Below are 121,896 nucleotides of genomic sequence, written 5' to 3'. Positions count from 1 at the left end.
TCTGTCCTTGTCTATGATTGGCTGTCGTGTTGTGTGTGCTGATTTGTCTGTTGGTCTGTCTATCATGATATGTGTGTTTGAATATCATGACACAGAGCAAGGCTTGTTTCGACAAGACAGTGCATGCGACTGAGTACAGTATCGGACAGCAAGTGATGCTCTCTGTATATAACCCCAGCACATTCCTGTCACCAAAATACTTGGGTCCTTATTCCATTGCGGACAAAGTAAGCCCTTCCGTTTATAAAATAAAGTATCCCAATGGTAAGACTACGTGGTTTCATATAAACCAGCTGAAGGCATATGGAACACAGTCGAACCACGCACACCACGTCATGCTCGACGCAGCACACCACACCCCGCCCACAGCCAACGTAACCCTACCAACCCCCACCACGCCCAGCCCAGTCATGGACTCGACCTCGACTCCACCCCCGAAATATACACTCCGCCCCGGGACGCCCACAAACTGCTGCAGCAGAGACAGCGACTGTGACTCGGACGATAGCCACAGCACGCCTCCCTACTATCCCCATGCAACTGGACCCACACCCAGCGATTCCGACTACGATCCGAGTGATCCCTTCATGATCACTTTCCTAAATAAACCCCACCACCGACCACCGAACCACACTGACGACCCCGATTTTGTCCCCACACAGCTAGACACCAATTATTGGCACCGAGATAACTCGTTCCGACTCGTCCGCAACGACGAGAGAAACCCCACCTCACACCATGCAGCCCTTTCAGCCGTGATACACTTCCAAGATGGCGCCGGAGCGGGTCGACTCTCTGCGAGCTCTCCCAAACAGATCCTATACTCGTTCTAATCTTTTAAAAATTAACTCTAAAATTAAAATTATTACTAACCTCTCTCTCTTATCTTCTCTTGCAGGCTTGAACATCCTCCGAGGCCCGTGGAGACTTTTTGACCCGACCCGACCTGACCTCTGCGACCTGGAAGAAGATTGGGCCCAAGCCGGAAGTGAAGCCCCGACCTCGATTTGGAGCCGACCCAGACCTCGGAGCTCCCAACCCGGCCTAACTACCGACGCCAGCCCCCGGATCGCCTTGCCCAGTCCCCGGAGCTCCCGACCCCCGACGGCAAGACCCGGCCCAACGCGACCCCCAGAGACCCGCCCAGCGACCCGACCCAGAGAGGCCCGCCCAACAACCCATCCTACCTGGTGATGGAAGAAAGAAAAATCCACGTGGAGGCTCGACCGGGCCTACTTCAAGATCCAACCCCAGGAGCGCCCAGGGAAGGAACAGACCACGGGACCCAGCCCAACCTGCCTCAGGAAGCCCCTGCCCATGACCCAGGATCCCCGAAATGGCAGAGACCGCGCACGAGGACCTAAACACGCTGCAAGGTAATCCCGCGCCCGCAGAACGACGGGACCCATCCGGACTGCAAACATGCACCCTAGCAATCCCTCTACCTCAACCAATGCCCAGGACCCTGCCAGACGCGACCCCAGAAACGTAAACAGCGCCCTGTTCCCCACCAGCGCCCTGGACCCTGACCTGACGCGACCACCTACCTTCCACAAGAGCTGACATCTGCCATTGGATCCCAGGATCATCCAGCAGCAGCCGCCGACCGAGGAAGCGAGGGAAACGCGGTGGTCTGCAGGTTAGACTGAAGCAACGCGGTTTCAAGACTCCTCTCCCCAGCATTCTCCTGACAAACGTCCAAGCGATCGAAAACAAGCTGGGTGAACTTAACGCCAGACTTACCTCTCAGAGGGAAGTAAGAGACTGCTGTGTGCTCTGTTTCACAGAGACATGGCTCACCCCTGCCTCACCGGACTGTGCCATACAACCTGAAGGCTTCTCAATTCACCGGGCGGACCGCACGGCATCATCAGGCAAAGTGAAGGGTGGAGGGGTTTGCCTCCTCATCAACTCCTCCTGGTGCTTGGATGTGGCGACTCTGGCGACCTACTGCTCCCAGACCTGGAATACCTGACCATGAAGTGCCGCCCATATTATCTTCCACGTGAGTTCACTTCAGCCATTATCACAGCGGTCTACATCCCACCCCAGGCAGTAGTGAGGAAGGCGCTGGACGAACTATACACAGTAATAAACAACTAGGAAACAGAACACCCAGAGGCCTTGTTCATCGTGGCCGGAGACTTCAACAAGGCCAACCTCAAGAGTGTACTGCCAAAATTCCACCAGCACATCTCCTGTCCCACCAGAGGCGACAACACTCTTGACCACTGCTACTCAAAAATCAAGGGCGCCTACCGTTCCATCCCCCGACCGCACTTTGGCAAATCAGACCATAAGACGGTGCTCCTTCTGAAATGAAAATGAAAACCGCTTATTGTCACAAGTATGCTTCAAATGAAGTTACTGTGAAAAGCCCCTCGTCGCCACATTCCGGCGCCTGTTCGGGGAGGCTGGTACGGGAATTGAACCGTACTGTTGGCCTGCCTTGGTCTGCTTTCAAAGCCAGCGATTTAGCCCAGTGTGCTAAACCAGCCCCGGCATACCAGCAGAAGCTCAAGCGGGAGAATCCAGCTGAGAATGTTGTGCAGTGCTGGTCCGAGGAGACAGAAGAGCTCTTACGTGACTGCTTAGAGACAGTGGACTGGTCCATATTTAAGAACTCAGCGACCAACTTAAATGAGTATGCCACCACCATCACAGACTTCATCAGCAAATGTGTGGACGACTGCGTGCCAAAGAAAGCAGTACGTGCGTTCCCCAACCGGAAACCATGGCTCAATCGCGAGATTGACTCCCTACTGAAGGACAGATCTGAAGGCAGACGACCTTGACCTATACAAGAAATCCAGGTACGACCTCCGCAAAGCCATCCGGAATGCCAAGAGAGAATATCAAACCAAGCTAGAGTCACAGACAGACTCTCGGCGGTTGTGGCAAGGACTAAACAACATAACGGGCTACAAAGCGAAGCCGAACAGTATCTCTAGCAGCAGCGCACCCCTCCCCGATGAACTCAATGCATTCTATGCTCGGTTCGAGCAGGTAACCAACAATCCGCTGGCGAGTGCCCCAGCAGCCCATAATTCACCCATACCCACCATCACAGCTTCCAAAGTCAGATTGGCCTTCCTGAAAGTGAACCCTCGGAAGGCGACGGGCCCAGACGGGATCCCTGGTCGTGCACTCAGAGCCTGCGTGGACCAGCTGGCAGAGGTATTCACGGACATCTTTAACCTGTCCCTACTCCACTCCGAGGTCCCCACCTGCTTCAAGAAGACCACCATCATACCGGTACCAAAGAAGAACCAGGCAACGTGCCTCAATGACTACCGACCAGTGGCCCTGACTTCAGTCGTAATGAAGTGCTTCGAGAGGTTGATCATGAAGCGCATCACCTCCATACTCCCAGAACGCCTTGATCCACTGCAATTCGCAGACCGCTGCAACCGGTCCACATCAGACACCATTTCCCTGGCCCTACACTCATCCCTAGAGCATCTCGAAAACAAGGACTCCTACATTAGACTCCTATTTATTGACTACAGCTCCGCCTTCAACACCATAATCCCATCCAAGCTCATATCAAACTCCAAAACCTAGGACTTGGCTCCCCACTCTGCAACTGGATCCTCGATTTTCTGACCAACAGACCACAATCAGTAAGAATGAACAACACCTCCTCCACAATCGTCCTCAACACTGGCGCCCCGCAAGGCTGCGTACTTAGCCCCCTACTCTACTCCCTGTACACACATGACTGCGTGGCAAAATTTGGTTCCAACTCCATCTACAAGTTTGCTGACGATACAACCATAGTGGGCCGGATCTCGAATAACGATGAGTCCGAATACAGGAGGGAGATAGAGAACCTAGTGGAGTGGTGTAGCGACAACAATCTCTCCCTCAATGCCAGCAAAACTAAAGAGCTGGTAATTGACTTCAGGAAGCAAAGTACTGTACACACCCCTGTCAGCATCAACGGGGCCGAGGTGGAGATGGTTAGCAGTTTCAAATTCCTAGGGGTGCACATCTCCAAAAATCTGTCCTGGTCCACCCACATTGATGCTACCACCAAGAAAGCACAACAACACCTATACTTCCTCAGGAAACTAAGGAAATTCGGCATGTCCACATTGACTCTTACCAACTTTTACAGATGCACCATAGAAAGCATCCTATCGGGCTGTATCACAGCCTGGTATGGCAACTGCTCGGCCCAGGACCGCAAGAAACTTCAGAGAGTCGTGAACACCGCCCAGTCCATCACACAACCCTGCCTTCCATCCATTGACTCCATCTACACCTCCCGCTGCCTGGGGAAAGCGGGTAGTATAATCAAAGATCCCTCCCACCCGGCTTACTCACTCTTCCAACTTCTTCCATCGGGCAGGAGATACAGAAGTCTGAGAACATGCACGAACAGACTCAAAAACAGCTTCTTCCCCACTGTCACCAGACTCCTAAATGACCCTCTTATGGACTGACTTCATTAACACTACACCCTGTATGCTTCATCCGATGCCAGTGCTATTGTAGTTACATTGTATATGTTGTGTTGTCCTATTATGTATTTTCTTTTATTCCCTTTTCTTCTCATGTACTTAATGATCTGTTGAGCTGCTCGCAGAAAAATACTTTTCACTGTACCTCGGTACACGTGACAATAAACAAATCCAATCCAAAGAGTGTGGCACCCGGGAGAAAAGGACGCCCTTGGGTCTGACTCCCAAACCGCGAACCCCTTTGCGACCCTGTTCGCAACCGAGAACTGAGGTGTCCAGATGATGTTTTGAAAGGAACCGCTTGGGAGAAGTGTTGTCCTTTCTGATGGAACCTGCAGAATGTTTTATGTTGTTTGTACGTTTGTTAAATGTTGTATGTCCGACAGGAGAATTTTTCTCACTGTCCCACGCCTATTCGGCCGAAACCTCTGAGGACTTGCCTACAGAGACTCACCATTGCCAGACACGAGTTCAGCAGAAACCTCTGAGGACTTTTCTGCAGAGACTGGTGAAGGAACCAGACGCCCGTTCGTAACTGCCCTTCTGGTTCGTAGGTAGAAACACTACGGCAGCCCCGCCACGATGACTACATTCTTTGCCCGTTCTTGTCGGTTGCTCAGGCAGTGGAGAAACGGCTTGGGACCCGCCCTGCCTGGGAATCCCCCTCTGGTCAACTACGCTCGGGTTGGAGAGACACGGCATTGGTAGCCGTCCTACCCGGGGACTCCATCCAACTCTTACCCGTCGCGACCCATACGCACCTCATTTTGGCACTTTCAGTTCAAAAAGTTTTATTTTGTTTAGGTAACCTTTAGGTTGCCAACCACATGCTATTTACATCCTGAGACATTTTGGATGGTAAATTGCACAGTCTGCGAGACGGCTCGCACTGGTTCATTATTGGGAAGTGTGTCTTGTCCTAAAATTCGATTTTTGAAAACAAAATGAGGGAGTCACACATAGTGACCAATTATAAAGGGAGTAATTGGCACTACAGGACAGACACAATATCGTGCGAGATATTAAACAAAGATAGTTACAGACTCTATGCTTGTTTCCACAGAACTCCAGAAGCTCCAGGACCGGAGAAGAGAAGAAAGAAAAGGAAAGAGAAGAGCCATGAGGACTTCCTTCATATGGATCACCCTCATGATTATGGACATATGGTTGTGCGTGAACGCGAACCCCATGACTTCAAGCCCCCCAGCCGTTAATGTTTCACTTCCCCGCAGTACCCAGAGCCCAGTCACCAGCGACACCACATCATCTTGGTGTGCCAGGTTTATAACCTGGTACTCCCTGTCCTATGTAATAGAAACATTACTGGTATTAGCGATCCTCTGCTGCATCGTGCAGACTATGCGTCTAAGGAAATGGAGAAGGAGAGCCTACCGCGCTCGAACCCCGGTATATAGGATCAGATCCCCTATTATCGGATACGACCAGACCCCCGACCCCCGTGATCTATAATAAAGTGCATTCCTTGCGTTTATTGTAAATAAAGAAATGTAAAGAACTGTTCATGAGTAAATTGTACGATCCTGAGCTTGACTGCCAAGCCAGGAAGACTGATGTATAAAATGCTATGATTTTGTTTGCATGGTTGAGGAAGTTAGGATAATGAAATGTTTAAGTGAGTGTAGTGTATTAAGAATAGTTAGAGGTTCCCAGTTTATTGTTTTGTAATGCATGTCCCTGTTTGACATAGCGCCCTTAGAATTGTTAGTTAAAATTTTTTTGCATAGCTATGGTCAGTGCAGAGGCCATGAAGGAAGTGACCCCCCAGGTCAGGGAATGGAAAGCAACATAGTTATGTGATCCTTCACGCTTTGCGTTAGGATCACAAGGAGGGAATGAAGCCAGTTAAAATGGCTAACTCCCGATTTAGAATGGCTAACTCTCGATTTAAAAATGGCGAACGGCAAAGGCTGATGGGAAAGTCAGCCAACAGGACACAAACGATCAGCTGCAGGTTGAGTGTGTATTTATCTCTGGAAAGGCCAGACAAGATCGATACCGGCAACCATCAGCATAACAAAACACCAGCCATCTGCATATTAATGAGCAATCCCCGGGAACAATGAGCAACATTTAGACACATAAAGCCAAACCAGACTCCGTGGCGCCAGCAGAAGCCTACACAATGGGAGGTGAACGGCCACCTCAAGACCGCCCATCGATCAGGGAACCGCTCCAGCATTGGAGAAAATCGAACCAAGTGATTGGGACAAAGTCCAATCCTTGACAATGATCAGTCCAGCCACCGCTGATATCCAGTAAGTCTTACTTCAACGCTCGCTATGAGATAGGCGCTCCTAGCTACCAATCTGTACCAACTTTGAATCCCGCAGGCTCAGAACCCGAACGAAAGGCCATTCATTTCCCTGACCTGGTGGGCCTGTTCCAAGTTAAGTATAGGCCTGTTAGTCTTAGAAGTAGCTTAGACGTAGAATTTATGTATGAGTAGTGATTACTGTGTATAATAAATGTGCTTTGATTTAAATCTTACTAAGCGGTGTATTGGATTATTGATCATTACTCGGACTTGAACCACGTGGCGGTATCAGAAAGATACCTGGCGACTCAAGAGCAAAGATGATAAAACAGAGCAATTAAACTAAGGCAAAAGTTAGCAACACTAGTGCCTTGTTGGTGGGCAGGCTTGATTGGAGATATTGATGCAGAACAGCATCAAATGAAATGAAAATGGCTTATTATCACAAGTAGGCATCAATGAAGTTACTGCGAAAAGCACCTAGTCGCCACGTTCCGGCACCTGTTCGGGGAGGCTGTTACGGGAATTGAACCGTGCTGCTGGCCTGCCTTGGTCTGCTTCCAAAGCCAGCGATTTAGCCCTGTGCTAAACAGCCCCTGTAAAAAAGTAATTTATGAAAAGGGAGCAGTCTGTTTCAAACTAGAGTCAAGACTTATTAGGCAAGCTCTTTTTTTCCCCTGAGCAGTTCCCTGAGCTGTCCCATAACTGCCCAGCTCCAGTGTAACATAGATTGACCAACATACATTAAAAAAAGGACCCAAGGGATCTAAAGGTGAAGGGGTTAAATGAAGTTCACTCACATATAAATGAGAAAAGCTATGTTGGAATCGGATCAGACACTATTTAACTTTCAACAAGTGCACTTGTAATTATATAATAAAACAGCTCAAAATTTACAGTTCTAAGTAGTATAATATCTCAGTGAATTCCACCATATATTGAAACCAGCTGCAGTTGGCACATTTTGAATAATAGATAATGGAGAGTCCTTGATTTTTGTGTATGTTCCAAGAGTTAAGTATGCAGGAAATATGGCATTACTTTGAGCAGTCAGTCATCAATTAACTGACACGAACAGTAATTGATTGCCAGTTGCAATTTTTATAATTTACTGGAGCAGTTTACATTGCAAATAAAAAGTGATGGAATATGTCAACAACAACTTGTGCATATGAAGTACATCTTCAGGGCAAGAATACCTGAGGGTGCTTCCTGGAGGGTGAGGACAGGGCAACCAATCAGAAGGAAAATAACTGGCATGGGTATGGGGGGAGATAATGGTTGGCAGGAGGTAAGAATAAAGTGTCAACTATGAGGTAGTGTCAAGCAAATGTGGGTGTAAAGGACAGAGGCATAAAGCTTACAGACTGAACGCCACGGTGGAGCAGAGGAGCTGACAGACACACGGCGGTCTGGATTCAGAGTAAATGGGGGCCTTTAGATTAAATGTGTCAGTGGAGCTGGCATGATGGATCCCATGGATGAGAATGACTTCCTTCAGGATGAAACCCAAGCTGTCCAGTTCCAACTTTGTGAGAGATGGAGGTGGGATGCAGGAGAAGAACCGATACCAAATGAACGATTTGGCAATGAAAGAGCTGAAGTTGGGGTCTAAAAATGCTCTGTAATTTTGCAACAGTTGTTGGCTTTCTTCATGTTCCGGGCATAATAGACTGCACACATGCAGCAATCGAGGCAGCGGCAGATGAGGTAGGAGCTTTGAAAACACGATAGCGTTTCCACACTATCAATGTACAATTACAGGAGGATAATGCCATAGTGTGACAGCTTCGTTGGCAGTCACCGCAATGTCTTCTTCCATCATCCAACATTTCACTTTTCGACCCATCCAGAAACATCAGAGGATGTCTGCTGATGGTCAAGAGATGGCCCATCTCCCTCCACACACATGAGCACTGATAGCCCTCCTCACCCTCCAGTAAACATCATTGAAGCTTGCTGCATTCTGCACAACCTGACAACGAGGGTCGAAGGAGAAAGAGCAAGATAAAGAGACAGCACCTGATGGGAAAGGATTAGATGTAGATGAGGGAGGGCCAGAAGAATGAAGGCGAGCATATCTCATTGCAACCCGAGAGACCAGGGGCATGATTGAGTGGACTCAGGTTGGCTGCAGCGCCTAGAAACATCCCACTATCCAAGGGCACGTTTCCAATTTTCTTTTGGCCACAGGAGTTCCTCCCTCCAAAGCTGCACTTAGAGGGATTTCCTGCTGGTGAGCTGATGTTCTTCAGCAGGAAAGGCTCCTCCAGATCAGGGTGCAATTTTGGGTGGTTGTCCCGATCTTCTCTCCACTCTTTTAGGCCCCTCTGCCCTTTTTTCTTTTTTTAATATAATTTTAGAGTACCCAATTCATTTTTTCCAATTAAGCGGCAATTTAGCATGGCCAATCCACTACCCTGCACATCTTTGGGTTGTGGGGCCGAAACCCAAGCAAACACGGGGAGAATGTGTAAACTCCACACGGACAGTGACCCAGAGCCGGGATCGAACCTGGGACCTCGGCGCCATCAGGCAGCAGCACTAACCAATGCACCACCGTGCTGCCCCTGTTATTTTTCCCCCCCACACACCCAAACTTGGGGGGGCCCGGGGAACCCCCTCTCTACCTGGCAAGGCCCCCATCCCTGGGCCCTACCCCAACAGTGCCAATCTGGAACCTTAGCACTGCCAGCCTGACACCTTGGCAATGCCCTTAGCACTCTGGCAGTGAGAACTGGCAGCCTGGCACTGCCAGGGTACCATGAAGGTAGTGTCAAGGTGCGCAGGTGCCAGTGAGAATGCCAGGGTGCCATCCTGCCCTGACCTAACCACATGAAACTTGTACATCTGATATGCTAAGTGTAATTTTCCCAAGATATCTCCAATAAACTGGGAGACCCCCTAAGGTGCCATTAAGCCTGTTTCACGCTTGTGTGGAACAGTACGAAACAGTGCCCTGGCGAGGTCTCCCAGGCACGGCTGGTGATTCCCAGGCACTGGATGAATCTGGTATTTAAACGAGTAATTTTGCGCATTTAAATTTTCTCGTGTGAATCTCGCACAGTGAGGGCAGGATCCCGATCTCGGTGGGACGAGCAAGTCGGGTGATTCACGTAATCTTTCACGTCTGGCACAGAGGCTGATTTGGGGCTCGCACGCAATTCACCTGCAGCGCCCGAATCTACACCGGGTGCAATGGGTCGCTGAATCACGCACCAGGATTTAATTATTGGTGCAGTGCTTCCACATTTCCCTCCCTGAAAATGTGACAGAAATTGATAGTTTTTAGTGGGTTTAATTTAATGTTCCAGTTCCTGGAAGGGTAAAAGCGATAGTTAGATTCAGGCTAGAGAAAGGCGTTTGTATGTGTGGGGGTTGGTTCAGTTCCAACTGTGCCTCTAGTGTGCTTAGAGAGGGCCTGATGATTAAATGGTGATTAAATAGACCACCAGTTGTTGCTCCGCAATTTGGCTTGCACTGAAGTACTTTTCCGTTGATTTGAAAGTTTTCATAACATTTTTCTTGGGTGTGGATGTCACTGGCAAAGCAATTGTTGGCCATCCCAAATAGCACAGTGCTGCGAGAGAGGGAGTTCTTGATTTTTATCCAGCAACAGTGCAGAAATGACAATTCAGTTGAAAATCAGGATGGTTGCTTGGAGGTGATCTACCAGATGGTGGTGTATGCATCTGCTGCACTAGGTAGTAGAGGTCACAGCTGTGGAAGATGCTATCGAAGGAGACTAGGTGAGTTGCTGTAATGCGTCTTAATTATAGTGTATCATGCTGTCACTGTGTACTGGTGATGGAGGGAGTGAATGTTTAAGCTGATGCCAATCGAGCAGGCTGCTTTGTCCTGGGTAGTGGTGGGATTCTTGAGTGCTGTTGGAGCTGCACTCATCCACGCAAGTGGAGAGTATTCCATCACACTCCTAACTTTTGCCAATAGATAGTAGACAGACTTTGGATAGTCTGGAGGTGAGTTAATGGCTGCAAAAAACCCAACCTCTGACCTGGTCCTGTGGACAGCACAGTAGCATAGTGGTTAGCACAGTTGCTTCACAGCTCCAGGGTCTCAGGTTCGATTCCCGGCTTGGTTCACTATCTGAGTGGAGTCTGCACATCCTCGCCGTGTCTGTGTGGGTTTCCTCCGGGTGCTCCGTTTTCCTCCCACAGTCCAAAGATGTGCGGGTTAGGTGGATTGGCCATGCCAAATTGCCCTTAGTCTCCAAAAAGAAAGGTTAATTGGGGTTACTGGGTTAAGGGGATGGGGTCGAGGAGGTGTGTGCTTTCCAAGGGCCGGTGCAGACTCAATGAGCCGAATGGCCTTCTTCAGCACTGTAAATTCTATGATTCTATGATTCTATGAACCATATACCCATTAAAGCCTGGTCAATAATTACCCTTAGGATAGTGGGGGATCTTTATATTATTATAATTGAACGTCAAATGGAGATGGTGCTACGACACCCTAGGCAAGTGCACGCTCAATTCTAGCCTCACTTGTCCCAGAGTCACAAGGCTACCCAATAATTACAGTCACCAGGTTTGTAAGTTTAAACGCAATTACTGATTATATATAGAACATAGAACATCGAACATTAAAGTGCAGTACAGGCCATTCGGCCCGCGATGTTGCGCCGACCTGTGAAACCACTCTGAAGCCCATCTACACTATTCCCTTATCGTCCATATGTCTATCCAGTGATCATTTGAATGCCCTTAGTGTTGGCAAGTCCACTACTGTTGCAGGCAGGGCATTTCACGCCCCTACTACTCTCAGAGTAAAGAATCTACCTCTGACATCTGTCCTATATCTATCTCCCCTCAATTTAAAGCTATGTCCCCTCGTGCTAGACATCACCATCCGAGGAAAAAGACTCTCACTGTCCACCCTAACTAATCCTCTGATCATCATGTATGCCTCAATTAAGTCACCTCTTAACCTTCTTCTCTCTAACGAAAACAGCCTCAAGTCGCTCAGCCTTTCCTCATAAGAACTTCCCTCCATACCAGGCAACATTCTGGTAAATCTCCTCTGCACCCTTTCCAATGCTTCCACATCCTTCCTATAATGCAGCGACCAGAATTGCACGCAATACTCCAAATGCGGCCGCACCTGAGTTTTGTACAGCTGCAACATGACCTCATGGCTCCGAAACTCAATCCCTCTACCAATACAAGTACTTCAGTGCAAGCCAGCCAACTCCCTGTTGGCTAGTCAAACTAGTCAAGTATGGGAAAGTTTCAAAAACATGTACAATTGGACCAGTGGCCAGAAAAAATAAACCAGTAACTAAACTGCAATTAATTAATAATCCCTTTAAACAGCATTGGTGGAGGATCTTTTATTCCATCAGCTGTGTGAGGTTAAGGCAAGGTGTTAGTTGGAATGTGCAATTGGAAAATGGTAGAACTGGCATTGTATCAGGATTAAATATTGAATTGCATCTTAATCTGTCTGCTCAATCTGTTGTCAGTGATTAATAGATGCACATTACTGCTTTACCGAAATTGCATTCTGTGCATTTTCTATCAGAAATGTCTCTGACAACATTTTAAGTTGGCAGTGTAGCACCTAAGAAGCAGGCTACACACAACACTTTCCAGCCCCCATTGTTATTTGATGTGGTTATAAATAGCAAATATGTTCAGTATAGTGAAGCGCTCTTTTCACTCTCTTTTGCCTGAATTGGTAAGGCCATTACATTTCTTCACTATGTTGCAATATGCGTGGGATCATCAAGATAAATAGTCACTCATTTTCACTGTGTGCTTCCTTAGGGGTGTATTTCTTGTCTCCGACCCAGAAGAGGCCCCTTGTCTCAGCATTATTACCTTAGAATTTTCACTGAAGCCTTTGGAAGGGCAACATCTGAATAATGTGTTTATTTGGAGCAGTGGGCAGGATAAATGTCTTTGCACAGAAATGTAAGTCTCGAATTCCCTTTCAGGGTTAATGATTAAGGTAGAAATGTCAATTTTCAAGATTCAATTGGATAAGTGCATGAAGGAAAAGTGGATAAATGGATCCGGGAGCAGAGTGGGTAAATGGGATTTGAAGTATGAATGGCTTAGTTCTGATTTGTGACTTCTATGTATTTTCCATTGTCATCGATTTGCCTAGTAACATCAGTAACATGAATTTAACAAGGAATAATAGGATGCAATCTGCCTGGTAACAGACAGACATCTGCCTAGCAACAACAGTGGCCAGTATTCAAAAGGCCGGAAGAGATGTGTCTTTCCCAGTAACAAGATTAGCAGGCATCCAGATAGTGTCAGGTGCAAACCAACTATTAGTCGGAACTACATTCCGAGATGATTGGGAGTTCAGTGATATATAAACATATAAGGCGGGATTCTCCGACCCCCCGCCGGGTCAGAGAATCGCCGGGGGGCGGCGTGAATCCTGCCCCGCCGCTCCGACGCCGGCTGCCGAATTCTCCGATGCCGGTTTTTTGGTGGGCTCGGGGATCACGTTGCGCCGGACGGGGGCTGTAGGCAGTGGCCCCCCCCCGGTGACTCTCCGTTCACCGACGGGCTGAGCGGCCGCCCATTTTCGGCTGGTCCCACCGGCGTAGATAGACAAGGTCCATACCGCCGGGACCTGGCTTGAGGGCGGCTTGCAAATTCCTCAGGTGGGCGCGGGGGGAACCGGCCCCCGGGGGACCCCAATGGTGGCCTGGCCCACGATCATGGGGCTAACGATCTGTGGGAGGGCCTGTGCTGCGGGGGCACTCTTTCCCTCCGCGCCGGACTCTGTAAAGCTCTGCCATGGCCGGCGTGGTGAAGAAATCCCCAGCGCATGTGCAGCGATCACGCTAGCGGTCCAGCGCTTGCGCCAGAGCATGTTGGCGCTCCCGCACATGCGCCAACTCGCGCCGGCCGGAGGAGGTCCTTCGGCGCCATTTGGCATGGTGCCAACCACTCCAGCGCCGGCCCAGCCCACGGAAGTGTGGAGGATTCCGCAACTTCCGGTCGGCCCGACTCCGGAGTGGTTCATGCCACTCATTGGTGCCCGTACGGCCCGCCCGCCGGTTGGGGGAGAATCCCGGCCATAATCTCTATTGTCAAGGAAAGTGAGTGGGGAAGATAGCCAAATACACAGAATGCAGAATTGAAGGGGAACAATGCTATAATTGCCAGCATCCTCAGAAGTAGGGGGGCTGCTTGCATCTAGCAACCTGGAGGCCGTTTCCATCTAGAACCTACAGGCCAATTTTACATGTAACAGTCATTAAGTCTTTGAGCCATGGCAGTTCAGAAAACTTTATAAAAGGAGTTTAAATATTTTCGCTGGACCAGGAAAAGATGTTTCCCAGACTTGATCATCAACTCTCTATTGTGTGATAATTATAAGCTGGACTTGACTTATAGATTTATTTACTTTTGATGTTGTTTGGGGAGAGGGGAAATCTCAAGGAGTTCAGGGATCATAGGAATGGTTTGGAACAAAGGTATCCTCTACAAAAGCTGTGTGTATGTGTTTCATAATTTATATACTTAATTGCCTTAGCATAGTATAGTCCTGTTCCTATGTATTTGGCTTTTAGTTAATTTAATACAAAGCCTTTAATAATTGTTACATGATACCTGGGCTGCTTATTCTCACTGGGGTCTTATTTGACTCCTCACAACATTCCAAAAACAAAACGAAATACCCCCGCGAACCTGCGTCATAACATGGGATACCCTGGCATGGCTTATTGATCTCCCATCAATAAGCTATTCCTTCCCTTGGCCCCCAATGCAAACTCACATCCAGAGGCAATAAAACTATCAGGAGCCTCTGGAAAATGAACAAATTAAGTTAACTCTAGAACTTTTGGTGGTCTCGGCACCAGGTTATGCAGGTTTATGAAAATCTACCCACATGTACTTCTTGCTGGAGACTAACATCCAGGCGGACGAGTGTCATTTTTCAGATAACAAATTCACTGAGGCATTTTGTATTCATCCCATCCAATTATTATGGTTGCTTAGGACCTTAATGGATTGAATCCTATTTCATCACTGCTGGCTGCCAAGTGCTTTGTTGGTGGGCAGGCTTGATTGGAGACATTGATGCAAAACAGCCCCTGTAAAAAAGTAATTTATGAAAAGGGAGCAGTCTGTTTCAAACTAGAGTCAAGACTTATTAGGCAATCTCTTTTTTCCCCTGAGCAGTTTCCTGAGCTGCCCATAACTGCCCAGCTCCAGTGTAACATAGATTGACCAACATACATTAAAAAAAGGACCCAAGGGATCTAAAGATGAAGGGGTTAAATGAGGTTCACTCACATATAAATGGGAAAAGCTATGTTCGAATCGGATCAGACACTACTTAACTTTCAACACTTGCACTTGTAATTATATAATAAAACAGCTCAAAATTTACAGTTCTAAGTAGTATAATATCTCAGTGAATTCCACCATATATTGAAACCAGCTGCAGTTGGCACATTTGAATTATCGATAATGGAGAGTCCTTGATTTTTGTGTATGTTCCAAGAGTTAAGTATGCAGGAAATATGGCATTACTTTGAGCAGTCAGTCATCAATTAACTGACACGAACAGTAATTGATTGCCAGTTGCAATTTTTATAATTTACTGGAGCAGTTTACATTGCAAATAAAAAGTGATGGAATATGTCAACAACAACTTGTGCATATGAAGTACATCATCAGGGCAAGAATACCTGAGGGTGCTTCCTGGAGGGTGAGGACAGGGCAACCAATCAGAAGGAAAATAACTGGCATGGGTATGGGGGGAGATAATGGTTGGCAGGAGGTAAGAATAAAGTGTCAACTATGAGGTAGTGTCAAGCAAATGTGGGTGTAAAGGACAGAGGCATAAAGCTTACAGACTGAACGCCACGGTGGAGCAGAGGAGCTGACAGACACACGGCGGTCTGGATTCAGAGTAAATGGGGGCCTTTAGATTAAATGTGTCAGTGGAGCTGGCATGATGGATCCCATGGATGAGAATGACTTCCTTCAGGATGAAACCCAAGCTGTCCAGTTCCAACTTTGTGAGAGATGGAGGTGGGATGCAGGAGAAGAACCGATACCAAATGAAAGATTTGGCAATGAAAGAGCTGAAGTTGGGGGTCTAAAAATGCTCTGTAATTTTGCAACAGTTGTTGGCTTTCTTCATGTTCGGGGCATAATAGGCTGCACACATGCAGCAATCGAGGCAGCGGCAGATGAGGTAGGAGCTTTGAAAACACGATAGCGTTTCCACACTATCAATGTACAATTACAGAAGGATAATGCCATAGTGTGACAGCTTGGTTGGCAGTCACCGCAATGTCTTCTTCCATCATCCAACATTTCACTTTTCGACCCATCCAGAAACATCAGAGGATGTCTGCTGATGGTCAAGAGATGGCCCATCTCCCTCCACACACATGAGCACTGATAGCCCTCCTCACCCTCCAGTAAACATCATTGAAGCTTGCTGCATTCTGCACAACCTGACAACGAGGGTCGAAGGAGAAAGAGCAAGATAAAGAGACAGCACCTGATGGGAAAGGATTAGATGTAGATGAGGGAGGGCCAGAAGAATGAAGGCGAGCATATCTCATTGCAACCCGAGAGACCAGGGGCACGGTTGAGTGGACTCAGCTTGCCTGCAGCGCCTAGAAACATCCCACTATCCAAGGGCACGTTTCCAATTTTCTTTTGGCCACAGGAGTTCCTCCCTCCAAAGCTGCACTTAGAGGGATTTCCTGCTGGTGAGCTGATGTTCTTCAGCAGGAAAGGCTCCTCCAGATCAGGGTGCAATTTTGGACTGTTGTCCCGATCTTCTCTCCACTCTTTTAGCCTCCCCTGCCCTTTTTTCTTTTTTCAATATAATTTTAGAGTACCCAATTCATTTTTTTCCAATTAAGCGGCAATTTAGCATGGCCAATCCACTACACTGCACATCTTTGGGTTGTGGGGCCGAAACCCACGCAAACACGGGGAGAATGTGCTAACTCCACACAGACAGTGACCCAGAGCCGGGATCGAACCTGGGACCTCGACGTCGTGAGGCAGCAGCAATAACCACTGCACCACCGTGCTGCCCCTGTTATCTTTTCCCCCCACACTGCCAAACTTGGGGTGGCCCCGGGGGACCCCCTCTATGCCTGGCAAAGCCGCCCCCCACCCCTGGGCCCTACTTCAACAGTGCCAATCTGGAACCTTTGCACTGCCAGCCTGACACCCTGGTAATGCCCTTAGCACCCTGGCAGTGAGAACTGGCACCCACCCTGGCACTGCCAGGGTGCCATGATGGTAGTGTCAAGGTGCACAGGTGCCAGGGAGAATGCCAGGGTGCCACCCTGCCCTGACCCAACCACATGAAACTTGTACATTTGATGTGCGAAGTGTAATTTTCCCAAGATATCTCCAATGACCTGGGAGACCCCCTAAGGTGCCATTAAGCCTGTTTCACGCTTGTGTGGAACAGTACTAAACAGTGCCCTGGCGAGGTCTCCCAGGCACGGCTGGTGATTCCCAGGCACTGGATGAATCTGGTATTTAAACGAGCAATTTTGCGCATTTAAATTTTCTCGTGTGGATCTCGCACAGTGAGGGCAGGATCCAGATCTCGATGGGACGAGCAAGTCGGGTGATTCACGTAATCTTTCACGTCTGGCACAGAGACTGATTTGGGGCTCGCACGCAATTCACCTGCAGCGCCCGAATGTACACCGGGTGCAATGGGTCGCTGAATCACGCACCAGCATTCAATTATTGGTGCAGTGCTTACACATTTCCCTCCCTGAAAATGTGACAGAAATTGATTAAATGAGTTTAATTTAATGTTCCTGTTCCTGGAAGGGTAAACCTTATAGTTAGATTCAGGCTAGATAAAGGTGTTTGTATGTGTGGGGGTTGGTTCAGTTCCAACTGTGCCTCTAGTGTGCTTAGAGAGTGCCTGATGATTAAATGGTGATTAAATAGACCACCAGTGGTTGCTTCACAATTTGTGCCTTGTATTGTGGAGAAACGTTTAAGTTTTAGTTGAGCAAATTTGATTGCAGTTGGAGATAGCTAGTGAGAGACAAGGCAGCTGTCACAGCTCTGCTAGAAATAATTTGTTTTGGAAGGCTAAAGAGGGAATATCGCTCTCAGCCTTGCTCTAAGAAAAGCCATATTATGGAGTAATGGTTCAGAAAACATTGCCGAAAATCTGAAGCCCAGCTAGCTCAGGAAACTAGAGAAATGAAGAGAAGTTTCCAAGAAGTCTGGAGTTAGCGACTGTTGAGGGGTTAGCACTGGCGCCATGGGGAACACAATCGTTTACAATGAAATACGATGTGGGATTTGCCAAGTCCGTGATTGACACTCAGGAGGCTGACAAGTTGCAACCGCATATACACACTTCACTCCCCACACACTCATCCCCGTGCCCATCCAAGTTGTGCTTGGAGTCCGAGGAGATAAGAGAGGTGCTAAATGAATATTTTTTGTCAGAATTTACACAGGAAAAAGACAATGTTGTCACGGAGAATACTGAGATTCAGGCTACTAGACTGGAAGGGCTTGAGGTTCGTAAGGAGGAGGTGTTAACAATTCTGGAAAGTGTGAAAATAGATAAGTCCCCTGGGCCGGATAGGATTTATCCTAGGATTCTCTGGGAAGCTAGGGAGGAGATTGCAGAGCCTTTGGCTTTGATCTTTAAGTCATCTTTGGCTACAGGAATAGTGCCAGAAGACTGGAGGGTAGCAAATGTTGTCCCCTTGTTCAAGAAGGGGAGTAGAGACAACCCAGGTAACGAGAGACCAGTGAGCCTTACTTCTGTTGTGGGCAAAATCTTGGAAAGGTTTATAAGAGATAGGATGTATAATCATCTGGAAAGGAATAATTTGATTAGTGATAGTCAACACGGTTTTATGAAGGGTAGGTCGTGCCTCACAAACCTTATTGAGTTCTTTGAGAAGGTGACCAAACAGGTGGATGAGGGTAAAGCAGTTGATGTGGTGTATATGGATTTCAGTAAAGCGTTTGATAAGGTTCCCCACGGTAGGCGACTGCAGAAAATACGGAGGCATGGGATTCAGGGTGATTTAGCAGTTTGGATCAGAAATTGGCTAGCTGGAAGAAGACAAAGAGTGGTGGTTGATAGGAAATGTTAAGACTGGAGTCCAGTTACTAGTGGTGTACCACAAGGATCTGTTTTGGGGCCACTGCTGTTGGTCATTTTTATAAATGACCTGGAGGAGGGCGTAGAAGGATGGGTGAGTAAATTTGCAGATGACACGAAAGTCGGTGGAGTTGTGGACAGTGCGGAAGGATGTTACAAGTTACAGAGGGACATAGATAAGCTGCAGTGCTGTGCTGAGAGGTGGCAAATGGAGTTTAATGCAGAAAAGTGTGAGATGATTCATTTTGGAAGGAATAACAGGAAAACAGAGTACTGGGCTAATGGTAAGATTCTTGGCAGTGTGGATGAGCAGAGAGATCTCGGTGTCCATGTACATAGATCCCTGAAATTTGCCACCCAGATTGAGAGGGTTGTTAAGAAGGTGTACAGTGTGTTAGCTTTTATTGGTAGAGGGATTGAGTTTCGGAGCCATGAGGTGATGTTGCAGCTGTGCACAACTCTGGTGCGGCCGCATTTGGAGTATTGCGTGCAATTCTGGTCGCCGCATTATCGGAAGGATGTGGAAGCATTGGAAAGGGTGCAGAGAAGATTTACCAGAATGTTGCCTGGTATGGAGGGAAGATCTTATGAGGAAAGGCTGAGGGACTTGCGGCTGTGTTCGTTAGAGAGAAGAAGGTTAAGAGGTGACTTAATTGAGGCATACAAGATGATCAGAGGATTGGATAGGGTGGACAGTGAGAGCCTTATTCCTCGGATCGTGATGTCTAGCACGAGGGGACATAGCTTTAAATTGAGGGAAGATAGATATAAGACAGATGTCAGAGGTAGGTCCTTTACTCAGAGAGTAGCAAGGGCGTGGAATGCCCTGCCTGCAACAGTAGTGGACTCGCCAACACTAAGGGCATTCAAATGGTCATTGGATAGACATATGGACGATAAGGGAATAGTGTAGATGGGCTTTAGAGTGGTTTCACAGATTAGCGCAACATCGAGGGCCGAAGGGCTTGTACTGCGCTGTAATGTTCTATGTTCTATGTTCTTTGACAAGTTCCCTCATGGCAGACTGGTACAAAAGGTGAAGTCACACGGGATCAGAGGTGAGCTGGCAAGATGGATACAGAACTGGCTAGGTCATAGAAGGCAGAGAGTAGCAATGGAAGGGTGCTTTTCTGATTGGAGGGCTGTGACTAGTGGTGTTCGCAGGGATCAGTGCTGGGACCTCCGCTGTTCGTAGTATAAATAAATGTTTGGAGGAAAATGTAACTGGTCTGATGAGTAAATTTGCAGCCAACACAAAGGTTGGTGGAATTGCAGATAGCGTTGAGACTGTCAGAGGATACAGCAGGATTTGGATCATTTTGAGACTTGGGCGTAGAGATGGCAGATGGGGTTTAATCCGCATAAGTGTGAGGTAATGCATTTTGGAAGGTCTAATGCAGGTAGGGAATATACTGTGAATGGTAGAACCCTCAAGAGTATTGAAAGTCAGAGAGATCTAGGTGTACAGGTCCACAGGTCACTGAAAGGGGCAACACAGGTGGAGAAGGTAGTCAAGAAGGCATATGGCATGCTTGCCTTCATTGGCCGGGGCATTGAGTATAAAAATTGGCTAGTCATGTTGTAGCTGTATAGAACCTTAGTTAGGCCACACTTGGAGTATAGTGTTCAATTCTGGTCACTGCACTACCAGAAGGATGTGGAGGCTTTAGAGAGGGTGCAGAATAGATTTACCAGGATGTTGCCAGGTATGGAGGGCATTAGCTATGAGAAGAGGTTGAATAAACTCGGTTTGTTCTCACTGTAACGATGGAGGTTGAGGGGCGACCTGATAGAGGTCTACAAAATTATGAAGGGCATAGACAGGATGGGTAGTCAGAGACCTTTTCCCTGGTTAGAGGGGTCAATTACTAGGGGGCATAGGTTTAAGGTGCGAGGGGCAAGGGTTAGAGATATGTACGAGGCAAGTTTTTTACGCAGAAGGTAGTGGGTGCCTGGAACCCGCTGCCGGAGGAGATGGTGGAAGCAGGGACGATTGTGACGTTTAAGGGGCATCTTGACAAATACATGAATAGGATGGGCATACTGGGATACGGACCCCGGAAGTGTAGAGGATTTTAGTTTAGCTGGGCAGCATGGTCGGCACAGGCTTGGAGGGCCAAAGGGCCTGTTCCTGTGCTGTACTTTTCTTTGTTCTTTGTTCATTGTTCTAATCACTTCTACCAATCCATGGGAGAGCTTACTGCAGATGAGGAGTGAATCCTTGGTAGTTTCTATCCATGTGATACTATTGTCAACAAGCTAGATATCTGCTTCTCTAAACTGTAACCCTGAGCCTGCAGGGCAATCATTTTAGCTTCTGGTAAATCTGCAAAGGGTATGGTCATTAACTCCTGCAGGGTGGGCCTGGCTGCATCAATACTCTCCAAGATAGAGTACAGGCTCTGATTACCTACAAGATGAAACAAGTTTGATGCAGACTGCTCCATATTCAGCTTTGATGCTTAAACTCTTGGGCAATAAACAAACTATTGGTGTGAAATCATTTTTTCAAAAGATATGTCGGAAATCCTCATCCCTATCCTCCTCAGCAGAATCCGATCTGTTTTCCGAAATGACCTTGACACCACAACCTGTTCCTGCTCTCTGGTGCTAGGTACATCACCATGTGCATACGCTCTTTGAACTCACTCTCCAGCCCATCCATGCTGCAGATGTTTGGGAAGACTAGAGCATTCTATTCCAAGTTTCTTCTTTGGAGTTGAGGGTGTTCAGGAGGACCTAGAGGAAAGAGAAAATGGGCAACAGCTAAGTTAGTTTTGAGATGCTGGGCAATTGCAGAAAACATGTAATCGTCATCAAATTGGCTGAATGCCTGCTTTACTGGACAAGTTCTAATGATGTGGGGATGCCGGCGTTGGACTGGGGTGAGCACAGTAAGAATTCTTACAACACCAGGTTAAAGTCCAACAGGTTTGTTTCGATGTCACTAGCTTTCGGAGCGCTGCTCCTTCCTCAGGTGAATGAAGAGGTATGTTCCAGAAACATATATACAGACAGATTCAAAGATGCCAGACAATGCTTGGAATGCGACCATTAGCAGGTGATTAAATCTTTACAGGTCCAGAGATGGGGTAACCCCAGGTTAAAGAGATGTGAATTGTGTCAAGCCAGGACAGTAGGTAGGATTTTGCAGGCCAGATGGTGGGGGATGAATGTAATGCGACATGAATCCCAGGTCCCGGTTGAGGCCGCACTCATGTGTGCGGTACTTGGTGTTGTAAAACATCTTACTGGACAAGTTCTAGTCAGAGACACTTCGAATATGCTCCCAGTTTCAATATCTGAAAGTGCTCAGCCCTTGAAGGGTCAGATGTGACCTAAAGATCATCTGGTCCCCTCCCATTCTTTTCCTTTATGTTTTATGCTGTTGATTCCTGTAGAGAGAAAGAACAGAGAGGGCAGCACGGTAGCATTGTGGATAGCACAATTGCTTCACAGCTCCAGGGTCCCAGGTTCGATTCCGGAGGAAACCCACGAGGACACGGGAAGAACGAGCAAAATCCACACAGACAGTGACCCAAGACCGGAATCGATCCCGGGTCCCTGACGCTGTGAGGCAGCAGTGTTAACCACTGTGCCACCGTGTCCCTTATGGAAAAGAGTAGGCATTGTACTTGCAAGCAGAATGAGACAGTGTTGAGTTGAGGAAACAAAATGAAGGGAAAAATTGGTGCGTTCTTTGACTGCTGTGTGATCTTTCCCTAACAGCTTTTCTTTTCGGCGTTCCACCCAGGCAATGGTCAACCCACAGATGGCAAAATCAAAAATCTACTCCCAGGTATTTAGGAAACTTTCTCTCTAAACAAAGGTTACTTACTTGCCACCAGAACTTTAAGCTCTGTTAATAGTGTGGTAATTGGTCATTTCTTTTTCGATGTTTGAAAAAGTTTAAAAAACCTTTGGGCACCGGCTTAACCAAACGTTTTCTCTCTGTGATCAGATTGGTCTGTATGCTACTTTCCTGAATTTGAGACAAACCCAGTGGTAAGGTTCCATATCAAATAACAACAGGCGGTGCTCAATCTGTTGAACAATATCTCGCAAATTAAAAGGAAAATGAAACAGATTCGCTGTTTTTCATCTGAGTACAGAATTTCAGTTTCTGGTCTGCCTGTATTTAGTCAGTATTTGAAATGCTTTGACGTCCCATTTCATCATCCATCATAAGTGAGGCCATTTCAATCTTTTGTTTATCTACATCAGCCTTCTCCGCATGTGGCAGCTACTTTTTTGTGGACTTTTTGGACTTGGTGTTTTGATTTCTCCTGCTGGTTCAGACCCAATTTTCTCATATTTTCCATAAAGCTATAAGTACAATCCATATCTGATTGCAGTTACTCAGTGTCCGTGTCTCTCCCTCTATTTTTGCTTTTAAGTATTGCATTCTTCTTTTCCCTTCTCCGAATACTATGTCCACAGTCCTCACAATTCCATTTTTCTTCATTTCCTTTTCTCCATTACTTCTGTTATTTCTTTTAGATCTGACACCCATCGAGCTTTCATTTCCTTTACGTTGTTTCTTTGGCTCATGGAGTCTGGGTATCTCAAGTTCTCTCATGTTTAAATTCCTTCATGGACTCATTCTTCCCCAACTCTGCAACCTCTTCCAGTGCTGTAAATGCATCCCACCAACTCTCCTTTGCTCTGATATCGGGCTCTTGTGCATCCCCCGGCCTTCTTTCTGTCTCAATACCGGTTGCTGTGCCTTTGAACACACTCTTCCAATTACCCCTCCTGCTTCAAGGTTTTTCTTGAAGCCCACTTTTGGTCAACCACCCCAAAATCTCTTCACGTGAAGTGATTTTAATATTTTTCTACATTAAAAGCTTTAGATTAGTGGAATTGTTGATGTACTCATATTTTACCTTTTTATTTTCCAATGCTCATGCTTGTTCCAAGCATTTGCGGTCTTTCTTATTAAAAAGTAACTTGAAAGTTTATTGGGTGAGGGGCTGGTTTAGCACACTGGGCTAAATTGCTGGCTTTTAAAGCAGACCAAGGCAGGCCAACAGCACGGTTCAATTCCCGTACCAGCCTCCCTGAACAGGCGTTGGAATGTGGAGACTAGGGGTTTTTCACAGTAACTTCATTTGAAGCCTACTTGTGAAAATACGCAATTTTCATTTCATCTTTTTCAGATTGGACTAACTAGCATTCATTATCTGAGTGCTATGAGTGCACTCGGTGCTCTGAAATGGCTTATTTGCAAATCTCCCAGTTTTCTGTCCACTGTTGCACAAGGAGGTCACCATGAGGTTCTCTATTGAAAGAGAGCTGAATTTAATTCATAGAATCAAATAATCCCTACAGTTCAGAATGAGGCCATTCACCCACCCTCTGAAAGAGTATTCCACCCTGCCCTATCCCAATAACCCCTTAATCTAACCTACACATCTTTTTTGAGCACTAAGGGGCAATTTAGCATGGCCAATCCCTCCAACCTGCACATCTTTGGACTGTGAGAGGAAACCGAGGCACCCGGAGGAAACCCATGCAGACACAGGGAGAACGTGCAAACTCCAAACGGACAGTGACCAAGGCCAGCGTTGAACCTGGGTCCCTGGCACTGTGAGGTAGCAATGCTTTTTAAAAACTTTTTTCCATTTAAGGGGCAATTTAGCGTGGCCAATCCACCTACCCTGCACATCTTTGGGTTGTGGGGTGAGATCCACGCAGACACGGGGAGAATGTGCTAACTCCATATGGACTGTGACCCAGGGCCGAGATTCGAACCCGGGTCCTCGGTGCTAGCCGCACCCCAACTGTGCTGCCCCCGTGAGGCAGCAGTGCTAACTACCATTTCATTCTCTCCTGCCAGATGGAAGATGGAAGGAGAACATGGTTTCACCAGGAGTTTTGCCTGGTGCAGAGAACCATTGACTGTGCACTTTGTGGGCATCACCTGTAAATTCTGCTCTGTACAGAAACCAAAATGGATTCCACTCCCTCAATGCCCAGCTGGTGTGTGACCATATAGTCACAGAATCATGCAGATCAATGCCTGGTATCCTGGCAACAGCCATGATGCCTCCACTTTGCAGCATCAGCTGTATTTGAGCCATCATGGCAAACCAAAGGATGGCTACTGGCAATGCATACAAAAGTCAACTAACCACATGTTAGAGTCCCTGCAGTGCAGAAGGAGGCCATTCGGCCGATTGAGTCGGCACTGACCCTCTGAAAGAGCACCCCACCCAGGCCCACTCCCCCGCCCCATCCCCACTCCCCCACCTAGCCTGCATAGGACACTAAGGGGCAATTTATCATGGCCAATTCACCTAACCTGCACATCTTTGGACAATGGAAGGGAAACCCACGCAGGCTCAGGGGGAAATCGCAAACTCCTAAAACTCCTGTTATAACCTGCCCGAATCCTATTGGCTGGGGACAATCCTTGGGAACTTTGGGCTCCCCAAATGAGGGGGGTGGGAGGGGGCAATCATTCGCTTTGCAGCTGTATAAATAGACCTGGCCAGTGTGGTACCGGCTAGTGAAGCAACCAGTAGTGAACTACTGGTGTTGCACACATATTGTTGTCAATAAAGTTATTTTCTGTTTGACTCAACATGGCCCTCACAAAATTACCTTTGGGCATTCCCTTATGACTGTCTTTACTTGGTCTCTTTTCTGGGACGTTTGCAGACAGGGGTCTCTTTTTTGGGGGGGCTACCTGAGAGTGGTCTCTTTTCTGGGGTGGGGTCTGTTTATTTAGGGGGTCTCTGGAGAGTCTCCTTAGGGGTCTCTCTGCGATTGGGGTGGCCAGCCGATGGATCACGCTGTCGGACCACCCGCTCAAAATGGGTCAGCCGAAAACTGAGGTCGGCACTGGACACCCAACGGAAGGCCATGCTCCGGTGCCTTGATAGCGGTACCAGTGAATTATGTTTGAGTTTGACGGACCTACCTTGAGATAGTCTGCCTTTGACCAGCGATCAGCCATCCGGGAACATGGACAGCGTCCGCCCTCCCTTGCCGCTCCGCATTGCCGGCAACCTCGGTGCGAACTGGAAGATTTGTAAGCAGAAGTTTCAGCTGTAACTTGAAGCCATCAACCTCGAAACCGTATCGGATGCCAGGAAGATCGCTCTCTTCCTCTCTACAACCGGGGACCACGCCATCCACATCTTCAACTCCCTCACCTTTGCTGAAGGTGAGGACAAGACAAAGTTCAAAACAGTCCTGCTGAAGTTCGACAGCCACTGTCACCTCCAAGTCAACGAGAGCTTTGAACGCTATGTGTTCCAGCAAAGGCTTCAGGGCAAGGATGAACCTTTCCAGTCTTTCTTAACCCATCTCAGTATCCTCGCGCAGTCCTGCAACTGCGGCTCCACTTCCGACTCCATGATCCGCGACCAGATCATTATCGGTGTCCATTCCGATCCCCTTCGCCAGCAACTCCTCAAAGTTAAGTAGCTCACCCTCACCATCGCCATCGAAACCTGCATCCTACATGAGCACACTAATGACCAGTACTCCCATATCAAGGCGGCAGAGGCGGTGCGGCAAGGCCCCCACGATGCGGAGCGGGTGCAGGCCATAAAACAGCTCCAGGGCCTGAGTCTGGATGAGGGCAGCCATTTTGCGCACTTTTCCCGGGCTCCTGCCCATGCGCGCAACGACCGAGGGGACGGCGAGGCCGAGGATCGAACTGCGCATGTGCGCACATCTTTTGACCGTACCGCGCATGCGCGGTGGCGCACGGAACGTCCTGATGTCGGCGTCATGACTGCAACAACTGTGGCTCCGCTCACTTAAAGCAGCAGGTCCCGCGCAATCTCAACGCTGTCTCCAGTGTGGCAAGTTTGGCCACTACGCAGCCCTGTGCAAATCTGCTCAACTGCCCACCACACAGCGATCCCAGCCACAGCGCAGGAATGTCCGGTCAGTGCAGCAACCCGTTGCAGACTCCGACTCCGACATGGTTCCAGATTCCGACACCGAGGGCCTCACATCCCCATTCCGGGTGGGCATCATCACCAAGCATACGATGCTTTCCAAAGAAAAGGCTAATCCACTCCCAATGCTGAGCATTGATCCGGACGACGAGTGGTGTGCCACCCTTATGGTCAACGAATCTCGCATACGCTTCAGGCTGGACACCGGCGCTTCAGCGAACCCCATTTCGAAGTCTGACCTGGATACCATCCACGTCAAGCCGAGCATTCTTCCATCGGTCTGCCAGCTCATCAACTACAATGGCAATTCCATTGCTGCCAGTGGCTCATGCCAGCTTGTGGTTTCTCATCGTTACTCAAGAGCCACCCTGTGTTTCGAAATAGTAGCGTCCAACAAAGCTTCCTTGCTCGGTGCTCAGGCCTGCAAAATCTCGAATCTTGTGCAGTGGGTTCACTCCATGTCGCCCGCTGAGGCATCAGCCGCGCCAGGTGCCAACTTTCAAACCCAATTAGATGACATCACAGCACGATACCACAGCGTCTTCGAGGGTATGGACACACTCCCCTACACATGCAAAATACTTCTGAAACCGAATGCCACACCCGTGGTTCATGCACCACATCGGGTGCCAGCACCCCTTAAGGACCGCCTCAAGCAGCAGCTGCAAGACCTCCAGGACCAGGGCGTCATTTCTAAGGTCACGGAACCCACGGACTGGGTTGGCTCTATGGTTTGTGTCAAAAAACCATCAGGGGAACTTCGCATTTGTATCAACCCCAAAGATTTGAACTGTAACATCATGAGGGAACACTACCCCATCCCTAAGCGAGAAGAGCTCACTAGCGAAATGGCTCACGCCAAGTTATTTACGAAGCTGGATGCCTCCAAGGGGTTTTGGCAGATACAGCTAGACGCATCCAGTCGAAAGCTCTGCACTTTTAACACCCCATTTGGTCATTACTGTTACAACCAGATGCCCTTTGGCATCATCTCCGCCTCGGAGATGTTCCACCGAATAATGGAGTAAATGATGGAGGGCATCGAGGGGGTGCGAGTGTACGTCGATGACATCACTGTCTGGTCCTCAACTCCTCAGGAACACATCGATCGCCTCAAGCGAGTGTTCCATAGGATCCACGAGCATGGCCTCCGAATCAACAGAGCCAAGTGCTCGTTCGGTCAACCAGAATTCATTGCCCGCCACAGAGACTGAACTTATAGACTGAATGTTGCATTGCCTTGTGCTTTGTTTACACATCTGTACATATTGTTTCTTCCTAATTTGTTGTATGCACTCTATCTGCACTAGACACCTTCCCATGTAAATACATTCAAGTATTTTGTATATAGTTCAGCTCCTACTCATGTAAATACTCTCACATACTTTGTACATAGTCAGACTCATACACACACCCACTATTTATTGACACATACACACATTTTTTGAAAGGGGGGAGATGTCATAATATACACACAGGTATATGATGGTGCACAGACAGTGAGTGACACAAAGGATGACCAATGAACATACAGAACACAGCAGCCAATCACAAGACAGGACACGACCACTATAAAACCAGAGGGCACTAGTTTTCCCGCCCTCTTGGGATTCAGCCTCTAGGACAGTCAGAGCCTGTGAGCAACAACTAGAACATCCACCATGTGGCAGTAAGATAGTCTGGTCAGGTAAGCCTCAGGTCTCCAGTCAACTCAGCATAGTGTCAACCCACAGTTCAAGCATGTTTAATAGTTAAACGTTTAATAAAATAGAGTTGCATTTCTTCAAGTTTTGGAAGCCTGTCTCTCTCTGCTACAGTAAACACAATCCTCGCAGACTCAGCTTACCCAACACATCACCGACCAGGTCCTACACTCTGCTCTGTGACGGGTAGGGGCTGTTGGTCCTGTGGGCTCCCTCCGGTCTTTTCCCACTCCCTGCGGTTGTGGGCCGCTTTCTCTTCATGTGCACAGTGTGAGACACTCGGACACTGGCAATGCAGGAGGTCCGCAGCTGGTGGCCTGTATGTGCAGGGCAGCCGGCAATGGCGGGAGGTAAGGGTGTAGCTATGCGGTGCAGAATGGAGTGCAAGGGGGCTACCGGTGGGTGGGGTGCGGTCGCCCTCTGGGGGGCGCGGTGGGTCTGAAGGGTGTGTGGTGGGGGTGCGTGGGACGGAGGTGGTGCCAGGGGCACAGAGCTGGTGACTGACCCAGCTGCCCCGAGGAGATTGCGCAGCTTCTTTCTGCGCTGCTGCCAGTCCTTGCGGTGGGGTCCAAAGCGCTCACGGCCTCTGCCCCCGCGTCAAGCCTGGTTGACATCGATGGGTGGCAGCTGCCTTCCCGCCAAGGGGAACAGCGTGTCTGCCTCTCTTCCATGCATCCAGGCATCCAGCAATATCTCAAGCTCTGCATCTGCAAATCTCAGGGCTGCTCTCCGGGGTGGCATCTTCTTGGCTGGAATGAGAGTATATGGGGGGTGGAGTGCTTATATGTAGCTTGTTTATCAGGCTCTCCACTGCCAATCCCGACTGCAGCGAATCCGTCGCTGGCGTGAGTTGGATTTGCCCTAGTTCCACGTGGTGTGAGTGCTGGCCCAAGTGGATTGCACTGTGGCTTCACAGCACCAGGTTCCCAGGTTCGATTCCCGGCTGGGTCACTGTGCGGAGTCTGCACGTTCTCCCCGTGTCTGTATGGGTTTCCTCCGGGTGCTCCGGTTTCCTCCCACAGTCCAAAGACGTGCAGGTTAGGTGGATTGACCATGATAAATTGCCCTTAGTGACCAAAAAGGTTAGGAGGGTTTATTGGATTACGGGGATAGGGTGGAAATGAGGGCTTAAGCGGGTCGGTGCAGACGCGATGGCGCTGTGAAGCCACAGTGCTATCCACTTGGGCTACCGTGCTGCTCTGTAGCAAGGTCCCATGGCCAGCCAACTCCCCTCCTCTGCAGCGCATATCGGCCCTGACCCCTCAACACTGTAAATTGGCCCTGACCCTCCCTTCCCTCACTGCACTGCGGCCTCCCACCCCTCGGATTGCAAGGGTGCCCCCCTACTCCAAATATGGGGGTGACCTGACCCGCCCTGACCTGCCCAGGGACTGCTGTCATCGGGGGACCTGCTACAGAGACCCCTGTTATGGGGGACCCCCTCACCCTCACCCAGACCCCTGTAATAGGGGGTCTCCCCACAGGGATCTCCTGCCTAAAGGAACTCCATCCACAGACTCCCCTTCCACACACAGGCCCAGTACCAACCTTGACCACGCCCCAGAACTCCAAACGATTTCCCGCTGTCTCGGAATTTGACAAAAATCCATCCATACCAAAACGTTAGCTCTGTCCTCTATCCACAGATGCTTTCAGACCTGCTGAGATTGTCCAGCATTTTCTGCTTTTTATATTTGCTTTTATTTTAAAATAGCATGCTGCCCGCATTATATTGAACAGGCGCGACTTACTTGCACATCGTGACCCATTCTTTGGGCCACTTTATCCCCTGAAGACCTTTGTAAGATTGTCCGTACCAATGCGCTCACATGATTACAACTCTGAGAACCATCCTTGTTTTCATTTCAATGTTTAATAATCTTCCTTAATTTTTCATCTGAAGATGCACAGGGGTCAAAACTGGAGGTTCAGGCTGACAAATGGAATTATTCTCCAGAATTATACAAATCATAATTGAAGGGACTACAGAGAACGGATTAACATGTGGAATGCAGCCGTTGACATTAATATGCCAAAATCCCAGTCGTCACCTCCAGTATTGCATTCCTTCTTACATGAAGCACAGTGCTTTCTGCAGCATTGGCAGAATTGATAGTCACGCCCTGAAGCTTCGAAAGAGTGCTCACTTGATCCAAGGAAATGAATATTAACCAGTGCATGTAAGAATTCAATTTCCTTAGTTATTTGATTTGAATTTGGTTTCAAGAAATGAAATGTGCAGCTATTCTTAATCCAAATCAGATCTCGAATCATAGAATTTACAGTGCAGTGACCCAAGCCGGGAATCGAACCTGGGATCCTGGAGCTGTGAAGCAACTGTGCTAACCACTGTGCTACCATGCTGTCCCTCAATCTCAATCATTAATTTTCGCAGATAGGGGTAGCACAGTGATTAGCACTGTTGCTTCACTGTGCTCACTGTCTGTGTGGAGTCTGCACCTTCTGCCCGTGTCTGCGTGGGCTTCCTCCGGGTGCTCCAGTTTCCTCCCACAAGTCCCGAAAGATGTTCTATTAGGTAATTTGGACATTCTGAATTCTCCCTCTGTGTACCCGAACTGTAGGCGGAATGTGGCGACTAGGGGATTTTCACAGTAACTTCATTGCAGTGTTAATGTAAGCCTACTTGTGGCAATAAAGATTATTATTATATAGGGATTTTAAATGGACATTGTCAGACAATAACAATGTATTCTCATTGCTGCCAAGGATTTAATATAAATACTTACTTTCCTATATTCACTAGCCCAGAAATGATGCCACAGAAAAACTGAGCATCCCAAGATCCACACTAAAACGAGTTGATGTTCATTTTCTTCCTCTTCAAATCAAATAGGAGCATCGCAACAGGAGTAGGCCATTCATCCCACCTCGGCTGTTAGATTACTGCTGTTGGACACGTCAATTCTACTTATATGTCACTGCTCCTTACCCCTGATATCTTTACCTAACAAAAATCAATCTCAGTCTTGAAAATGTCAATTGATTCAGCCAATAGCCTTAAAGGTTCTCAATTCCCACTGCCCTTTGTGTGAAAAGAATGCTTAAAATTTTCACTTGTAAATATTGTAGCTCTAATGATCTTATCTGCCCTTGTTCTGTAATTCCTTCAACACAGGAAATATAGATATTCTGTATCTGTACTACTCAATTGCTACCATTTTAAACAATACCACTCACATAACTGGTTGGCAGTTAAGTGTCAGTCACATAAATTTCCCTTGATCTAAAAGCAGGAGGGGGAGGGGAGTCAATTCAGGACAGTTTAACAAGAGCAACTTGTAAACTCACTCCCAGTGAGTTCTCCCAGGGAGCCAGAGAGAAGACAGCCAGAGAGAAGACAGCCAGAGTGAGACAGCAAAGAGTGAGTTTGGGAATTTGAATCTAGGTGGGAATTCGAAGCTGGGTGGGGAGGAAATGCTTTTTATCCCTGGTAAGTGACTGGTAAGTAGTGTTTCTGTTTTTCTGTTTCTTTTCTTTGGTATATTTATTTATTTTTTCTTTGTTTTCTTTTTGTTGTTGTTGAAATTGTAGTTGTTGAAGTTAACCGAAGGTTTAAGACATGGCAGGAGATCTCAGACCCGTGTCATGCTCCTCGTGTGCGATGTGGGAGCTCAGGGACACGTCCACTGACCCTGGCTCCTTCACGTGCAAGAGGTGTGTCCAGTTGCAGCTCCTGTTAGACCGCTTGACGGCTCTGGAGCTGCGGATGGACTCACTTTGGAGCATCCGCGATGCTGAGGACGTCGTGGATAGCACGTTCAGTGAGTTGGTCACACCGCAGGTGAAAGGTACTGAGGGAGATAGAAAATGGGTGACCAAAAGACAGAGCAAGAGTAGGAAGGCAGTGCAGGTGTCCTCTGCGGTCATCTCCCTGCAAAACAGATGTACCGCTTTGGATACTGTTGAGGGAGATGGCTCACCAGGGGAAGGCAGCAGCAGCCAGGTTCATGGCACTGTGGCTGGCTCTGTTGCACAGGAAGGAGAATGGCAGGGATATAGTGATAGGAGACTCAATTGTAAGGGGAATAGACAGGCGGTTCTGCGGACGCAATCGAGACTCCAGGATGGTATGTTGCCTCCCTGGTGCAAGGGTCAAGGATGTCTCGGAGCGGCTGCAGGGCATTCTGGGGGGGGGGGGGGAGGGTGAACAGCCAGCTGTCGTGGTGCACATAGGCACCAACGATATAGGTAAAAAATGGGACGAGGTCCTACAAGCTGAATTTAGGGAGCTAGGAGTTAAACTAAAAAGTAGGACCTCAAAGGTAGTAATCTCAGGATTGCTACCAGTGCCACGAGCTAGTCAGACTAGGAATGTCAGGATAGAGAGGATGAATACGTGGCTCGAGAGATGGTGCAAGAGGGAGGGATTCAAATTCCTGGGACATTGGAACCGGTTCTGGGGGAGGTGGGACCAGTACAAACCGGACGGTCTGCACCTGGGCAGGACTGGAACCAATGTCCTAGGGGGGGGGGGGGGTGTTTGCTAGAGCTGTTGGGGAGAGTTTAAACTAATGTGGCAGGGGGATGGGAACCGATGCAGGAAGTTGGAAGGTAGTAAAACAGGGACAGAAATAAAAGGCAGTAAGGGGGAAAGTGTAAGGCAGAGAAGCCATACTCAAAAATCAAAAAGGGCGACAGTACAAGGTACAGTGACTGAGGGGAGCTCAGTGAATAGGACCAGGAATACTAAAAGAAATAAAACGGGAAGTGAAAACATTAATGGTAAGCGACGCGGCAGGTTGTTACATGAAGATATGGGTTCGACGACAAGGAAAATTAGGAGAAAGGTTAAGAGGAAATATAACTTAGGAGAGGTTACTGATCGAGGTGTTAAGATTCAGAACAGAGGTAAAAAAGCCAACATAAGGGTACTTTACCTCAATGCTCGTAGTATTCGGAATAAGGTAAATGAGTTGATGGCGCAAATCATCGTGAATGACTATGATTTAGTGGCCATTACTGAAACATAGTTAAAGGATGGTCACGACTGGGAGTTAAATATCCGAGGGTATCAAACTTTTCGGAAGGACAGAGTGGATGGTAAGGGAGGTGGTGTAGCTCTGTTATTTAAGGATGACATCCGGGCAACAGTAAGGGATGACATCGGTGCTATGGAGGATAAGGTTGAATCCATTTGGGTGGAAATCAGGAATAGTAAGGCAAAATAGTCACTGATAGGAGTAATCTATAGGCCACCAAATAGTAACATTATGGTGGGGCAGGCAATAAACAAAGAAATAACAGATGCATGTAGAAATGGTACAGCAGTTATCATGGGGGATTTTAATCTACATGTTGATTGGTTTAACCAGGTCGGTCAAGGCAGCCTTGAGGAGGAGTTTATAGAATGTATCCGCGATAGTTTCCTAGAACAGTATGTAATGGAACCTACGAGGGAACAAGCGGTCCTAGATCTGGTCCTGTGTAATGAGACAGGGTTGATTCAGGATCTCATAGTTAGGGATCCTCTCGGAAGGAGCGATCGCAATGTGGTGGAATTGAAAATACAGGTGGAGGGTGAGAAGGTAAAATCAAGCACTAGTGTTTTGTGCTTAAACAAAGGAGATTACAATGGGATGAGAGAAGAACTAGCTAAGGTAGACTGGGAACAAAGACTTTATAGTGAAACAGTTGAGGAACAGTGGATAACCTTCCAAGTGCTTTTTCACAGTGCTCAGCAAAGGTTTATACCAACAAAAAGGAAGGACGGTAAAAAGAGGGAAAATCGACCATGGATATCTAAGGAAATAAGGGAGAGTATCAAATTGAAGGAAAAAACATACAAAGTAGTAAAGATCAGTGGGAGACTAGAGGACTGGGAAATCTTTAGGGGGGCAACAGAAAGCTACTAAAAAAGCTATAAAGAGAGATTATGAGAGTAAACTTGCTCAGAATATAAAAACAGATAGTAAAAGTTTCTACAAATACATAAAACCAAAAAGAGTGGCTAAGGTAAATATTGGTCCTTTAGAGGATGAGAAGGGAGATTTAATAATGGGAGATGAGGAAATGGCTGAGGAACTGAACAGGTTTTTTGGGTCGGTCTTCACAGTGGAAGACACAAATAACATGCCAGTGACTGATGGAAATGAGGCTATGACAGGTGAGGACCTTGAGAGGATTGTTATCACCAAGGAGGTAGTGATGGGCAAACTAATGGGGCTGAAGGTAGACAAGTCTCCTGGACCTGATGGAATGCATCCCAGGGTGCTAAAAGAGATGGCTAGGGAAATTGCAAATGCACTAGTGATAATTTACCAAAATTCACTAGACTCTGGGGTGGTCCCGGCGGATTGGAAATTAGCAAACGTGACACCACTGTTTAAAAAAGGAGGTAGGCAGAAAACGGGTAATTATAGGCCAGTGAGCTTAACTTCGGTAGTAGGGAAGATGCTGGAATCTATCATCAAGGAAGAAATAGCGAGGCATCTGGATGGAAATTGTCCCATTGGGCAGACGCAGCATGGGTTCATAAAGGGCAGGTCGTGCCTAACTAATTTAGTGGAATTCTTTGAGGACATTACCAGTGCGGTAGATAACGGGGAGCCAATGGATGTGGTATATCTGGATTTCCAGAAAGCCTTTGACAAGGTGCCACACAAAAGGTTGTTGCATAAGATAAAGATGCATGGCATTAAGGGTAAAGTAGTAGCATGGATAGAGGATTGGTTAATTAATAGAAAGCAAAGAGTGGGGATTAATGGGTGTTTCTCTGGTTGGCAATCAGTAGCCAGTGGTATCCCTCAGGGATCAGTGTTGGGCCCACAACTGTTCACAATTTACATAGATGATTTGGAGTTGGGGACCAAGGGCAATGTGTCCAAGTTTGCAGACGACACTAAGATAAGTGGTAAAGCAAAAAGTGCAGAGGATACTGGAAGTCTGCAGAGGGATTTGGATAGGCTAAGTGAATGGGCTAGGGTCTGGCAGATGGAATACAATGTTGACAAATGTGAGGTTATCCATTTTGGTAGGAATAACAGCAAAAGGGATTATTATTTAAATGATAAAATATTAAAACATGCTGCTGTGCAGTGAGACCTGGGTGTGCTAGTGCATGAGTCGCAAAAAGTTGGTTTTCAGGTGCAACAGGTGATTAAGAAGGCAAATGGAATTTTGTCCTTCATTGCTAGAGGGATGGAGTTTAAGAGTAGGGTGGTTCTGCTGCAATTGTATAAGGTATAAGGGATACATTCAACCAAGTGTGACATCAAGGTGCCTGAGCAAAACTGGAGTCAATGGGAATCAGGAGGAAAACCCTGCATTGGATAGTCATATCTGGAACAAAGGAAGATGGTTATGATTATTGGAGTCCAATCGCTTCAGCCCCAGGGCATTGCTTTAGTAGCACCTCGGGGTAGTGTCCTAGGCCCAGTCATCTTCAGCTGCTTCATCAATGACCCTCCGCCCCTCCCCCAGCCCCCCAATCATAAAGTCAGAAGTGAGGATATTTCCAAACAGCTCACTGTAAACCCAAATATTAACTTTACCAAACGACCAAAAAATGATGAAGTTACCAACAAGATTACACTTTTTGTTACTTTTACTTTAGTACAAATTAGAATTAACTTAAATTAAACCCGACTTAAGAGGGAAATTATAGTCAGTACAAACTATAAATTATTCACAGAATAATAGCTATATGAGATCACAAATATCCACATCACCCCATGTACAAATGTGGCACCCTGTGCAATTTCACAGGGCGGGATTCTCCGTTTGCTGACGGCGAAATCGCAAAATGCTTTTGGGCGGAGAATAGCTTCCTATGCCAAAATCGCTGTAGGAAGCGGATTGATGCCAAATCGGGATGCTCCGATGTCACTCTGTAGAACCACGGGCCAAGGCGATTAGTCAGTGGGGTGCGCATCAAGATGGCTGCCCTGCAGGTTGCGGCCAAGGCAGTTGGCAGTTTGTGCCTGGACACTGCTGCAATTCTGTGTGTGGGGGGGTGGGGGGGGGGTCACTCCGGTCACATGGCCCATTCCCCCGTCATCCCTCTGCGAATGATATGCAAATGATATTTACAGCTCGTGTGGAGTGGAACGTATGGACGCAGATGTCGAGGTGCTGGAGAATTGCAATTTGGCGTGAAATCGGCACCTGCCACGATTTTGGTGTCGGAACCGATTCTCCGCCGAATCGCGTTTCCCAATTTCGCCGATGGAGAAGCCTGTCCCAGATCTTCCTGAATAGTCCCAACGCAGCTCAATTTGGCTTGAGGATTTCATTCACATCTCGTAACCTTCTGTGTTGATTTAACTGCCTCGAGAAAGCTTGATGTTTATATGTTGTACTGCTGCCTTCTTTTCTGTTCCATCAACCAGATTTCCCAGCTGGATGCCATTTCACAAATAAGGAACGGCAATACCAGCGTTCAATAAGTATCATTGTAAATATTCTGCAAATAATAAATAGCTGGAAAAAGTCAGCAATGTCCTGCAAGCCTTCCAGCACATAACCTGCTTTGAAAGGATTAAAAAAAAGGTGTATAGTGCACTGTTACTGAACGTGGCAGTTCAATCATTTTGATATAGGACCAGATTTTGATAAATATAAGTAACATTCCAATATTGATTGACTTATTCACTGCACACAATTATTCAATTATTTACTCGGCCTCACCGTACTTAAATGTACTCTAACTTCAAGTGTGTTTAGAAATTACGTCTGATGTGTGTGCAGGTTAGGTGGATTGCCCGCACCCCACTGTGGCCATCTAAAATGGCCATTAGTGTCCAAAGATGTGCAGGTTAGGTGGGATTACGGGAATAGGGCAGGGAGTGTGCCTAGGCAGGGTGCTTTTTCAGAGGGTCAGCACAGATTTGATGGGCCGAATTGTAGGGATTCTATGGGCGGGATTCTCCTACCTCCCGCTGGGTCGGAGAATCCCCGGGGGGGGCGGCACAAATCCTGCCCAGCCGCCGTATTCTCTGCCGCCGTTTTTCGCGCAGAGGCGGGATTCACGCCACGCCGGTCGGGGGCCGTTGACAGTGGCTCCCCGGCGATTCTCTGGGCCCCGATGGGCCGAGCGGCCATCCATTTTTGGCTAGTCCCGCCGGCGTGGGTTACATATGGTCCCACACGGCGGGACCTGGCAGGTAAGTCGGCGGGGGCGGTCCTCGGGGGGGGGGGGGGGGGGGGCGCGGGGGGATCCGACCCCGGGGGGGCCCCCACGGTGGCCTGGCCCGCGATCGGGGCCCACCGATCTGCAGGTGGGCCTGTCCGTGGGGGCACTTCTTCCTTCTGCGGCGGCCCCTGTAGGGCTCCACCATGGCCGGCACGGAGAAGAGAATCGCGGTAGGAAGCGGTTTGATGCCAAATCGGGATGCTCCGATTTCACTCTGCAGAACCTGTGGCTTGCGCCAAAGCACGCCGGCCGGTCTGCGCATGCGCAGAATCACGGCGACGGTTCCGCGCATGCACGAGATCAGGATAGCCATTCCCGCGCATGCTAGAACTCGCGCAATCCCTTCGGCGCCGGCTGGAGCGACGCCAACCCCTCCGAAATCCACCTAGCCAGGTGAGAATTCCTCACCTTGGGAGCTCGTTGACGCCGGAGTCGTTGGCTCCAGTTTTCCGCCGGCATGGGGACTTAGTCCCCGGAAGCTCTATGGTCTCTGTCAAAGAAATGCAATACATTCTAATCATAATGTCTCTCTAATTATAGAGATGCTGTATTGTAACAGCTGGGTGATGAGCATATGAGCATATGAACAAGGAACAATTCAGCTCCATCATTTAATAATATAATGGCTGATCTGATAGTCAGCTCAAATCTGCATCCTGACTACCCCCGATAACATATCACTTGCTTACCAAGAATCTATCTACCACTGCCTTAAAAATATTCAAAGACTCTGCTTCCTCCAGGAAGAGAGTTCCAAAGATTCACGACCCTCTGAGAGAAAGAAATTCACTTTATCTCCATTTTAATGACTGATCCTTTATTTTACACAGTGACCTCTCACTCTAGATTCTCCAACAAGAGGAAACATTCTCTCCATATCCACCATGTTGAGACACCACAAGGTCTTCTTTGTTTTAATCAAGTCACCTCCTAGTCTTCTAAACTCCAGCAGATACGAGTCAAGCTGGTCTAATCTTTCCTTCAATGACAACCCACCCATTCCCAGGTATTAATCTGGTGAACTGCTTCCAATGCATCTACATCCTTCCTTAAATATGGGGATCAATACTGTACACAGTATTCCAGATGTAGTCTCACCAATGCCCTGTATAGCTGAAGCATAACTTCCCTACTTTGTAATCAACTCCCTTGCAATAAATGATAACGTTCAATTAGCTTTCCTAATTACTTGCTGTACCGTATACTACCTTTTGCAATTCTTGCACTTCATACACAAGGGCACCCAGATCCCTCTATCCCTCTTCACCTCAGATCTCTGCAATCTCTAACTCTCTCTATAGCACTTTACCTTCCTCAACATTGCATGATTTTTGTAAAGTATGGGTAAGGAATTGGTTAAGAGGTTGAAGTAAGATGAATGCATATGTACTCCAATTGAATGAAATGAAATTTGCTTATTGTCACAAGTAGGCTTCAAATGAAGTTACTGTGAAAAACCCCTCGTCGCCACATTCCAGCGCTTGTTCAGGGAGGCTGGTACGGGAATTGAACCGTGCTGCTGGCCTGCCTTGGTTTGCTTTAAAAGCCAGCGATTTAACCCAGTGTGCTAAACCAGCCCCAATTGGCAGGCTGTGACTAGCAGTGTCCCCTATCGATTTGTGCTGGAGCTTCAACATTTCACTATATCACTGATATAAATGAAGGAACAGAGAGCATTGTATCTGAGTTTCCTGACAACACCAAGTAAGGTGGCACTGTAATGTAGATGGAAGGGCAGCACGGTAGCATTGTGGATAGCACAATTGCTTTACAGCTCCAAGGTCCCAGGTTCGATTCTGGCTTGGGTCACTGTCTGTGCGGAGTCTGCTCATCCTCCCTGTGTGTGCGTGGGTTTCCTCCGGGTGCTCCGGTTTCCTCCCACAGTCCAAAGATGTGCAGGTTAGGTGGATTGGCCATGATAAATTGTCCTTAGTGTCCAAAATTGCCCTTAGTGTTGGGTGGGGTTACTGGGTTATGGGGATAGGGTGGAGGTGTTGACCTAGGGTGGGGTGCTCTTTCCAGGAGCCGGTGCAGACTCGATGGGCTGAATGGCCTCCTTCTGCATTGTAAATTCTGTGAAGCAGAAAAGTGCTAGTGAACATTGATCGACTAAGTGAATGCACAAAGCTGTGGCAAAAGTAGTTTAACATGGGGAAGTGTGAGGCCGTCCACTTTGAACTTAAGGAAGACAGAGCACTGCGTTATCTAAATAGTAAAACAATAGAAGTTTTGGAAGAGCAGAGAGACTTTGGTGTACATTTACAGAAACCATTTACAAAAAATGGTTGATGGAATATGAGTCTTCCTCCAAAGAGGCTTGGAATACAAGGGGTGAATCCTATGGAAATATGGAACGAGCTGCCTGGGAGGGTGGTGGAGGCAGGTACTCTCGCAACATTTAAGAATCATCTAGATGAGCACTTAAACCACCAAGGCACAGTAGGCTGTGGACCAAGTGCTGATAAATGGGGTTAAAATAGATTGATATTTGATGGTGGACTGAGGGGCCTGTTTCTGTGCTGTATGACTCTATGATACCAGGGATATTTAAGGGATTAAATTATGAGAGCAGGTTGCAGAGAGGAGATATTTCTTCACCTTTTTGTACCCTAGATGATTGTGGATGCTACATCAACAAATATATTTAAGGCCGAAATAGACAGGGAATCAAAGGATATGGGGAGCGATGGAAAAGTGAAGTTGACTCAGAGGATCAGCCATGATTGTACTGTTGGCAGAGCCAGTTTGAAGGGCTGAATGTTTAATTTCTGCTCCTATTTCATGCGTTTTTGTGTTCTGAGTTTGCATCTCAAATATAGAGGATTAAATGGAAATCTAATTGAAACGTTCATAATGATTAAAGGATTTGATAGAACAGATAGAGAAGAAAACTATTGTGCGGGATTCTCTCAGCCCAGTGTCATGTGAGAGTACCTTTAAGAAATGGGTGTTTTTATAGAATAACTGTAGTGGGTGTGCCTTTAAGAAATGGCTGTTTATTACTGCAGTGATGTCAGAGAGTGGGTGGAGCTGGGCTGTCTGTCTACTTTACTTTCATTTTTGAGCAGGATGCTATAGAGTGAGGTTTTAGTTTTGTTTTCAGAGAGAAGAGCTGCAGTGAAAGCCAGCAGATGTGCATGGATCTCTCTGCAAACCAAGGACTGTCTCCAAATCAATTGGGTGATTTCAAAGGGATGACTGCTCTCAATAGTGAATTTCAACCTGATCTTTGTGGTAAAAAGGATCTTTTGTCTTCCGGATGTTGTTTGGGAATTTATTAAGGGTTATTTGTCGAATACTGTATTCTTTGGGGATGTATTGGTGTTGATAGTTGTTAAGATGTTGACTGTGGGTTTATAAAGTGTTAACTAGTTTCATAAATAAACATTGTTTTAATTTCAAAGTACTGTAAAGCTCTGTTTGCATCAGGGCCGTGTGCTCCCCATAGCACAATCTATTAAAAGTTGTGGGTCAGGTGAACTCCATGATACACTTTGGGGTTCTCTAAACCCTGGCCCATAACAAATTGGGGGCTCGAGGGGGATAAAAGTCTATCTATTGGATTGGCTTAGTGAACTTAAAGACAGTGAGGGGTGAGCATATTGTGGTTGCTTTTCAGGTGTGGTATTCCAGTTAAAGTGGGGAGTGTGTTGTGGACAACGCCTCTTTCAGAGGCTCTAAAGTTTTTGGGGGTGAAGACGATCACACGCAGTACCTTACAGACAGAGACTAAAAGCAGACTGTTCGATTTGGCAAAAACATTGCAGTTAACATTACCTGACAAAATGCGAAAAGATGAGGTAATTATGGCAGTGGCTAAGCATTTAAAGTTGCCTGAGATACAGTTTGACTCATTGGAAATGGCAAAAATTCAGTTACAAATTAAACAAATGGAACATGAGAAAGAATTAAAGCAGCTTGAATACGAAAGAAAGAGAGAGGAAAAAGAAAGAGAGAGAGAGGAAGAAGAGAGAGAGAGAGATAGAGAGGACAAAGCAAAGGAGAGAGAATAAAGGAGAAAAGAAGGAATAGCCCTAGCAGAACAAAACGAAAGAGAAAGGGAGATACAGATCAGGGAAAAAGATAAAGAGAGGGAGTTTGAACTTCAGAAAATGGCCATGAAACATGACAGTCAGTTAAAATTGGCAGACGTAAAGGGAAACGTACAGTTGGATGATAGTGATGAGGATAGTGAGAAAGAGCGTCAAAGTTGGAGGCTTGGAGGGAATCTATTTAAATATGTCCAAGCATTGCCAAGATTTGACAAGAAGGCGGTAGAAGTCTTTTTCATTTCATTTGAGAAAGTAGCTAAACAAATGAAATGGCCACAGGACATGTGGGTGTTACTGATTCAAACAAAGCTGGTAGGTAGGGCTAGTGAAGTGTTTGCATCACTACCGGAGGAGGTATCTGGGACGTATGAGGAGGTGAAAAAATCCATCTCAGGTGCATATGAACTAGTGCCTGAAGCCTACAGATAAAGATTTAGACATTTAAGGAAAGAATTTGGTCAAACATACATGGAGTTTGAAAGGCTCAAACAGAGTAATTTTGATAGGTGGATAAGAGCTTTGAAAATAGACCAAACGTATGAAGCTCTCAGAGAAATTATGCTTTTGGAGGAGTTTAAAAATTCAATTCCTGATGTAGTGAGAACTCATGTGGAAGAGCAGAGGGTTAAAACTGTGAGATTAGCAGCAGAAATGGCAGATGATTATGAATTAGTTCATAAATCAAAGCTTGGTTTCCGACATCAGCTTCAGCCTCTGAAGGATAGAAACTGGGGACATGAGAAATAGTCAAGTGGTAGAGGCAAAGGTGATCTGATGGGAGATAATAAGGGGAATGTACCTCAAACTAAAAAAGAAATCCAGGAGGATGAAGAGACATGAAAAGTTTCAAATGTTTTCACTGTAATAAACTAGGCCATGTAAAGTTACAGTGTTGGTGGTTGAAGAGAAGCACTGGGAACGCTGATGTGGTAAAACAGGATAAGACAATGGGGTTTGTTAAAGTGGTGAAGGAAAGCCCAAGTGAAGCGAAGGAAGTGCAAAAGATTGTACAGCCTGATCAAGAGTTGATTGATAAGAAGGCGCCAGATCTCTTTAAAGAATTTACTTGTGTGGGTAAAGTTTACTCATGTGTATCAGGAGGAGCAGATGAAGAAGTCACAATTTTAAGAGATACGGGAGCTCGTCAATCTTTAATGGTAAGAGATGAGGAGTCATGTAGTTTGGGAAGAGTATTGCCAGAAAAGGTGGTAATATGTGGAATTCAGGGTGAGAGGAGTAGTGTCCATTATATAAGGTAAGGTTGGAAAGTCCAGTGAAGAGTGGTGAAGTGGTAGTAGGCGTAATAGAGAAACTATCTTGTCCAGGAATATAGTTTATCTTGGGTAATGATATAGCTGGATCGCAAGTGAGAGTGATGCCTACTGTGGTTGCTAAGCCAGTGGAAAATTAGTCAACTGAAGTGTTGAAGGACGAGTATACTGGGATTACTCCGAATTGTGTAGTAACAAGGTCGCAAAGTCACAGGTTAAGACAAGAGGCAAAATCAAAGAGTGAAGATGAAGTTGAGGGGCAATTATCAGAAACAATTTTTGATCAGATGGTTGAAAAAGAAGAAGAACAGGTGGAGGATGAGGCAGATATTTTTAGTTCAGGAAAATTGGCAGAGTTACAACAGAAAGATACAGAAATACAATGGATGTATCAGAAAGCGTATACGGAAGAGGAATCTGAGTGTGTACCAGAGTGTTATTACCATAAAAGTGATGTCTTGAGAAAATGGAAACCTTTACATATGCAGGCGGATGAAAAGTGGGCAGAAGTTCATCAAGTAGTATTGCCGGTAGGGTGTAGAAAGGAGGTGTTGCGAGTTACACATGAGGTACCAGTGGGAGGACATTTGGGAAGAAGGAAAACTCAAGCTAAAATACAAAAACATTTTTATTGGCCTGGACTACATAAAGATGCAGTACAATTTTGTCAATCACGTCACACATGTCAAGTGATAGGGAAACCTCAAGCAGTGATAAAACCAGCGCCCTTAATACACATTCCAGCATTTGAGGAATCTTTTACAAGGTTCCTAATTGATTGCATAGGACCGCTTCCTAAAACGAAAAGTGGGAATCAATATCTTTTGACGATAATGGATGTGTCTACTCGGTTTCCAGAGGCCATTCCAGTACCTAATATTATAGCTAAAAAGATTGTGGAGGAGTTACTTAAATTCTTTACGAGATATGGACTACCCACAGAAATACAATCGGATCAAGGATCAATTTTTTTATGGATAGCTTAGGAATAAAACAATTTAAATCAACTGTGTACCATCCAGAATCACAGGGAGCGTTAGAAAGGTGGCATCAGACATTAAAGACAATGTTGAGGGCTTATTGGCACGATTATCCAGAGGATTGGGATAAAGGAATTCCATTCGTGCTGTTTGCAATTAGGAATGCGCCTAATGAGTCAACCAAATTCACTCCTTTTGAACTAATTTTTGGTCATGAGGTAAGAGGACCATTTAAGTTGATAAAGGAAAAATTGGTGACTGAGAAATCGGAAATTACATTATTGGATTACGTGTCAAATTTTAGGGAACGATTAAATAGAGCAGGTGAATTGGCTGGACAACATTTAAAAGTTGTACAAAATGTGATGAAACGGGTAGCGGACAAGAAATCCAAAGTTTGTAGTTTTGCCAGTGGAGATAAATTTAGTATTGTTTCCAGTGGTAGGGGAGCCTTTAAAAGCAAGGTCTTGTGGACCTTATAAGATTGAAAGAAAATTATGTGGTAAAAACACCGCAAAGAAGGAAGACCCACCGAGTGTGTCATGTGAATATGCTTAAAAAGTACTTTGAAAGGGAAGGAGAGAAAAAGGAGGAGGTTTTAATGATTCAAAGTGACGAACCAAATCCAGATGACTGTGAAATTCACATACCTCAAATTAAATTGGAAAATGAGGAGGTTCTTAAAAATTGGGATAAATTGTTGAGTTACCTTCCAGAGGATATCACGTGGGCTCGTTTGTAGAGATAAATTGGGAAGCACTAAAATGGCTATACATGATGTAGATGTGAGAAATGCTGTTCCAATCAAACAACATCCATACAGACTTAACCTTTTAAAATTGGCACAGGTTAACAAAGAGATTGAGAGTATGCTTAAAAATGGCATAATTGAAGTGGGTTGCAGTCAATGGAGCTCACCCATAGTGATAGTACCTAAACCAGACGGTACCCAACGGTTGTGTGTGGACTATGGAAAGGTGGATGCAGTTACAAGAATGGACTCTTATCCTATCCCACGTTTTGTTGTTGAAAACTCATCACTATTCTTAGAAGTCCCCCATACCAAAAAGGGCCGACATTCCAAATGGTGAACAGGGATTCTCACTCCCCGACTCCTATGCAGGCTTCGGTGGGTGCTATTCAGGTCAAACTATATTTTCAAGTTATCCCCTGGTATAACCCATACCTTCACAGAAGATTTCACCTACTTACCACTTAGTAGCATCGATCCTGGATCCCGTATTGCTAAGTAAGTAAAGTAGACTTAGGAATAACCACTGTTTCAGGTTAAACTTTTAAGTTATTTTATTATTATATTTTTTATTTTAAAAGCTCCAATCACTGTCTTTACAGAAAAGTAAAAAGATCTTGCTTCTGGATCCTTCACATTGGTTGAAGGTACCTTTAGGCCCAACTTGACAATCAATCATTTTTTAAAAATCTGGTCTTCTTTAGATGTATTCGCTGGTCAGGTCGGTTGCTATGTCCTATCTTTCCCATGACCGAGCTGACTGGAAGCTGACTCTGCTTGTTTCTCTTGTTCCTTCTCTGCTTCTCTCTGAGTTCTGGTAGTTCCTACTCTGGCCTCTGGGTTTATATATTTTTCTAACAGTTATTAAGTTTTTATGACTTTATTGTAAAGTACCTTTTATTTCACTTGGATTGTAAAAGGTACCTTTCATCTAAATTTTTCTAACATGACAAAGTATTCATTTTGACATGACCTCATCTCTCAGGTCTCTGATTACATTGTTTCTTTGTGATGTTCAAAGTTCCTTTGTGATATTCAAAAATACTTTGGTTTCAAGAGGGCTGTGAATCTTGGTTCCTGTCATTTCTATTGTTTTATTTTCCAATTGTGTCCCCAGCTCATAATTCTGACTTTGATTTTGGCTCTAAATTATGTTTCTCGTAGACTGATAGTCTCCAGTTTTCTTTAATTTACCTGGTGTTAGCAGAATTTCACACCTATATATTTGACCCCCCAGTCATTCTTTTCTATCTGCTGATTTTACTTCAATGAAGGTGTGAATCATTGCTTTTAGCGTAATGCTAAAAATCCACTTGGTTATAACTTGAAAGGTTTACATTTATCATCTAGCTCAACTGAAACCCTCATCCATGCTTTTCCAGATGCTTACGAAGATGGTTAATTTCAATGAAGGTGTGAGCCATTGTTTTTAGCTTCATACAAAAATCCTGTGTGTTTGCTAAGCCTGCTTGACTAAGGCTATCTGCATTTTACAATCCTGCTCTTTTCAGCTGCTGTTAACCCTTCATGGGACCTTTCCTTGTATCCTCTCATGTTTCTCTCAGACTAGATATTCCCAGACTTCCATGTTTCAAATGACACATCTTTCTATATTATCAATTACAGTTTGAAGGATTGCATTGAGAAAGTGGGACAATCAGCTTTTATTTCCAAATTGGATTTACTTAAAGGTTACTGGCAGGTACCTTTATCTGAAAGGGCGAAGGAGATTTCAGCTTTTGTGACTCCAGATGGTATATACCAATTCAAAGTTATCCATTTGGTATGAAAAACGCCACAGTCACATTTCAATAATTAACTAACAAAGTTGTTTCAGGATTACCCAATTGTGCGCTATACATCGACGAACAGGTAATTTTCAGCCAGATATGGAAAGAACATTTAAAACATCTGATGGAGTTATTCGATCAACTTCAGGAAGCGGATTTGGTGATAAACCTAGCCAAAAGTGAATTTGGAAAAGCCCAAGTCACTTTCCTTGGCTATACAATTAGACAGGGTCGAATGGTCCCATGGGATGTGAAGACAACAGTTATTGAGGAGTTTCCAATACTCTCAAGACAAAGGGAAATAATGTGATTTCTTGGCATGAGTGGATTTGATCGAACATTTGTGAAAAATGTTTGTAGCGTGATTGCTCCACTGATGGACTTGCTGAAGAAGCGTCAAAAATTCCAGTGAAATGAAATGAAAATGAAAATCGCTTATTGTCACAAGTAAGCTTCAATGAAGTTAATGTGAAAAACCCCTAGTCGCCATATTCCGGCGCCTGTTCGGGGAGGCTGGTACGGGAGTGGACAGCAGAGTTTCAACAGGCATTTGACTGCCTAAAAGCTGTGATAACCAATGCTCCTGTGTTGGAAAATTACAAGGGATTCTATGATCAGATTGAACTAAAGTATCTGACTTTATAGAGAAATGCCGAGGAGTAGAGAAATGGATGGATCTTGGATTGTTCAAAGAGACTGTCAATCGAGAAGGATTCCAGTTGGAGGAAGAAGAAAAAAAAAGAAATGGACTATATTATTATACCTGTTTGCGTGCGTTGTTTTTTGAAACAAAAATGTATATTTACTGTGTGCATTTCTTAAAGGATAGTGAAAAGGTGAAAAATGAAACCACCTTGAAGTTGATGGTTTCTTTTCTTTTCTTGGGGGGACGTGTCATGTGAGAGTACCTTTAAGAAATGAGTGTTTTTTTACAGAATAACTGTAGTGGGTGTACCTTTAAGAAATGGGTGTTTATTACTGCAGTGATGTCAGAGAGTGGGTGGAGCTGGGCTGTCTGTCTGCTTTACTTTCGTTTTTGACAGTCTGCTATAGAGTGAGGAATTGGTTTCATTTTCAGAGAGAAGAGCTGCAGTGAAAGCCAGCAGATGTGCATCGATCTCTCTGCAAACTAAGGACTGTCTCCAAATCAGTTGGGTGATTTCAAAGGGATGACTGCTCTCAATCGTGAATTTAAACCTGATCTTTGTGTTAACAAGGGTCTTTTGTCTCCTGGATGTTGTTTGGGAATTTATTAAAGGTTATCTGTCGAATACTGTATTCTTTGGGGATTTATTGATGTTGATAGTTGTTAAGATGTTGACTGTGGGTTTATAAAGTGTTAACTAGTTTCATAAATAAACAGTGTTTTAATTTCAAAGTACTGTAAACCTGCATCACACCTGTAAAGTGGGCCGTGTGCTCCCCATACCTCAATCTATTAAAAGCTGTGGGTCAGGTGAGCTCCATGATACACTTTGGGGTTCTCTAAACCCTGGGCCATAACACCAGGCCGGGCCGGAGAATCGCCGGGACGGGCGCGAATCACGCCATACTGTCCCGACTCCGGTCCGCCAATTCTCCAGAGAGCGGAGAATCGGCGCCATTGGCACCGGCATGATGGGCGCGACACCGGTCGGTGGCGACTCTACGCGGCCTCCCCCGGCGATTTTCTGCCCGGGAGGGGCCGAGCAGCCACGCAAAAAATGCTGAGTCCCACAGGCGCCATTCACACCTGCTCTTACGTGGCGGGACCTCGGCCTGCATGCATCCAGAGGCAGGCTGGTTGGGTTGGGGGGGTCTGACCTCAGGGGGGGGCCTCCGCTGTGGCCTGGTCCGCGATCGTGGCCCACCGATCGGCGGGCCAGCCTCTCGGGCTGAGGGCCTCTTTTGTTCCGTGCCGGCCCCTGTAGCCCTACGCCATGTCGCGTCGGGGCGGGCGCGGAGAAGGGAGCCACTGCGCATGCGCACATTGGCGCCGTCCCACTGCGCGTGGATCGCTCCAGTGCTGTGCTGGCCCCCTGTAGGGGCCAGAATCGCTGCTCCTGAGGCCATGTTGACACCGTCGAGAAACGCGACGGCGTTTACGACGGCGTCAACACTTAGCCTCAGGATCAGAGAATCCCGCCCTATTATTTCTGGGGAAGAGTCCAGAACCAGGAGATACAGGGTACGATTTAATGGCCTCATTGCAACTGACTTGATGAAGCAACGAGGCCATTGAATCTCACGAGAGGCCTCTCAGGACATTCGCGATTCTCAAAACGAGATTCAATGGAGGATCATGAGATGTTGCAATCTGGATCTCACCCTTACTGGGCAATTTCCAGATTATCATATTTAAATGAGTCTGTGCTGGATTTCCCAGGGCCTAATTGCCTTGCCTGGGAGACCTCGCCAAAGGGGCTGGTTTAGCACAGGGCTAAAGAGCTGGCTTTTAAAGCAGACCCAGGCAGGCTAGCAGCACGGTACAATTCCCGTACCAGCCTCCCCGAACAGGCGCTGGAATGTGGCGACTGGAGGCTTTTCACAGTAACTTCATTTGAAGCCTACTTGTGACAATAAGCGATTTTCATTTCATTTCATTTCAAAGCGCCGCCAGCACTGCTTTCCACAAAGACAGAAAATATGTAGGTGGATTGGCCATGATAAATTGCCCTTAGTGTCCAAAATTGCCCTTAGTGTTGGGTGGGGTTACTGGGTTACTGGGGATAGGGTGGAGCTGTTGACCTTGGGTGGGATGCTCTTTCCAAGAGCTGGTGCAGACTCGATGGGCCGAATGGCCTCCTTCTGCACTGTAAATTCTATGTAAATCTATGTAAATTTGAGAGATGGTGCAATTTCATGGTCCGAGAAATGCTCACTTGTATAGTGTGCCAGCCAGCATAATTATAATGGAGGTGGTGAATCAGCAGGCTGCCTCTGCATTTGCTGTCCCATTAGGGATGCTGGGTGCATGCCAGAGGCAGGAGCAGGAGATGACACAGGTCACTACAGTGGAGGCCAGCACCCCTCACTGTGCGACCAGTCAGAGGGCTGCTGAGCAAAAGCGAAATGAAGCCGTCATTCATTAGGGAACTGGATGATCAGAAGCACTTATCTCCAGGAATTCTAAACTCGATGACAAGGCTGAGATATGGGAAGACAGCAGCCTTGCCAGTAACTTTTAAAATGACCTCAGCTACAGTACAGCTGTTCAGCTGTGCAGCCACCTCTTATTCTCTGGGGTATGGGCACAGCGGTGGGGGTCTGCGGAATATTGTTTTGATGTGGTAAATGTAAACATAATTGCCTTTTAAACTATCATAATTGCCTTTATGCCACTGCTGGGTGGGTTGCCACCAACTCTGGACATCCCCTCGGAAAAGCGCTCCGCGGAAAAGCGCACAGCCGGTTTAACGCTTCTCTTTCTAATTTTCCACCCTTCCCCACCCCACCCCCAACCCCGACTCCAAGAGGCTAGGACAATTCTAGAAGTCTATTCTTATAACCCAGAATCTAAGGCGTGGGACGGCACGGTTGCACAGTGGTTAGCACTGCTGCTTCACAGTCCCAGGGACCCAGGTTTGATTTCCAGCTTGGGTGACTGTCTGTGCGGTGTCTGCAAGTTCTCCGTGTGTCTCGGTGGGTTTTCTCGGGGAACTCCCGTTTCTTCCAACAAGTCCCGAATGACGTGCTGTTAGGTGAATTGGACATTCTGAATTCTCCCTCCATGTACCTGAACAGGTGCCGGAGTGTCGTGACTTGAGGATTTTCACAGTAACTTCATTGCGGTGTTCATGTAAGCCTACTTGTGACACAAATAAAGATTATTATTGTTAAGGCTAAGTTTTTAAAAAGTCTTTCATGGGATGTAAATGTTGTTGGCTAGACCAGCGTTTATTACTCAACATTAATTGCCCTTGAAAAGATGGTGGTGAACCACTTCCCTGATCCACTGCAGTCAACGTGGTGTTGGTACACCCACAGTGCTGTTAGGGAGTGAGTTCCACGATTTTGATCCAGTGACAGTGAAGGAACGGAGATATATTTCCAAGTCTTGGAAGGAAACTTCCAGATGGTGATGTTCCCATGCAACTGCAGCCCTTGTCATTTTAGGTGGTAGCTGTGGTGGGTTTGGAAGGTGCTGTTAAAGGAGCCATGCTGAATTCCAGGGGTTAATCTTGTCAATGGTGCACACAGCTCCCACAGTGTGTTGGTGATGGAGGAATTAAATATTTGTGGAAGGAGTACCAATCAAGTGGGCTGCTTTTTCCTGGATGCTGTAAAGCTTCTTTAGTGTTGTTTGAGCTGCACTCATCCAGGCAAGTGGAGAGTATTCTATGACACTCTTAGCATGTGCGTCATAGGCAATGGTCAGGCTTTGGGGAATTAGGAGATAGGTTACTAACTGCATAAATCCCAGCCATTGAACTGTTTTTGCAGCCAGAGTATTTATATGGCTAGTCCAGTTCAATTTCTGGTCAATCATGGGGGATTCAGCGATGGTAATGCCATTTAATATCAAGGGAAGATGGTTTGATTCTCTCTTTTTGGGGATGGATAGTGCCTGGCACTTGTGTGGCATAAATGTTACTTGCTTCTTGTCAGCCCAAGTCTGAACATTGCCCAGTTCTTGCTGCATATGGGCATATGCTTCAGTATTTTTAGGAGTCACAAATGGTGCTGAATATTGTGCAATCATCAGCAAACATTCCCATTCCTGATCTGGGGCGGGATTCTCCGACCCCCCGCCGGGTCGGAGAATCGGCGGGGGCTGGCGTGAATCCCGCCACCGCCGGTTGCCGGATTCTCCGGCACCGGATATTCGGTGGGGGCGGGAATCGCGCCACGCTGGTTGGTGGGCCCCCCCCCGCGATTCTCCAGCCCGCGATGGGCCGAAGTCCCGCCGCTGTCAACCCACCCCAGCCGGCGTGGATTGAACCACCTTTGGGACGGCGGGACACGGCGGCGCGGGCGGTCTCCGGGGTCCTGGGGGGGGCGCGGGGCGATCTGGCCCCAGGGGGTGCCCCCACAGTGGCCTGGCACGTGATCGGGGCCCACCGATCCGCGGGTGGTCCTGTGCCGTGGGGGCACTCTTTTCATTCCGCCTTCACCATGGTCTCCACTATGGCGGAGGCGGAAGAGACCCCCTCCACTGCGCATGCGCGGGGATGCCGTGAGCGGCCGCTGATGCTCCCGCACATGCACCGCCCGGCAAAGTCAGTTTTGCGCCAACTGGCGGGGCACCAAAGGCCTTTCCCGCCAGCTGGCGGGGCGGAAATCAGTCCGGCGCGGACCTAGCCCCTCAAGGTGAGGGCTCGGCCAATCAAGATGCGGAGACTTCCGCACCTTTGGGGCGGCGCGATGCCGGACTGATTCGCGCTGTTTTTGGCACCGGTCGGAGGACATCGCGCCGATATCGGAGAATCCCGCCCCTTATAATGGAAGGAAGGTCATTGATGAAGCAGTTGAAGGTTGTTGGGCCTAGGACACTACTTTGATGTCCTAAGACTGAGATGATTGACCTCCCACAACCACAAACTTTTTTTCTGCTATGTATGTCTCCAAATAATTGAGAGTCTTCCCCCTCGGGATGGTGTTGAAGCAGTTTTCTGAATATGGGGTCCGCCTGCACCGCGTGAAATGCGTACTTTACGTGAAGGAAGTGGTATGTTTGTGATATCAGGTGGACTGAGATGGCCAGCACACAGTCGCAGAGACGGAATGGACAATCAAAATGGCCCCTGCTCCGTGAGATGCCATAGAACTTCACTCTTTTCTTGGATTAGTGGTTATTCTGGTTGCTTTATTCCGAATTTGACTACCATCCTCGGCCTCCTCCACTTGCTTTCAAAACAACACCAGCCTTGGGCTTGGGGCAAGGCCCAGGACACAGCGTATAACAAGACGAAGCGGCGATTGTCTTATTCAGGGGTGCTGACACATTTTGGCTCCTTAAAATCGTTGTACATCACGTGCGATGCTTCACCTTATGGCATTTCCAGCTTGGGTTGGGTCCCATTAAAGGGGCCACGGCTAAAATCCAGTTCTGTCCCATTGGATCGTCTGATCACGCTTGCTGGCTGCGGCTGAAAGAAAATATGCCCAGATTGATAATGAAGGTCTGGCAGTCGTATTCAGTGGAAAGCAATTTCACCAATGTGTTTATGGCTGCCATTTTGTTATCCACACTGATCACAAGCCATTGCTAGGCCTCTTCTGTGAAGACAAGGCATTCCTGCCAATAGTGTCTGCAAGGATTCAGCTGTTATTGGCTGCTTATGAATACTCGTTCGAGCACTGCCCAGGGACATTGAGACGGTGGCCCAGCAGTGCTCCACCTGTCAAGAGCACCAGAAGCTCCCCACGCCGGCACCCCTACATCCTTGGAAGTGGCTCGGGCACCCTTGGACCCGTATGCACGCTGCTTTTGCTAGTCCCTTCTTGGGTCCTATGTTTCTCATCCTGGTGGACATCTACTCAAAGTGGCTGGAGGTCCGCAAGATGGCGTTGGCCACCTCCTGGGCGGCCACCGAGCGATTGCGCATCTCTTTTTCCAATGGATCAGCCATTGTTCATCCAATCCAATTTTGGAGGTGGTGTGGGGGTGAGAGTTGTGTGGGGGTGGTGTTGAGCATTTCAGGGAGGAGAGGAAACGCTCCATAAGTGTCAATGCATCCCCAGACTGCACAGAAACCTTGAAATGCCTGAGTAATGTCCTCATTTTAATCATTCTATTGCCCTTGGAGTCTAGCACAGAAGGAATAGCCTGAGAGTCAGCCGTCTTCCTTGTAAGAAAAGATAGGTATCCATCCCGTTTGTTTCCAAACTCACATAACTATTGTTTTGAAAACTTTAAACTCCTCTCTGCACATTAACTCAACAAGGAGCCAGAGCCATTTGAGTTGCATTAATTTCTTTAAGCAGGGAATGGCTATGATGCTGATTGGGGGTGTCTGTTCCAGAAGGTTCTGCACAGGCAGGCAGACCTCATTCTAAGGGAAGTTTCATTTTGAACACAGGGCTGAAGGAAGCTCTTTTGGAATCTCTCTCGACCACTCCAGTTGGAGGTTCTGTTTTCTTCACAGCTAAGCTGGTGGACATTCTGTGGAAATTGGACACCAAGTAAGATTAAAATCCAAGCTCTGAGTGGAGACCAGTAACCGTAACGATCCAATCCAGCCACTAGCTGAGCATGGTCAGTGGTTTAAAAAAATCCTTCTTGCAACCTCGTGTGGAGAACTCTAGTCTCATCTCAGTGAGACTGATAGTTAATTTTGTGGGGGAAAGTCAGAATTTAACAGACCTGGGGAGGGATACTCCCTTACCCGATGGGGCGGGGGATCCCAGCAGGATAGAGTGACGGGAACCACTCCGGCATCGGGCCGCCCCAAAGGTGCAAATTTCTCCGCACCTTTAGGGGCCAAGCCCTCACCTTTAGGGGCTAGGCCCGCGCCGGAGTGGTTGCCGTCCCGCCGGCTGGCGTGGCCGGTCGGCGGAAGTCCGCGCATGCGAGGGAGCGTCAGCGGCTGCGGCTGGTGACGTCATCCCCGCGAATGCACAGGGGGGTCACCTACGTGTTGGCCATCGCGGAGGCGTAGTAAAAGAGTGTCCCCATGGCATAGGCCCACTCACGGATCGGTGGGCCCCGATCGTGGGCCAGGCCACCGTGGGGGCACCCCCCTCCCCCCCCCCCCCAGGGCCCCGGAGCCCACCTGCACTGCCAGTCCCGCCGGTAAGAGGGGTGGTTTAATTCCCGCCGACGGAACTGGCATGACAGCAGCGGGACTTCGGCCCATCGCGGGCCGGAGAATTACCGGGGGGGGGACGGCCGACTGGCGCGGTGCGATTCCCGCCCCAGACGAATCTCTGGCGCCGGGGAATTCAGCGGCTGGCGGGGCCGGGATTCACGCCGCCCCCCGGCGATTCTCCGACCCAGCAGGGGGTCGGAGAATCCCGCCCCTGATGTGGACCTTCTGTGTGACAGACTAGGTGAATAAAAGTTAAGGGGACTCCCCAGAGGTGTTTACACCCCAAGAGTTCTGCCTGAATGTTCCAGCCAGAACATTGTTAATAATCCAACTGGTAGTTTCAACACTCCGCATCCTGGAAAGATAGCCAGCTGCAATTTCAGTGAATTTAGCCAGTGAGTGGGCTGTGTCCCTCAGGGTGTGGGCCCCAACAGCCAGTGAGTGGGCCACATCCCTCTGGGACTGGGACACGTCCCTCTGGGACTGGGTTAGGGTTAGGGTTAGGGTCTGTGTCGGCGCCATGCCAGCCTGCAGCTGGGCATTGCCGCCAACGCTCTCAGCAATGGCCTGCTGTGACTGGGCCATGCTGAGGAGCGCCACTACAATCTCCAGGTGGCTCTGGCACATGGTTTCCTGTGGGAGGGTAGCCCTGTCCTGTGCCTTGGCTCCCACCTGCACAGAATTCCCCAGGCCTTGTACATGCTGACCCATATCCGACACCATCGCCTCCATTGCCTCCACCGCGGACGCCACCTGTGCGGTTTCGGCCTGGGTGGCACGCATTACAGGCACCGCCCCCTGCTCCTGAACGCGGATAGACTCCTCCACCTGCCCCTGCAGGTTCTGGAAGCTGTCCGTCATCCTCTCCTGTAGTCCCTGGGTCCCTGCCTGCACCTGCACTGTGGCTGGGACTGGATGTTCCCGGGGCCCGGGACCCATCTGGGCGGCGGCTGGTTCCTGGGGCCGGACTGCCCTCCGACCGTCCAACCCCTCGGCTGCTCCTCCCTCCACCTGCTGTACCGGACCGACTGTGTGGTGCACACCAGATATTGTCCCAGGAGCCTCTTCACTAGTTTGCCCAACCGAGGTGATAGTCTCTGAGATCATCGAATTTATAGTCCAGAAGGAAGCCATTTGTACCATCGTGACTTACCGGCCCTTGGAAAGTTCACACTACCTAAGCCCACACATCCACCTCATCCGTGTAACCCAGTAATCCCACATAACTTTTTTTGGATTCTAAGGGCAATTTAACTTGGCCAATCCATCTAACCTGCACATCTTTGGACTGTGGGAGGAAACCGGAGCACCCGGAGGTAGCCCACGGAGACAGGTGGAGAACGTGAAGACTCCACACAGACAGTGGCCTGGGAATCTAACCTGGGACCCTGGAGCTGTGAAGCGACAGTGCTAACCAATGTGCTACCGTGCCGGCAGTGACGGAAAGTCTGTGTCCTTCTCTGACCCGAACTCTGGGGTCTCCTGAGTCTCGGGCAAAGCGCTAGTGTTCTGGCTGCTCTCCCCATCAGTGCTCTGCCATCCGGGGGGCACCGGTTCTGGCACTGGCTGGGGGCGGGAGGCCCCGGATGAGCCACCCCATCTCCGGCAGGTCCTGTAAGGCATAACAACCCATGTATGGATACACTGCCAGACGGTGGTGAGGCAAGAGGTGGTGAGGACTGAGTTGAGGGGGTGAGGAGTGTGGTGAGAGGGCTTGGGGGGGGCACATGTGTGTCATGAGGATCCATAACTATGCAGGGGGTCTCACTTTGTCGCGCGCCGCCAATCTCCATCTCGGCGACCTCCCTCTCCTCCGGCCCATCATGTCCAGTGCCCTCTGCTCAGGCACGGTGTGGGGACGCTGGTCTGATGGTCCTCCTGCAGTCTTCTCCCGCTCCCGGCGGTTGTGCGCGGCCTTGTCCTGGGGGGCCAGTCACAAACAACGACACTGTTAGACAGTCCGGCACATGCAGCCCAGGGGTTGGGTAGCTGATGGCATCAGTGGTTAGGGCACCAGCCATTGTGGCTGGCATGGGGTTGGCATGTGGGGCAGGTTGGGGGTCTGGCCATCACCCGGTGTAAGAATCTCGGGCAACCCCTGGGCCCCTTGAACTGCGAAACCGGACTTTAACTGTAAAATGGACACCTTTCTTGGCCAAATATTTCCCAGCGAGCTTGGCTTGCAGGACTGTCTGTGAGTGTGAAAGGAATGTTTGCAGCAACCCCCCCTGGACTTACAACTCATCAGTAGACAGACAGCACTAATTGGATCAGCAAAGGACACAATGGAAATACTAATAGCCCTGAAACTCCCCCAGCCAAGAAACAATGTGTTGGTAAGAACTCCTTACATATGATAATGACCTTGTCTCCATCGGAGCTGAAAAACCCATCAGCATAATCAGGTCATAATGGCAGCAATCTCGAGCGAATGGCAGACTCGAAAATCCCATCTTCTTAACGAGGTGTGGAAGACTGCGATCTCCCAGTACAATGGAGCGGGCAGGATGCCGTTTACCCTGGAGGGAAACTGCCCGGAGACTGGAGCTGGCTACCTGGACCTATCAGGAGAAGGGGACCTGCGGGAACTTTGAAATGCTAACTGACGTGGCAGCTCAGCGTCACGGAAGCGCGGTGCTGCTCGCTTCCCAGACATGTTAGCTGTGACGGTGTGTCATGGTGGATCGAATCTCTCAAGTGTGGCTGCAATTGTGCGGCAATTACGGAACCGGCGAATCCGCCGCCGTTCCGCGTGCAAAGTGTGGCATTTCCCTTGACGCCCGTGCTAGCTCCTTTGAAGTGGCTGAACACACCGTTTTTGCCATCGTGAAACTCCAGTTTTCACGATGGTGTCACCACTTAGTCTCAAAAACGGAGAATCCAGCCCATGATTTTTAGATCTCGTATTGCACAATCTGACAGCAGAAATTAATAACCTTCGAGTAAAGGCGTCTGTGGGGATAAGTGATCATAATTTAATAGAACATTATCTTGAGTTTGAGAGTGATTTAGTCAAGTCAGAATCAATGTTTTCTAAACATGAATAAAGCAAACTATGTAGATATGAAGGGTGAGTTGGCTCAGGTAGATGCGGAACTAGATTATAAATTATAATAGTAGATAAGCAATGGGTAGTATTGAAATAATTAATTCAAAATTCACTGCATTTCCTCAAGAAATAACTATATCCTCAACCCCTTGGAAAAATGAGCTAACCATGCTGAGCAAGAGGATTTAAAGACACTTTTAGATTAAAGGATAAAGCTTTGAACAAAAGCACACTGCTGGAAATGCCTCCTCGGTCTCCTCCAGAGGTCCCCAGCACCACTGATGCCTGCCTACAGCTGATTCAATTCACTCCCCCTGATATCAAGAAACAGTTGAATATGCTGGATGCTGCAAAAGCTCTGGGCCCTTGACAGCATTCCAGCAGTAGTATGGAAAATTCTGCTCCAGAACTGGCCGTAGCCCTAGCCAATCTGTTCCAATACAACTGTAACTCTCACTGCTATCCAGCAATGTGGAAAATTGCACAAGTATATCCTGCACACAAAAAGCAGACAAATACATACCACTTCATCAGTCTACTTTCAATCATCTCCGTCTACTCTCCATCAAAGAGATGGGTGGTGTAGTCGAAAGTGTTATCAAGTGGTACTTCTACAACAATAACCCGCATACTGATGCTCTGTTTTGATCTGCAAGGACCACTAATTCCTGATCTCAATGTTCCAAACATGGAAAAGGTGAGAGTGAGTCTTGTCATCGAGGCAGCATTTGACTAAGTGTGGCATCAAGGAGCCTGAGTCACCAGGAATTGAGGAAAAATCTCCACTGGTTGGTCTTATGGGCCAGGGTTTAGAGAACCCCAAAGTGTATCATGGAGTTCACCTGACCCATGGCTTTTAATAGATTGTGGTATGGGGAGTACACGGCCCACTCTACAGGTGTGGTACAGCAGAAATTTAAAAGTTATTTTTAAAGCAAAACAATGTTTATTCTATGAACTCAGTTAACCTTTTTAAAACATACAGTGGACATCTTAGCAACCATCAATTCAAATACACCCCCCAAAGAATATAACACTTTAAATAATCCTTAAACTTTCCTTTTAACATCCATCAGCCAACAATCTTTTTTACAGAAGCACATCAGGTTTAAATTCTCTACTGAAAGCAGTTATCACTCTGAATTGACCAAATGATCTAGAGATAGTCTTTAGATGGCAGAGAGATCAAAATTACATGTTCTTTGGCTGGCTTCATCTCCAACACTAACATGAAACCAAAAGACACAGACACACCCAAGCTTCTCCTCAAAGCAAAACTAAAAAGCAGAGCCAGAGCTCAGCTCCACCCACACTCTGACATCACTGCAGCCACTTGAGCAGACAAACATTTCTTAAAGTGACATTCCCATGACATTGGAGACATAAATGGCAGAAAGGAAGATGTTTATGGTTGTTGGAGGTCACTCATCTCAATCATCGGACTTTGTTGCAGGAGTTCCTGAGGGTAGTGTCCTAGGCCCAACCATTTTCATCTGCTTCATCAATACCTTCCTTCTATCATAAGGTCAGACGTGGGGATGGTCGCTGATGACTGCACAATGTTCAGTATCATTTGCGACAGATACTTAAGCAGTCTGTGCACATATGCAGCATGAGCTCGATAACATTAAGGTTTGAACCGTTAAGCTGCAAATTAATTTGTGCCAGGAGGGCAGTAGACTGGCACAGTGGTTAGCACTGTTGCCTCACAGTGCCAGGGACCCAGGTCCAATTCCAACCTTGGGTGGCTGTCTGTGTGGAGATTGCACGTTCTCCCTGTGTTTGTGTGGGTTTCCTCCGGATGCTCCGGTTTCCTCCCACAGTCCATAGATGTGCAGGTTGAGTGGATTGACCATGCTAAAATTGCCCCTCAGTGTCCAAGAGTGTGCAGGTTAGGTGGGATTATCAGGTTACAGGGATAGGGAAGGGGAGTGGGCCTAGGTGGGGTGCTCTTCCAGAGAGCTGGTGTCGACTCAGTGGGCCAATGACCTCCTTCTGTACTGCAGGGATTCTATGAAGAAATGACCACCTCCAGCAAGAGGGAATTGAACCATCTCCCTTTGATATTCAAAGGAATTACCATTACTGAAACCTCCACAATCAATATCCAGGGTGTTACCACTGATCAAAAAACTGAACTGGGTCAAAATCCTCCTTCATAGCACTTTGGATATACCTTGATCATATGGGCTGCCAGCAGTTCAAGAAGGCACCTCACCTTCTTCGGGCAATTGGGGCAGTAGAGTCCATTATTAAAGATGAAATCGCAGAGTACTCGGAAGTGCATGGTAAAATAGGACTGAGGCAGCACGGCTTCGTCAAGGGGAGGTCATGTCTGACAAATCTGTTAGAGTTCTTTGAGGAAATAACAAGGAATTTAGGCAAAGGAGAACCAGTGGACGGGATTTATTTAGATTTCCAGAGGGCCTTTGACAAGGTGCCGCATAGGAGACTGTGAAATAAGTTAAGAGTCCATGGTGTTAAGGGTAAGATCCTGGCATGGATAGAGGAATGGCTGACTGGCAGAAGGCAGAGAGTGGGGATAAAGGGGTCTTTTTCAGGATGGCAGCTGGTGACTAGTGGGGTGCCTCAGGGGTCTGTGCTGGGACCAGAACATTTTACAATATACATTAATGATCTGGAAGAAGGTACTGAAGGCACTGTTGCCAAGTTTGCAGATGATACAAAGACCTGTAGAGGGGCAGGTAGTATTGAGGAAGCAAGGGGGCTGCAGAAGGACTTGGACAGGCTAGTAGAGTGGGCAAAGAAGTGGCAGATGGAATACAATGTAGAAAGGTGTGAGGTTATGCACTTCGGAAGGAGAAATGGAGGCATGGACTATTTTCTAAATGGAGAAATGCTTGGGAAATCAGAAGCACAAAGGGACTTGGGAGTTCGTGTTCACGATTCTCTTAAGGTTAACGTGCAGGTTCAGACGGCAGTTAGGAAGGCAAGTGCAATGTTAGCATTAATGTCGAGAGGGCTAGACTACAAGACCAGGGATGTACTTCTGAGGCTGCATAAGGCTCTGGTCAGACCCCATTTGGAGTATTCTGAGCAGTTTTGGTCCCCGTTTCTAAGGATGGATGTGCTGGCCTTGGAAAGGGTCCAGAGGAGATTCACAAGAATAATCCCTGGAATGAAGAGTTTGTCGTGTGAGGAATGGTTGAGGACTCTGGGTCTGTACTTGTTAGAGTTTAGAAGGATGAGAGGGGATTTGATTGAAAGTTACAGGATACTGACTTCCGGCGGCGGCCATGACCTGCTAGGTCGCGCGTTCACGGCAGCTCCCACCGAGGTCGGTATTTCGGGCCACTGAACAGGACGGCGGCGGCATTTGGAGGCTGAGACCGGTGTGGGAACAGACACTGGAGAGGTTTCCCCGCCGGGGCTGCATGGAGAGAACGAGGAGTGAGACCGGCAGACATGCAAACGCAGGGAAGACGGTGTGGTGTTGGGCGTTCTGACACACAGATGAGCCAACACAGTTGTATTTGGTACAACGCTGTTTTATTAAAACTTACTATCTACAGTTTTGTCTTGATACTCTGCACGTGGGGACTCCCTGTCTGTGATGTTAAAACAGGTCTTGTCCTTGTCCCCAGATCTACTACCACCAGGTGTCGTGTTTGACCTTTTATACTGTCCCTGTCCTTGTTTGTGATTGGTTGTGGTGTTGTGTGTTCTGATTTGTCTGTTGGTGTGTCTATCATGATGTGTGTGTTTGAATATCATGACAGACGGTACAGAAGGTCCAGGAAAACAAAATGGCGGCCGGAGAAGATCGGGCCCAGTGGGCCAAAGAACAACAAGAATTCTTAAAAAGTTGCTTTGTGGATCTTAAAACGGAGATGTTGGCCTCCATGGAGAAGATTGTGGTGGCCCAGAAGGCGCAGAAGAAGGAGATCAAAGAGGTGAGGAGGAAGGTAGCGGAGAATGAGGACGAGATCCTGGGCCTGGCGGTGAAGGTGGAGGCGCACAAGGCGCTACATAAGAGATGGCAAGAGAGGCTAGATGACCTTGAGTACAGGTCTCGGAGCCATAATCTGCGGATCCTGGACCTTCCCGAAGGAGCGGAAAGGGCGGATGCGAACACGTACGTGACCACGATGTTGGGGACGCTGATGATGGCGGGGGCCTTCCCGCGGCCCTTGGAGCTGGATGGGGCGCACAGGGTTCTCGCCAGAAAGCCGAGGGTGAACGAGCCACCAAGGGCGACGGTGATACGGTTTCATCGTTTGACAGACCGGGAGCGAGTCCTGCGGTGGGCGAAGAAAGAGCGGAGCAGTAAGTGGGAGAACGGCGAGATCCACATCTACCAAGACTTGGGAGCTGAATTGGCGAGGAGGCGTGCGGGGTTCAACCGGGCCAAGGCGGTCCTCCACAGCAAAGGGGTGAAGTTTGGGCTCCTTCATCCGGCGAGACTCTGGGTAACATACCAGGACAGGCACCATTACTTTGATACGCCGGATGAGACGTGGTCGTTCATCAGACACGAGAAGCTGGACCTGAACTAAGGGACAGTTGTATGGGGGTGAAATGTGCGGGTGGGGGTGGACCGGGGGTAAGATGGCGGGTAAAGCATAAGATTATTTGTCGGTGGTTTTGTTGATGTTTTGTTTTTCAGGGGTTTGGTTTTAAGGGGCGGGAAACGCCCGGGACGGGTTGTCCGGCGCACGCGAAGGTCCCGGTTGGCGCTTGCCCCTCTACCCTGTGGGGGAGGGGGGGTTGGGTGGCCCGAAGGAGGCAACATGTTTAGGGTCGGCATATACGGGCGGGAGCGGCCAGGGTCAGCATGGGTGAGCTGGCTCACGGAAGTATAGTGGGGGGGAAAATCAGAGCTAAGCGGATGCTTGGCAGAGGGGGTGGGGTTGGGGGTGGGGTAAGGGGTGCTGCTGTGCTGACTGAAGGGGAGCCGGGTGAGGGGAATGGATGGAGAGTCAGGCTGGGAGGCCGCCGAGGGGAGGGTTGGAACCGGGAGGCGGGGGCACGTGGCTGGTCGAAAAAGGGAGATGGTTAGTCGGCAGGATGGGGGGGTGGCCAACCCCCCGACCAGGCTGATCACGTGGAACGTGAGGGGCCTGAATGGGCCGGTCAAGTGGCCCCGCGTGTTCTCGCATTTAAAGGGGTTGAAGGCGGACGTGGCCATGTTGCAAGAGACGCACTTAAAGCTCGCAGACCAGACGAGGCTAAGGAAAGGATGGGTGGGACAGGTGTTTCACTCAGGATTGGACTCAAAGACCCGAGGGGTGGCAATTTTGGTTAGTAAACGAGTGGCATTTGAGGCGGGGAGTATCGTGGTAGACAAGGGGTGCAGGTACATAATGGTGAGTGGCAACGATGTCGCAGGCATTGATTTTGTTTATCCTGAAGAAGGAGAAGGACCCGCTTCAGTGTGGGTCCTACAGGCTGATATCGCTCCTGAATGTAGACGCCAAGCTGTTGGCAAAAATTCTGGCCACCAGAACAGAGGACTGTGTCCCGGGAGTGATTGGGGAGGACCAGACGGGTTTTGTTAAGGGCAGGCAGCTGAACACGAATGTGAGGAGGCTCCTGAATATTATCATGATGCCCTCGGAGGGGGGGGGGGAGGTGGAGGTGGTGGCTGCAATGGATGCGGAGAAGGCCTTTGACAGGGTCGAGTGGGAGTATTTGTGGGAGGCGTTAGGCAGGTTTGGATTCGGGGAGGGATTCATAGGGTGGGTCAAGCCCCTGTAGCGAGTGTGTCCACGAACCGGCTAAGGTCGGAGTATTTCAGGCTGCACCAGGGGACGAGGCAGGGGTGTCCCCTGTCCCCGTTGCTGTTTGCTCTGGCAATTGAAATGAAATGAAATAAAATGAAAATCGCTTATTGTCACAAGTAGGCTCCAATGAAGTTACTGTGAAAAGCCCCTAGTCGCCACATTCCGGCGCCTGTTACGGGAATTGAACCGTGCTGCTGGCCTGCCTTGGTCTGCTTTCAAAGCCAGCGATTTAGCCCTGTGCTAAACTTGCGCTCAGGACTTCAAGGGATTGGAGGGGGCTGGTGCACGGGGGGGGGGGGGGGGGGGGGGGGGGGGGAGGAACACCGGGTCTCCCTCTACGCGGATGACCTGTTGTTGCACATTTCGGACCCGCTAGAGGGGATGGGGATGTCATGCGGATCCTGAGGGACTTTGGGAGCTTCTCGGGGTATAAATTGAAAGTGGGGAGAATTGAGCTGTTCGTGGTCCACGCTAGGGGCCCGGAGGAGAGACTGAGGGAGTTCCCGCTCAAGATAGTGGAGAGGAGCTTTCGGTACTTGGGGATACAAATGGCCAGGAACTGGGATGCCCTGCACAGGCTCAACTTAACCCAGCTCATGGAGCAGATGGAGGGAGAGTTTAAAAGGTGGGATATGCTCCCACTTTCCCTGGCGGGCAGTGCAGACTTGAAGATGACGGTTCTCCCCAGGTTCCTCTTCGCCTTTCAGTGCCTCCCCATTTTCACCCCAAGTCCTTTTTTAAGCGGGTGAATAGGATTGTTACGGCGTTTGTGTGGGCGAATAAAACCCTGCGAGTTAAAAGGGCATTCTTGGAGCGTAGCCGGGGGCGGCATGGGGGCAGCTGGAGGCGGCGTCATACAAAGGCACCAGCCTAGGGGCACTAGTCACGGCTCCGCTGCCGTTCTCACCGGCGCGATACACCTCAAGTCCGGTGGTGGCGGCGACACTGAGGATTTGGGGTAGTGGAGGAGACCCAGGCAGGAGGAGGGGGCCTCTGTGTGGACCCCGATATGGAATAACCATAGATTTGCTCCAGGTAGGATGGATGAGGGGCTTCCAAGGCTGGTATTAGGAGGATAGGGGACGTGTTTATAGACGGGACTTTCCCTAGCATGCAGGCGCTGGAGGAGAAGTTCGGCCTACCCCTGGGAAATGCGTTCAGGTACCTCCAGGTTCGGGACTTTCTTAGAAAACAGGTGGGGACATTTCCGCTGCTGCCCCCCACGTAGGATCCAGGACAGGGTGGTGTCTGGCATCTGGGTAGGGGAGGGAAGGTGTCAGACATATATCAGGAGCTGCAAGAGGTGGAGGAAGCCTCAGTGGAGGAGTTGAAGGGCAAGTGGGAGGAGGAGCTGGGCAGGGTGGACGCCCTGGGCAGGGTGAACTCCTCCTCATTGTGTGCCAGGTTCAGCTTAATTCAGTTTAAGGTGGTGCATCGGACACATATAACGGCGGCAAGCATGAGTACGTTTTTTGGGGTGGAGGACAGGTGCCCGAGATGTGCAGGGAGTCCGGCGAACAATGCCCATATGTTTTTTCATAGAATTTACAGTGCAGAAGGAGGCCATTTGGCCCGTCGAGTCTGCACCGGCTCTTGGAAAGAGCACCCTACCGAGGCCCACACCACCCTTTCCCCATAACCCAGTAACCCCACTCAACCAACCCTAAGGCCAATTTTGGACACTAAGGGCAATTTAGCATGGCCAATCCACCTAACCTGCACGTCTTTGGACTGTGGGAGGAAACCGGAGCACCCGGAGGAAACCCACGCACACACGGGGAGAACGTGCAGACTCCGCACAGACAGTGACCCAAGCCAGGAATCAAACCTGGGACCCTGGAGCTGTGAAGCAATTATGCTAACCACTGTGCTACCGTGCTGCCCGTTTTGGGCTTGCCCGGTGCTTAAAGAATTCTGGCAGGGGTTTGCAAAGGTGGTGTCTAGGATTTTGGACACTTGGGTGAAGGCGAGTCCAACGGTAGCAATATTTGGGGTGTCGGAGGATCCGGGAGTGCAGGAAGCGAAAGAGGCCAGGGTACTGGCCTTTGCCTCCCTGGTAGCTCGGAGACGGATCTTGTTAATACGGAGGGACTCGAAACCCCTGTGCGGGGTTCCTCAGCCTGGAGCGAATAAAGTTCGCCTTGAGAGGGTTCTTGATGGGGTTCTCCCGGCGGTGGCAACCTTTCCTTGACTTTCTAGGGGAGCAGTAAGTGTCAGCAGCAGCGGCATCCTATGTGGGGCGGGAGGGGGGGGGGGGGGGGGGGTGGAACTGTTGATATAATGTAGGTTTTATAGGAAGACAACATCCACCTTGTTTTGTTTAATAATTCTTGTTTATTTTTATTATTATTTGTACTTCTATTTTTGCTATGTAAAAACGTTGGTTGGAAAAGCTTTAATAAAACATTTATTATAAAACAAAGAAAGATACAGAATACGGCGAGGACAGGGAGAGGATGTTTCCACTTGTATGGAAAAACTAGAATCAGAGGACACAATCTCAGACTAATGGGCCGATCCTTTAAAACAGAGATGAGGAGGAATTTCTTCAGCCAGAGGGTGGTGAATGTATGGAACACTTTGCTGCAGAAGGCTGTGGAGGCCAAATCACTGAGTGTCTTTAAGACAGAGATAGATTGGTTCTTGATTAATAAGGGGATCAGGGGTTATGTGAAGGCAGGCAAATGGGGATGAGAAACATATCAGCCATGATTGAATGGCAGAGCAGACTCAATGGTCCGAGTGGCCTAATTCTGCTCCTATGTCTTATGGTCATATGATAGATTCTGGCCTAGCCAGTGACTCCCACATCCCGTGAAAGAATATAAAACATACTGGAAATCTGAAATAAGTGCAAAAAATCCTGCAAATACTCAATCAGTCAAGGAGCAGAGGTGGTGGCACAGTGGTATTGTCACTGGACAAGTAATCCAGAAACCCAGACTGTTCTGGAGACAGAGTTCAAATCCCACTATGGCACATGGTGAAATTTGAATTCAATTAAAATCTGAAACTAAAATTCTAATGACGAGCATGAAATGATTGTTGTAAAAACCCATCTGGTTCACTAATATGTCCTGTAGGGAAGGAAATCTGCCATCCTTACCTGGTCTGGCCTCCATGTCATTCCAGATCTGCAGCAGTATGTTTGACTCTTAACTGCTCTCTGAAATGGCTGATCAAGCCACTCAGTTCAAGGGCAATTAGGGATGGGCCACACTTGATGGCCCAACCGTGACATCCACATCCCATGTAAGAATAAAAAAAATCTTTGACACTGTCCTCAAAGCCTTTGACATGTATTTTAATCTAATGATAGTGCCGCTTCTTCACAGGTCCCCAAAACAGGGGGATCAGTCGACATATTTCTTACTGACCTATGCCATCTAGCTAGCTCATGCAGGTACAGGAAGTTGAAGGATGAACGTATTTGCGACTGCATTGTTGCCGGAGCCCATGATGCAAAGCTCTCCATCGATGAGCTCACGTTAGATCAAGCGATTCAATACATTAGGCAGGCTGACTTCAGAGAGATCAATCAGGCTATAATCTATCACGACACTAAGGTTCTAGATTCTCTGTTACCTGGGTAGGCACAAGGGCAATGATCCCACCCACTCAAAAGCCCACCAAAACTCCATTCTGAGATGCTTATGTTGTCGTGCAAAGAAACAACACGGGGGGGGGGGGGGGGGCATGAGGGCCCAACAGAGGGTAAAGATTGTTCCCAGTGCTGGAAGACTGGGCATTTAAAATGTTTCTTTAAGTGCAACAACTTTAATAGGAAGAAGACAAGAGAATATTTATGAAGTGCGCTCGGTCCAAGAAACTGGAAATCATGACAGGCAAAATTCCAGTGTTTTAGTAGACATAAATGGTCTCAATCAAGGCTATTGGCCTGTTTCATTGCAGGTTAAAGGCTAAACACCAACTTTTAAATTGACACGAGCTGGCATTAACAGATTCGCTGATCATCTGGGCTGGCTTCATCCTTCAAGTATTAAATTGCAAGGTCCAGGTCTCACAAACATTTCAATAATAATAATCTTTATTAGTGATACAGGTAGGCATTAACTCTACAATGAAGTTACTGTGATAATCAAAGAAGGCAGGTTAATTGCCCCTCTTAATACAAGGAGCAACAGATTGTGCTAGATTCTTTCGAGAGAGGATGGGGCACTCTGAAAATCCCACCTCCAGCGAACAGTGTGCCGTGCCTCCTGCCACTGGGAAACATGCGGTCGGAAGACTGGAGAATCCCACCCATAGTGATAATATAGCAGTTTGAATGAACTACCAGAGTAACACGACATATCTAGATAGGATATGCCATGTGTAACAGAAGCCAACACCCATGCCACCAGAATATGAAATGTGCAAGTGCTGGTTCTGTACTTGCTGCTCTCTAAATAAATGAGGCCTGGGTGTCAAAGTGGATCAGACCTCAGGGTATGGAAAGCCTTTGGTCAGAAAGCACAAGCACTTCTCTTGCTGTCCAGTCAGAGCTCACCGAAGCTGAAAATCCTGTCCAATAATTGAAGACTGAGGGGAGATTTAATTGAGGTGTACAAGATGATAAAAGATATGGACAAAGTCGACGTGGAGCTGATGCTTCCTCTTGTGGGGCATTCTAGAACAAGAGGTCATAGTTGGAGGATAAGAGGTAGCAAGTTCAAAACAGAATTGAGGAGAAACTACTTCTCCCAAAGGGTTGTGAACCTGTGGAATTCGCTACCCCAGAGTGCGGTGGATGCTGGGACAGTGAGTAAGTATAAGGAGGAATTAGGCAGATTTCTAATTGATAAAGGGTTGAAGAATTATGGGGAAGGGCAGGACTGTGGAGTTAAGGCCACAATGAAATCAGCCATGATCAAATGGCGGAGCAGACTCAATGGTCCAAAAGGCCTAATTCTGCCCCTATATCTTATGAATTTATGAGCTCATAAGTACAGATTAAAATTATTAAAAGGGGCATTGCATGGTTACCCAGGATTAGTGGAAAATGTGACTGTAGCATGGTAATGAGACAAAGAACAAAGAAAAGTACAGCACAGGAACAGGACCTTCGGCCCTCCAAGCCCGGGCCGACCATGCTGCCCGGCTAAACTACAATCTTCTACACTTCCTGGGTCCATATCCCTCTATTCCCATCCTATTCATGTATTTGTCAAGATGCCCCTTAAATGTCACTATCGTCCCTGCTTCCACCACCTCCTCCGGCAGCGAGTTCCAGGCACCCACTACCCTCTGTAAAAAGCTTGCCTCGTACATCTCCTCTAAACCTTGCCCCTCGCACCTTAAACCTATGCCCCCTAGTAATTGACCCCTCTACCCTGGGGAAAAGCCTCTGACTATCCACTCTGTCTATGCTCCTCATAATTTTGTTGACCAGACTTGACCATATTGACCAGACTTTGGGAGGCTTGGTTCTTGAGCTGCAGAGAAAATCAGCTTGCATTCCCTATTCTGGTTGATACCCTGTGATACTTATGAGAAATCTATGCGTGTGGGCATCAGGTAACAGCAGATTGTTCTGAATAAAAGCAAAATACTGCAGATGCTGGAATCTGAAACAAAAACAGAGAATACTGGGGAAAATCCAGCAGGTCTGACAGAATCTGTATGATGAGAAAACAGAGTTAATGTTTTCAATCCATATGACGCATCTTCAGAACTAAAGAGAGGGAAAACTGTGTTGGATTATGCACAGAATAAGAGGGGGTGGAAGAGTGATTAGTGAGAGCTGGGAGAGACTAGAAAGTACTAAACATGGATTCATCGCGAAAGGATGAGGATTTCCGTAGAATAATTAAGAAGGAACTGTTGCCGCTGGGTTGGCAATCAGAGGTCACCATTTTAAGGTGATTGGCAAAAGTAAAGATGTTAGTCTTTTATACAGCAAGTTGTTGTGCTCCAGATTACACTGTCTAAAAGGATTCTGGAAAAAGATTCAATGGTGACTTTCAAAAAGCTAATTTTTAGATTAAAAAGTAGAAATGGAAAAATTGCAGCGCTGTAGAGGAAGAGCAGCACAGTGGGCCTCATTGGACTGCTTTCAAAGAGCTGATGATCTGAATGACCTCCTTCTGTACTTTTTCATTCTATGATTCTGTGCTTCATGGGCACATGAGAGCAATCTGTCGGTGAAATCAATAAGAATTAAAACAGTTAGCCAATTGAAAAACACGGCAAAGAGCCAATTACAACAAAGCCAAGAAATTGCCTCAAACATATGGGAATGTTCTTTTCATATCTCTTTGCACATCTGGTGGGTTGGGGGGAAGCTGCGAAAAATGGCTTTCACCTACAGACTTAGAGTAATAGAGTTTTACAGCACAGAAAGAGGCTCCTTGGCCCATCGTGTCCATGCTGGCCATCAGGCACCTATCCTAATTCCATTTTCCAACACCTGGCCCGTAGCCTTGTATGCAATGGCATTTCAAGTGCTCATCTAAGTACTTCTTAAAATTTGTGAAGGCTCCCGCCTCTACCAGCCTTTCAGGCAGTGAGTTCTAAATTGTAACCGTCCTCTGGGTTAAAACGTTTTTCCTCACGTTTCCTCTAAACCTCCTGTCCCTTAGCTTAAACCTATGCCCCCTGGTTATTGATCACTCTGCTAAGGGGAAAAGTTCCTTCCTATCCAGCCTATCTATGCCCCTCATAATTTTATACACCTCAATCGGGTTCCCCCCTTAACCTTCTCTGCTCTAACCATCTTCCATCGGGCAGGAGATACAGAAGTCTGAGAACACGCACAAACAGACTCAAAAACAGCTCCTTCCCCACAGTCACCAGACTTCTAAATGACCCTCTTATAGACTGACTTCATTAACACTACACCTTGTATGCTTCATCCGATGCCAGTGCTTATGCAGTTACATTGTATATGTTGTGTTGCCCTATTTTTGTATTTTCTTTTATTCCTTTTTCTTCGCATGTACTTAATGATCTGTTGAGCTGCTCGCAGAAAAATAGTTTTCACTGTACCTTGGTACACGTGACAATAAACAAATCCAATCCAATCTAATCCAATCCAATCTAACCTATCCAGTCTCTCTTGATAGCTGAAACGGACCAGCTCAGGCAACATCCTGGTGAATCTCTTCTGTACCCTCTCCAGTGCAATCACTTTCTTCCTATTGTGTGGCGATCAGAACTGCGCACCATAATCTAGCTGTGGCCTAACGAGTATTTTATATAGCTCCACCATAACCTCCTACTCTTATATTCTATGTCTTGGCTAATAAAGGCAAGTATGCCATATGCCTTCTTAACCACCATATCTACCTGTCCTGCTACCTTCAGGGGTCTATGGACATGCAGCCCAAGGTCTCGCTGTACTTCCTAGGGTCCTACTGTTCATTGTGTATTCTCGTGCCTTGTTAGTCCTCGCAAAATGCATCACCTCACACTTCTCAGTGTTAAATTATCTGGTTGTTCAATTGATATATGAGTGGAAATGAAGCAAACCGCATACTAATGATTACATTCTAGACCACAATACACACCACTCGTACCCTATTGCCCTCTACACCTTCTTCCTCCTCCGACTTGCCTTCCTCCTCCACAGAGGATGCTCTGTGCTCTGTACCTTGCTCCTCCTGCAGCTCCAAACCCTCACTTCAGCGTTTTGGCAGGATCTAGCACACAGCAACCATTGTGGAGACTCAGGCTGGCGTGGACTGAAGGGCAGTTCTAAATCTGTTCAGACACCTGAAGAAGAACATCAAAATCCGGCTGCTTTGTTCTAAGATACTCCTGGAGGTCATAAGGCGCTCAGTGTATCTCTCCTGTGACTCATTCCTTGGCTTGTTGAGGGTTGATATCAATTAAGAATTTCCTTGCAGCCAGTTGGTATCTCTGCTTTTGGCTGTGAAGAGATCAGTGAGGGCAGATTGAAATTGACAACTTGCCTCTCCTGAGGGAGTTGCCGGTGCACAGGCAGCCTGATGCGCCAGATTAAAATATGGAAGATGTCAGGTTGAAATTGGCTTTCCAAGTCCCCACATGCTTACCAGTTTTAATACCCCCCACTACATCCAAATCTATACACTCCTCCATGACTATGCATAAGAACTGAAAGGCTTTTAGAACCACAGATTTCCTACTGTGCAGAAGGGGCCCATTCAGCCCATCGAATTTGCACCGACCCTCTGAAAGAGCACACTACCTAGGCCCACTCTCCCGCCATATCCCTGTAACCCTACCTATCCTGCACACCTTCGGACACTATGGGGCAATTTTAGCACGGTCAAACCACCTAACCTGCCCAGACGTCAGGAATCATTTCTCATCACATTTGAAATGAGGGTACATTCACGTATGGTGAGGGCTCGTAAATAAATGAATGTGGTGGTGGACTTTCTCAGCGAGCTATGAAAGTTGGGCCCAGGAGGGGTTTGCGGCCTACATTGGTTTCATCGGCGTGGTTTGGCTGAACAGATCCCCCTGCATAACTCTTGGAAGGATGCCTCTGAAATGTGCAGATCGCACGCTGGAATTTCCATGGCACTGTCACTCTTCATTTCAATGATGCCTTTTGAAGTGGCTGCAAACTATGGCACTCAGCAGCGTTGCCTTGGGTTGCATAAGGTTCCTGAACCCAGGCAAGGTGTCAGCCAAATAGCTTCGGAACCAGGGAGGAGAGGGGGGGAATGAGGTGAAATCCCGATATGAATATTCCAGCTTCCTTTTTTCTTTGGCTGAATCTGCACTAGCAATGAGAAAGGATTATTTCAGTTTAAAATGATTGAAATGGGACTCTAGATTCTTTCCAATTCAAGATTTTTTTAAAAAGTGGAAACGCTCTGGAATAACATCTGGAAAGAGAAGTGTCTATCTGCTTTTATGCTCTGTGGCTCCGTATATTTCTCTTATTCTAAAGAAATTAATTGACTCACAGCCAGCTGGATGTGTGGGGCGAGGGTTCAGAGTGTGTATCCTTCCCCATTAGACATTCTCCTCACATCTCAGATTAAAAAAATATTTGTACTGCTGGAATCGCAAGCTGATATTTTGCCAGCAAACATTAGCCTATTTTATAATTGTTGGTGAGGACCTGAGGGAGCTGCACTCAAACAGATACTCATGACCTCCACTGATGAAAGTTATTTATCTACTTAACTAGGTACAGTCTAACCCAATGAAGAGTGAGAGCAACAAAGCACCCGGGAGCTTGCTAAACAACGGGATCAAGAGTGTGTCTCCTTAACAAATGAGACTTAAAGATTGGTTAAGAAACAGAGCGATGACCTAGAAGCAAAAATGGTGAGTTAGAGTTAGAACAAGTACAGAAAGAAAAGATTGCAAAATGACACATAAAGGCAAATAGCAAATGTTATGTTGTAAAGGTTTGTTCTGTGCCTCACAAAGAGGGCTGCAGGCTTGTGTAGTTGAACATTATGGAGGGTATTTTACACCCCTGTTTTCAGCAGGTGGGAATAGTTGTGGGGGGGGATACTCGAAGTAACTTTAACGCTGGTGGGATTTCCCCGCTCAATTGACCTTGCCCACTGCCAGTTACATAACCATACATTACCATATATATATAACAGGTCTCTCCCCCCCCCCACCCCCCCCCCCCCCACCCCCCACGGTATGACGTTACATTGGCGGGATCTAGTGTTGTCAATTTTTGCCATGATGGAGGGCCTCTTCATTGTGGTGAGAATCTGGGGAGAGGTAGCAACCTGGTGAGACTACAACACAAGGCTACTTGCGAGACCGTTGAAGTAGCGTGCGATAGATGGAGCGAATTGAGTCCACAACCAAAATATCAGGGGTGCGCCTTTCCCACTGTGTTGCACCCGGCGATGATCTGGGTGCACGGGGAGCATTGCTGGAGAGCCGTGAAACCTTGCGCAGGTCACCAAACCAGTGGTACCGGCACAATCTTGATGATTCCCATATTTAAATGAGCCATTAGGCGGCATGGTGAAACAGTAGTTAGCACTACTGCCTCACAGCGCCAGGGTCTCGGGTTCGATTCCGAACTTGGGTGATTCTCAGGTTGCTCCGGTTTCCTCCCACGGCCCAAAGATGTGCAGGTCAGGTGGCTTAGCCATACTAAGTTGCCACTTGGTGTCCAAAAGGTTAGGTGGGGTTATGGGGATAGGGCGGGGTCCTGGGTAGGGTGCTCTTTCGGAGGGCTGGTTCAGACTCGATGGGCCGCAAGGCCTCCTTCTGCACTGGAGGGACCCTATGGATTCTATAGATTCTATGAAACGACTAAGTGTGGGTGAATCCATTGTGTCTGTGATCTTGTCTGGCAATGATTCTACAGACCTACTGGTGACTTAGCCAGGACGCTGATTTATTAATGTACATGTGGTATGGTCATGATTGGAATTCAGTACAGACCAAGTTATTACAGAGTTACATTAGACTCTCCTTAATCTACCCTTATGTGCGACTGTCCTTGTGCACACCTTACAACCTTTTGGTGGTAGCCAGATGTCACCCGACTGATGTCTGAGACCACCTGCTAGTGGGAGGTCACACTGCCGAGTACATGGCCACCTGCTGGTGGGAGGTCACGCTGCTGAGTACATGTAATATTATCTACAGGCATATCACTACAGAATACAGGTCTGTGGGTACGATCTAAAAGCCGCACTGCACTCTATAAGTGTGATATATCTGCAATCTGTAAGTTTGCAGCTGATACGACTGTGGTGGGCCGTATCTCAAACAACGATGAATTAGGCTACAGAAGGGAGATAGATCACTTGGTTGCATGGTGTACCGGAAACAACCTCTCTCTAATTGTTGGAAAGGCCAAGGAACTGATCATCGACTTCAGGAAGCGTAGCATGACACCACCACCCCCCCCCCCCCCCCGGTCTACATCAATGGCTCCGAAGTAGAGATGGTCGATAGCTTTAAGTTCCTGGGGGTCAGCATCACCAACAGTCTGTCCTGGTCCACTCACGTTGATGTAACAGTCAGAAAGCCCAACAATGTCTCTACTTCCTATGGAAGCCAAAGAAATTTGGCATGTCTGCATCAACTCTCACAAACTTCTACAGATGTGCCATAGAGAGCATCCTATCCAGCTGCATCACAGCTTGGTATGGCAACTGCTCGGTCCAGGATCGCAAGAAACTGCAAAGTGTGGTGAACTCAGCCCAATGCATAACACAAACTTGTCATCCTCCCATTGATTCTGTATATACCTCCCACTGCCTCAGAAAGGCAGACAGCACTGTCAGAGACCCCTCACACCCAGGCTTTGCCCTCTACCAAACCCCTCCATCAGGCAGAAGGTACAGAATCTGAAGATCCGCACATTCAGAAATAGGAATAGTTTCTTCCCCACAGCTACTAGACTCCGCAACGATTCCCTCTCAAACTGATCTGTTCCCTGTAAGAACACTATTCACAACGCCCTATGCTGCTCTTATTGGCCTTGTTTCGCATTGTAACCAATCACTATTTGTTGATGTACCATTGACAGTGTACTCTGTCGATTATTCTTTTGTCTACTATGTACGTACTGTGTATGTTCCCTTGGCCGCAGAAAAATACTTTTCACTGTGACATGTGACATGTGACAATAAATATCAATCAATCAATCAACTTGATTTGGGACGTGATGCGACCGGTAAATCACACAAGAGAGACTTTCCAAATGGATCCCCACCACAATAGGCATGACCCAGATTTGCAGCTTCAAGTGTGCAGTCAGGCTTACTTGAATATGCTCTCGACAGAATTTCCCAAGGCGCGGGATTAAATCCCCACGTTGCGGAGACCCCGAGCAAGCGCCATTTGTCCACCAACGTGAACCAGGGGGAGCGGCACTTAGGGGCTTGTCCAAGGCAATCGGAAGTCCTCGGGTGGTCGGCCTCTGGACAGGGTGGCACCCTAGCACCCCGTGTGACACCTGGGCACTGTGGGACTGCCAGCTTGGTGGATTGGCTATGCTAAATTGCACCTTAGTGTCCAAATGGTTAGGTGGGGTTATGGGAATAGGGCAGGGTCCTGGGTAGCATGCTCTTTTGGCGGGCAGGTTCAGATTTGATGGACTGAATGGCCTTCTTCTTGGAAGTGCCACCTGGACACACTGGCACTGCCACCCAGATGCCACCCTGGCACTTCCAGCCTGGCAGGGATTTTGCCTGCACCGGGGATTGGGCCCGGGTGATCGCTGGGTGGGGTGCGATTTGCTCAATAACCCCGTTATAGGTGAGTTGGGGCATGCTGGAGGCCGCAGTGGAGGGAGGAGTCTAGAGATTGGGGGGCCATTTAGTGGTGCCCCGATCTCTTCCTGTACTGGTGAGCAGAGATCATTAGTGCAGGAAATGAGTCTCAGTGGGGCGTTCTTCGCTGGGGCCCCAAAATGAAGCAGAGTTACATTTAATAGCTGGGTTGTTTCTCGGCGCTACCCGACTTAACGCGCTTGACACGGGACTCTATTTCATTTCTGTTGAATCATGTCTTGGATTTCACTCAAAAAGTCGGTGGGAAACTGAAGGGGAGGTCAGTAATGGTTTGCTTTATTCACAAAGTTAATTATAGATCAACACAAATCATCCAGGAATTTGTAGTAATTCACAGCTCACATTGTAGCTAATCATCAAACTGTTGAATGTTTTACATATTAATGACATTGTGTGACATTAAACTCACTGTTATTTCTCCAGCAAATTCTGATGCTTAATATCAGTCATAGGATCCTGGGGACAATATACCTAAGAAGGCACTTGTGTCCTCCAGCCATTACTGCTCCCTGTTTAATTTTCCAGTTGCTGCCTAACTAAAATCAAGGGATTCCAGTTCTGTGGGATTAATAGCCTGAATAGGGGACTTAGTCGCCTTAAGTGAAGGAGCAGTGGAACCAGCCTCAGGAAAGACAGTGGGACTAGCGTAATGAAAAGTAGCCCAGGGTACAGGAACATATTGATCACGTTGTAGGATTAATGCTCTGTAGGATTGGATTTTCATCCTTGAGGTGGATATCAGGAGTTGGAAAAATTCTCTACTCAACCCGTTCACCTGGGGAGAAAGTGCCCGGAAAGACGGGATTTTCATTCCGGGGGTGGAGGGGGTGTGCCGATGTGCGCTGCAGTTCAGCCTGCTGACACCAGAAAATCTTTGGGGGCAGCTAGGGGGTGTGAAGGAGGGCTGTTTGAAAGATTTGTCTTCATGCTGTCGGACTTTGTTCTGATTGTAATTAAAAAACCTCAGCACCCTCTACACCCCTCACACTCCCTCACCAACCATCCTATTCCAGGTGGAGAGCGATGCGTTGGACTTTGCGCTGGCCGCTACACTCAAGCAGGCGGGCAGGCCCGTGGCTTTCTTCTCCCGTACCCTCCATGCCTCCGAAATTCGACACTCCTCCGTCGAAAAGGAAGCCCAAGCCATCGTAGAAGCTGTGCGACGTTGGAGGCATTATCTGGCCGGCAGGCGATACACTCTCCTCACTGACCAACGGTCGGTTGCCTTCATGTTCAATAACACACAGAGGGGCAAGATTAAGAATGACAAGATTCTGAGGTGGAGGACCGAGCTCTCCACCTACAACTACGATATCTTGTACCGACCGGGGAAGCTCAATGAGCCCCCAGATGCCCTATCCCACGGTACATGTGCCAGCACACAGATAGACCGACTCCGGGCCCTCCACAATGACCTCTGTCACCCGGGGGTCACCCATTTTTTTCACTTCACAAGGCTCACAACCTGCCTTACTCCATCGAGGAGGTCAGGACCATGACCAGGGACTGCCAGGTCTGCGCGGAGTGCAAACCGCACTTCTATCGGCCAGACAGAGCACACCTGGTAAAGGCCTCCAGCCCCTTTGAGCGTCTCAGCATCGACTTCAAAGGGCCCCTCTCCTCCACTGACCGTAACATGTACTTCCTCAACATCGTTGACGAGTACTCAAGATTCCCCTTCGCCATCCCATGCTCTGACATGACCTCTGCCTTCGTCAGCAAGGCCCTGCACAGTCTTTTCACCCTGTTCGGGTTCCTCGCCTACATCCACAGTGATCGGAGTTCCTCCTTTATGAGCGACGAGTTGTGTCAGTTACTGCTCAGCATGGGCATCGGCTCCAGCAGGACGACCAGCTATAACCCCCGAGGAAACGGACAGGTGGAGAGGGAGAACGCGACGGTCTGGAAGGCCGTCCTTCTGGCTCTATGGTCTAGAAGTCTCCCGTTGGCAGGTCGTCCTCTCCGACGTGCTCCACTCCATCCAGTCGCTCCTGTGTACAGCCACTAACGAGACTCCTCATGAACGTATGTTTGCCTTCCCTAGGAAATCCAACTCTGGGGTCTCGCTCCCATCCTGGCTAGCAGTCCCAGGGCCCGTCCTTCTCCGGAAGCATGCGAGGAGCCATAAAACCGACCCCCCCGTCGAGAAGGTCCTGCTGCTCCATGCAAACCCACAATATGCCTACGTGGCACACCAGGACGGGCGGCAGGACACAGTCTCCCTTCGAGATTTGGCATCTGCAGGTTCCCCAGTGACCATCACCACCACCTCTGCCCATACACCGCCCCCCCTTCACCGACTCAACATCTGGGTGAAGAAGAAGAAAACACACTTCCGGACGCGCAGGTCTCGACACTGGTGCCCACACCACAGCCGGGACTGAGGCGATCACGGTGGAAGGTCAAGGCCCCCAACAGACTTGACCTTTAAGACCACTTCACCCCAGCCGGACTCTTTTCTTAAACAGGGGGTGAATGTGGTAAACCACGGTATTGCATTGTATGGCATTGTGCTGTATTGTACATGCCTGGGCTTGTCCAGGCTGGCTCCACCTGTGGCTCCTCCCCTCAGGCTTATGTACAAAGGTGGCAAGTTTCCGCCTCTGACCCAGTTCGGGTCCAGAGACAGGAGGCTTGCTGTTTAGTGTATTAATGTCTAAGTTACGTTCATCACACGTCGTGTGTTTATTGATAGCATATCAACATGGTAGTGGCAATAGGATTTATCAAGAAAGCTTTTCTAAAAATAGTCATTCATTGATAACTTTCTGCTTTCTTACAAAACAAATTTCTTTTACTACAGGTTAAAAAAGTGTCAATCATACAGGCTCTTTAAAATGTCAATAGCTGAAATTGCTTGAAAGCTTGAAAGAACTTGAAACCTCTTTATCTTGTGTAGGTAAGCTTTTTATGATTGACAACAGAGATCAAAGAGTCAGAGTTATCTGTCAAGCAATGATTTTCCTTGGGTTCAGGTATTTCAGCATTCTAGTGGATTTCTGAGCTCAGCCAAGAATGCATAACGAGACCAGTGGGGGAGAGCCGATGGGATCCAGGAGCCAGTGCGGAAGAGTCAGAGGCTAATGAGGGAGCACCGGAGGCCAGAAGGGGCGAGCCAGAGAACAGCAGGTAGATAGGCACTGATTTCTAGGAGTTTTGGGGGATAATTGATAAAAGGTCAGGGTGGCAATTTAGCCTCATCATGTCCTATTTTTGAACCGATTACCGCCTGGGAGGTAGCTGGGAGTGTGCCAATTAGTAATAACAGATGATTGACTGCTGCATCCACCAACTGCAAGTTGTACTTTAAGAGGTAGTTGCATGGTAACCACAAATCAGTACTGAGAAAGATGGCAGACAAGTTCTTTGAGCTGCGACACGTTCAACCAAACTTCTCATTGAAAGATCCTGGGTGGGATTCTCCATTTCAGCCACGTGGAACACTATCGATTCCAATGAGAAACGGTGGCAGATTCCCCGGTTCTGCGTTTGACACTCAGGAGGCTGACAAGATGCAGCCGCGTAGACACACTTCACTCCCCACACACACCATCCCAGCCAACAAGATGGCAGCGAGGAGAGCAGTCCCGAGGTTTACCGATGCTGAGCTTGAGACTCTCTTGGATGTGGTGGAGGCACGGCAGATGACCCTGTACCCCGGCCCGGGAAGGAGGTAGCCAACCGCCGCCGTTCGCTGTGCCTGGGTGCAGGTGGCAGAAGCTGTCAACGTAGTGGGCAATACCATCCGGACCGGCCAGTGGTGCCGGAAAAACTGCACGGCCTCCTCAGGGAGGCCAGGGTGAGTAAGCAGCACTGTGCCCCTGACACTAACTCCCGTAATGCGATCGCCCCCTCACCCGAGGGTGGCCGCACCCCTGCCCTACACCACATGTCGACACCAATACCGGCTGCCATGGCCGGCTGACCTGACCACTGAGGCCATCAGCAAGCCCCCCCCGGACTGTCTTACATTGCTGTTTTCTGATTGCCCCCCCCCCCCCCTCACTCCAGCAGAAGGCTGCGCATAACCGCCTGGAGCGGGAGAAGATAGGAGAGGGACTGCTGGACCTGCAGTCCCTCACAGTGGCAGAGCAGAGGGCCCTGGACCTGGTCGGTAGACCGAAGGAAAGTGAGGTCACCGAGGTGGAGTTAGGCCGCGTGAGACCCCGCTTAGTTGCTGTTCCCCAGGTTACGTGTCAACCCCCGCCCCACAGCACCCTCACCCTCACACCACCCTCACCCCCACTCTCACCCACCACCTCCAGTCCTACCCACAGCCCCCCCCCCCCCCGCCCCCCCCCTCCCCCCCCCCCCCCCCCCCCCCCCTCCCCCCCCCCCCCCCGGCCCGTCGTCTACTCATGTGTCTTGTCTTGTGTCTTGCAGGACTTGCTGGAGATTGGACGGGTCCGCCTGACATCCCCACCCCAAGCCAGTGCCACAGCTGGGGCCCCTCCCGTCCTCCTCCCATGAGCCGAGCAGTGACAGGGATGTCAGCTCGGACACCAGCCCATCGTCCGAGACTCAGGAGACGCCGGAGCTCGGGTCGGAGGATGACCCTGGTCGAGACCTAAGCTGGCCTCCAGCTGGTGGGGAGCCTCAGGGCTAGCTCCGGTCGCATCCCCATTCCATAGAGTAGCCCGGGGGCCATTGGCCACCCGAGGGAGGAGGAGGTGCTGGGGCCCGTGCCGGTGACTCCCGCAGGGGAGGTGCCGGAACAGCACAGCACCTCGGACTCCCCCCTTCTGTCCCTGGTGGGCAGCGGGCAGAACAGGGTGGCACCACATCAACCGGGACACCCGAGAAGCAGCCGGGACCATCCAGTTGTGGCCGCCCCAGGGGATGCGCACCAACAGGGACCCTTGTCGCAGGGCAGGAGTCTCAGCAAGCCGTCTCCACTCCTGCTGTACCGTCTGGGGAAGCACCAAGATGTAGTGTTAGGGACCGTAAGGCCAGAAAGTTAGACACCAGTTAAGTTGCCGCGGATACAGGGCACAGTTTAGTTGTAGGATCTAGGGCAAAAGCCTGCAGATATTTGTTCATATTAAACACCTGTTACCACTGTTACAACCTGCCACGGTGTGGGGGTGGGCTAGCCTGGGCCGGCCAGGGAGATGGGGAGGGCGAATGGGCAGTCATTTTGGGTGGGCTGGGCTCCCCACCCTCCCCCCGACTGTCCCCACCCTCCCCCCGACTGTCTCCACCTCAGCTACATGATGGGAACTGTCAAGATATGCGGACACACACATAATGATATACAGACAAGCAGCTAATGGACACAGAGAACAGGACACGACCAATATGCAGGCAGGACACTCAGGGGTGGGATCTGACTATAAAAGACACGAGGCACTCGCATTCTGCCTCTTTCCACTGATAAACATCTAGAGAGTCAGTCAAGGGTGTTGTTACAATCTCACACCTCCACCACGTGGCTAAGAGCTAGTCTGGTTCAGTCAGACAGAGTAACCACACTTACGTTAGCAGAGAGTCGCACTCACAGAGAACTGTGCTAACTGTGCTATTAGTTCAATAAACCTGATTGAACTAACTTCAAGGTCTGGAGTATCTTTCTGATCTAAGCTGCATCCAGTTGCAGCCAGTGTACCTAACACGACATGATACCAGGAGACTACTAAGTTAAGGTGGCTTACCTCAGTCCTTTCCATGACGACCAGCAAATGTATCCCGGCACCATGGAGAAGATTCAGGCTCCTCACCAGCTCAGGACCTCCGGCAATCTCAGTGCCAACTGGCGGATATTCAAGCAAAAGTTTCTGCTGTACATCGAAGCTTCAGACCTCGAGGGTCCGCCTGCTAGCTTTGTCCTGCAACTTTGGTGATATTGCTGACTCCATGATCAGAGACCAAATCGTGTTTGGAGTTCACTCTGATCCTCTGAGGGAGCAGCTCTTAAAAAATCAAGCATATGACCCTGCCAGTCGCGATTGAAACATGCAGTGCACGAGCACGCAAAGAATCGGCATTCCCAACACAAATTGGCTGAAAATGAAAAACTTGCCTCCCACGAGGCAGGGAGTGTGCAGGCCATCTCCCGGATGCAGCGCCTCAGCATTGAAGACAGCGGCCATCTCGCGCGCTTTTCCCGGAGCCCCACTCGTGCGCGATGCGAACGGGATAATGAAGCTGCCGACACCCACACTGCGCACGTGCGATGACGTACACCGCGTCACGACGCCAACGTCATGACGTGTCCGAACTGCGGCAACGCCCACTTAAAGAAACACTGCCCTGCAAGAGGCAGGTGATGTTTAAACTGTGGGAAGCCAGGCCACTATGCAGCCTTGTGCAGGTCTGCACCACCAGTCAGAGGCCAGCGCTCCCAATTCCAGAATGTACAAAGACGATTACAGGATTCTAATCCTGGCAGTACAACGGATCCAGAGGACGATGCCTGGAGTCCACCTATCGAGTGGGCATCAATACCACATGTGAACATGCCACATCTAACTCATCTCGCATTCAGTCCATCTTCGCTGTGGATTCGGAGGACGAATGGCGTGCGGTGATGCAGGTCAACCGCAGCTCCATCCAATTCAAGCTGGACACAGGTGCTTCTGCCAACCTCCTCTCACAGGCAGACTTCAAATGCATCAAGAAGCCCCCCAAGGTCCTTCCAGCTGCCTGCCAGCTCCTGGACTGTAACAGTAATGCCATCACGGCACTGGGGTCCTGCCATCTACTCGTCTCCAGCCGGAGTATCCATGCACAGCTAAGGTTTGAAATTGTCAAGCCGGACAGGGCATCCCTACTGGGCGCGCATGCCTGCAAAAAGCTAAACCTGGTGCAGCGGGTTTATTCAACGACATCCTCCAACGTGGATCTTCAAGCTGGCATTGACGACATCCTCGCTCAGTATCCAGATGTGTTTGAACGGATGGGCACTTTGCCATATCGGTACAAGATCCTATTGCGACTGATGCCAAGCCAGTGGTCCATGCACCACGCCGGGTCCCGGCTCCGCTGAAGGAGCGCCTGAAGGAACAGCTCAAAGAGCTGCAGCAGCAGGGGATCATTTCCAGGGTAACCGAACCGACTGACTGGGTCAGCTCGATGGTGGTGGTTAAAAAACCCTCTGGAGACCTGCGCATCCCAAGGACCTCAACCAGAATATAATGCGAGAACACTACCCCATCCCGAAGCAGGAGGAACTCACCAGTGAGATGGCACATGCACGGTTTTTCACAAAGTTAGATGCGTCACTTGGATTCTGGCAAATCCAGCTGGATGAGTCCAGCAGAAGGCTCTGCACCTTCAACACACCGTTTGACGGACGATAGAACGTGCTCCTGTGGGCAGGAGTCAGATGTTGGCTTATGATGTGGCACATCAGAGCTCATCGCAGAGCGGGTTGTCATCAGCCTCCATCCCATGGACCAGACTCGCTGTTACTGCCAACCCACGGCCCCCACACAGTAGTATGGCCCCCCCACCCCCGCCCCAGTCGGTGAACCCGGAGTCTTCCCAGCGATGGCAGCAAATCCCATTGCCGGGGTATCTTGGTGCGCTCGGTCCACATTGATGTGGATGTATTGAGCCGCCTTGGCATAAAGGTCTCCGTGTGGCGGAGGGTGGGGTGCGGGTGTAGGTGGGGGTTCACCCATTCAGCCAGTGTCACTCTGCAGAACCAGGGCCCAAGGTGGGTGGTCAGTGGGTGCGCAGCAAGATGGTTGCGGTAATGGCACCCCTTGCCTTGTCACCGCCCATCCAATGGGGGGGTCACCGCAGCAGCTCGACACCCCCACCCCACCCCACCCCCCCAACCCTCCCACCGCCGGCTCTAGCAGGGGGCCCCCATACCCACACCTGGTGTATATTCGCTATTTAAATTCCACCTTATAGCTGAAAACATTGATTGTTCGAGCCCAGTGTGCATATGAAAATCAGTGAAGCTTGATCTTACCATTGTGCATTGCACAATAAAGTTCGAATGGAATAGAAAATTCTGGGATGCTGTGATAAAATAAGCCTTCAATCAGTTTTTTCAAGAACATGAGGCAGAAATATCATTGAAATAAAAGTCTCTGGTTTGTAACAGCTGTCTTCAAAAATTGGGGTCCGAGATTATCATGGATTATCATAGAATTTACAGTGCAGAAGGAGGCCCTTCGGCCCATCGAGTCTGCACCGGCTCTTGGAAAGAGCACCCTACCCAAGGTCAACACCTCCACCCTATCCCCATAACTCAGTAACCCCACCCAACACTAAGGGCAATTTTGGACACGAAGGGCAATTTATCATGGCCAATCCACCTAACCTGCACATCTTTGGACTGTGGGAGGAAACCGGAGCACCCGAAGGAAACCCACGCATACACGGGGAGGATGTGCAGACTCCGCACAGACAGTGACCAAAGCTGGAATCGAACCTGGGACCCTGGAGCTGTGAAGCAATTGTGCTATTGATCCTGAGGCGAAGTGTTGACACCATCGTAAACGTCATCACATGGCCTCAGGAGCAGCGATTCTGACCCCTACAGGGGGCCAGCACGGCACTGGAGCGACTCACGCCGTCCACGACGCAACATGGCGTAGGGCTACAGGGGCTGTCGCGGAACAAGAGGCCCCCAGACCGAGAGGCCGGCCTGCCGATCAGTAGGACCGGATCGCAGGCCAAGCCACAGCGGAAGCACCCCCCCCCCCAGGGATCGGACCCTCCTCCCCCCCCCCCACCAGGCTGCCCCTGGATCCATTCACGCCGAGGTCTCGCCGGGTAAGACCAGGTGTGAACGGCGCCGGCGGGACTCAGGTTTTTTTGTACGGCCGCTCGGCTCATCCCGGGCTGAGAATCGCCGGTGGGGCTCCGCAGAGCGGCCTCCGACCGGCACCGCGCCAACCGCGCCTGCGCCAATTCTCTGCGATTTGCGGCCGTCCCTGGCGATTCTCCGGCCCGCCCTGGGTGTCTTAATAGGGTTGCCAACTCTGACTGGACACATCGCATGACCGTTAGCCTCCATTTATCCCTCCCACAAAATCCTTCCATTGGTCAACCAACGTAATGGAGCCCCACCTTCCCACGTCTTTTCAATGTGCCCTGCTTTTGACTTTTTCAAACTCTGGTCACCCTACTATGAACAGCAAATAACTGTAATGTTCTTTAGATGAGGAACTTATCTGGTCTGGCCTCTTTGTAACTTCAAACCCACAGCAATGTGGGCTCAAACTGACCTCTGAACTGGATGAGCAAACATGCTGGTTGTGAAGGAGCAGCTCACTGTCACCTGCATCTAGCCAATGATGCTCATATCTGTGAATGAATTTAAAAAATGGCTGTGGGACTCATCTCAAGAAAAGAGCAATGGGATTGGCAGTTACAAGATTGTGGAACCAGCAGCTGGATTCTTTGCCGGCGGGATCCTCCGTTTCGTCGGCAGTGCACTCACACCCACTGATTTTCCGATGGCGAGAGGGTGCCCACAATGGAAAAACCCATTGCCCAGCTGCCGGGAACGAGGATCCCAATGCCGACTGGGGTGCACCTCACCAGAAAACGGGTGCGGCGGGACGGAGAATCCAGCCCCTCATGTTTTCCTGGCCAGAGGCTTCCTGGCTAGGGGATTTCCTGAGTGGCTCCCAGGCTTTTCCAATGTCATTTACAAAAACTTTTCCAACCAGGAAATTTTATCGTGGCCAATCCACCTACCCAGCACATCTTTGGGTTGTGGGGGTGAGACCCACGGGGAGAATGAGCAAGCTCCACACAGAAAGTGACACCTGGGGCTGGGATCGAACCTAGGTCCTCGGCACTGTGAGGCACTGTGCCACCGTGCCGTGGGCTTTTCCAATTTCACGGCTCTCATTTCAATAATGACTTCACATTATTGGAGATTTCACTGGACTAAGTAGCCAGAGAATTTCTAAATGGCCACGTTTGTTATAAGAAATTTTTATGAACATTTTCTTTTGTTTAGAAATTTTGTTTAGACAAGACATTCCCTCGAGTTTCCTGACCAACTGTAGCAATCATTCGATGAATGTTGTACCAAATTGCACTTCTCACAGGCATATTAATAAATTCTGTTGCATGTGACCACAATTCAGTAAGTTTTAAAGTGCTGGTGGACAAGGATAAGAGTGGTCCTAGGATGAATGTGCTAAATTGGGGGAAGGCTAATTATAACAATATTAGGCGGGAACTGAAGAACATAGATTGGGGGCGGATGTTTGAGGGCAAATCAACATCTGACATGTGGGAGGCTTTCAAGTGTCAGTTGAAAGGAATACAGGACAGGCATGTTCCTCTGAGGAAGAAGGATAAATACGGCAATTTGCGGGAACCTTGGATAACGAGAGATATTGTAGGCCTCGTCAAAAAGAAAAAGGAGGCATTTGTCAGGGCTAAAAGGCTGGGAACAGACAAAGCCTGTGTGGAATACAAGGAAAGTAGGAAGGAACTTAAGCAAGGAGTCAGGTGGGCTAGAAGGGGTCACGAAAAGTCATTGGCAAATAGGGTTAAGGAAAATCCCAAGGCTTTTTACACGTACATAAAAAGCAAGAGGGTAGCCAGGGAAAGGGTTGGCCCACTGAAGGATAGGCAAGGGAATCTATGTGTGGAGCCAGAGGAAATGGGCGAGGTACTAAATGAATACTTTGCATCAGTATTCACCAAAGAGAAGAAATTGGTAGATGTTGAGTCTGGAGAAGGGTGTGTAGATAGCCTGGGTCACATTGAGATCCAAAAAGACGAGGTGTTGGGTGTCTTAAAAAATATTAAGGTAGATAAGTCCCGAGGGCCTGATGGGATCTACCCCAGAATACTGAAGGAGGCTGGAGAGGAAATTGCTGAGGCCTTGACAGAAATCTTTGGATCCTCACTGTCTTCAGGTGATGTCCCGGAGGACTGGAGAATAGCCAATGTTGTTCCTCTGTTTAAGAAGGGTAGCAAGGATAATCCAGGGAACTACAGGCCGGTGAGCCTTACTTCAGTGGTAGGGAAATTACCGGAGAGAATTCTTCGAGACAGGATCTACTCCCATTTGGAAGCAAATGGACGTATTAGTGAGAGGCAGCATGGTTTTGTGAAGGGGAGGTCGTGTCTCACTAACTTGATAGAGTTTTTCGAGGAGGACACTAAGATGATTGATACAGGTAGGGCAGTGGATGTTGTCTATATGGACTTTAGTAAGGCCTTTGACAAGGTCCCTCATGGTAGACTAGTACAAAAGGTGAAGTCACATGGGATCAGGGGTGAGCTGGCAAGGTGGATACAGAACTGGCTAGGTCATAGAAGGCAGAGAGTAGCAATGGAAGGATGCTTTTCTAATTGGAGGGCTGTGACCAGTGGTGTTCCACAGGGATCAGTGCTGGGACCTTTGCTGTTTGTAGTATATATAAATGATTTGGAGGAAAATGTAACTGGTCTGATTAGTAAGTTTGCAGACGACACAAAGGTTGGTGGAATTGCGGATAGCGATGAGGACTGTCAGAGGATACAGCAGGATTTAGATTGTTTGGAGACTTGGGCGGAGAGATGGCAGATGGAGTTTAATCCGGACAAATGTGAGGTAATGCATTTTGGAAGGTCTAATGCAGGTAGGGAATATACAGTGAATGGTAGAACCCTCAAGAGTATTGAAAGTCAAAGAGATCTAGGAGTACAGGTCCACAGGTCACTGAAAGGAGCAACACAGGTGGAGAAGGTAGTCAAGAAGGCATATGGCATGCTTACCTTCATTGGCCGGGCATTGAGTATAAGAATTGGCAAGTCATGTTGCAGCTATATAGAACCTTAGTTAGGCCACTCTTGGAGTATAGTGTTCAATTCTGGTCGCCACACTACCAGAAGGATGTGGAGGCTTTAGAGAGGGTGCAGAAGAGATTTACCAGAATGTTGCCTGGTATGGAGGGCATTAGCTATGAGGAGCGGTTGAATAAACTCGGTTTGTTCTCACTGGAACGAAGGAGGTTGAGGGGCGACCTGATAGAGGTCTACAAAATTATGAGGGGCATAGACAGAGTGGATAGTCAGAGGCTTTTCCCTGGGGTAGAGGGGTCAATTACTAGGGGGCATAGGTTTAAGGTGAGAGGGGCAAGGTTTAGAGTAGATGTACGAGGCAAGTTTTTTACGCAGAGGGTAGTGGGTGCCTGGAACTCGCTACCGGAGGAGGTGGTGGAAGCAGGGACGATAGTGACATTTAACGGGCATCTTGACAAATACATGAATAGGATGGGAATAGAGGGATTCGGACCCAGGATGTGTAGAAGATTGTAGTTTAGTCGGGCAGCATGGTCGGCACGGGCTTGGAGGGCCGAAGGGCCTGTTCCTGTGCTGTACATTTCTTTGTTCTTTGTTCTTTGTTTCAAAATAAATGCCAAGGTAATACTGTGGGTTAGCACTTCTACTAATGGATAGAGAAAGGAATTTTATTTGAACTCGTTAACTTATTAATGAAGGACAGCGTAATTTTAACTGCCACAGATGCTGAGAGTTAAATCCAAGCTTTCATTCCACAGTCCGATCAGCACATCTGCATTGTGTGTCGTACTGGAACTAATTCAAAGCTTGCACATCAAGAGTCAGGACACCACAATCAGTAAATTCTGGAAAGATAAACAAATACAAAACAAAGACACATGGTAATCTAATAGCATTGCCTATGTTGCAGTAATTCTCACAAATCAAGTCAATACTTAAGAGAGAATCTGGGCCAACACTTCAAACAACCAGACTAATGTAAAATAAAATCAGCAGCTGATGCATCCGCAACCAAGTTAATGAGGTTAATGATTTTGAAAAATCAATCTAAGTTTTAATATTCTCCCTTCCAGAGGTCTTTATTCATAGAACTGGGGCTTCATTTTCCATTGATTTCAAAGCCAAGTGGGTTCTGTATTGAGTTTAAACTGTGCAGGTGCAAACTCCCCTCAGTAACTTTCCAATGGTACTGTATTCAGGACAATATTAGAAGAATAGCAAACTAAAAGACTATCGCTAAAAGGTAACTAAAGTTGGTTAATGCTTACCAAAAGTAAATTGGGTGACCATTGATAGCAAACGAATAAGCCATAGCGACCATGAGGATCAAGTCACAGGTCACAAAGCACAAACTAGACCTGCGATGGAACACTCTCCACTAATCTGGATGAGTTCAGTTCCAACAATATTTGAGAAGTTCAACCTCAGCATACTTAATCAGTACCGATCCACCTTAAACATTCACTCCCACAAGGCAGCACGGCGGTTAGCACTGCTGCCTCACGGCACCGAGGTCCCAGGTTCGATCCCGGCCCCGAGTCACTATCCGTGTGGAGTTTGCACATTCTCTCCGTGTCTCACTCCCACAACCCAAAAAGATGTGCAGGGTAGGTGCATTGGCCATGCTAAATTGCCCCTTAATTATAAAAATAGAATTGGGTATTCTAAATTTATTTGAAAAAACATTCACTCCCTCCATCGCTGACACACAATGACAGCAGTGTATACGATGTACAACATGCACTGCACAACTTGCCCTAATAAAGGAGCTTCTTCAACAGCCCTTCCAAACCTGTGACCACTGCTACCTTTAAGGACATGGGTGGCAGATTGTAACACCTGCATCTGCAATCACCCCTTCAGTTCACACACCCATCTTGACTTGGAACCATATCACCATTCCTTCACTGTCGCTGGGTCAAGTCCTGGAACCTGCACCCCACTAGTGCTCTGGGTACATCAGCTCCACATGGACTGGTGGTTCAAGAAGGCAGCTCACCACCACCTCCTCAAGGGAAATACTAGCTTTGCTGGTGATTTCATATCCCAAAGAAATGAAAATATCTGCACTCCATCCCTTGTTTGGAATGAGGGATGTTGCAATTGAGCTCATGAAGGGAAAGGTCAGCTGAATTCCCACTTCTAGGAACTGTCCAGTAAACTGCTAGGATGTACACATATGTAGGTTGTAGGGAAGGCATGATCAGAAATAATGCCCACCATTAGGAAACAACTTGCCAAACTGACAAGCATTTTGTTGCTTAATTACAATAGTGCGGAGCTCTTTCACCAGGTCTTGTTTTCATTATTTTCTTTACATTATTCTTGTTCCTCCCTCCCCCTCTCTTTCCTCAGGGTATATATAGATTCCTTTCTGCCCTTGGGCATACGCACATTCCTCCTGGGTTAAAGCCCTACAGCTTTTCCAGATGAAGTCAATTGATTCAATACAATGTGTGAAATCTTACAGTCCTACCAGCAGTGGGAAGTAAGCGGGCTGGGGAGCTTAATTTGGAGTGAGGCCTAAAACCAGTTTCCCAACTTCAGAATGAAATGTCAGAATTCTAGTCTCTGGATGTTGAAGGCGGTAAAGGCAGGTCAAGCTTCCTGGAAAACCATGTTGGGAAGTCCTTTTGCACACAGCATGTCATTCATGATCATTAAAAGGTCACCCCTCCAATCATGTTCCACCTCCAAATTGTTCCCTGCCAGTGAGGTATTCGAACATTCAGTTTTATGACTGTACTGAAAGCGGCACGCCCCTGGCGAGCGTCACTCATTCTCGATTTTGAGGCCAGTCGGCGCTGCGTTCCCCTTCTTGGAGACCGTTTATCATGTCACTCATATTGAGTGTCAGCAACACAAGCTGCACAACGGCTGAAAGTGAGAGGTGTGCGAATGGGGTAGAGTGCCGTGAAGGCTGGACAGACAGGGTAGGCAGGTGAACCATGGAAGGCAGGAACACGACTGAGAAGGGGGGGAATTGTGTGTCTGGAAAAAGAGGGTGAATGCATGTCTTGGGAATTATGTGAGGAGAGTGCCTCAGAGGGCAGGGTTGCGTTTTCCTCTCCATGGTGAAGCCCACAGGGCAGCAGGTTTGTCCCCAACTCACGGGTCTCAACTGAGATCGCAACAAGGTGTGAAGCTGTTGTTAATTCTGTGCCATTTACTATTGGTGCAGTGATGCGACCATCAATTCACACGAGACGATGAGTAGAAGTGAACAGTGGTTTTAATCAGCTAGGTCTGTGCCTGCCTGCGACTGCTGTGTACTGAGTGCCACCTGGAGGCTGCAGATCCAAATACCTCCCCCGAGGGGGCGGAGTCATAGGCAGAGCCCACAAGGGCATCAACCTAATACAATACAATGTAATTGCAATACAATGGAGAATGGTAGCAGTAATACATTCACCACATTCACCCTCTGTTAAAAATTGAAGTCCAGCGGGGGTGAAGTGGGTTCACAGATCGAGTCTGTCCGGTGTCTTGATCATTCGCTGCGATCGTCTGAGCTCTGTTTCACTGCGGGCACGGGTGTTGAACTCGTCGCTGCGGGCACGGGTGTTGGGCTCGTTGACTCCAGGAGCGTCGTCTGGAGCTTCATCGCTGTAGGTCGGTGAGGGGGTGGGGGGGCGTAGGCCATGTCGGGGTGGGGAGCAGTGTTCGGTGTAGGGTGGGGGTGGTAGGTGAAGGTCGAAAGGGAACCGGCAGATGCTAGAACCGGGAGGGAGACTGTATCTTGTCGGCCGTTGTGGTGCACCACGTAGGCATACTGAGGGTAGGCGTGAAGGAGCTGGACCCTCTCGACCAGGGGGTCGGACTTATGGCTCCTCATGTGTTTTCGGAGGAGGACAGGCCCCGGTGTCGTCAGCCAGGACGGAAGCGAGACCCCGGAGGTGGATTTCCTCGGGAAGACAAATAGACGGTCATGAGGGGTCTCGTTCGTGGCTGTGCAGAGGAGAGACCTAATGCAGTGGAGCGGGTCGGGGAGGACCTCCTGCCAGTGGGAAACTGGGAGCCTTCTAGACCGTAGGGCCAGGAGGACGGCCTTCCATACCGTCGTGTTCTCCCTCTCCACCTGTCCATTTCCCCGGGGGTTATAACTGGTAGTCCTGCTCGAGGCAATGCCCTTACCGAGCAGGTACTGATGCAGCTCATCGCTCATAAACGAGGAGCCCCGGTCACTGTGGACGTAAGTGGGGAAACCGAACAGGGTAAAGATGTTATGCAGGGCCTCAATGACAGTGGCTGGGGTCATGTCGGGGCATGGGATGGCAAAGGGTAAACAGGAGTACTTGTTAATGACATTAAGAAAATACACGTTGCGGTCAGTGGAGGGGAGGGCCCTTTGAAATCGACGCTGAGTCGTTCAAAGGGGCGGGATGCCTTCACCAGGTGGGCCTTGTCTGGCCGATAGGAGTGCGGCTTGCACTCCGCGCAGACTTGGCAGTCCCTGGTCATGGCCCTGACCTCCTCGGTGGAGTAGGGCAGGTTGCAGGCCTTGATGAAGTGGAGAAGCCGGGTGACCCCCGGTTGAGAGAGGTAATTGTGGATGGCCCGGAGTCGGTCTTCTTGCACGCTGATGCATGTGCCGCGGGACAGGGCATCTGGGGGCTCATTGAGCTTCCCCGGACGATACACAATATTGTAATTATAGGTGGAGAATCGATTTTTATCATTCTTGATCTTGCCCCGCTGTGTGTTGTTGAACATAAAGGCTACCGACCATTGGTCGGTGACGAGGGTGAACCTCCTACCAGCAAGTTAGTGCCTCCAATGCCGCACAGCTTCCACAATGGCTTGAGCTTCTTTTTCGACTGAGGAATGTTGAATCTCGGAAGCGTTGAGGGTACGGGAAGAAAAGGCCACAGGCCTGCCTGCCTGGTTAAGGGTTGCGGCTAGGGCGACATCTGACACATCGCTCTCCACCTGGAAGGGGATGGACTCGTCCACCGCGTGCATCACGGCTTTGGCAATATCTGCCTTGATGCGGCTGAAGGCCAGGCAGACCTCAGTCGTCAGGGGGAAGGTGGTGGCTTTGATAAGTGGGCGGGCTTTGTCCGCATAGTTGGGGATCCACTGGGCATAATATGAAAAGAACCCGAGGCATCTCTTCAGGGCCTTGGGGCAGTTTGGGGGGGGGGGGGGGAGCGTTGCAGGAGGGGGTCGGGGTCGGGCCCTAGGACTCCGTTTTCCACGACATAACCAAGGATGGCTAGTCGGGTTGTGCGGAAAATGCATTTCTCCTTGTTGTAGGTGAGATTGAGGGCTTGGGCGGTTTGGAGAAACTTCTGAAGGTTGGCGTCGTGGTCCTGATGGTCGTGGTCGCAGATGGTGACGTTATCCAAGTACGGGAACGTGGCCTGCAGCCCATACTGGTCCACCATTTGGTCCATCGCACTTTAGAACACCGAGACGCCATTGGTAACACAGAAGGGGACCCTGAGGAAGTGGAAGAGGCGGCCGACTGCCTCAAAGACAGTGTAGTGGAGGTCTTCCGGACGGATCGGGAGCTGATGGTATGCGGACTTCAGGTCTACCGTGGAGAAAACCCGGTAGTGTGCGATCTGATTCACCATGTCCGCTATACGGGGAAGGGGGTATGCATCGAGTTGCATGTAACGATTTATGGTCTGGCTGTAGTCTACAACCATCCAGTTCTTTTCCCCGGACCTGACGACCACCACTTGGGCTTTCCAGGGGCTATTACTGGCCTCGATAATCTCCTCCCTCAAGAGCCGTTGGACCTCCGACTTGATAAAAGTCCTGTCCTGGGCACTGTGTCGCCTGCTCCTGGTGGCGACGGGTATACAGTCGGAGGTGAGGTTCGCGAAGAGCGAGGGAGGGGCGGCCTTAAGAGTCGTGAGGCTTCATACGGTGAGAGGGGGTAGGGGTCCGCCAAACTTCAGGGTCAGGCTACGGAGGTTGCACTGGAAATCCAGTCCTAACAAGAGGGGAGCGCAGAGATGGGGGAGGACATAGAGTTTAAAATTGGCATACTCGGTGCCCTGTATCGTGAGGTTTGCGACACAGTACTCCCGAATCTGCACTGAATGTGATCCGGAAGCGAGGGAGATTGTTTGGGATGCGGGGGAAATCTGGAGAGAACAGCGCCTTACTGTCTCTGGATGTATGAAGCTGTCCGTGCTCCCAGAATCAAACAGTCAGGGCGTTTCGTGCCCATTGACCCAGGCGGTCATCATCAAGTTCCTGAGGTGCTTGGGCCATGACTGGTCGAGGGTGACAGTGCCGAGCTGCGGGTAGCCGGCGTGGTCGGAGGTAGTGGGGTGGTCCCAAGATGGCGGCCCCCGCTGGTCGCACGTGTCAGGCGGCGTTGAAGATGGCAGCCAAGATGGCAGCCCCCATGAGTTGCACGTGTCGGGTAGGGTTAAAGATGGCGGCCCCCATGGATAGCACGAGGCGGATGATGCGTCGGAAGGGGGCGGTATCGGCAGGCACGCAGCCACGCTGTGGGGTCTGCGGGCCTGTGAGTCTATGATTCGGGCCTGTAATTTAGGAGCTTTGAGTCGGGCCAAGCAGGCTTTGGCAAAATGTCCTTCCTTGCCACAATCGCTGCAGGTCACGTTCCGGGCCGGGCAACGCTGCCTGAGTTGCTGGTTCTGGCCGCAGAAATAGCAGGGTGGTGCCCCGGGTTGGGCGGACAGCCGTGCGGCACAGGCCTGGGACACCTTCGGGTCGGGTGACCACGAAGGACTCGTGTGGCCGGAGGGGAAAGCATTTAGGCTCTGGAAAGCTACTTCTAAGGAGTTGGATAGTTTTACCGTCCCTTCTAGGTCGAGGGCGCCCTTTTCGAGCAGGTGCTGTCTGGCATAGTTGGACCGGACTCCAGCCACATAGGTGTCCCGGGTGGCGAGTTCCATATGCTGCGAGGCCGTGATGTCCTTGTAATTGCAGTTTTGAGCGAGTTCAGGATCGTGACTGCGTCTGCGTACGTGGTCGCTTCCTCGATTAATACGGTGAATGGTAGCAGTAATACGTTCACCACATGCAGCCAGAGGAAGGGACGGAGGGAGGGAGGGAGCGTGCCTCCAAGGGACACTGCTGGTGGACGGAAACCAACTTGCGACTCCAAATCTCCATCCTCCTGGGTGAACAGCTATGGCTGACAAGGGTTCACATGCTACCAGGACAATGGTCTCGCTACGGTCTCGAGGGTAGTGGAAGCAAGTTGAAAAGTGTCAGAGGGAGACTCCTTGAGTGTCAGAGGGACACTCCTTGAGTTTCAGAGGGACACTCCTTGAGTTTCAGAGGGAGACTTCATGAGTGAAAGGGGTGAGGTAGGGGATTCCAGATCTAGCAGAGGCCATATAAAGTATTCAGCACTGACCTGCTGCCTATGAGATGGAAGGAAACCTGTCAAGAACATGCTCACTAATAAGTCATTCACCCATTCCACCCAGCCGTCAATGATACAGCTGCAGACATGCCTACTTTGGTGTAGGCTCTCATCCAGATGAGGAGGGCTGTTGCTAGTTGGCACAAGTCCAGGAGGAGCAAGGGCCTGAGCAGCAAGAGGCAACGGGGCTTTCTAGAGGTCAAGATGCTGGCAAACAGGGTCCACTGTAATGGCGACTATTGGTCCAAGCATTTGTGTATGTGAATTAGACATTTTGAATTCTCCCTCAGTATACCGAACAGGTGCCGGAGTGTGGCGACTAGGGGCTTTTCACAGTAACTTCATTGCAGTGTTAATGTAAGCCTACTTGTGACATTGATAAAGATTATTTTTATTATATTGCAGGTAGTGCTCTTATCTAGAAATGAGTGAAAGGCAATGCGGGAAGTGACTTCATAGGCTTACATCTGCTCGCTTCTCCATAACGAGCTGTAACCACAAGGACTTGGAAGGAATCCCTTGCGGCTGGCATTGAAAGATGCCACCACCTTGAACTTCTTTGCCAGTGATTCCTTCCAGGGCTCCACTGGGGACCTGTGCAGGTCTCAGTCAGCAACATGCAAGTGCACAAGGGAGGTCACAGATGCCTTGTTCAGGAGAGCACACCAATTTCTACAATTCCGCCTGCATCACAAAGGTCAGGCTGCCAGAGCGTAGAAATTTTCAGTAATCTCAGATTTCCCACAAGTGCAGGGAGAAATTGATTGCATGCATCCGCCAGTCATATTCACCAATAGAAAGTAATTTCATTGAATGGGAATGTGATATATGATCACAGAAGGCAAATCCTGCATGATTGTGCTCAGCTCCCAGGCAGCTTTCATGATGCATAGATACATAGATTCTGATACACTCCCAGGTGCCACAGGGTTTTGAAGGCTCTTGGTGATTGCAAGAGATGAGAGATACCCCTAGAAGATATGGCTGGTGATGCCAGTTTGCCATTCACAGAGTGCTGCTGAGTAGAGCTACAATGAAGGACATTCCTCCACTAGTTCCATGATTAAGCAGATGATAGGCCTCCTAAAGATGAGGTTCAGATGTTTGGACCGCCAGCCAGGACTCTCCAAATACTCATCACAGAGAGTGTCACAGATCATCGTTGTCTGCTGCACGGCCCAGCACAACCTAGCGCTACGTGGTGGGGGAATGTCTTGCCTGAGTGAGACATGGAGGAGTAAGGTGTCTCCTCCAACAACGAGGACATTGAAGGTTATGGATCTGGCAAGGACCAAGATGTTGCTAAGCCAAATGCAGAGGTCGCTGCAGGGCTACAACATGGCAGATAGGCCTGGGTCAATCCGATAGCTACCAGGAAGAGCAAGCTGCCAACACATTTGTTGAATTTTTTGGTTTGCTATCCTCTGCTGACTGAAGATCGCAGCACCTTTTTGGTTGGAAACATTGGGAGGATTCCCCGTTGCCCGATGCCAAAATCGAGTTCAGCGATCGGGCGGAGAATGGGTTCCGACACCGAAATCAGGGCCGGGGCCAGTTTGATGCCGGTCAGCCATACTCTGCCCCCTCCGGAAATGTGTCATCATGACGCGTGCCACAGTCACAATGCCATTGGCGCCTCATTGGCCGGCCCACTCGCTATGCTCCGCCCCCGATGGACAGAGTTCCTGACGTCGCGGACGACATGTGGTAACACAAATCGTGAACACGGCGTGGCGGCTGCGGACTGTGTCCAACGCTGCCACACTCAGCCGGGATTCATGCCGCTGGCCAGGAGTGCTTCAGCGAGGGCTGGGGGGACTGGTGGGAGTGGCCAGGGAGTGGGCTGTGTAATTTCAAGAAGGAATTATATATAGCTCTTGGGGCTAAAGGGATCAAGGTAAATGGGGGGAAGGTGGGATCAGGGTATTGAACTTGATGACCAGCCATGATCATAGTGAATAGCAGAGCAGGCCTCCTTCTGCTTCTATTTTCTATGTTTCTGCTTCTTTCTCACGCCGTAATGTTTTGAGGTAATTTTGTAATCTGCTCACTGAGAGTGCCTCATCTGCACAATGGGCTGTTGAATGCAATCACTCTGAACCCTTCAATTGCAGGGGCCCCTAGATTGCCCTAGATTGCCTTAGCATTAGTGGGAGACTGATCTGTCACTGTAGATGTTGTGATCTGTATATCTGCTGGTATGTAAAGGGTTAACAACTGTATCATAGTGTTAGATAACCACTAGGTGGCAGCACTAGATTCATATGTACAAACTGAACTCCGAGGACTTTCCCTCTCTTCGAACCAGGAGTGACGAGACAGCAGAGTGTTAGAGAGCTATAGCTTAGTCGGCCCGTGTTGTTAAATATAGTTAATACTTCTTCTGATTTACTTTATCATCAGTTATAGCTGTGGAGAATGAACAAACTCATTAGTACTTATATTCGTTATTCATTTAATGTTATTTGCTTTAAATCGAAGACTGAGAGTTTAATTGAAGTACAACCATCAGACCATTCTGGGAGTAAGCAAAGAGTAACGATGTATTACGATCACGTAATATAACAGTAGACACACCAGCCAATGTCAATCTTTTTCATACAGGGATCCTGCAGAGGCCTGTTAGGCCCAATGCACTTTGGCTGCAAACCTTTTATGTGAGATCTACTGTCATCCTTGATAAGGAGACAAGCAAGCCAAATAAATCTCCATGTGAGGTCTTATAAAGACTTCAGGCAACTTCACACACATTTCTTTAATTCTAGACTCAATTAATCATGCTGTCAAGGCTAACTTGCCCGTTGCCTCCTCACTTGTTGCCTTCCCTGCATGTTCAAAAGGACAAATGAAAAAAGAAGCCCATTAATGATTGAATGTGCCCACCGCAGCTTCCTTCAGACATTCTGGGAAACTTCTTGCTTTCCATTGTTAAAGAGACAGTGCAGAGCTTCACTCTCTCAACCCTGAAAGTGCACACACAGTGGGTTGGATTCTCCGATGCCTACGCCGAAATCGCGTTCGGTGATCGGCAGGAGAATCCACGTTAATGCTGGAATCGGGGGCGGGGCCATTTTTTGAGATGCTCCGCCCCTCAAAAACGGCATACTCGGGGAGTTCGGCGCACGCATAGGGATGTCCTCAGGAAGTCACCTGAGGCTCTGCCCCGATCGGCCGAGTCCCCACGGGTGTCGCTCGCGTGTGCTCACACCGTTCGGGGACCTCCCGTGGCAGCTGCAGACTGTGTCCAGCGCAGCCACAGTAGGGGGGGAGCAGTTCTGCTGACAGAAGGGCCCTCCGTCAGAGGTTGGGGGGACTGGTGGAGGATGATCTGGGGGTTGCGAGGTTGGTTACAGGGGGCAGATTTCGGCAGGCCGGGTCCACGCACGGCAGCCACAGGCCGCCGTCGTGCGCATGCGCAGCCACAGACTCAGCCATTCTGTGGCTGCATCGCAGGTAAAGCCGGCTGCTAGCCGCCCACTGGGCGGAGAATCGGTGTGGGGGCGGCGTCGACTTTCTGGTCCTAAGACCAGATGGGTCCTGCCGACATAGCCGCAGGATCGGAGAATTCAGCCCAGTGTTCCTTGCCACTCACAAGTAAATATTCCCCTCTCGCACTCTTGATACCCACCCACATCTGACATCAAGACAACAGCAGCAGGGGAGGCAATGATCTTGATGAACACATTTTCAGAGATCAGAACACGGTAAGCTATAAGTAATGGCTTGCATGGGGAGTGGCCAGGTCATACATTCACAGCGGATGGCCAGTGCTTATATACATGTGGAATCTGCACATGTGGAATTATTGAGTAATCATTATATTCATAATGTGGGAGAACTGAATCTATGGGAGTTTGGGGGCCCACATTCCAGACCCTTAAATGCCTGTGACCATTGCAGCAGCCAGCAGTAAGACTTTCAAACAGTGAGCATGAACATATGCCATCTACAACAGTATACAGCTGTACTGTCTAAATTTCTTAATATTTCTTTTCCTACCGCCACGCCTAGGTGCAGGCCCAGCATCCACAGTTGAAGTGGAGGCAGACTGCTGACTGCTAAAGCCTGTTGACTGTCAGGATTTTGGCAGGTGTCCCCTGTTTCCTGACGGGCTTGATGGTATCCTGCTCAGGGGCAGGTGCATCCTCCTTAGCCAGATCTGCTGGAGGTGATGGGGTCATTGGCAGAGGGCAGATGGAGTAGCAGGGCACGCATAGAGTGTCCTGTGATGAAGTCCCCAGGGTCCTTGGCTGATGCTCCTCTTCCCCTTAAGTGCTTGATGGCACCTCCCTAACTCCTTGAGGAGAAGGAGCACCTGGAGGGAGATTTAAATGTCCCGTTTCCCCCCCCACCCCCCCCCCCCCACCCCGTCCCTCCCATTACCGAGCCAGTGCCTAGAGCAAGGGAGCATTCATCCAACAACCACGGTTCCTTCTGAACCTGGGTCTCTAAGGCAACCACCATCCTTTCTAGGGATACAGCCACATGCTTACGTAACAGAGTAAAGACAGCAGACAGAACATGGACAGAGTCGTCTAGCCTTCTTACCAGTCTGTGCATGACCTCTGACAACTCTGCCTGTCTCTGCATCAGCACCAAATCTCTGAGGGCTGAGTCCAGAGGCTCATGATCTGCTTATGTATCAGCAGGAGCCTAGTCTCCAGCTGTTCTCCGAGAGTAAGAAACCTCGGCTGTCATTTCACTGCCTAAGGTATTTACTTTATTGTTATAACTTTAATACTATTCGAACTATATTGTTACTACAGCATTAGTATTAACAACATGCTCACTACCTTATTTCTCACTTCAAATCCTTGAAAAGTGCTGGTCTGCAGGCCTTATAACCACCCACATCTCATTTGTCGTTCTGTCAGAAGAGTTGGAGGTTCTGTTGGTCCTGGTTCTGATTGTTGGCTTGGAGGTTGGGCTAGCATTTGGGTATGCTTTCATTCTTTTCTTCCATTGGGGGAACGGAGCCTCACTGGGTGCCAAGCACCTTTTACACTTGATGCTCCATTCTCTGCCCGATTGAGAATCCTGATACTGGCGTTGGGCAATGGAGAATCCATCCCCTCACCACGTTAGGCGAGATCTTCTGGCTGTTCACACTGACGGGATCTTCTGGTCCCACCGACAGCGCACCACCGCAGCGGGTTTCCCTGCAGCGTGGGCTGGATTCAATCGAAAATCCCATTGACAACAGTGGGACCAGACGATGCCACTGCCGGCCATCTCCCGCCACTGAGAAACAGTGGGAGACCAGAGAATCCCGCCCATTGTTTTTTGTTGCGGCAGTATGGATTTGCGAATCTGGATAGCTAGCTTTGGCTGGGTCTTTGTCGATACTTTACTGCACTTCTAAGACTTTAACGTAAAGTTGATTGATGGTCATTTTAAAAAGTGCTTAAAAAATTGTCATATGGTTTTGGCTTGTGCTTGGAAGCAGTGTATTATTTTTGGATGAGTGAGGCTTTATTCTCCTGTGAAGAAACAATAAAATTCAATAAAAATGCTGTGAAGGAGGCCTCCAGCTTCCCGCTATAAAATGATAGCATTCCTTCTGGCTAGAAAGAGGGGGAAAAATTGTAATGCCATCAAATGACATACATCAAGGGATTTGTCATGCAAAGTTATAAGCTGCGTCCAAATAATTTATTAATGTCAGTTATTTAAAAATAAACACAAAAGTACCGAACAAGCAGACTTAAACCAGCAAATATTCGGCGATAAATGGATCACTGGTACTGAGCTGAATTTTCCAAAGACGCTCAGCTCAAAGTTTCTCGTTCCGCACAAGCATTGCACCCTCTACCCCAAGAACTCTGAGTGACAGATCCAGACAAATGCGCAGCCATCTGTACATTCAAAGCAACTTTCGGGACATTAAAACTGGCACAAAGCACCTGCTTCACATTATAAACTCATATTTGATAAATATCTGGCGTTCGATGCTTGACAAAATTTAATAGCAGCACTGTCAGAAATGACAGGAAATCATATTTTTCTTTCGACACTGCTGTCTGCACAGCATTATAAAGCTTCTGTGGAGCATTGGGATCAGTGATAAAAGGTGTCAAACATTTAAGTGTCTAATGATACCAAGGCCAACAATGTGGTGGTGATTTAAGTATATGTAGAAAAGATATTGAAGTTCAGTCAAATATGCATTTTCATATTTAACAGATTAGCCTGTTAAGGCCCTATTTTTGCCTTTAAATACTTAATAATGTTATATTTCTCCGAGTTTCACTTGCATGTTTTTCAGCTGTAGTTTCTTGTTGCACTCTTCCTGCTGAGTGGCAAGACTCTGCTCGAAACTTCCACTCAAAGGACTCGAGCGGAAAGATCAAGCTGACAATCCTGTGTAGTACTGAGGGAGTGTCAGGTGTGCCATACTTCAGATGGGATGCTACACCAAAGTCCCTTCTGTCTGTTCTAAGGGATGCAAAAGGCCACCATATTGAGGGGAAGGCCCAATATTCGTCCCCTATTCATCACAAATCCTGATTAAACATTCGATATTGATTGCTGTTTGTGGGTGCTTGCTGTGCACAAATCAGCTGACGCATTTCCCACATTAAAACAGTGCCTACCTACACTTTTAGAAACAATTCATTGGCTCTGAAGTACTCCAAGATACCCGGCGGTTGTGAAAAGCGCTGTATAAATGCATGTCTTTTTGACAGCTCTATTTTCAGTCTTCAGTTTACCACCCTTAAGATAATTAAAAGTAAGGGAGAGGTCACAGGAACATCAATTGTGAGGTGAAGAATCTAAGACACAATAGCACTCATTGTGCACCATGATGATATACAATGGTGTCCATTACTTGAATGGCAAGGGCTCAGTTTCTTCAAAGATCTACCTGCATATAAGCAATCCAGTAAGCATAAGGTTCGGAGCAAATAGGCTTTCCACGTTCTTGACCTATCAGTTTGAATACTGACAGCTGTTAAGATCACAGATTGTGGTGATGGAAAGAGATTTTGACTTCATATTGCTGGAAACCACGGGTGGGTTACTTGGGTGTCAGCGTACCCACAATGTACTTAAATCAGAGCTGTGAGAGTGAACGGTTTTTGGTTTCACACCTACTGAGGTATGCCTCATAGTTTTGGATTGCAGTCAACTTTTTAAACAGAAGTTTAGATCTTTTCAATGGCAGCAGGCAATTGAGACAAAATTCCTTTCTGCCAGAATTGAAAAGCAGTCAGACCTCACAATGCTCCAGTTCCCTAGAGCTGGCAATATACTTCAGATCATCAACCCCATTTCTCTCTCAGCACCTGGGTTGGGCATCTGTACAATACCCTCAGATATGCATTAAATAAAGTATAAAAACAAATTTAATTTGCAAACGCACACTTCCGAGGCCATTCGGCAGGAAATATGTGATATCTTCATGAAATATATTCAAAATATATTATTTAGCTAGTGTGCAACAAATGCACCATACTTATGTTTCATAGCTCCTTGAAGGTGGAGTCGCAGGTGGACAGGGTGGTGAAGAAGGCATTCGGCATGCTTGGTTTCATTGGTCAGAACATTGAATATAGGAGTTGGGACGTCTTGTTGAAGTTGTACAAGACATTGGTACGGCCACACTTGGAATACTGTGTGCAGTTCTGGTCACCCTATTATAGAAAGGATATTATTAAACTAGAAAGAGTGCAGAAAAGATTTACTAGGATGTTGCCGGGACTTGATGGTTTGAGTTATAAGGAGAGGCTGGATAGACTGGGACTTTTTTCCCTGGAGCGTAGGAGGCTTAGGGGTGATCTTATAGAGGTCTATAAAATAATGAGGGGCATAGATAAGGTAGATAGTCAACATCTTTTCCCAAAGGTAGGGGAGTCTAAAACTAGAGGGCATAGGTTTAAGGTGAGAGGGGAGAGATTCAGAAGGGCCCAGAGGGGCAATTTCTTCACTCAGAGGGTAGTGAGTGTCTGGAATGGGCTGCCAGAGGTAGTAGTAGAAGCGGGTACAATTGTGTCTTTCAAAAAGCATTTAGATGGTTACATGGGTAAGATGGGTATAGAGGGTTATGGGCCAAGTGCGGGCAACTGGGACTAGCTTAATGGTAAAAAACTGGGCGGCATGGACTGGTTGGGCCGAAGGGCCTGTTTCCATGCTGTAAACTTCTATGATTCTATGATTCTAATACAGTACACAACATGTATATGTTCTGCACTTTCATGAAAGTTAAAATACAGTTCATGAGATTTTTTTTTCTTCAAATTCTTACTCGATAATTTAGGTTGAAATGTTTACAAAATACAAGCCTATGTTTAGTACTTTGTATGATAGCTTATGATTAAATAACTCTGTGTGCACCTTGGGCAATGAGTTTATGTTGCTATTGGGGGACGGTTTAGCTCAGTGGGCTCGACAGCTGGTTAGTGCTGCAGAGCGAGGCCAGCAGTGCGGGTTTAATCCCCGTACCAAATTAGGTTATTCATGAAGGCCCCGGCCTCTCAAACATGCCCCTCGCATGAGGTGTGGTGACCCTCAAGGTTTAGCCACCACCAATCAGCTCTCCCCCTCAAAGGGGAAAGCAGCCTATGGCCATCTGGGACAATGGCGACCTTACCCTTTATTTTGCTAATGGAAGAGCCTAAACTCTTTTCAACATTGCATGAGCAGCGATGAAATCAAGTCATGTGGTTTGCTGCATTTGAAGATATTCATCTCAGCCCGACTACCACAATTCTCAATGGTTTTCCAGCAAACAGTCCTGGGATGCAAGCCAGATGCTAATACATCTGTTTACAGCGCAGGTTCACATGTCTCAACTATACATAACCATTACTATTGCGAACCTGATGCCACCAATTTCAAATTGTCCACTGTTTCATACACAGGAATCCAACATTTGCCAGAATTCCCGGAAACTCTGAATTTAAAATAAGGTCCTATGGGCGGGAATTTCCCCCATCCCCGCGGCCTGTGCTGCGGTAGCCATTGGCCGGTGACTGGATCTTCCGGTCCCGCTGTTGTCAATGGGGTTTCCCGTTGTTCACACCCTTCGCCACCAGCAGACTGGGGGGTGGGGGGGGGGGGGGGGGGTGGAGAAAGTGGGGGGAGGGCAGCTACTGTCACTGGGATTAAACATCCCGCTGACGGGAATGGCTGGAAAATCCTGCCCTGTGTGATTTTAATCGCGCTGCACTCTGAAGTTGAAACCTCACCACTATTCTTCGAATTCCCCCTATACCAAAAAAGGGTCAAGATATTCTAAATGGTGAACAGGGATTCTCACTCCCTGACTCCTACGCAGACTTAGGTGGGTGCTATTTGGGTCAAACTAGTGTTTCAAGTTATCCCCCGGCATAACCCATATCTTCATAGAAGAATTTTATCTACTTTCCACTTAGTAGCTTACAAACGAGTCCGGCTTGCTAAGTAGAGTGAAGTAAAGTTTCTAATAATAATAATAACCATCTTTCAGATTATCAATTTAAACTTAACTTTATTTTCAAGTTAAAAAGATAAAAACTACTTTTACAGAAAGGTAAAAAAGGTCTTGTCTTGTTCTTCCAGTTGTAAAACTTTCAAGTCTATCTTGACAATCGTTTTTCTTTCACTTTTGGTCTTCTGTTCGCTTCTCTGGGTTGCTCAGTCTTCAGATGCTGCTTGTCCCATCACCGAGGAAGAATGTCCCTTTCTGCTCACTTTTCAGAGTTTTTATAGCAATTTGTGCAGCCTGACCTTTACAAATGACACCCTTCTGCTGTTTGAGCCTAACAGTTGAAGGTTAGTTTCTATCGGTTAGAAGCGTGGCGCCTTTGCAACAGCGCAGCTTCATTCCACCAGCTCGCCATTACTTTGAACTTGCTCGCTTTGCTTGACATGTGATAAATTTGTCTGTGTCTTTGTCAGTACCCTTTCAGATTTATGTCTTTTTTAATGCTTCTTTCGGTCTCAATCCGGGTCATCTTTGGGTTAAGCTAATGTCATGTTCAGGTTATCCCCTTCGACTCTATTATTATCTGGCTCGGCCATTTTCTAAAAGCTTTTAACGTCAAAATGGTGTATGTTATCGTGTAACCTTGTCACCTTCTAGTTTTCTTTATTTGTAAATCAGTTGTCTCATCTTATTACTGGCGTCAGCAAGTTTTCAGGCTTAACAGTCATCCCTTATTTTAAACTTTAGATTCTGGCTGTTTTTCTTAATTGTTCAATAAAATAATTTATTGCTTAAAGAATTGTGAAATACTGTTTCCTTTCATATAACTTAAGAATTTAAGTCAATCAAATGACTTTTTAAACTTGTAAATCAGAATGAAATGTTCCTATCTGTTTCCCTCCCCGTCTGTGAAGCTGTCTGCTTTTCAAACAGGCTGCTGCTGTTAACCCCTTGTGGGACTTCTCCCTTTCATTAAAAGTCTCAGGCATTCTCAGTGTTACTTTCATGTTTCAAATGTCATATTTCTCCAATTTTCCATTACAACTCTTAAAGTTTACTCAAGGAAAGTCTGCTGTCGAATCGAGCACAATCTTGATCCAGTTGGTAATGTTGTATACAGACCTCGAACAAATGACCACTTCTGCATTCTTTCCGGGTTTGATTCTGCATGACGTATATCATTGCAGCCAATGGGTGTTTCATGACTTTCTGAATAAATGTGGCCAATTACAAATTTGGTTTTATTTAGGAGCTCATTCGCCAAAACACTTAACGGCAACACTGCAGAGAACAAAGTAACCCTGGCGATATTATCATGCCCAGAATCAGTGATGGAGGAATTGTGCAATAATGTTCCATTTGCCGGCGAATGGACAAACGTGACACACTGATTCATTCTCTGCACTACTTAAGAGTAAGGATTCAATTTGGGGGTTTTGATTGTGAGCAACCATTTAGACTTTACTGTCCTGAAACTGGGACACAAATCCCCTTGGCCAGCATCCTCCAAACCGAGGCCCACTATTATCCAGAAGGTCAAGAGCAGCAGATACCTGGGAACACAACAACCTGAAATTTCCCCTCCAAGTCACTCACCATACTGACTTGGAAATATATCACAGTTCCTTCATTGCTGCTGGAAATCCTGGAATTCCCTCCCTCACAGCACTTTGGGTGTACTGACACCACAGAGACTGTGGCAATTTAAGAAGACAGTTAATCACCATCTTCTTTCATAGATTATCATAGAATTTACAGTGCAGAAGGAAGTCGTTCGGCCCATCGGGTCTGCATCGGCTCTTGGAAAGAGCACCCCACCCAAGCCCACATCTCCACCCTATCTTCATAACCAGTAACCCCACCTAACCTTTTTGGACACTAAGGGAAATTTAGCATGGCCAATCCACCTAACCGGCACATCTTTGGGCTGCGGAAGGAAACCGGAGCACCCGGAGGAAACCCACGCAGACACGGGGAGAACGTGCAGACTGCGCACAGACAGTGACCCAAGCCGGGAATCGAACCTGTGACCCTGGAGCTGTGAAGCAACTGTGCTAGCCACTGTGCTACTGTGCTGCCACACAGATCATTTAAATCTTGGCAAAACACTTCAGACTGTTTGATGGTGCCTATGATTTTCATGTGGCTGACGGTATGAAAAATGCTAACTGCTCTTCGTCATGTCGTGTGCATCATTGTCAATTGTGTCTTGTCATGATATGCAAACATGCACCCAATGAACACTCAGAATAGGACACAACCATGGGCAGTCAGGACACTCAGAGGTGGCATCACCAGAAGGGGGTATGACACAAACACTATAAAAGGGATGAGGCACTCACGCCCTGCCTCTTTCCACAGTCAGACATCTAGAGAGTTAAACAGGGTTGATCAGCAGCATCACACCCCAGCACATGGCTTAGAGCAAGCTGGTACAGTTAGGCTGAGTTACTACAGTTAGATTAGCAGAGAGTCAAACTCATTTGAGAACTGTGTTAATAGTTCAATAAACACGTTGAACTCATTTCAGAGTCTGGAACATCCTTTAGTTAAGACTGCATCAAGTAGCAGCCTGTGTTATCCGAAGCAGCATAACACAATATGATACCAGGAGTGACTGTTCAATCTATTTAGTTCAACTCAGCAAGATCCGTGACAACCAGCTACTGAATACAGGCACAATGGACAAGATTCAGGCTCCTCATCAGCTCAGGACCAACGGCAATCTTAGTGCCAACTGGCGATCATTCAAGCAGAAATTTCAACCATACGTGGAAGCATCCGACCTCCATGGTGCGACCGATGCGTGGAAGATAGCTCTTCTACTCACCACTGCAGGTGACCATGCGATAGAGATCTTCAACTCCTTTCACTTTTCCGAAGGGCAGGACAAAACAAAGTACCAAACCATTCCTGGACAAATTCGACAGCCACTGCGAGGTGGACACCAATGAAATCTTCGATCGCTACATCTTCAAGCAGAGGATGCAAGGTAAAGACAAATCCTTCAACTCCTATCCAACTAACCTTAGACTGCTAGCGCAATCCTGCAACTTCGGTGATATCACTGACTCCATGATCAGAGACCAAATCGTTTTTGGAGTCCACTCTGATCCTCTGCGAGAGCAATTGTTGAAAATCAAGCACATGACCCTGCCAGTCGCGATTGAAATGTGTACTGTGCATAAGCACTCTAAAAATCGCTATTCACAGTACAAAACGGCAGAAAGTAAAAAATAAGCCTCCCACGAGGTGCAGAGTGTTCAGGCCATCTCCCGGGTGCAGCGCCTCCACATTGACGAAAGCGGCATTTTGCAGCGCTCTTCCCGGGACCCAAGGCATGTGTAATGCGATCGGGAACACGAAGCGGCCGAAAACCACATTGCGCAGGGGCAGACGTCCGAGAACTGCAATGACCCACTGAGCGTCATGACACCGACGTCATGACGTGTGCGAACTGCGGCACCACCCGTTTTTTAAAAAACTGCCCTGCAAGAGGCAAACGCTGTTTAAACTGTGGGAAATCAAACCACTATGCAGCCCTGTGCAGATCTGCATCACCAGTCAGGAGCCAGCGCTCCCAATTCCGACTGCAGCGCATCAGAAGTATGCAACACCGAATGCATGACTCTGATGCAGGCAGTGCGATGGATCCAGATGATGAATACCTGGACAACACTTACCGAGTGGGCATTATTACGAAGTGCGAATACGCCACACCAGACACATCGCAAGTCCAATTAATCCTGGCCTTGGATTCCGAGGATGAATAGCATGCAGTGACAACTACTGCCCCATCCAGTTCACTGAACCAACCGACTGGGTCAGCTCGATGGTGTGCATAAAGAAGCCTTCGGGGGACCTACGCATCTGTATTGACCCCAAGGATCTAGACAAAAACATTATGCAGGAACATTACTTCATCCCGAAGAGGGAAGAAATCACGAGTGAGATGGCACACGCGCGCTTCTTCACAAAATTGGACGCATCCCAAGGATTTTGGCAAATCCAACTTGAAGAATCCAGCAGAAGGCTCTGCACCTTCAACACGCCTTTTGGCAGATTCTGCTACAACCGAATGCCATTTGGCATCATCTCGGCATCAGAGATTTTCCATCGCATCATGGAACAGATGATGGAGGGAATAGAAGGGGTTTGTGTCGACGTTGACGATATCATAATCTGGTCCACAACCCCAGAGGGACATGTGTCGCTACTCAAGAAAGTACTCCGACGCATACATGAACATGGCTTCAAGCTCAACAGGTCCAAGTGCTGTTTCGGGACACCACGCTGAAGTTCCTGGGCGATCAGATTTTGCAACACGGTGCGCGCCCGGACACAGACAAAATTAAAGCCATCGAGGCAATGAAAGTCCCCGAGGACATGAAGGCAGTACTGTGCTTTCTGGGAATGGTCAATTTCCTTGGCAAGTTCATCCCGAATTTGGCCACACACACCATGGCCCTCTGCAACCTGGTGAAAAAATCAACCGCCTTCGAGTGGAAGGCGGAGCACCGAACAGAGTGGCTGGAGCCGAAAGCCAAGCTCCCCACTGCACCCGTCCTTGCATTCTTTGATCCAGACCAAGAGACCAAGATATCCATAGATGCGAGTCAGGATGGCATTGGGGCGGTGTTGCTTCAAAGAGACGACTCGTCATCCTGGGTACCAGTAGCATACGCGTCACGGGCAATGACACCCACTGAGACCAGATATGCACAGATTGAGAAGGAGTGTTCAGGTCTTCTCACCTGCATCCTCAAATTTCATGATTATGTCTACGGCCTGCCAACATTTACTGTTGAGACGGATCATAGGCCTCTGGTCCACATCATCCAAAATGACCTGAACGACATGACGCCTTGTTTGCAGATAATTCTGCTCAAACTCCAGAGGTATGATTTCAATTTGGTGTACACACCTGGCAAGGAGCTCATCATCGCCGATGCATTGTCCCGCTCCGTCAACTCACCCAGTGAACCACTGGAGATCATCCAGCACATTGAATTGCAGGTACAACTGTGTGCAAGCACTCTCCCGGCAACAGATGAGAAGATTGTTCTCATCCGAGAAGAGGCGGCCAACCCCCTGTTGCAGCGAGTCATCCACAACCTCAGCAATGGCTGGCAGAAAGGGCAATGCCCACAATTCTACAACGTCAAGGATGACCTGACGCTGATCGACGGCATCCTGCTCAAGCTGGACAGGATAGTCATCCCGCTATGTCTCCAGAGAATGGTGCTGTGGCAGATTCATGAGGGGCACCTGGGTGTAGAAAAGTGCAGATGCAAGGCCCGGCAGGATGTCTACTGGCCGGGCATCAACCAGGACATCACGGACATGGTCCTGAACTGCAAAACCTGTCAGAGGTTCCAACCAGCGCAGAGCAAGGAGACGCTCCAACCACATGACCTAGAGACCTCTCCATGGTCCAAGGTTGGCATTGACCTATTCCACGCGAATGGTCGTGACTATATCTTAATCATCGATTACTTTCGAACTATCCTGAGGTGCTGAAGCTGCCAGACCTCACCTCACGGACCGTCATCAAAGCGTGTAAAGAGACATTCTCACGGCATGGCATCCCGAATACCGTCATGAGCGACAATGGCCCGTGCTTCCACAGTCGAGAATGCTCCACGTTTGCCAAGAGCTACAATTTCAGGCATGTCACCTCCAGTCCGCACTATCCGCAGTCCAATGGCAAAGTTGAAAAAGGGATGGACATCGTTAAGCAACCCATTCGCAAGGCCTCGGACTCCGCTTCCGACATACACCTTGCACTACTTTCGTACCGGGCGACTCCCTTGTCCACTGGCATGTCGCCAGCTCAACTGCTGATGAACAGGGACATGCGGACGACGCTTCCTGCCATACACCTGCCCAACCTTGATCACCTCCCGGTGCTGCAGAAGATACAGCAGCTTCGCAACAGCCAGAAGCAGGGTTATGATGCACATGCCACCGATCTGGACGTGCTATCCCCGGCAGATACGGTCAGGATCAAGATACCAGACGGTGAGTGGTCTGCTCCGGCTGTCGTTGTTCGACAGGCCGCGCCCAGATCCTATGTCATACGTGTGGCTGATGGCTCCATTGTGCAAAGGAATCGAAGGGCACTGCGCAAAGTTGCTTGCAAACAACCACTTTCCCCTCCATTTCTACATGTCGAATTGCCACCTCCAGACACCTCGGACCACGAGGCCACCAGTCGTGCCTCCCACACGCCTGTCAAGACACCGTCATCCCTCCACCACCTCTCCGGCGGTCAATGAGGATCAGATGCAAGCCTCAAAGACTGGACTTATGAGCATTTGTTTTGTTTGTTCTGTTCTGTATTCCTCAGTTAGTCACATAAGACAGACACATTCACATGCATATACAGCTACAAAAAAAGGGGGGAGATGTCATGATATGCAAACATGAGTGGAACACTCAGAATAGGACACAAACAATGGGCAGTCAGGACACTCAGAGGCGGCATCACCACAAGGGGGCATGACAGAAACACTACAAAAGGGATGAGGCACTCACACCCTGCCTCTTTCCACATACAGACATCTAGAGAGTGAGACAGGGTTGATCAGCAGCATCACACCCCAGCACATGGCTTAGAGCAAGCTGGTACAGTTAGACTGAGTTACTACAGTTAGATTAGCAGAGAGTCGAACTCATTTGAGAACTGTGTTAATAGTTCAATAAACACGTTGAACTCATTTCAGAGTCTGGAACATCCTTTAGTTAAGACTGCATCAAGTAGCAACCTGTGTTATCCGAAGCAGCAGAACACAACATGTCTGAAATGATACCGGATGGTTGTTCTTATTGCTTGAAGGTACTCATTCTGTTGTTAGACATTTAGCTGCTGTTGTACAAAGAGTCAAAGATTCTGCTCCTTTTCACATAACACCTTTATTTCACTTTAACAGACTCTGCACAAAACTCTAACATCACATCACCTGACACAAAGGCCACATGAAGCCCCTTTACATATCAGTGTCAATTATTGGATACTTAACATAAATGAGACACCTAATTGGAATGTCTCCTAACCCATTACTTAACATCTGTAAGGTCTGTTTGGATCAGTGTACGGCACTTTGTGGCTGCCTTTGCTCTAGTGTACTGCCAGTGCCCTTTCTGCCACATGCTTAGCAGAATTAGTAGAAAGCTGGGCATTTCCTTGGTGCTTGCAGAGGTTCACACCTTCCATTTGCCTTGTAGGTTTGGGTGTTCTACTGAGTGCATCAACCATCGGGGTTGTACTTAGTAGCTGTAAGCTGTGTTGACCTGCAACAATCACCTGCCCATCCTTGAGTAGCTCTTCAATGCTATACCTTTTAGGGCTTGTCTGTCAGATCTATCTGAATGCTTCCATGGGAGTGAATGCGATCACCAACTCAAAAATTCTGCCTAGCTCTGCTTTTGGAAATATCACAGTATGTACCCTTTTCTCTGCACCTGCTGACAAAGTGGTCTACGGATTCTGTAGGTTGTTGTCGAAATGACATGAACTCTAGTTGATGAATATGGATGTTTAACCTGATTCTGAAGCAGCCTTCCAATGTAATCCATATCATTTGGGGATCCTTTAGTTCATCTCCTGTTAATCTTGACGTTTTTAGCCTCTGCAGACCTTCATTTCCAATTGGTAGGTGTACTATTATGCTTGCCTGTCTGATTCAGCTCCTTGGTTGAACATGAGCTTTGAATTATGTCTCCAAACGCTTCCTTTTCAGCACTCTCCACCTGTATGATTTCATTGCCATCTGACCAAAGTATTGAGGGTCTTCTCATGAGTTAAAGCTGTTCACCGTGTCGTACCTGTACTTAGTCCTGCTGGCACCTGCCTTACCACTGCTGATCCTAATTTTGTGTTGGTATAATGGTACAATAACTTGGACTTATTTACCATACAAAGCATCACTCAGAAGGGATTGGATAACCATGTTGTGTCGGGGGTAGACAGAATACAATTTTAGATTGTTATCAGATTAGCCATGACCTCATTAAATGGTGGACCATGCTCGAAGTGCTGAATGACTGACTTCTACTCTTTATTCATCTGTTCGTATGTTGTGGGCTCATATATTGAGACCAGGACCTTGATATAGATATAGTGTGGTAGTAGCATGGCCCCTTTAAGGGAGTGGGCTCCACGGACCACGTGACCGGCTTGGGGCCACTCATGCAGAAGCGTGCGAACCCTAGCCCATGGGGAGTTTGTGAGGGGCCTTAGGAGCTGAAGTGTAAAGACCTGTTGTCGAAATTTCTGTGCCTGTTATCCATCAGCCTTTATCTTTCATCAATGCCTCTATGTTTATTACTGGAAGCCTCCAGTTTATGTCTCGATCCACCACATTGGCGACGGAGAAAACATTTCTGACCGCAACCAATAGTCATTGTGAATTGAGGGGGGAAGGAAGGAGTAATTCAGAAAGTAGAGAAACTCCAGCAAGAATCAAAATCATTTAAACTGTGAGTGGAAATGGCTATCATTGAGAAACTAGACCCTTTGGCCAAGAGGCTGAGTCATGGAATCAGTACATCGAACAACTCCGTTTCTTTTTTACTGTGAGCGAGACCACAGATGAGGACAGGCAGAAGGTGATACTTCTGACGTTTGCGGACCCCAAATGTTCCATTTGATTTGGAAGCTCACATCCCCGGTGGTACCTGACCCAAAGATCTCTGAGCAGATAGTGAAATTGGTTAAAGAACATGACAACCCAAGGCTCTCAATTATCCTCCAATGTTATAAGTTTAACTCTGCAGTGAGGGACCATGAAGATTTTGTTTCGGCATTTGTAGCCAGGCTTCATCAACTTGCTGAGCACTGAGTTTGGGACCGTGCTCAGTGACATGTTGCACAATCGGCTGGTTTATAGGATCCATGACCTTAATATTCAGCAGAAGCTTCTGGCGGAGACAATTACGTTGGAAGAAGCGATCGACAAGACCGGAACCCAAGGTGCGGGATACAATCGGGATGTCAAAACAAATCCAAGGTGGGTTGTTATTATTGTTTAGAGGGTGAGGGGGTGGGGCGGGGGGGGGGGGTGGACCATCCTCCAGAGACCTGCCAGGTTCTGGAGTTCATGTGTTTCCAATGCAAGCGGAAGGGGCACATTTAAACATGTTGCCGCGCGAAGCAAAGCAGGTCAATGTAAAAAAACAACAGCAGCAGTCCACAGCGCCACTGAACAAAGCAGAGAAGAGCTCTGAAGAAGAGCATGCAATGCATAGGTTGAATGCAGTTCAATTGACTAAGAGGGCTCCAATCTAAATTATCTTAAGGATAAATGGGAGACCCCTTAAAATGGAAGTCAACACTGGAGCTTCAGTGAATGTAGTAAGTGAGCAGACCTTCCAATATTTTTGTGTAGGAACAAGCTTGAGAGGTACTACAGCCAAGTTTTTAACAGGTACTGAGGGAGATCTTGAAGATTCTCGGAACAGCCAAAACCTCAGTGGCCTACAGAGGGCAGGGGACCAAACTGTCTTTGGCTGTCATGCAAGGACACAGATCCAGTCTGTTGGTAAGAGTCTGGTCACAGAAGATTAGGCTCAACTGTCTGAAAATCTTCAAAATATTTAATGGCGTCCTCCATTGTGTCTTAAGGAGGTATAAAGATGTTTTCCACAAGGAATTGGGCCAGATTAAGGGTGTAAAAGCCAATCCGTGTCGATCTGTATTCAACACCCAATTCTTCGGAGCCAGGCCAGTGCCATACACACTGCATCAGAAGGTCGAAGCAGAGCTAAGGAGATTGGAAGGGCTGGGATAATCAAGTCGGTTCAGTTTTCAGAGAGGGTGGCACCAATAATCCTTGTCCCTAAACTTGATCGATCGATAAGGATTTGTGAAGGCTATAAACTTACAATAAATCAAGCTGCCCAGGTCAATTAGCAACCGATTTGCTGTATTGAACATCTCTACGGCAAGCTGGCGGGGGCCTCACGTATTCAAAATTAGACCTCAGTCACGCGACCTGCAACTAGAGTTGAATGAAGAGTCTCAGACATTTGCTACATTTAATGCCCATTACATTCTCATCCAGTATACCAGACTACCATTCAGCATCACTTCAGCCTGGGCCATCTTCCAGCGGCTTGATGAAAATCTCCTCCAGGGAATTCCTACGGTGATGGTGTACCTTTTGCTCGTCACCGGCACTACACCAGAAGTACATGTGGCCAGCACAGAGGAAGCATTAAACAGATTTTGTGAGACAGGGGTTCACCTAAAACAGGAGAAATGTAGGATTGCTCATTGATGGAATGGAAGAAAAGGGCATATGAGACATTCCTGAACTCAAATGTATCAGCAAGCTGAAGTCATTCCTTGGTATGGTCAATTACTATGGAAGGTTTATTTTGAATCGAGCCACTCATTGGCACCATTAAACCAGCTATTAAGGAGGAATCAGCAGTGGCAATGGAGAGAGCCTCTGAGTTGTGTTCTGGGAAAACCAATCGTGCTGACATGTGATGTGTCACCTTATAGGGGTCTTTTGCCCCACAAAATGAAAGATACTTCGGAACGCCCTGTCATCTTTGCCTCAAGGATCCTTTCCGAAGCAGAGCAAAACTATGCCCAGATTGAGAAGGAGGACTTAGCCATAATATTCGGTGTGAAGAAATTCCACCAGTATGCGTACCGTTGACGGTTCAACATAGTGACTGACCACAAGCCATTATTGGGCTTGTAAGGGAAGATAAATCCATACATCCCATACATTCGGCGAGGGTGCAGCATTGGACCCTGCTGTTGGTGGCTTACAGCTATACTTTTCAGCACCGACCTGGAATGCAAATTGCAAATGCACCTTAAGTCCCTTTCCCCTACCTAAGAGCATTCTACCACCACTGATATACCAGGAGATCATTCAAGTTCTAAATTTCCTAAACACTGTCAGTGCCTGCAGATCGTCCAAAAGGGTGCCGAGCCTCTGGCTGTGCTATGGAGATCCAGGAGGACCCAGAGGTCTCCACACTGGTTGATGTTTTGATGAACTCTTATTTCCTTGGTTGTCCCCGCTAACCATTATAACTTTTGTACAGAGTTTTAGGTAGTGTGTTAAGGGACTTAATGGGGGGGGAAGGATGTAATAGCATGGCCCCTTTAAGAAACTGGGCTTCATGGGCCATATGACCGGCTCGTGGCGAATCGCACAGGAGTGTGAAAACCCTGGCCAAGAGGGAGTTTGCGCAGAGCACTGAGAGGAGGACCCCGGGCAGTGTTCACGTAATGTCATGCTGATATCCCTTAAAGGCATGTTACAACAAGCAGTGCCTGATTTCTGTCCATTTATGGATGCAGAAATCAGACCCATGATTTCTGAATCAGTAGTCCCTGTGGGAATGTTTTGGTTTATGTACCCTCTAATTTTTTTTTTAATGTGCCTGGGAAAGTGCACAGCCCCTTTAATATATTCTGCACAGCCTGCGACCAGGGATAAGAAACTACAGATGTCAAGAAAGGCTTGAGATACAGCGATCATATTCATTGGAGCAGAGAGGGCAGAGAAGAAATGTAATGACGATTTTTAAAGTAAAAAAACCTTAAAAGGTTTTTGGTGAGCTCAATGCAGGCAAATTATTTTCTCCGTTTAACAAGCCAGTGACAAAGCGCCATCAATTAAAAATTGTCACTTAAGAGAATGAGATGAGAGGCTGGGAGAGCTTTATTTCTGCCAATATTTAATGAAACGAGGGATGATTTTTGATAGTGGTGGGTGTTGCAAAGACCATTGCACTTTCAAAAGGAAAAGTGGATAAACACTTGAAGCAGGGCAGGATGCACTGATCTCCAGAGAGAGCAGAGAAGTGGGATTAGGTTTTGAGCAAAATGCAACACCAGACACTCTGATCAGTATAATTACTGCTGGAAGAAGAAACCTTGTTGTTACTGTAACATCTTTCATTTCAAAGCTCTACTTGGGAAGCACCACTTAATGTCTCACTGCACCAAGGACGATAATCATAATGTTTCCATCAAGCAGAGAATCATCAAAACCTCCATATATCAGCTCAACATAGCTTAGTGCCAAGTTATCCCATAAGAGCCGGCAAGAGATCTTTTGGTCATCCACATAACTATGTACCATTATATTCCATATTATTTAAAGTTAGTTTAAAGTACTGTGTTACTTTAAGCTACTTTAAAAGTTCATGAAAAGAAAAGGCCTGGGTTTTGTCTGGTGGTGAGTTTGATAATCCACATGATCTCCTCAGATACAGAATTATAGTAGAAAGATTCAAATTTCAAATTTTTTTCAAATGTTGTATTTTGCAAAACTGAGTTTTAAATCAATTGGGAGTTACAAATTGGATTTAAAGTGTAATTTAAAACGGGGTAAGCATTTGAAATTTCTTTTAAAAAACAGTAATAATGATCAACATCGTGGAAGTTACTGAGAATACAATTCTGAGGAAGTAAATGAAAAAAGAATCTAGGTATATAAATTGGGATTTGGAAATGATTAGTTTGTGTTTGACATAATCTTGGGTGCTCTGAGCTCAAGGTGGAAATAAAAATAAAGGAATCTAAATGGTAATGTAAGACTAGTCGTTTTTGTTTCATGACCCAATGTGCTCATTTCATAGAATCAACAGTGCAGAAGGAGGCAATTCAGCCCATTGAGGCTGCACCATCCCTTGGAAAGAGCACCCTACCCAAGCCCACTCTTCCACCCTATCCCCGTAACCCCGCCTAACCTTTTGGATACCAATCCACCTAACCTGCACATCTTTGGACTGTAGGAGAAAACCGGAGCACCCGGAGGAAACCCACACAGACACGGCGAGAAAGTGCAAACTCCACACAGTCATCCGAGGCTGGAATTGAACCCGGGACGCTGGAGCTGTGAGGCAGCAGTGCTAACCACTGTGCCACTGTGCCTTTGTTACAGACAGTCTTGATGTACCTACATTTGTAAACTTTGTTCTGTTTTTTTCCCCCAAATTGGTAGAGATTTCATTATTTTCTCTTATTTGATGTGTAAACTCATGACACATCAAATTTTCGATCGGTAATTTTCATGTAGCGAAGGTGAAGGATTTTAATTTTCTTTTAAATTGACAGATAGATCCAAACCAAATTAACTCATTTGGCCTCCAGGCCGAGTGTATCTTTGTACTTTTGTTTTAAATACAGATGAATCACAAGTCATAGCCAATATATCTCGCTGCTTCAAGAATTCAAAGATTGCTCTGTCACAACACAGTGACAATGGGGACAGAAAAGGTTTTCCTTTTGTGGAAAGGGTTAACTCATTCAAACTTCATTGTTGCCCTTTGAATTAAAATGTTTGTGAAATGTTAAACTTAATTTCCACACCAATTGCAATGTCTGATGATTTGACATTTTTTCCATAGAATTTACAGTGCAGAAGGAGACCATTCAGCCCATCGGGTCTGCACCGGCCCTTGGAAAGAGCACCCTATTTAACCCCATGCTTCCACTCTATCCCTCTAATAATAATAACCTTTTATTCTCATAAGTATGAAGTTACTGTGAAAAGCCCCTAGTTGCCACATTCCGGCGCCTGTTCAGGTAAGCTGGTACAGGAATTGAACCCGCGCTGCTGGCCTTGTTCTGCATCACAAACCAGCTGTCTATCCCACTGAGCTAAACAGCTGTAACACAGTAACCCCACCTAATCTTTTGTTTTGGACACTAAGGGTAATTTTTGGCATAGCCAATCCACCTAAGCTGCACATCTTTGGCCTGTGGGAGGAAACCGGAGCACCCGGAGGAAACCCACGCAGACACGGGAGAACGTGCAGACTCCGCACAGACAGTGAGCCAAGCCGGAAATCGAACCTGGGACCCTGGAGCTGCGAAGCAACTGTGCTAACCACTCTGCTACCCTGCTGCCCTTGACTTCTCTTAAAACTACCATGCTCTTGAGATCTCATTGATTAAATCGCAGTTAAATGAAAATAGTAATGAATATCCGTTGAAGGTGTACACCTATGACTCAATGCTAGCATAGGAGTATAAAGAAAGGACATCAGAGCAGAGATAACCTGGAGTCCCCCAGTCACAACTATCACAAGAAAGGACCGTGGGTTTTAAACCCAGAGAAGACATCAACATTCAGTAATCGAAGCCTGCCAGCCTCCTTTGCTAAGTGTGAATAAAACCCAAAGCTCAGCTGTGAGTCGGAGTCATATTTTCCTGAGTGAGAGAATTGTGAATAAAATTGCATTAGACTTTGAACCTGTTTTGTCCTTTGTTCATCTTGTAAATAAGGGCACCTGGGTAAAACCTTTGAATAAGTAAACTGGTCGAAAGTATCTGAGGTTTTACAGGTACAACACTCTTCAGATAGGCAAATACCTTGGATCTCTTAACTGGCCCATTTAACCCCTCCCTGTTCCATGTAACCAACCTGATTGGGGGCCTCTAGGCCACCCCTCTACGATGATCAGCTATGTCCTACCCGCAAGGAAGTCCATCAGAGCCCCACCTCGCACTGGCTCCAAGCCCCCCAAGATGGACGTCGCCACCCCACTCAAACCACTACATCAACAAAGAAACTTTCATCATCAGCAATCTACCCCCCTGGCTTCTCCCCTCCCCCCTCCCTGGCCCAACCCCTGAGCACCAAACTAATAATAATAATCGCTTATTGTCACAAGTAGGTTTCAATGAGTTACTGTGAAAAGTCCCTAGTCGTCACATTTCGGCGCCTGTTCGAGGAGGCCGGTACGGGAACTAACACCCCACCCAGCTCCCAACAGCTCCCACCCCCTTCCCACCCCAAACAAAGAAAACCCAACTCCCCTAGGCTTGTTACCTCACCGAACAAACTCTCTCCCCCCAACATGACCAACAATTTACAAAAATACAATAATAAACCCAACACTAATAGCCCAGAAAAAAGAGAGAAATAACAAAAAACAAAAATAAAATTTGAAAAAACCACCATTCATTCAATCCTCCCCAGTCCATGATTCTTTACAAAGTCATTCGTCTCCTCCAGTTTTTTTTTCTTTATTCGTCATGGAACGTGGGAGTTGCAGGCTGTGCCAGCATTTATTGCCCATCCCTAATTGCTCTTGAGGGGCAGTTAAGAGTCAAGAACATTGCTGTGGGTCACAGAAAGGCCAGACCAGGTAAGGACAGCAGATTTCCTTCCCTCAAGGATATTAGTGAACGAGATGTTTTTTTTTACGACAATTGACAATGGTTCTATGGTCATCACTGGACTTTTAATTCCAGATTTTTATTTAATTCAAATTTCACCATGTGCAGTGGCAGGATATGGACCTGGGAGCCCTGAGCAGTACTTTGGGTCTCTGGATTACTAGCCCAGTGACAATACCACTATGCCACCAGCTCCCCATAGTGATAGAAACAGGGATCCCTATCTCTGAATGTGACCTGAAGGCGAGCCAGGTACCCCACTTCAAATTGCAAGGGCAAAAAGGAGCCAAAAATGGGATCCCCAAGCAGGAGCCACCTTATGTGCGACCTTCACCTCATGGTCGCCACCGGAAGTCCTCTGGCAATGTCTATGGCCATTGGTCAACCAAGCTGATTGTTGTCGGCAAGGCTGAGCCATTAGTCCAGACAATTTCCTTAGCGTTCGTCACCCTTTTAGACGACAACAGCAACATGATTTTATGTTAACCTGAATTTTCTTCATTATGTCCATGCATTGTTATGTTCATCCATATCTCTTCCCCAAGCAGAGGATAAACCCCAGAGAGCCGTCACTCGTGAGCGTATTACTAGATTCAGGGTCTACACATGGCACTTGTCATTCCTGCGGGCGACCGAAAACTGGTGTCTCTGAAGACTGCGCAGGTCCAGGGAAATGGTTGGTCACATATACAACTGGCTGGAATTTGGCGCCACGGGGACTTGGGGGGGGTATCCACTTATAGTGTCTGTGAAAGTGACTGCGCTGCTCAATGTTTATGTCAGTGGCTCTTTCCAGGGCTCCACAGGTGACCTGTGTGGAATCTTGCAAGCCTCCACTCACGGGTGCATCCAGGAGGTCACGGTCACAATCTTTGCAAACTTTGTGCACTTTGATTGGGATTAGGCAAACTGGGAAGCAAGAGCACTGAGATTTGTTTCAGATTTCTGGATTTCCACAGGTGTAAGATACCAGCAACTGCACTCACATGGCACTCAGATCTCCGTGGCAACTACATTACCCAGAAGAGCTTCCACTCAATGACTGTTCAGCTGGTCTGTGACATTAGCAAATTCATCCTGAATCCTAGGGACTGTCCACGACTCCAACATTCTTAGCTGCTCTCAGATCCCTAATGTCTCCCAGGATCCACAAAAGCTGTGGTGTTGGCTCATCAGGGTCAAGGGCTACCCACTGATGATTTGGCTGATGACCCCCATGTAAAGGCCTCAGGCAGATAAAAAATACAACGAGGCTTCAGCTTCAACCCGCACATTGTTGGAGCAGACCACTGAGATGCTGAAATTCCTGGATCAGTCTGGTGGAGCCTGGCAATGCAGTCCACAAAGGGTGTCACACATCAGAGTTTCTTGCTGCGCCCTACAAAACCTGATGCTGCAACGTGGGTGGGATGGGGGCTGTCTGAGGAGCAGATAGAGGAGCTGCAAGCCTCCTCTGATGAGGAGGACGTTAATGTGGATGAGGATGAGGAGGTCCGTAAAGGTGAGGATGACAGCCATGAAGCCTTTGCAGTGTCCAGATGAGGCAGGTGCACTTGGGGCACGTTCATACCAAATAGATTCATGCAGGATGATGACGGCATGCAGTGAGGGCACTCAATGTATCCTCACGTTGAATCTGTGACCGTTTAACTTGCGTCTGACTGATGGCAGCACACATATCCTCTGTGAAAGGGCTCCTTTCATGAAGCCATAGTGGATGCCCATAGTCCGTCAATTCCAGAAGGATGATGATGCAATGGCGATAGGGCGTAGATCCTCGTAGAGCTTTTGTGAATATCTGACTCTTGTCTGGCTGATGGCAGCTCCCTTGTGCTCAATGAACAGGGTCACATCATGGCGATGCAGTGAGGAAACGTTAACTTCACCTGATCCTATGGCATCCTTTGTGACATGAACCCTTAAGGACCACAGTGTCACCGGACATAGAGGTTGATAAGATGTGGAGCCAGCCGCACCTTAAAGGTGCTGATAACACACAGGGAGAATGACAGAATCCTGGGATGTCAACCCAGGACATTCTGACAGCAATGGTAAGTCCCATCAAGATGCAGGCATGCCTGATGTGTTCAGTGTAGCCATCTCAGGTGGCCACCTGCAAAGGACCATGGGAATTATGGCAAACCCAGGACTTAGACAGACTCAGAGCATGTGTGTGTATTTACAACCCAGATAGCTAGACGCAATCGAAAAACCCGCTCGTTTGCATTCTAATGGCCCATTTCCCCAGAACAATAGGACTGCACTCAAGAAACCGATACAGCCACAGACTGATCGGCGCTACTCCCTTTACTCAGGGAGCCCAAACAGCCAAGGTCAATGACCGCTAAGGACACACCCAGCCAAATAGGCACCCGCCCCTTTATTGGCCAAAATCGAAGGCAGTGATCGAAGCCTGTCGAATTATTGGGTCCAAGTTAAGGAACGCCCCAAAGAGCGCGAAATCCCAGAGGGATAAGAAGAGACACAGCCATGTGCTCGGTCTCTCTTGGCCCCGGCCTATGCCAACCCAAGTGCAGCATAACGAGCAGACAGACAAGTTCAAGACCAACGATCGCTACCAGACGGATGAGCCCAGCAGAAACAGAGTCACTTCTTCCACCCCGCCGCGCAAGATCCAGACAAAGGCCTTGTCCAGCTGCATAGAGCCGGTTGCCCTGAAGTTAAGTATAGGTTATTGTAGTTGTTAGGTGTAGTTTAACTTGTAGTGTTTTGTGTTGCATGTCGAAGTAATCCTTGTGTGTAAATAAACCATCTTTGAACTTGAACTGACTAACTGCTTGTGTGGTCCTTTAGCCGATAGTCCGGTAAAGCCTTGTGGTGGTATCATTTGATACCTGGCGACTCTAAAGAGCATCATTATTAATTGGCAACATTACTACAGTGCCAATTGGCAATATTATTGGCAACATCTGATGGGACTCGAATTAGAAGTGATTTTGTCACTCCCAGAGAACCCACAAACTTTGAAATCCAATTGCGTGAAATAGAAAGAACCACAAGTGCAAGCCCATATCGACCAAA

At 48.1% G+C, this 121,896-nt stretch overlaps 2 long non-coding RNA genes across 2 annotated transcripts; both read left to right on the top strand.

Moving 5' to 3' along the window:
* Positions 1-1,137: 1,137 nt before the first annotated feature.
* LOC140410952 (uncharacterized) lies at positions 1,138-6,974 on the top strand. Its single transcript, XR_011940768.1, has 2 exons — positions 1,138-1,376; positions 5,530-6,974. It is a non-coding gene; the product is annotated as an uncharacterized lncRNA (long non-coding RNA).
* A 5,592-nt stretch (positions 6,975-12,566) lies between these two features.
* Positions 12,567-117,887, top strand: LOC140411732 (uncharacterized). The gene is made up of 4 exons (XR_011940973.1): positions 12,567-12,674; positions 22,591-22,660; positions 72,126-72,265; positions 117,078-117,887. It is a non-coding gene; the product is annotated as an uncharacterized lncRNA (long non-coding RNA).
* Positions 117,888-121,896: the final 4,009 nt, after the last annotated feature.

Source organism: Scyliorhinus torazame, chromosome 4 (genome assembly GCF_047496885.1).
Source record: "Scyliorhinus torazame isolate Kashiwa2021f chromosome 4, sScyTor2.1, whole genome shotgun sequence".
Classification (NCBI taxonomy): Eukaryota; Metazoa; Chordata; class Chondrichthyes; order Carcharhiniformes; family Scyliorhinidae; genus Scyliorhinus; species Scyliorhinus torazame.
Note: the sequence above shows the minus strand (reverse complement) of the source record. Positions and strands in the feature narration are given on the sequence as shown.